Source organism: Uranotaenia lowii, chromosome 2, assembly GCF_029784155.1.
Source record: "Uranotaenia lowii strain MFRU-FL chromosome 2, ASM2978415v1, whole genome shotgun sequence".
Taxonomy (NCBI): Eukaryota; Metazoa; Arthropoda; class Insecta; order Diptera; family Culicidae; genus Uranotaenia; species Uranotaenia lowii.
Genome location: NC_073692.1, coordinates 435,534,415 through 435,650,971, shown reverse-complemented (window position 1 = coordinate 435,650,971; position 116,557 = coordinate 435,534,415). Strand labels below are relative to the sequence as shown.

Here is a 116,557-nt window from a genome sequence, read left to right as displayed (position 1 = left end):
CATAAGACTCTTATGAAAAATTAGTTTGGACGCAAAAAAGTGGTTCATAAGATGTATCTTATGAAATTTATAATAAGATTTCCTCTGAGTGTGCAATTAGTAAGACACAATGTAGTAGATGCGATTCGATTCGGTAATCCAGGTCTGACAAATATTTAAAAAAATTGAATAGGAGATATCCGTTCTTTTTTATACTTCTGTCTCTGAATTTGTACCATCCAGGCATAAAATTTGAATCTGAAATAGATAGTTTGGGGATTGAAATTCCTTTCAGAATAAAATCAGAACACACTTTAGTTGAGGGGTCTCGTTGTGAAAAAATGATTAAAAGAAAAGAAAACTTACTGATATGCTAACAAGTATTGAAAATATTCCAAACAGCTCATACATGTACAAGTTTTACAATAAACAAGTTCACGTTTAAAAATGCATATGTACATATATTTACTAATAAAAATTTGTAATTTAACGTATTTAGAGAAGGAAATAATTTACGATGTATTATGCACAAATTACGAAGAAATTGTTTTAAGTCGAACAGAATAATCCTCAGGCAAACTGGAATCGGATTGCTAAATTATGAATAGAAGCTTGAGTGTTGCCTTTAGTGGATTATGTAATCCAAATCTGAATCTGAGAAATGAGCCCGAGAGGTAAGGTCGAAAATTGATATATTTTGTGGTAGATACAAATCTATTTCAAGACAAGGTCTGAAATCATAAAACAATTAACTCTAGAAACCTTTTTTCTTATCACTTAGATGTTGAATGTGATTTTAGATATCAATGCGTAAGTAAATATTGAGATCAATCTGGTAGTCGAACTATAAGGAATTGGCATCCGTTTGGAGGTGCTAAAAGAGAGAATTAAGAAGTCTGGGTTATGAATCGGTTTTGCTTCGAAACTCTGAAACCAGAAAGAAAGAACTAGTTTCAAGGTCGTCGTTTGGGTTCATTCATCAGTTCTAGTGCAGTTATTAGTAAGAGGATTATCTTGTATGAATTTTGATTTCTTGTATGATCTTTTGATTCGTTCCAACAAGTAAAAACTCTGTCTTCTGTAAGAGGTTGTTCGACCGTATTGCTGAATATTTCCATAAATACCTATAAGAGTTGAAGATTTTGTATGCCTCTTGTTAATACACACAAAAAAAAGCATAGTAAAATTACTAGATCCGTGGTTTAAATGAACAACACGCAACCATGTTTTTGAGTCAATAATGTTTTGTTCTTGAAATTACTACGCGCATTGTAATTTTACTATGTGTTAATTTTTGCTGCGCATAGTAGTTTCGACTGCATTCGTAGTAAAACTGTCAATGATTGAATGAATTCTTTTTCTTCGTGCATTGTAAAAGTACAATTTTCCATTATAAAAATAACACATTAAAATAAGTATCGTAGCATGGTATACAATACAAAGTTACCATGATGCATGATATAAAGGCCTCAAAATAAAATTCATTTGTAACCAATACAAAATTTTGTTTCCCAAATTTTTATTTCTCAACTTATTTTATACGTCCACGGTCGGGAATCGAAGACTACACCTAGAGCCTGAAATGAAAAAAGGAAAACAAGAAAAACATTAATTTTAGGAAATAGGAAAACTGTTCAGGTTGCTTATTCAATAAGCAGTAGATTGACTTATCAAAAAACACAATTTCACTCACCTGAAAGACTGCATCCAACGGCCCGGCAGATGTAAGAAAATCCTTCGTCCCAGTGTTCCCCAACGTTGGCCAATTGACGAAATCTTTACTGGTTACACACACCACACCACACACCGGTTGGGGAACTCGAGAACAGCATTCGCCGACACTTGAACAAATTGAGAAAAAAAACAGTAAATCTATCTTGCACACATAGGTATGGAAAAATGGGAAAAATAACACAATCTCACTTACCTGAAAACATACATTTTCCGACCATGTTGTTCGACTCCGGGTGCGTATCGGTTTAAAGGCTCGTTGAGGCCATGCCCCGCTGTTGTCGATCAATCTGGACTTCACGCGCGAAAGACGATGACCATGCGCATAGTAATTGCAAGAACACGAATAGTGCAATATCTAAATATCATGCGCATGGTAATTTAGACACGAGGAAATTACTAAGAGCTGTAAAAGTTCACATAGTAAAAATACTATGTCGTAGTACTTTAGCCCAGATTTCTGGTAGAAAATACTAAATCGTGGTTGAAAATACTAGATCGTGGACATAGTAAAATTATCATGATCCTGTATTTGAAAAACCCATGCAATTTTTTTCCGTGTATATTTAGTGATAACTGCTTATTTCTCTTATAGTGATTCGCTGAGTTTCGGAAAAGTTACAGTGACTTCGAGAAAAAGTTTCTGAAGAGGCTGGAAAAAAAACGGAACAAGTTAACCGAATTATTGTTAATAAGACTTACTTGTGTGAATAGTTTTTGAATTTTTTGTCTTCCAAGATGAATTTTTTGCTTCGCGATTTGTTGGCTATTCAGGGCAGCATCAAGGGGAATGTTTTCGGCTCACGGAAATACACACTAAATCGAATCAACTCACATTTTCAATTTTTAAAAAGTTCAGTTACAATATTGTGCGTAAAAACATAAACTTAGTTGAAACACCCGTATTCATAAAATTCTATCCTTGTGCTAGACAGCAACACATTAATAAATGCATTAACATAAATAAATGCATAAATCACAGTATTAGTGCAAATTTTTTCGGGGTAACTTTCTCTTGATAAATAAGTGAAAAGATTACAAGCGTAAATTATGCAAAAAGAATCAGTTTAGAAATTTTGCGATTCCTTCTATTTATTTCATGGGTTTCCATAGTTTATAAATTCCCAGCAGAACAGAAGTATTTTCTAAAAAAGTTGAGTAACAAGGTTTCTATAAAGAAAAACCCAAAGATGGACGAAACAATAAATTCCACAAAATAGTATAAATAATAACTAGACAAAACAGTAAGTTCTAAATCTTTAGACCAATATTTAAGAAAAAAAAGAAATGTGTTATGGAAGATGTATAAAAACCAATATAATATTTCAATAAAACAATGACATAATTAACGTTTCTCGTATTTCGGTTTTAGAAAACATCAGCGCTTGTTGAAGATTAATTGTATTTCACTTTGTAATTAAAAAAAAAAAAATATTTTGAAATTTTGACAAATAGTAGTGAACAAAATAATAATTACAGAAAAGATAAGAATAGCTATTGGTCATAACGGTACAGAAAGGGGGTAATGTAGTAAGTAAGACTAAGAGGGAAGTGACAGAGTAATAGCTAGTTAACGCTTTATGAGAATTCGTTATCATGTGTTAATAATTCCATTCGTTTCGGAAATGAGTAATTTTCTGCTGTAATAAGCATTTCCGATTTACCCAAATTTTGAATACATAGTACGAGCGTGTAATACAAAATAAACAAGATCATTCAGTTGAGTAATAAAAAAATAAATGCCATTTTTTTTCATGAATTGTGTTTTTTTTTTAAATTAATTATTATTGAAGAAACCAATTAAACAAACAAGCATTTACCTTTTAAATCAGTGAATGGGAAAACGATATTATTTACTATTTTGCTAGGTGAATGAGAAAATGGTAAAATCTACCTTTTTGCTAGGTGAATTGAAAAAAGGTAAAATTTACCTTTTTGCTAGGTGAATGAAAAAAAGGTAAAATTTACCTCGAAAGAGGGGTGGAAAAAATTCACCTCGCAAAAAGGTAAATTTTACCTTTTTTTTTATTTTCCGTGTAGTATTTCAAATCCTTTATTTGCACTGGGAGGGGGGGGACATTAAAAAATAATGCGAAAAACGAATAAATTACACCGAAACTTGTATGCCACAAAATTGCAAATGATGTATAGTTAGTGGTATAACGTTCTAATGCGACGTACAAAAAAGTAAAACTATGCCAAATGGTCATTCGACGGAATGTACATTATGCCAAATAGCCATTTTGCCAAATTACCGTATGACAATGACCACTTAGTTCTTCGATGTTATGCTAACTGACCTTCATACCAATGGCGTTATGTTATGTGGCCATTTGCCAAACGCCTTAGCCATTGTCATACTCCTGAGTCGTTGTATTGTACAAAGCTAAACAATGAATAATTCAAACAACATCAATTTACCGAAATCGAATACGACACTTGAGTAGCTCAAACATATAGAATTTACAGAGTTCAGCAGTCGTACTTTGGATTTCATAATACCTTTTGGAGTTTTTGCGGTATTTCAGGTGTTAAAAGTGAATAAATTTTTAATTCCACTGATGATTTGATTAAAGTTCAAGGTGCGTCGAACTTCTGCTTTGCTACTGAATAATAGTAAAGGCTTTATACTTAACGCAACTTTAGAGTATTCCACACTAAGCGTGCAAAAGTTCACTCACTTATACCGTATTCGTTTTCACCACCCGAAAGTTTTGCACCATCCACGCTGAAAACGAGCATGAATCGAGTTTTGCACTCTCCTTTGTAGGTGTGCGTGAAATCGGCAGTGTCAACAAAAAACATCAAGCTGTCAAAAATCCATTACAGCTGGTATTTTGTTTTCGTTTTACTTCGAAAATTGAAATGAAATTTACTTTAGTTGATCATTGTCTTTTAAACAATATGAAAATTTTAGCATGAATTTATGTATTATGTTGAATTGTTAAGATTTCAGATTTATTTTGCTTAGTAGATTCGCCTCTGGCTCTGATGAACTGCAATACCGGCTGATTCTGGGCGGTCTATGTTTGCTGCTGCTAGACTGCAGTTACCCCAGCTTGAAGGTTCCGGTATTTTGAACGTTTATTTCTCGCAAATCCTTCGTTCGAGTACCTATTTCCATTTAAGATTACAAAAAAAAAAATCTTGGGTGCGGGTGTAGTATCGAACTACCGTTTTTGGAGGGCAACGGGTGGGAATCCGGGAATTGGCGCAACCGAGCATCGTCACTCTAAGGCACAGCTCGAAGCTTGCTGCTAGTAGAGTAGCTTCGATGCAGCTGAACGCTTCTTGCTGTGAAGACCAACTTATAGAACCCTCCCGAACAAAAATACTTTTCGGTTTGGGCGATTCCACCAGATCTTTGGGTTGACCTTTTTGCACTCTGATTTGCTGCTCTTTTTCGGCATCGCCTGGAACCGATTGCAGCAAGCCTTCTGGACACATTTCTTCTTGGGAGCGTTGTTTGCTTTGGAACGTGCCATCCAGGTGAAATTCTCTGCCTCTGTTGGAAACGACACTGGTATTGAATCCGGAACAAGTTTCCGTTCTTCGGGATAAAAAGAGAAAAACACATCTCGAACGCAATTTTTGCGGTATAGAAATAAACCAACCAGCTGATATTTGTTTACATCGGGAAGCACGTGTTTTCAAAATTCATGATAGTATTGGTGAGAGCGCAAGCAACACCAAATATTTTCAGAGTGTTCCACCGTCCACTTTATGGTGCACTACCAGTGCACTACTTATCGTGAAAACGAGCATGAAAACGATAAAAAGTGCACTACCGGTAGTGCACCGGTGCACCACCACTTGAAAACGAATTCTCTATTATTTTCTCGCAAAGAAAATGTGAGAATTGTCTGCCTCGCTCGCTCATTCGCTCGTCATTACAAAAGTTCATGCTGAAAAGCATAATATCAGAGGGAACTTTCTTCCTTGAAGCAGTGAAAATTGTGGAAACCGAGATTTCCAAAAGTAAATTTGCAATTTAATCGCGTTTTTCTTCCCGATGCTAATATACCGTGTGAAAATGAGTATTCGAATGTGTAGTGATTGAAAAAAAAAAGCTATAGAATTGGCAATGCGTTGGTGACGCTTTCGGAATTCAACTTGTTTGTGTCTAATTTTCGAGGCAGCCAAAGTACTGCGAAAATTACGTTTCAGTTTTTTTTTTCGGGTAGACGGTGGGTGTTTCAGATGGTTCCAATCCAGGAGCCAAATAAGCATAACAAATGCTAACCTTGTGAATGAAAATGCTTGAAAATTAAATCGAAGGCAGGAATTGGTATCAATCGATAATTCAATTCTCCCGGAAGTGTTTTTTGCCGCTGCAGCAGGAGTGGGAAGGTCGATGAGGTAAGTGTAGTTCAGTGACTGCCATTTCGTTTAGATGGGGGGGGGGAGGAGGGGGGTGGTTGGGAGGTGTCATCAGTCCGTATATACACGAAGTATTCACTACCTTTTTAGTATCAGCGACTTATGCTGCTGGGGGTGTCTATGCTACCTGATGTAATCGGAGCATGGTAAGATTATGCTCGCAATAGTGGATTATACTATGCTTTCTCCGTATAGCTACTAGTGAAAGTTGTTCAACGGTAGCTGTAATTATAATTTTTCCTAGCTTCATAATCGGTAACTATCATGCGGGGGACTGCTGTATTCACGCAGTCTGATCATAAATATTCAAAATAACAAGTAAATTCTGAGTAATGAGAATATTAACTTAAACTTGACAGCATAATGATAATTGAGTTTTTTTCCAAAATGGTTTTATAAAGGCATTTTGCATTACTTGTAAAGTTTTCGTGTCGGAGTATTTTTCCTAGCTTTGGCTTAGTAGGATGAAGACCGTAATCGTTGCGGCGACTCAACTGTTATTTCAAATTTTATTATAGGAAAGGAAAGGGGATTAACTGGGGTCACTTTCATCTAAGAACAGTTTCCGTGAGGGTGCGGTGGTCCAATAATTAGCCTATTTCCATGAAAACAAAAAAATAAATGAACAAATGTGTAACCACTGCTTTGTAAACTTTGTTACCGTTACAATCACACCAAAAAACGTTGCACATTCGAAAAAGCATGCAGCATATGTTGTAGCACAAAGCATGACTCAACTGGATGCCCTGGTATTAAATACTGCCAAACATGCCAATCGTCGGATCACTCACCCACAGAGAAAAGCTGTAGGAAATGGAAAGAAGAAGAAGCAGTTTTGAGGATGAGCGTAGAAAAAAATGTAACCATTGCAGAAGCCCGTCGCACAATTTGCACCAACTCTAACTCGACCAGCTACGCATCTATTACTCGATCTGGAATAGCACAAAAGAACTCAAATAACCCGCAGCAGAATCAAACCGAACAGCAACAAATGAAACGTGTTCACCAAACAGTAGAACCTGGACCGAAAGCACTAACTGTCGAAAGCCCTCCTCGCAAGCGATCGCCTTGCCCTCGCCAAGCACATGGTGTGCCTACCGAAAGCGATGATCCCCTCAACGAGATCTTCCTTTGCCGTGAAGCATTACGGCAAACCAAACTCTCCTCTTTCAACTCCCCCTCCTTATCCTAATCCTTTCCAACCCCCTCTTCCTAATAGTGTAAAGATGAAATTAAATAAGCCCCCCGGCACATAAATACTTTTGTAAAGTAATATGCCTAATAAAACTTGATTTAGAATTAAAAAAAAATGTGCAAGGTGAACTGGGGTAGACTTCGAATTTGTTGTTCATGTTGTTTATTCATTCTCACATAGAGCACCTGTATCCGAGGTCCAGACAGCCGATTAAGACCCAAATTCCGACCAAAGCAACCGCTGGCCTATGGTCCATTATACCAATTTCAACTCAACTTTTTTTTGAGAATATAAGAGCACATGTATCCGTGGTCTATTCTTGGATCTAATATATACAAGAATTGGACCAACGAAATCAGAACCAATCCAGTGAAAAAACAAGCAACCCCATACTCAGTTCCATTGACTGTAAAACGGTTTGGAACTGCGTCAAATTAGGTCCAAATCTTTTGGTTTTGGATCAATCTTGAGAACCTGATCTCATTTATACAAAAATTGGATCAAAGAGATCCAATCCAGTAAAAAAAGTGGCAACCGCTTTCGTGCTCCGTTAAAGGTCAAACGGTTTACCACTGATCATACTGACTGGACACTCGATTTCGTTTTCTGGATAATTTTTCCAACAGTACGCAATGTCGATTCCAGAGTGCGCATCGATCGATTTGAAGAAATGCTATTCCTGTTAGGAAATGCCACCCAACTTAAAAAAAAAACACGCAATTTCTACGATAAAATCGGGCTAAACAGGACCGTTTTTTCTACAGGGCATTTTTTGTCAAATTTTTCAGGTTTCCCACCTGCCGTCGGTATTGTGAACCTGCAAAATCTGACAACAAAAAATTAGGCAGAAAATGGTTGAATTTTTGTTCTAAGTGTCATGTCAGTGTGTTCAGTGGGTTTACTGCGTCAAATCTATATTCAAAGGATATTCTGGGAGTAGGTTTCTCTGTTGTGAACAACAGCAACATTGCATTTGCGAAAATAAAACTCCCGCATGCATCATCGGTGTACATGGCGGAACTCTTAGCGATAAGGAAAGCAGTGCAAATTATTGAGGAGCAACCTGTCGGGAAATTCCTAATAATTTCGGACAGCATGAGCAGCTTGAAAAGTCTTGCGTGCACTAGACCCTCTGCCAAAAACCCGCTGGCATGGTATGAAATTAAAAAAACGACAATAGCAATCGCATGCAAAGGATCAGAAGTTGTCTTCATGTGGGTGCCATCGCACAGAGGAATCCCTCTTAATGAATCAGCTGACCAGGAAGCCAAAAAAGCTTGCACCGAAGGGACTGCGGACGACTATACCTTAACTTCGAACGATAGTTCATTTCCGTGCCAATCACGTTCGAGACAACTGTGGCAATGCCGATGGGACTCTGGAACCAAAGGCCGCTTTTGTCATAGTATTCTAAAAGAAGTTTCTTTGCAACCATGGTTCCAAAACACAGAATTAACAAGGAGACAAATAGTCATATTATCGAAACTCATCAGCAATCACTCACGATTGCCAGCACACCTACATCGTAACCGTATCATCGCAAACGCGAGCTGCGATTGTGGCGCAAATAACGCAAATCCGGACCATTATCTATTCAGCTGCCCAAATTATGGAGATAGAAGATGGCCTGTTTGGAAAATTCTACTAGAAAAACGAATAGCTCCTGACCTTCAAATAATACTCAAAACCAAAGATTTCAAATTGTATAAAAGTATAGCGGATTTTTTCATAGATTGTAACATAGATATGTAAAAACATTCTCTTTCAAGTTATTAACACTTGGCCGGCTATGTATTAGAGGTTAAGCCAGTAGTAGAATAAATTTTAAAAAAAAAAAATTAGGCAGAAAATGGTTGAATTTTTGTTCTAAGTGTCATGTCAGTGTGTTCAGTGGGTTTACTGCGTCAAATCGGAGGTGTCTGCGGTCAAATTGGATCCAAATCTCATACCAGCTCGTAAAAAGTTGAGTGGAAACTGATATAATGGATCACCAGTGCGATTGCTTTGGTCGGAATTTGGGGCTAAACCGGTTGTTTGGACCACGGATACAGGTGATTTAAGGATTGCATTGTTCCAAAACTGATGATTTTTGACCCAATTTGACCCAAATGAAATCTAATCCAGTGTAAAATTTTGCAACCCCACTCGTGTCCAATCTCATCAGTTTAGGATCAATCGCTATACCGATTCCTAATAAAGTTCGGTTGAAACTGGTATAATGGACCACGGATGCGGTTGCATTGGTTGAATTTGTGTCTAAATCAGCTGTTTGGACCACTGATACTGATAGCGCCTGTATCAGTAGCTTTTTCATGGGTCTAATGTATATAAGAATTGGAACAACGAAATAATATCCACTCTAGTGAAGAAACTGGCAACTGGCAACCCCACTGGTATTCTTATTAACTGTCAAACTGTTAGAGCACCTGTATCCGTGGTCCAAATAGCCGGTTTAGACCCGAATTCCGACCCGAGCAACCGCACTGGTGATGCAGTTCTAAACCGTTTGACAGTTAATGGAACATGAGTCCAGTTGCCAGTTTTTTCATCGGATCGGATCTAATTTCTTTGGTTCAATTCTTGTATAAATAAGACCCAAGAATAGACCACGAATACAGATGCTCTTAAGGACCACGTCAAATTGGATTGGATCCAAATATTGTCAGCAATGGACCAATCCTTATACCAGTTCTAAAAAAGTTTTTTTGAAATTAGTATAATGGTTGCTTCGGGCCAGAAGTACAAAGTTGTCCTGAAGTTTGGTACAAAACTTATGCGACAAAATTTGCCGCAATACTCTGACAGCTAAAAAGCTCTTCGTGAAAATATACAAAAATGTTTGCCACCCTGAAAATCATGTGAAATCTGCGTAGCAATTCAAGTAATTTTCATATGAGTTGTGAGTGAATTCAACTTAAAAAAAAAATGAACACAAACACATATTGGATCTCAATGAAACTTGATGTTTCCTCAAAGGGAATTAACTTAACACTAAGTCGTAATCTTTCGAGGATATGATAGGTAGCATCTTACAAATGCTAACACCATCAACCATGTAATAAATTCGCGAAATCTATGTTTTTCTAAAAGCTATCGATTTTCGTCTATATTTTTTCTTTTTTTCATATTTCCCTTTTTATCTTCTTTGTCTTTAAATTAAAACTGTTAAGCTATGCAAAAGTTGTAAAAACAAAAAAAAAAGTTTGGCTCCTTAGATAATCCTAGATAATCCTCTTTCTTTCCCTATAAATAGATTTTATTAACAGTTTAGACGCCTCGACGATTACGACCCCCTCTTAATAACCCAAATGTCAGGAAAAATATCCCCGGCACATAGAAACATTATAAGTAAAATGCCTTAATAAAATCATTTGTAGAAAAAAAACGGTTTCCTTATCTATTAAAAACTAACAATTGTTTAATAGAAATTATACCTCAACTATCATTGTGCTGGCTTTTATAGTTTTGTAATAGCACATCACATTCCGAAGGAATTCTTCCTTTTCAGCGCACCATTCGGAAGTCCATCTTTGATCGAGACACACGCCACGAGTTTCTGGCCTTCAGTCAATTTAAATCATACCACCATTCATTCGTCTTCGCTTTGTCAGATTTTGCTTCCTTCCAGTTTTGAGCTACTGGCCGTTGTTGTTATTGTTGCAGATTTTTCTAACAAATAAACCTACCTTACCACTATATGGCGCTAAAAATAAGACTAGTTTGGCGTGGACTTGGAAATGAAGCGCACGATCCATTGAACATGTGCTTTGTGACCGACAGTGGCGTACTTAGAGGTTGGGTCAGTATATCTAACTTTAGCTTTAGTAGGTAGGAATGTGTAATATCTATTGAAAACGATGCAACCAGCGAGACCCTTTTGTGCGGCTCACGAAGCTTTTTTGATTATGTTCTGTCCAAGGCATAAATGTAATATCGTTTATTGGCATAATGTAATATGTATTGCAGATTTTTTTATTCAGCATACATTTTTCCTAGCTATTCAACTCCTGCCACTTTGAAAAGCAAAATTCATTAAAGTGAGTCGGAAGAGCAGCCAAAAATCGGAAGCTACACATGATCAAAGGAATTTGAAAGTCCGTTTTTTGTTTCAAGCAAAAATAAAGTATTATGGTAAAAAATATGCTCAGCAGATAATTTTTTTAAATTTTAGCAAATTCGTCAAAAAGGCTTATTCTGTTAGCATTAAAATGCTGGCAAAAAAAATTTAAACCAAAACCTTGTGAAATATTTTAATTTCTGAATATTGAGAAAATTACGAAAATTTAAAAATAAAGCCTGGGTGACTGGGTGAACGATTTTAGATTTTTTATTAACATGAATTAGCTGGCATCAAAGTTACCGACAATAATTATTAGATAAATTAGATAATTTAAATAAAAAAATAGATATCTGGAACTCTGTGATTCGCCCCAAAAGGTCTTTGACGTTTTTCTGTGATGCTTTTTTCAAAAATTTTATAGAAAATTTATAACAAACATCGATAAATTGAGTTATTTCATTTATAATTCGCATTCTACATTACCAAAATCATAATATAGCTTTAGAGATCTAATCCCAATCTAAATAAAATTTAAAATTTTAAAAATCTGGGAATAACAAATCTAAAATCAAGAATGTAGTTTTCAAGATAGTTGCTTAAAAATATGTAAAATTGAACATTTTTCTGTAAATTCGACAACCTTGCTGAACATCTCAAATTGTAGACAATGTTCATGCGAATCGCAATTCCTTCCAAATAAGTGAATGATCGTAAAAACGGTTACTTAAAGTCGGTATAAATCGGAGCTGGTAGAAAGTCAGCCATGTTTGCAATTTTGTTCTCTCGTGCGGGATTCAAGTGAGAAAACAACTTTGTTGTTCTCTCTGCGATAAACAGTGCAAAAATTGTCCAATGAGAGAAGCAGCAAATATTGTCGCTGGAAACGGTTTGCATGCATTGAGAGCAAAACTTGCGCTCTATCGTATAATTTCAGGATGTACGAATCAGGTATGGAATTTCGTCCAATTTGTATAATTCTTATCGCTTAAGCCAGAAGTTAAAAATATGCATGTAGTTAGGTAAATGATATTTATTCGAGTTTTATGCGATGATTCTATAATGTATATGAAACGGTTTTATGCCCAAACGCTCTACGACAACTAACCTGTTGACATTCACCTTCTATGTACACGAAAGTTTTGCTGCTAAGTCTCAAACTGACGCCATTTATACTGATTTGTCAGCAGCGTTTGATAAGGTGAACCACGATATCACCATTGGTAAGCTTGGGCGCTTAGGATTCTGCGGACCATTACTTGGCTGGTTCCGCAGTTACTTAACTGGACGTAAATTGACAGTTCACACTGGAGACACTCTCTCCAGCCAGTTCTCTGCTTCCTCTGGTGTGCCCCAAGGTAGTCACTTAGGACCGATTATCTTCTTAATCTATTTTAACGATGTGCTCACACTCCTTAACGGTCCGAAACTTTGTTATGCTGATGATCTTAAACTGTTCTACGCCATAAACGGTCAGGATGACATTGATTTTCTGCAAAACCAGTTTAATCTTTTCGCACAGTGCACAGTGGTCCAAAATACGAAAAACGTGATCGTTGCTTATAACTTTTTTAGGTCACATTTCAGCATATTGGTGTCTTCGGAGAAGTTTGTCAGTAAAATCAGCTCTATAATATAAAACTATTATTTTTAGGATTAATACCCCTACAAGTGAGATAAAATTTCTAACTTCTCTGTTATAGGTTTTAGCTCTTTGATGTCTTCGACAAACTTGTTTAAAATCAAATTTTCTACAACTTTGTCTCAGATGTCAAGTTTCTAAAATAATTATTATCCGAGATATCGGGCAAATAAGAAACTTAACCTCTAAAAATCAGTTTATTAATAATAACTTTTTTCAGTTAATCTTAAGTTTAATAATATGTTCCACAAAGTTTTTTGTCTTACTAAAATACACCACTTTGTTGAACATTTAAAGTTTGTAAAATGTGATACTGCAGAGCTATGTTAAAAAAACTACCGAAAATAGGGCTTTTTCACGCCTTATTTTACAAACACCGGGCAACATCGGGCAGCTCGCTTTAGATGCAAAATAAAGTCGAAGATTTCGTCTACAAGATGCAGGTACAACCGTCAGTATCCACTTGTATCCAAGCGAGATACATCTATTTTAATTTTCCATGTTTGCATTAAAAACAACGATTTCTATGAATCTACATATAGCGCATTCTACCACGTGTGTTTTCTTCTACACCGAAAATAATTTTCACTTTAAAGGTAAGTGACATCTGGAGTGAATTTGCGCCATACGTAAATTCATGTGAATTTTAAGTGACCGGTCAAGTGAAATCACTTAAGTGAGCGATCAAGTGAATTTCAAGTGAATGGCAAAGTCAATTTCAAATGTTTGCTCAGGTCATTAATATCTTTCAATTGTAGTGGTTTTTAGGTGAAATTTCGGAATATCAAACATTAATCAACTTTGTTTCTACAAAACAATTATTTATTAAAAAATACAACGTAAAAAACGTCACTTTTTCTTCTTCAAAAAGATTTTTCGGCTTCGAAAAATCATTGACTTCCTCACTTTGACGAGACATTCGGGTTGATCTTTTCTGAAATAATAATTAAAAAATAAAATAAATTTAACTAGTATTTATTGTTTTGCATGATACTTACTTTAATTGCACTTGAATATTTCCAAAATAAATCATCATCGGAAAACGTATCCGAAACCTGATTGCTTTAAAAAGGGTCTCTGTGACGTGTTAACTGGTTCACACGATGTTTCTGTCGGTCGACCTATGGAAAATATCATTGTTTAATAACATATAAATTACTTTAATTCTGCATCTACCAACTCAAACAAACCTCTGTTGTTTCTTTTCCAAACAACAATGAAACAATCAATACTGACATTGTTGACATTCGCTATGCAAAAAATCACTTGAATTTTAAGTGAGCGGCAAGTGAATATTGGCTTAAGTGACCGGTCAAGTGGATTTCAAGTGAGCATCGAAGACATTCAATGCCGGTCACTTAAAACTCAAGTGATGAGCTAGTGTTTATTGATTCGGTCACTTAAAACTTAAGTGAGAGGCAAGTGAAATGTACATGAGCCCCTTGAAATGAAGAAATTCACTGCGTTTTCACTTTTAAGTGAATCTTCTAGTGTTTTTTAAGTGTGAATTTGGGTTCAGTGTAGCTTTTCCCTGCGCGATGTCAGAAGCAAAGGTTTGGAAGAGCATTTGTATTATTAGCATCAGGTTATTGTGTGTTCAATTAAAAAAGATATCCTCTACAAGCTGGAGATGCTAATAATACAAATACGCTTCCAAATCTTTGCTTCTGACATCGCGCAGGGAAAAGCTAGAAGAAAACACACGTGGTAGAATGCGCTATATGTAGATTCATAGAAATCGTTGTTTTTAATGCAAACATGGAAAATTAAAATAGATGTATCTCGCTTGGATACAAGTGGATACTGACGGTTGTACCTGCATCTTGTAGACGAAATCTTCGACTTTATTTTGCATCTAAAGCGAGCTGCCCGATGTTGCCCGGTGTTTGTAAAATAAGGCGTGAAAAAGCCCTATTTTCGGTAGTTTTTTTAACATAGCTCTGCAGTATCACATTTTACAAACTTTAAATGTTCAACAAAGTGGTGTATTTTAGTAAGACAAACAACTTTGTGGAACATATTATTAAACTTAAAATTAACTGAAAAAAGTTATTATTAATAAACTGATTTTTAGAGGTTAACTTTCTTATTTGGCTGATATCTCTGATAATAATTATTTTAGAAACTTGGCATCTGAGACAAAGTTGTAGAAAATTTGATTTTAAACAAGTTTGTCGAAGACATCAAAGAGCTAAAACCTATAACAGAGAAGTTAGAAATTTTATCTCACTTGTAGGGGGATTAATCCTAAAAATAATAGTTTTATATTATAGAGCTGATTTTACTGACAAACTTCTCCGAAGACACCAATATGCTTAAATGTGACCTAAAAAAGTTATAAGCAACGATCACGTTTTTCGTATTTTGGACCACTGTGCAGTAGACTGGCCCATAACAAAAAAAATCTTTATAATTCACGCGGCACCCCCTAGGCTGGTGCATTTAGGTGAAAAAATGACTTTCTGAAAGTTTCAGGTCATTTGGAAGAAGCACGAGCTGGCGCAAAGGAATTGAAATTTGTATGGAGATTTTCGGCAAAATGTATGAAAAATCGACATACTTTCACTCTTCGTGTTCTAAAATATGTTTTCAGTATGCTAGAAAGCTCAGAATTTCAGGAATTGTAGTTCAAACAATGACAAACAAGTTTGTAGAAGATTGTGACGCAATACAAGTTGACTGTGATGAGTTATCCGCAATTGAATGTGTGATTTCATGGACATGCATTTCATGAATATATTGTGAACGGTGTATAGGTGGTTTTTTAGTACTAACTTGACGCATTGTCAAACAATGTGAATTACAGATAGAAAGTTTGTGTCTTCAGCAAAGTTGTAGCTTATTTTATAAAAAATATCTTTGCAAAAAGTTTAAAGAATTGTTTGATAAACTATAAACTGCTGCACTGTGCGACGATGTGATCAAGTTAGTGCGATTATTAGCCCATACACCGTTCACGATATATCAATGATATGCGAAAAAATCACACATTCATTTGCGGATAACTCATCACAGTCAACTCGTATCGCGTCACTATCTTCTAGAAACTTGTTTGTCATTGTTTGAACTACAATTCCTGAAATTCTGAGCTTTCTAGCATACTGAGAACATATTTAAGAACACAAAGAGTGAAAGTATGTCGCTTTTTCATACATTTTGCCGAAAATTTCCATACAAATTTCAATTACTTTGCGCCAGCTCGGGCTTCTTCCAAATGACCTGAAACTTTCAGAAAGTCATTTTTTCACCTAAATGCACCAATCTAGGGGGTGCCGTGTTGAAAAAAATGTTGTAAAAATCATCCCATACAAAGTTGGGCCAGTCTACTGTGCAGTGGTGCGACATCAACTGTCTGCCTTTGAATCGCAGTAAATGTGCAGTCATCAGTTTCTCACGAAGACGGCAGCCTTTTTTGCGCGGAGTACTTCTTAGGAGATGAGTCCATTGCACGGGTGGATCACATTAATGATTTGGGCGTAATACTCGACCGTAAGCTGCAATTCAAAACACATACGAACTACGTCGTCAATAAAGCTTCTAGAAGCCTCGGATTTTTATTTCGAGTGGCCAAGGAATTCAAGGACGTGTATTGCCTGAAGAGCCTGTATTGCAGCATAGTTCGATCCATCCTCGAATACGCCTCAGCTGTCTGGTGTCCTTTCTACCAGAACGGTAATGAGCGGCTCGAGGCTATCCAGAGGCGCTTTTTGCGTTATGCCCTCAGACACCTTAACTGGCCAGACCCGTTCCACATGCCAAGCTAGGAACACCGATGTCGTCTTATAGACGTGGATACTCTTCAAGCCCGAAGAAATGCAACACGAGCTTCTTTTGTCGCCGATCTACTGACATCGCGTATCGATTGTCCTACGCTACTGGAAGCTATTCCTCTTAGTGTGAGACCCCATGGACTGAGAAACCAGGACCTTCAACAGTATGTCCCCATTCGATTGAACGACTATGGAGCCAATAGTGCATTCATCGGTGTAATGAAAACGTTCAACCGCTTTTCCGAGCTCTTCGACTTCGACGATTCGCGGAATGTTTTCCGAAGAAATGTTTTAAGAATATCAAGAAATCGTTAATTAGATGTAAATTTTATGTAACTTTAACTTTAAGTCGTCATTTGGACCTATACTTGGTCCGTTGATTGAATAAACAAATGAAACGTTTAACAAAGTTTGTTAAGAAATATAACTACACAAAAATCTTTTTAAATAAGCTTTCCAAAAATGAACACTTTATTATCTTTGATAGATCACCATATTTTGCTTACAAATTTATACGAGTTTAAACTTTTTCAGACACTAACTTTGAATCAGATATGTTACATGACTGATTGAGAACAGTATTTTTTAAGACAACTATCCCTTGATACATCCCTACCTGTTTCCACAGTGAGTGAATGGTTTTCTCACTTTGAAATATCTGCAAGTCAGCCAGCTAGAAACGATAAAAACACTAGGTACTAAGAGTTAGGTAGGCATCAGTAATAGAACTCCGTTCCGTTTCGTTGCCAGTAAACCTAAGCCAGGCAAGTAAAAAATAGCAAAACAAAAACAACACACATATTCAACCGACATCGCCGCCGCTGATTGGTTTGACTGACGACGAATGGTTTGAGCGCAACGTGCGCCGTGCGCGTCGTGGTTTTTCAGTTTATCGGAATCAGTGACAACGTCTAGATCGGTTAAACTGAAAGCACCTTCTAGCTACTGTGTGCTGTGCAAGACAGATAGATAGATCTATAGATATCCTCGTCGTGAATACATGATCATTTGCGCAGAATCGTCACGCGTTCTATCGGCGTCGCGTGTTCTACAAAATTACTCTGGAAATAACTCCGAAGTTGAAAACTATTTCAACGGAATAGGACTGTGGACAGTAGCTGCAGTGGTATCATATTTGGAATTTCGAAATCTTCAAATAACAAAATAGTTTGGTTAGTTCACATGATTATCCATTTATGCATATTACGCAAAACATCGAGAAAAACAACTGTGCAGTGGAATGCACTACAGAGTGTCTGTTTATGATATTGCTCATCAAAATGATGCCACTGTCACCCAACACTCAAGTTTAGTTGATTGTCGAAGTTTCAGCTTAGTCAGATGGTATGATGTAATGGTAACAAAGATTGCCACACACTTTGACTGTGCAAAGCCCTACTCCAATGTTATCATCAACAGCTGTCACCCGAGTGCTGATTTAGGATTTACAGCTGCATTTCAGTGTGTTAACTATAGCACGTTTTTCGGGAAGCGGTTTTGTATGTGTGTCAGGCAGCTCTAGTCCATAAGAGGAATGTTTCTTTTACAACGCGAAACATGATTCTTGAAGTATGTAGGTTGGGGTGGCAATGGATGTATACAAGAAATTCATAATCAAATTTAAAAAAAACCGATCATATACATTTTCAAAACTGACCGGTGTGCAAAGTTTCAGCTAAATCAGACTTGTTTTAGGTGTGCCTCAAAGCGCTCAAAGTTTCAGTTTTTTTATGTTTTCTGTGCAGTAAAATTAGCACAGCATAACTAAAATAGATTTGAATCAACGAAAAATTACTATTAACTTTTTTTTTTTCTAAAGTTGTGCTTTGAATTTTGAGCATCTTTCGAAATGTTTTTCGAAAAAAGTCTTTTTTCGAAAATTCATTATTCTGAAGAATTATGTCCAATTTTAAATATAAATTTGGGTTCCAAAGCTGTCTCTGCATTTTTTTTTAAATTGAAAATTCCAAACCCCGTTAGGGACAGATTATTATTATTAGGAATTATTTTTATTTTCTGCTGTAGAGAAAAGCCATTTTAAGTTAAGTTGGGCCGGAACAAATATCAAATCTTTTGTAAAACCACCCAAAAATCCCGGAAGGGATATTTCAACTCGTATCCGTCCCTGAAATGTTTACCCGTTCCGTTACCCCTGGAGTGTCAATTTGCAACTTTTGACTAAAACCAATAGGTCTCTCTTGTTTCCCAACCGATTTTTACAAAATTTATAGTTTTGTTTAACCTCTAAGAAAAAAAATCCTAAAAAAACATGGTTCGGAAAAAGGCCCGTAGATCGGCTACAGGATGCTCAAAAAATGCGTTGCATATAAGGATATACATTTTTTTTTTAATTTTTTAAGATCATGACCACAAAAAATGTTAAAAAAGTGGCGTAAAAACCGTACTTTTCAATCAATGAATCGTCAAAATTGTTTAAGTCATACCAGACAAATTTCGAAAAAAAAAAGGATTGAAAAGTTGACGTAATTTGAAACATTTTCGCGTCTTTAGAGTTTCAAAAGAATACAAAATTTTCGACGAATTTTCAATGGTAGCTGTTCTTCCAACCTTCTGTCAATTTGCAATTTCTCAGATTTTCTAAAACCTCTATTCAACTTTGCACTGGGTTTTGAGTATACTGTCTACACTCCTTTCTATCAAAAAACACTGAACCTACCTAACTTTGTCTAATTTCGATACCGACGAAAACAGACAAAAATGCAAGCGTCCGCGTAAATTTTCTGGATTCACTTTTAGTTTTATGTTTACCATATTTGTGCAAAGTATTGTTTTGACACCACTAGAATTGGTATGATATTTCATTTGTGATTAATATAAATTCATTACGAAAATCTTGCGTCCAATCCAGTGCACAGTTGAATTTAAGTGCACGAAAATCTTAGAAATTGCCAATTGACAAAAAGTTTGAAAAAATAGCTACCTTTGGAAATTCGTCAATAATTCTGTGTTTCGTATTTTGGTAATCTAAATATGAAAAAATGTGCCAAATAACGTCAACTTTTTAATCTTTTTTTCAAAATTTATCTGGGTTGTCTTAAACTATTTTGACTGTACATTGATTGAAAAGTACGATTTTTACACCATTTCTTTTACCTTTTTTGTGGCCATAATCATAAAAAAAAATCAAAAAAATATAACCTTGTGTGCAACGTATAGCTTCTAACTCCAGCTTTCTTGGGCACTGAGTAAATTTTTTTAGCAGTCCGTAGCTGATCTACAGCTCTGTAACAGGATGTAAGTTGGAATTTTTTTTCAGAAAGTATCTATAACTAGTTTTTTTTGTTTATGGCATTCGCGACTTTATATCAACGTTGCAGTTGGCGGACAGTTATTGAAAAACTTATCCGGTACAACCGTGTTCGATGTTTACTCTTGGGCTCGAACTCGCGGACATCGGCTCAGGAGGCAACGAACTTGCCAACTGAGCTATATCACAAGCCCATAAGCTTGAATAATTTTGAAATTTTTTACAGCCTTCATTAAGAACGAGTTTTAATAAATGTTCCATTTAGGTTTCGATAGCAGGTGATCGGTTATCTTCATTGCCAGTATTGGCATCACTTTTATTATTAAAGCTATAGTTCTTTTAGCAATGGGACACTTTCTTCTGCTGGTAGCTCATTTACTCGTAATCGTATATTCAAAATTTTGACAGCATTTTGTTGCCTGTAAAAAGAACTAACCGATCTAATTTTTTTTTTTCAAATTTTTGAATTCCACTTTTTTTAGATGTTTACGATGTAAGAGAAAACGAAAAAAAATATTTTGCACAATTTCCTTCAAAATCCGTCATTATCAAATTGATAGCTGACAAAACCGTTGATTATTCAAAGAAATACTGTATGTGAGTGGTGGAAAAGTATGCAAACAATGTCAAAAATGTCCACAAAGCTCGAATGAAGCATTGTAGTGAAGCACATAATCAATAACTACGGTTAAGGGTCATTAGGGAAGTCAAGTCTCATACCAGAATTTTTAATTTCGAATAAGCAGAAAAGTAAGTGTAGATCGCTGAAATGTCCAGCATTTTTTTTCTCCGATAGGCTAGAAGTGTTATGAATCATGCAAACCATATCTCAAACAACAAATTTTTGCTAGTTCCAGAGCTCGTAAACTGTATAGCCAGTACCGAGGCTTTGAGACAGATGATTTTTAAAGGACGACAAAACTTGAAAAACTCTATATTAAACAAATTCTAGCGTTTGAATCCCATAACATGTCTGCTTGTGGTAAGGTCCCCAGCATATTAAAGTATGTATTTGCTGGTTGTTCTGTATAAAATATAATGATTTGCCAAGATTCTGCTCCTGTGGAAAAACAACAATTTTCAAATCGAAAACTTTGTTTTTTGCTGTTTTTAAAAGCACAAAAAGATTAATCTTGTGTGTACCCTTCGCAACCTACGATTTATACTAATCAATTATACTTTTTATTAATCTCATAATGGATTTACTTCGTTATTGATCATATTTACCAGCAGAAATTCCATTAAAAACGCTTTTAAGTGGCACAAAAATAATCAAGTTTTGTTACTTTCGAAACAGCTGTATCCATTAAATTGCCCTCAGTTTCTTTTCAAAGAGAAGTATTGGACCAAAAACTAGCAGATATATCACCTAGAACACCGTTTAGACAAGAAAAAAAGAAAAAACTGATCAAAATCATACCTAAATAAAGTGTGCGCCGGCCGATGGGAGATACCAAGAATAAAGTAGAAAATATTCTTCAATAAACGAAAAATATTTTTTTTTTCAAATTTTTTCATGAATTATCATAAGATTAACTCCATTTCCTTCATAGAAAGTACTTCGATCAAACGAATAGTTTTTGGGATACAAGCATTGGTAACTATCCCATTTCTAAAAGAACTAAGCTTTATTAGGATTTCATTTTCACGAAAGTTAATTGTGAATGCGCATCAGCGCAGTTTCACTTTCGTTCTTAGCGAGGGACTGTTCATAGACGACGCGAGGAATGTTTTTTTCACACAATTTGAACAAATCTGTTTTATCAAAAGCCCATTAGATTTTCGAAAACATATTTTTACTTTTTTTTTAAATCTATCTTTCTTTTTTTTCTTTTGTGGTTCACGCAATTGGTGACCGTCTCCACCGTGACTGTCTGCAAGTCTACTTCCTACCGGTGAAAACCGGTCGAGTAGTTCCCTATGTTTATAGCAGTTATACCGGCATTCGGAAATTGTGGTGGACCGACCGGTGGAAATAGAAATGATGAAATCCGACGGTGATGATGAGGTGAGGAAAACAACAGCTCATCCATTAGATAACGATTTGTTGGGAAGATTTAGTCTAATCGATCGTAATCTATCAGATGTTTAGAGGTTGATGTTCGGATGAAGGGTTATTTCGAGTCACCTCAGTAATGTTAGATGATAAGGTCAGTTCTGAAAGTGCATAGATCAGTATCATATGAACGATTTGGGACCTGACCAAACCAATCACTTTTTTACATGTCAATTGAATGACTTGGTCTCCAGAACATGGACATTGCCAAAGAACACAATAGATTGTTTTTTCCTTCATATAAATTTAGATCACACTTCCTCACAAAGAACGACGGTCGGCCACAATTCAAGGAACCACTTTTTGTCACCCATATTTTCGGTCACGGTCGAACGACGACGACGGTTAACTGAGTTGAAACGAATTCCGCACTGGATAGGATTAAACCAATTCGCAATTGAGCTGTGGAATAAATGTAGGTTAACAACGCAGCCAGTCAGACTCAAGTCACCGCACACGGACGATGCACATTCATTCGTGGCGATGCTGTCTGGCTTTTCCCCTTCTGTTACTTTTGTCCTCTTTTGAACTCTCGACAAACCATTAATTGAAGGAAGGCAATTACGAATATGAAATATGCATCGTTTTGAATCTTTGTGAGGAACCATCCCGGTCCATTAGGGCTGTTTTTGAGGTCAGGACCAATTAGGGGGGAGTTGTTAAGGATTTGTTCTTCCGTGTACTCAATATCAACCACACTTCAAAAAGCATACGCTATCTTTTTTTATACCGAACAGAGTTAAGGAAAAATATTCGATCACCTACAAGCTATGTATAGCCAAATTTGGCATATTTTTTTAATAACTCAATCAGGCTTTACCGATTGAATTGGCAATTTGTAAAAATCGATCATATGGCGACCGTGACAGCTCAATTTTGGAAATATGTTCCCACCGTCATCATCGAACGCAATACTAATCGGAATCGAGAGGCGGCAAACTCATCGGCTTCCGAATCGTGCCAAAAATTCTGCAAACATGCTAAAATGTATAAATCGATTCTAGCAAAATGCCAGTAGTGCACACATTTCGAGCAACAACTGGATATGGGCCAAAAAGCCGCTCGGCTGATGTTCGCGTATTCGTCGCGGCGCAACAACAGGAGGAAGCAAAGCAAAAAACTTCGCAACTACACCAGCCAGCAGTGGCGCGCGTAAACAAACTGCGCACCGGATTGGGTTTAATTTTATCTCGTCCGTGCGCACCACCAGTAGTAGATATAAAACGCAAATTCACTTCCTAGGTGCTGCACTCTCATCCTACCACATGGTCGCAAACCAATCGAAACACCCCCAATTTGAGCTTGTTTTGATGGACAGGACGCCGCCGCAGCACCCGGACTAACGGCGGACAACAACAACGCGTTGACACACTGACTGTTTTTCTGACGCTTATTGATTTTTGTTTTTCCGTTGCTGACTCGGGGAATTAGAAATTAAGCCAAAATAGAATGCTTCTCGTATTACAAACTGGGAAAAGTATACGATTTACAAGACCACATGGCACATTTCGTTCAAGATTAGTCAAAAATGTTCGAACAATAATAAATGAATCTTTAATTTGAATTTGAAAAAAAATATATGCAAAAGGGTGCTATCATACTCAAGTTACAAAGCATTTGCTTAGGTTTGCTTCCTCGCAATGGACATAACTGTTCTCATTGAAAACGCTCAAACCCGACTTACTGAGCGGTTTTGAAAGTTCAGCAGTGTGAAATGTTGAAATTCTAATATGAATATTGTTCTTTTTCTCGTTTTGAATCATGATTTTCGGGTTTTAAGCACAGTTATTCGATAATCCGTTCGAATTTGTGAAAATATCTTAATCGCTTAGAAAATTCTCATAAATTCTTATTCCCGTAAAAATTTCAAGGAATTGGTCGTTTGGTTTTTCGACATTCTCGCCATCCCGATCATGATCTGATGAGCTCTCTATGGCTCCTGATAAGAATAAGACGATGTCAAGCATTCGCAGGTGTAGAAAAGTGATAATTCTCAATGAAATTCAACGCGCCAGTATGTCATACCATACCAATACTTTGCTTTCCTATTGGAACGCAGAATTAAAATGCAACCTTAGAGCGACACAATTGTTTCTTAGAATCCCACTTTTTAACTATTGTTTAACAATCCAGAGTCCTTTTTGTTGTGTTTTTTATTCTCTTGCTATAACCAAAAGATGACTTCTATCCCACAATTCGTTTCTTTATTGTAAAACCGCATTTTGGTTTTTTTTTAAATTCCGGTTGTATAAATATATTTGCATCAGTAAGGTTTCAGTCCTAAGGAAAAGGGAAATGCTCTCTGTAAATTTATGAATTAAAGAGGTCTAAATTGTGATCCCTAGGGCTCACCAGATATACACTAAAATAAAGGACATCATTATAGAACCAAAACCGCAAGACAAAACACAAGTGGTATGGGTGGTATGCCAGTCTAAATAATCACAGCTTCTTCTCGAAGTTGATATACGTAGGTCAAGAATATCGTTGAGCTCAATATTGCTACTCTGTGGAACACTTGATTTTCTCTGATATCGTATGTCACAAGTTTGTCAGTAGATCGTATTCAAAGACGTCGCATATTGAAATAGACCATTGCTGGTTAAGTTCCTTAAATTATCCTACCGTAAGAACATTCTTTGACGCGAAGTGCTACAAACGAACAATGTACTCAAGTTTCTGACGAAGGAAAAAGGGATTGGTTCAAGAAATGACTCATGGTAGATTTTCCAATGGCGAAAACAACATGCAGTGACGAAAGGAAAAACCCCAACATTCGGATAGTTTTACAGCCACTTCTTTCGATAAAAACCTTTAACTTAAAGTTACTTTACTATTATGCTGTTAGAAAAAAGTCCAATTTTTTTATCTACCAATGTGCTGGTTACATCATTTTATTACATAGAGAGCGATAAAAGTTGCCAACCAGTTAACTCCCTGCAACGGTGTGTTATTTTTATCCCTGTTTTACACGGGCGTTGCACAGCTGACAGACATGTGTTAACCAATAATAACTGTGGTGGTGCTCATTCATAAAATAGTTTAGAAATAAATTTGTTATCTGAAATTATAGAATTTCAGCTGAGATGTTTTAGACGAGATGGTTTAAAAACAAAAAAAAAATCCAATCATTTTATCATTCTTTGCTAATTTTTTTTTAAACCAATGATAAATAGAAGTAAAAAATTTCTTAAATTACTTGGTTTTGAGCTCAGCTCACACGCGTCAGTGCTCTGAAGTTTTTCATTTCCAGTTCCAAAATATTTTCTATGTATTTTAAAATAACGAGCAGTAAATTGTAGAGCAAATGTCTAAAATACTCCATTATTCTTTTTAATTAACTTTTAAGATTCGTGAAGCTTATATACGTTAAGTTTTAGTGAGTAACTTTTATAGTTTTAGTTCAGGAAAAAAGGAGACCAAAAAATCTGGATGATGAAATAAGTAAAGGATTTTTTTAATAACGGCTTCCCCTTCTACTAACATTGAATATTCAAGTGGATACACTTACGCAGCAAATAGAATCTTCCCAAGTGAAAAGGCTTCAATAAAAATACCTGTGATTTAAAAAAAAAATGAAATTCAATTTCGCTCGCTGCTGGCTCAAAAGTTTGCTCACCCCTGCAGTAGAGGGTTAAAACTCTAATATATAATTTAGGGGTCATTTTTGAATTTCTCATACCCTGGGGTCTAAAAAGCTTCGTTTTAATTCAAAATTCATCCATTATTTTTTGCAGAATTTTAAGTAACGTTTACATGAATAAATTAGAACTTTTATCTTTGTATCGGAAAATTGGATATTTTGTATTGAAAAATCTTGGTCACTTTTGTTTCTTCTGTGGAACCCAGCCTGCTTATGGTTTTTGTGTCAATTTATAAGTTCTCTAAAGAAAATTTACCACCGAACAACTTTGTTGAAGACAGTAACGTCATATCTAATTACATCATGACATCACTTCTGGTGCATGATCAAAACTCATCCATGATCCCAAGGATCATGGATAAGTTTTTAACCAAAACGAAGCTTTTTAGACCCCAGGGTTTGAGAAATGAAAAAATTACCCCAAATCGACTCAGTCTACTGGACAATCTATCTTCTCTCTGGTTTTTATTTGAAAACAACAATCAAAAGACTACAAGGATTCATCAGTTATAATTAGTAATCAGTAATAAATAAACTGGAATGGTCGTTCTACCTATAGGTGTTCAAACAGTTGGGAACCGCACATCGTGATGAGAGAGACTCGTTTCATTCACAATCATCCCAAATGAATGGATGACAAGAAATGCGTCATCTTTCGGGTTCAATCGGATGATTTTCCTACTCTGCTGCTGTGCTCGCTCGCTTGCCGGGTTGTCGTCCGTTGCTTGGCTTGGAAAATCAAACTCACGTGCTTACTGCTGCACCGACTAAATTTAAATCACTCCCTCCTAGAGGACGGAGTAGAAAAAAGAATCTAGATGGGAGGGAATACCTTGCACATCACATAATGATTGAGAAATTTAGAACACTCTTGGATTCGTTTCTGCAATTGTCTGATTTTAAAGACATTAATTTTTAAGATAATGTTAACGAACGAAAAACGATTTTTACTAAATCTTTTAGAGTTCATTGAGGTTTGCAATTTTTTTTAATTTAAATATTTCTGGCACTTTAAGTGTTTCTGTTGCCTTATGTGTTTAAGGATAGTTATATGTAAAACTAACTCTATACCAAAACTAGTACAAATATTCATTTGTGTAATTTAATTGAATTTGAAAAAAAAAATCTATTAAACTGTTTGTAACCATAGAGGAGAATAATTTTAGTGTTGCCAAAATTTAAGTGTACTTAAAACGGATACACACTTAAAACGATCAGCCAAAGCAAGAGTTTTCTGAACCCGTAGTAATTAATAACTTAAGTAACCATTACTAAACCCTCTACTACATACGAGCCCATATATTTCCTCGACCTATTTTAACTCATTTCTTACACTATTTAAACAATTAAAACTATAGAAAAAGCTATTTTGTTTTATTGGCATAAATTGCTTAGTTAGAGGTCAATAAAGTTATTTCCATTGACAATTTTTTTCAACAGATTGACAATTTACTTAACATATTTATAGTCCATGCAGTAGTAGGTCAAACTGTAGCGTTCTAAGTTCACATTTGCCTAACTAAAAGGTACCCAAAAAAATAAAACTTTTTTCGCCCTAGATCTGGTTCCGACCTCTGTACGAAGTTTAAAAAGTTCAAAAGAAGCGGTTAAGCAACATTCCAGCGTTGGAAAGCGACTTTTTTTTTCAATGAACCATTTTTGAACTTTCAAGTTCTATACGGCACCAATTTGGAGGCTGATTTATCGTTCCTACGAACCGAGCGAAAATAAAAAGTACTAGTAATGGCTGCTATCTAAGTATCGCACAATCCCTGAGAAAAAAGGAAAACAAGTATCGCACAGTGGATCAAATCCCCAAAAAGCTGGAAAAAGTCAAATTTCCAAGTCAGTGACCACAAAGTTTATTCTTCAGGATTCGAATCTTCTATATTCAAGGATCGTTTTGATGTATTGATGTAGATATTTTTTAGGACTTTTTATACACATTCAATGGAACAAACAAGAACGACAACTTAAACACAAAAATTTTCTTTTTTAAATCTTATCTCCAAACAATTAAAAAAGGCATCTAAGGCTACACGGAAAAAATTGCATGGGTTTTTCTAATACAGAGTCATGATAATTTTACTATATCCATCATTTAGTATTTTCGACCATGATTTAGTATTTTTTACCAAAAATCTGGGCGATAATACTACGACATAGTATTTTTACTATGCTTACTTTGACAGCTCATAGTAATTTCCTCGTGGCTTAATTACCATGCGCATGATATTCGGATATTACACAATTCGTGTTCTTGAAATTACTATGCCCATGGTAATGTTGAAACACCGTCATTTGTGTTGTCGAAAATACTATGCTCATTATAATTCACAGAACTTTGTGCTTCGGTCGAGTGTTTTTTTTTCGGGTCAGCCGGTCGGGATTTCGGAACGTGAACAAAATTGTTGCGCGGGTACGTCGTAAGGTGGATATGCTGTTTCAACTAACCAGGTGACGCGGAACTTGGTGTGAGGATTGGAATCAGTCCATTTGTCGGATCGGGAAACGCATTCCCTCAGGTGAGTAAATTTTAAATTAATTTTTTTTTTTTGTTACTTCTGATTTACTGCTTATGGAATATGCTAACAGATTTTTTTTTCTATTTTCTGGAATCAAATGTTTTTTCCTATCTTTCTTCTAATCTTTAGCTGTTCCATTCGCTGCAACCCGAATTCTCCGGCCGTGGGGATCTCCCTCCCAACCAGCCGCTGAAGACTAACGGAAGGATAGCAATTTCCGGGCCCACTTTCTGGATCATTGGTCTCAAGATGACTGCCAACATCCATATCGATTCCAGTGTAAGTACAACAATTACCAAATTTAATCTGATCATTAAGTGATTTTTTATAATTTTTTTCAGCGCCTGACAATGAATCATCAAAGTTATTATGGGGCCTTTGTATCGTGCTGTGATAGTTGTTACGAAAAAATAAAAATGTAATTTGTTTGAAAATAAATTATTTCCAGATCTCGAAAAAATCGCAAAGAGTGTTATTCCTATCGCGCTGCAATATAGTTATACCATGGCGCATGGTAATTTTGTTGTCGAATCAAGCAACATGTACTTATTTACATCATAACACGTACTAGTTTTATTATGAAACATTTCAATTTTACCATGCATGATGTAAAAAATACTCATGATTTCATTGACAATTTTACTATGCACGTAGTCGAAATTACTATGCGCATCCAAAATCAACACAAAGTAAAATTACTATGCGCATGGTAATATCAAGAACAAAACATTATTGACTCAAAAATATGGTTGCGTGTTGTTCATTTAAACCACGGATTTAGTAATTTTACTATGTTTTTCTTTTGAGTGTATGATCATTTAAAATCCGGGATAGGTAGTAGAGTTCAAAGTAAGTTTAAGATATTTTGATTGAACTTAGAACTTCTCAATAATGTCTAGTAAAAGAAAGTTTCAAGCAGAAGTAAATAATAATAAAGATTGTGGACATTTGAATTTCCCCACGAGTCTCACAAGAAGGCTGCATAGCTTTAATTTTTTATCTCTTTCATGAGAATTGGAAGTATCGATAGAAACTTAAAGTTTTAGCTGTTTATACGGAGACAAAAGTCGACTAGTTGTTTCATTTATATCAGATAGTAGGGGAGATAAGGGCATAATGGGCACCTTGAGGACAACGCTTATTTAACCATAGAAAATAGCTATAATATGTGAATTACATCATTGTTTCGTGTTCGAACACTAAAACAAGTCAACTAGAAGTTTGCTGAAACTTGAAAAACTATTTAAAAACGTTAAATTTAAAAACGTTAAGAGCATTTTAAAACAAATGGGCAAAAGCTTAAACCAGTCACTGAAGGGGCATATTAAGAACAACCTACCCCCCCTCCCCCCCCCCTGGGGCAGTATAAGCACCATCAATCGGGGCATGATGAGCGTTTTCTCCCGGGGAATCTAGCCTGTTTATAGAATACGAACAAATCACACGCGCCCATACATTATGTTTCTGGTGTTTTGTTTGGCGGATGATGCTACTAGCCGTATAATGTAACAGCTAAAAAAATCGATCATGAATGGTAAATGGAAAAAAAATTACCTCGAACAGAAATCGAACTCTAGTCTTTCGATTACCTCTCCGACACCTTACCAATAGGCCACATCGCCAGATGTAAACCAGTCAAGCTGTAGCTCTATAATTCAGTTGACTACATCGAGTTGAATTCGCTGCTAGATTATACGGCAGAAAACGCTCATCGTGCCCCAATCAATTGTGCTCTGTTCGCCCCGAGCCAACAAATTTAAAATTAAAATTGATTAAAGTGAAAATCAAACTATTTTATGATGGTGAAAATTGAGAAACAATGTGTACATCATGTTACAGTGCGTACATTATAGATCAAAATGATTTAAAGATCATAAGAGCTTATTTCGTGGTGCTCAAAAATTATAATATTTTCGTCACTTGAGAACCTAGCTGTTTTTTTTTAAATATCATATCTTTGTGAAGATGTTAAAGAGATTCTTTTTTTGTGAAAAATTAATTCTATAGGAAGTACGAAACAAATCCTCATGAAAATTTATCTAAGAAATTACGTACTTTTGTAGAAAAGAGTAGTGCTTATTATGCCCCGGCCCTTTCACATTTAACTCTAAATATGATAGATAGATACTATTGTTTACATTTGTAACGTTTTGTATAATCTTCCTAGAAGTTCTGATGCAACGCAAAGTTAGTTGGCTGATGTAATAACGAATAAGATGAGCTTCTAAAACTCATGACCCATAGAAGCCAATTTCAAAACAAATCAAACCAAAATACTTTAACACCCTTTCATTACCGCATTCTAGGAACGGATTGTACACTTGTTTTTATTTTGTACATACCCACTTATTTTTCGTTTTATTTTGTTCTTCTTTACAGACCAACAACAGCAACACGTTATCTGGGCTTCGGCAAGAGCGCAGAGCACAATCGCAAACAAAAAGTGCGAATACCAACCAGCTGTAGGACTATCGAATGAGCAGCAGCGAACAACCACATCAACAACAACAGCAGAGAGAAAAAAAACTAGCTACCAACAATCATAACAAAGTAGATTGCTGGTGGCGGCCCCACACGAAGGGGAAGCGCGGTGGTGTGGATGACTAGCGTGGTCGCTAACAAGAACGCAACGTGCTCAGCAGCAGTCGTTCGGCAGTCGCGCGAGGATATTCAACAAACCGAAAGTGAATGTGAACGCGGTAAGATCGACCACGACGTCGACCACGAACATAGGACAGCAGCAGCCACAGCTCTTTCTGCGTCGTATATTCTATAGGATACAGTGCGCTCTCTGTGGAAGGGCAGAAGATATTATAGCGAAAGTGATTCCCTAGGCCCACATTGTTCGCCGATTTGGCCCAGTTATAGAAATAACTCGATCTTTTGATTGTGCGAAAAATCTAATGAGCTCTCTGTTGCTCAATTGGGTGTGTGGAAACCTCTGCTAGTTGAAACGTCATTGATAAAAGTGATAAGAGGGTGGGTGAAAATATCAAAATTTCCTGGTGGAAGCAGGCGGTTTCAAGTGTGAAACAAGTGCCATACAAAGTTGGTCAAAATTACCGGGAAATTATGATTAAAGTTACCAGAACTACCGGGGCCTATGCAGCCCTGGTGTCTGTGCTGTCCGGAACCATCGTCTGGTGAGTGCAGTTTTTCTTTGAATCATTCATGTCGATTTGATGAACCGAAGAAACGGTTCTTAAAGTTGCGAATTGCCTTCTGCCACTAATTGAAGACAGCTTAAAAAGTCGAACCATCCAAACAACTCACGCTGTTTGTTTTTCATTTCACGAACACCCCCTCCGTCGCCATAGGTTCAACTTCCGTCCACTGGGGCTGTTCTTCTTCTCCGGACTGGTGGTGTTTTGGTGTCGGCAGTACGCCAATCTCCGCCTCCAGATGACACCCCTGGTGGAGGAAAAGCTGCGGAACGCCTGTCGCCGGGCGCTCGAGCTCCGCACCAACAAGCCGGGTTTGTTTTGTGCGATTATATCGTGCTTCCTGATTCTGCTGGCCGTAATCGGTCACGTGGTTTCCGGAGCGTACATCGTCGTCGCCCTGCTGGTGCTGTCGATTGTGATTTCGACCAAGTACGACATCAAAATCGTAACCGATCGGGAACGCGGTAAGTGTTGTTGTTTATTTCTTTTCAGGGTAGGAGTTTTGTGTAGGCAGTTGCTTTTTTCCTAATAATTCGATTCTAAGCAGAAACAAGAACAAGGTTTACGCTCGGTGAGAAAAAAATCAAATTGCCCCCAACCAACACTGGCGCTGACTGGCAGCCAACCACAAAAACAACAACAACAGTTCAAGTTGTTGGCGATTTCAGCTTTTTCGGTCGGTCCGGTGTGCCCGTTCTTGAGCTGGCTTTAATTTCCATAATATTGTCGAGTTCTAAGCTTATATAGCAGCTAAGCTAGCGAGCGAACGAGTGACAGCGCGGCAAAACGCGAACCGGCCATGTGACCTTCACCCGCCGCACCGCGTCACGTCACGTCGTTCTACCTCCTCTTTATTTATGCGGAGAGCAACCGCGTCAAGTGGCAAATATTTTTCTTAACAAAGATATTTTTTAAGAGCTTCCATGGGATTCGGTATCGTTATCGATATTGCTGATCCAAATGAATCTGTTTAATGAAAAAAAAAAAATTAACTTTAAAAAAAATACCCTTAGATACCATGAAAACCGTGAAAAGTTTATGATCAAGGCTATAAAATTGTGTCGGCTACATCCCTAGTGAAAGGTCTAATATACAAACAAATTATAAAGAGCTAAAATGTTGTTATTTTACATGCCTTTGTTTCGAGGAGTGGTAATTAATTGCTGCGGTTTGACTGTTTTTACTCGTGCTCATGTAATAATTTGACATTGTGCCGAGTGTTCTTCCATTATTGGAAGTGACTCATATGGGGATTTAACAGTGTATTCATATTTGTAGACCAGTTACTCACTACACAGGTGCAATAGAAAGCTATCCTAAGTAACGCAACTCGCAACACAATTTATTATTTTTATTTTTTTTTTATTTACATAGTATTCCGTCTCGCGACATAACTTGACGAACATAATTCCAAAAATTTACTCGGTCCATGGCAACCGTTCTCCAATTTCTCGGGCACCCCACGTTCGCCAGATCACGCTCCACTTGGTCTAACCACCTCGCTCGTTGCGCCCCCGCTCGTCTTGTTCCTACCGGATTCGTAGCGAACACCTGTTTTGCAGGACAGTCGTCCGGCATTCGCGCAACATGTCCCGCCCAACGTTTCCGGCCAGCTTACCCCACCTTCTGGATACTGGGTTCGCCGTAGAGTCGCGCGAGCTCGTGGTTCATCCTCCGCCTCCACACTCCGTTCTCCTGTACGCCGCCAAAGATGGTTCTTAACACTCGTCGCTCGAATACTCCGAGTGTACGCAGGTCCTCCAAGAGCAATATCCATGTCTCGTGCCCGTAGAGAACAACCGGTCTAATGAGCGTCATATACAGGTTGTAACCTTTGTGCGGGGGCTAAGTCTTCTCGACCGCAGTTGCTTGTGGAGTCCTTAGTAGGCACGACTTCCGCTGATAATTCGCCTCCGGATCTCACGGCTGGTGTCATTGTCTGCGGTCACCAGTGAGCCGAGATAGACAAAGTTTTCGACTATCTCCAGCTCGTCGCCGTCGATCGTGACCTTGTTATTACTGGACAAGTGGGTTCGGTCGATCTTGGATCCGCAGGCCAGCATGTACTTCGTGTTGGACGTATTAATCATCAACCCAATCCTTCCTGCTTCGCGTTTCAGTTTGCGGTAGATCTCCTCCATCGCCGCAGATGATCTGCCGACTATATCAATGTCATCGGCAAAGCAGATAAGTTGACTGGATCTGTTGAAAATCGTGCCCCGCATTTCTTCACCGCTCGTCGAATAACACCTTCTAGCGTCACGTTGAACATCATGCACCTTGTCGAAGCCCCCTGCGCGGTAGCTGTTCCTATGTCCCAGATTCGGACTATCAACCGGTGTAGGCAATTGGCCAACTTGTCCGGGCCCATTTTGATGAGTTCAGCTGCGATGCCATCCTTCCCAGCCGACTTGTTTCTATTCAGCTGGCGAATGGCCTCCTTAACTTCACTCATCGTTGGGAGTGGCTCCTCTTCGTCGTTGGCTACGCCAGCGATGTACCTTCCCCCACCGTCTTGATCTCGAAGTGCTGCTTCCACCTTTTAATTACCTCACGATTGTCCGTCAGGATATCCCCGTCCTTATCCCGGCACATTTCGGCTTGCGGCACGAAGCCTTTGCGGGATGCGTTGAGTTTCTGATAGAACTTTCGTGTTTCTTGGGTACGATGCAGCTGCTCCAGCTCCTCCAGCTCCTCCTCCTCCAGGCGGCGCTTTTTCTCCTGGAAAAGTCGGACTCGCTGCCTCTTCCGCTGTCGGTGATTTACCACATTTCGACGGTGCCTCTTTGCACTACTGCCGCCCGCGCGGCATCCTCTTCGTCCATCACCCTCCTACACTCTTCGTCGAACCAGTCGTTCCGTCGAGTTCACTCTACATAACCGATGACGTTCTCCGCAGCACTGTTGATGGCTGTCTTGATGGTATCCCAACAGTCCTCGAGAGGGGCTTCATCAAGCTCGCCCTCTGCCAGCAGCGCTGCTTCGACCGATTGCGCGTAATCTGCCGCGACCTCAGGTTGCTTCAGTCGTGCTAAAAAGGTACTACGTACGGCTATTCGTTTGGAGGCGGTGAAATCAATAAGTCTGAGGCCGTTTTCATTGGTCAGCTGGTGCGCACTGAACCTTCAAATTGTCGGTTTGAATTCCTCCTCCTGGCCGACCTGAGCATAGAAATCCCCGATGACGATCTTGATATCAAGTTTTGGGCAACGGTCGTATTCACGCTCCAGCTGCGCGTAAAATTCGTCTTTGTCGTCACCGGTACTTCCGAGGTGAGGGCTGTGCACGTTGATGATGCTGATGTTGAAGAACCGGGCCTTGAATCTCAACCGGCACATTCGTGAGTTGATCGGCCACCACCCGATCACGCGCTTTTGCATCTTTTCCATCACTATAAAAGCTGTTCCAAGCTCGTGTGTATTGCCGCAGCTCTGGTAGATGGCACGACCATCTGGGTACGTTCGTACCGTGGAGCCCTTCCAGCATACCTCCTGCAGCGCTACGATGTCGAATTTGCGGCTCTTCAATTCGTTGGAGAGCACGTGGGTACTGCCCACAAAATTTAAAGATCGGCAGTTCCATGTTCCAAGTTTCCAATCGCTAGTCTCTTTTCGTCGCGTGGGTCTTTGCCGATTTCCATCCGAAATTTGTTGTTCGTTGTTCGTTGCTTATGTTTTTTGTAGTCACGGGCTCGCAAGGCCCGCAGCTAACCCCACTATCTCGCAGGAAGATCGTCGTGATGTTGCTGTTTTGGGTCCCGAACACCACCAGGACTGTTGCACTCCGCATGCCGCCCGTGACATGGAGAACAGACGCGTACGAAGCCCCCTAACTCAGTCTGCATGCGACCATAGCATCCACCGGGGTTGGGTACCCGATCTCCGCTAAGGTTGTTCGCACCCCAGCTAGCACCACGGGGAGGTAGAGAATCGGAGTTGCAGACAAGAGGTGATATGACCACTACCCGAAGGTTGGGTGTATGGGGTCTCGAGTTGCACATTGTCTACCGTTTACTAGCCAACCGTTGAGTCGGGGCGGTCGAACATATCGTCGCCTCATTAACACTGATGAATATTTACCACCGTTAAAAAAGTTAGCCCATTTTTGAAGCGTAATAACTTTTTTATCTTAACTCTTATCGAAATGCAGTCTTCGGATGAAATATTTTTCATAATTCAGGCTTTAAGAAACCCCGTTTTTGAAAGAATTTGGCCGACGGGAATCGTAGTTATTGATGAAAAACTGGTTTTTCATGTTTCTCCCGAACAAAATGTCTCAAAAGCCCATACAAACTTCAGGCTCGTCGAGCAACCACTTCCCGTGATCCGACGTGACCCAAATTTGGCGTGAGATCTTGTACTAGGCCTAGGATCAATTTTAGCCTGCAGCGTATAACTTTTTCAAAAGTCGGGTCATTTTAGCCACTCTAATAAACATATTAAGAAACAATCACGCGATGTGTCCACCTTCGTTTTTAACTGCTCTCTCTAAGTGGGATCTGAATCTGGAGCATACCTTCGCAATATAAGCTCTGACTATACTGACTCGACACTCGAATTCGTTTGTTGGATAATTTTTCCAGTAGTACGCAATGTCGATTCCAGAGTGCTTTTGATGCATTGCCATCCGAGTTGAAAAGTGCCACCCGACTTCCAAGCAAAAATAGTTAATTTTGACGATATAATCGGACTAAATAGGTGAATTGTTTTTCCTGCCGGGCATTTTTCATAAACTTTTGCAAGTTCGCAATACCGACGGTAGATTAGCCATGACATTTTTGGACGAGAAGCTGATCTGGAAAGGTTCTGGTGTGAACAACTTTTCAATTCAAGCTTGCATTGCTGTTTTTGATGTTGATACTGAATGAGAGACATGACATCAGAGACATGCATAAACCAACTAGTTAATTTATCTTCAACCAACCTCAATGATATTGCCAAATCAACCAGACTTCGGTTTATTTCTTCGGTCTATTAATAAACAGCTGAAGAATTCTACATCATAAATAATATTCTTATACAATATTTTCTACAAAAGTGGATTATTATCGTGATGATCAAGATTTTGCTTTTACAATGTTATTTGTGATCAGGAAATTATTACTAACTTCCTTTTGTTAGACTATGTTCGGATTGAACTAACAATTTAGCTTCATTATGTATTATTCTTAGCCAATCTTACAACCATGTACATCAAACAGACTCAGTCTCACTGCAAGGTATTCCTCGGGCGCTTTGGCGGATGATAGTGATAAGTTTTCGTACTGTCGAACGTAGCAAGTGGCTTGTTTTGTTTGTTGTCTATCGTCAAATAGCGACTAGTTAGCTCCGCTTATATACTTGTTACGGATGCTAAACTAGAAGCCGGCCGTCGTCGTCGTCGTCGTCGGCTGAACTCTTTGGTCCGCGCGTTAGCGTTCCTATCACATGTTTACAACACGCCATCAAACCGAATGTTAATAAATGAACCTGAACTTTGCTGACGTTTGCGCTCTCTGGCGTTCGGTGTTGTTGATTGTGATTCATATGTACATATGCCTGCATATATTGAACCAAATCCGAATTCCGCGCCAAACCAAAAAGGGGCTCGACCGCTTGACTGCTATAGAGTGCGTGGCCATGACAAAGACATCGGCGCTTGATTAACTCCGTTAGTGTATGTATTTATTTATTTGTCGGATCCAGCAGAAAACCGGTTTGTTTTTCAGCACAACTAATCACATGGTTCTAAGTGATTGGTCGGGCAAATTATTAGTTCTAGATTTCAAAGTTTTTTTAATCAGTAATGCTCCAAAGAGCTCTATAAATTGGTCTGTTAATACGTTTTCAGTTGACAGCGCAGGTTGAAGCGAACGTTGAGTTTTAACATATTTATTGGCATAAGAAACATTCCCTGTAACGCTTCAATTGATGCATACTTAATAGACAGTTTGATATAATATTCGCTACCCACAGTGTTCTAAGCTGCGGTCAGCAAAACAAGAAAATAAAAACGCCTCCACTCACTACTCATCGCGGTACGTGTTGTTTACAGAGCACTTGACTTAGCCACCTCATTTTGGACCACTAGGTACTGATATCATTGCACGTTGTTGTTTGCTCTCGGCGTCAGATACCATCACCAGATATTCATTGAGAGAAAGTAAAACAGGTCAACCTTGAAATTTACGACGCGACATTTGTGGTCCAGCGCTGATGCATTGTTAGAATAATGCAGCTCATCAACGAAATGGTCTTCAATGACTGCATTGTTTATACATTTTTAAGGCTGAAGAAACTGTAATTCATTCGCTAAGCGTACTTGACTAAAAATAATCACAACAGGCAACGGATGATCGTGTTTTTCCCTCTCTATACTTGAAGGACTTCGTAATCTTAACCGGGAGCTAATGGTTAATTCGTCATCGAAAGTGACGCAAACATAACTTGTTTGCAAAAAAAAACAAACGCATGTTAGGAGGACCACCATTATCGAAAGCAAATAATTTAATAAATAGCCATAAACAACAAAGAAATCTCATATGTATGTATACACGCAAAAAAATAGAAATTAGTTTCAAAGGGGAGTGCCGCAAAAATAAAGGATTTTTCCTTTGATTTTGGGACAAATAAAAATTCCTTTGATTCCTTAATTTTATGAACTTTTCGTTTATTCCAACGGTATTTGGGTTTCAATTCAAAAGCATTTGTTCTTCAATTCTACTTTTTGTTTCTAAAAGTTCTAGTACTACATATTAATTTTCGTCCTATTGGAAATAAAAAGAAATCAATTATGGTTTAAAACATTTTATTTATTTAGAAAGTTCATGTTCACATTATCGTTTTTCCCTACATTATCGTTTTTCCCTATATAAGGAGAACAAAATGTACATATGAAATTTTTACATAGCGCACATAATACAAATTTATGACAAATATGCTTCTCTTGTTATGAAGCTCACAAAAAACGATATTAGGCTAAATTATGCTAACAATAAAAAATTAAAATTGCATGGAAAGTACTTACTAAACGATGTTTGTTGGCGACAGTTCCTTTCGAACTCATGAAAGGTTTCGCCGCCAGATGTCTCCTTGGACCGGATCGGAAGGGATTAGTTGGATGAATGGTTGCCCTGAAAAAGTTTGTTAGGTTGGTTTATTTGAAATTAAATTGATTTTGAAAAACCTATCTAGGAGTTCACTATCGTTTGGCCTCTTAAAGCTGTCAAGACTTTCCTACGCCGGATCTTGTGATTCCGGTGCTGTCTGGCTGTTACGCGGTAAAGCTTCTCGCCGTCCCGTTCACCAAACACCAAAAGAAAATTCATCTAAATCAATGAATTTTCACATTGATTCTGAGTCAAAAAAAATTTCTTTGAATTCAAATTCAATACTTTGATTCAAAAATTTGGAACGTTGGTTTAATGGAAAAAAAAAATCGGTTCAATATAAAATTTACTTGAATCAAGGAAAATGGATTTTGTTTCAATGTACACGAGGTTTTTGATTCAAAGATGTATTTTTTTTATCTCCGACAACATTATTCAAACCGTGTGGAGCATATTTCTCAGATTTAAGCCTGTCAAGAACTAGCTTAAAAGTTCGTGTGGAAGTCGGAATAAGGGTCAAGAGGGGCTTCATTCATTTTTTTTGGTTGGTGATTTCTCTTATCAAGCCTTTCTAAAAACAAGTTGTTGTTGAAGGATCATTAGATTTATTCTTAACTTAATAAAAATACCTACTCATATTGAATAGCTTTATAGCATTATTGAAAATTTTATAAGAAACCTGTAAAAAGTTCAATATAAAGTTTCCTGAAGGTTTCATTAATGTTCGTTAGTTTATAAAGTTCTTGGCGCCTACATGTCGGGAATTTTGTCAGCTTCGCGTATGTATTTTTGACATCAAATCGACTGTACATTGTAAACAATCAACATGGAAGCCGAAAGAAGGGGAAAAAATTGTGCACAGTTATTTGGAAAATCCATTGCACGGAGAAAAATATATAGATTTATCAGTTATATTACGCGTCTACAGGACCATAAATATGATTGTTTGGTTCTGACCTGAAAAACAATCAAGCCAACAATTTGATTATACGTTGCCACAAATGGATAAATGCTTCTTGCAGCTTCGAGAATCCAACAGGAATTTTTAGACAATCATCCGTATGGCTGTATTTAATGTTGATCCCCATGAACGTCGGAAATTGTAGATTCAAATATAAATAAAAATTAATTTGAGCAGTTAAATGCATTGTTTTTCCTTTTTATTTTTAATAAGACATGTTTTTTTTTTGTTTCGATTATAGTCGTTTTACCATCTTTATGGCATTCTTTATTATGGCGACTTTATCAACGGTGCAGTTGGCGGATCGTTATTGAAAAACTTATCCGGTACAACTGTGTTCGTTGTTTGCTCTTGGGCTCGAACTCGCGGACATCGGCTCAGGAGACAACAGACTTGCCAACTGAGCTATATCGCAAGCATTTTATCATATATCACATTAGTGACATATTTTTTAATGCAATTGATGCTGCTGCTCCGCCGTTTCCGGAAGGATATTTTTTGAGACTTGCGCAGAAAACTCCACCCTGACCCTGAAACAAAATTTGAAAAAATCGTCAAAATTTAAATCGGTTTGTATTTTCAACCGAGAGAACATTATAAATATTCAAAAAATATCCAACTACTTAAGTGGTAAAATTGATTTGGAAACATTTTGGGGGATTTTGTTTTTTCCCCATTGCTTCGGCCTACCGGGATCAAAGTATGCGCGCTCCAACATATATGTCCCAGCGGATGAATCAGAAACTGAAGACAACTGTTAGTAGAACAAATCAACTTACACAACAAATTGAACTTACATTTTCGCATTCTGATGTGTGTCCACCAAAAAATAACTTCCATCATCTTCTGTTTTTGTGACATTCAAAAATTAACATTTGAAGTTTTTAAGTTGACCTGAATAAAATAGCCAAATCCGCCATATGATAGTTTATATTAGCGATGAGCAGATGAGAAATCCTCGATAGCCAAAACAACTTTACAGCAACGCTAGTTTATTCGTAGTCATCAATGTAGATTTAGCAATATTATGGGTTCAACCAAAAATCAGTGATATGGAAGAGCCAACCATACGAATTTTGATATCAACCTGTAGAGTTTTTTATCCGTGTGTGGTCTACATCTAGGCTAGCTAAACTGCTGAAATTGTCCAGAAATACCGTATGGCGCGTTTTCAAACGGTATAATAGGAAGCATTGACGAATACTCGGAAGCCTCAAGCCAATCGTCAGAGTGGAACTGTCGACCGGAAACTGCGTGGTAAGATTTTGAAGGCGACTGGTGTCTTCTGATGAACTTATGTCATGGCTGACTTCTGGCAAATCCCAGGTCAACAATTTTACTTGACAACGGCTCAGAGGATGTTTCAGCCAAATTTACGTACGTTTTGTTTTTGCCGATAAATTTTTACGAAAATTAACGATTTGGTAGGGCATTTGCAGCTGTGGCAAAAAAAAACGAAAGTTTTTTTTACATATTAGACAATGACGTCGGGACTATACCAAAAAAAAACTCCAAAACGAATTTTGCCGTTCATTCGATCCCACGACCATCCCGTAATGTTTTGGCCAGATTTAGCAAGCTGTCATTACAGCAAAGTCGTTTAAGAATGGTACGCAGAGAGAGGGGTCCAGTTTGTTCCGAAAAACCTTAACCCACCGAACTGTTCCACCCTATTGAGTAATACTGGGCAATCATGAAGAGGATGCTCAAGTCAAAGGAAAAGGTTGCCAAAGACATCAATCAGATGAAGACCTGGTGGAATAAGATAGCTAAAACGATGGACGAACAAGGTGTGCGCCGTCTAATGAGCCGTGTTTCACGAAAAAATCGAGAATTCCTTCGAAACCGTGACGAATAAATTTCTCCGTTTTTTTTTTTCATAAAAGTGTAAAGAAAACGCTGCATTTATAGGAAAAAAAGATCTTGAATCTATTAATAAATAACTGGAATACAAGTAATTGTTTTTGTTCCAATTCTTGCCCTTATTCTCGTTTTCGATCGAATGACATTCGATCGAAAGTTTCCCCTATTCGTATTCTTGTTTTCGTTCGAACGTATTAGAACAGTTCGATTTTTCGAACATCGTTCGTCTAGTTCGTTCGAACGAATTTTTGCATTCTCGTTTTCGATCGAAAGTATTTTTCCTTCCGCTCGGCAAACGCAAGTTTAATGCTGCGAACCGCGAACGTTTACATGCAGTAATCTTGTATAATTTCATAGTTGAAGCATATGTTGTGCATCATTAGGAGGAAAAAAATGAAACTTTAAACTCATCAAAGGAAAATTCCGATCCAGAACGAATTGAGCCAACTGTTATGGAAACTTTTGATAACGGATAAACCTGGGGTGGGGTTTAAAGGGTGCTTATAATTTTTGAATTCTCCGCGATCAATTTCCCTTATTCTTAACTTGAAAATAACACAATTTTATAGATTCAGATTTGCATATAAATTATTTATTAAGCATTATCATAAATTTTAATATCGTGATCGTGATCAGCGTCGAGTTCCGATATTTAAGTTTTCTGAGACGTAACAACTCTTCGCAGGACAGATAGCGGGAGCGCCTTTATTATTCCTGATTGGCATCACGGGAAACTTTTTGTGATCGGAGACCAACTAGGCCACAGAAACAGCCAGCCTTGGTTCAAACGGTGTTTGTTGCTGCTGCTGACGATGACATTTTGCCGGGCTAGTTTCGCTGCCGGGATCAGCTCCAGCCACTGTTGACGCACTAGTTTGGGTTTGATTACATTCCAGAAACCGCACCGCCTAATCACCGCACCGCCAAATCACCGCACATTCTACTAAAAATCACCATCCAGAACACCTAGAACACTGCTTTTTGAAACGCGAAATCGAATATTTACCGTCGCTGGCCAATAAAAAATGTAAACAAGAGAGTGAAAAAAATGTAAATTGGAATTTTACGCCAACAACTGTCATTTTTATACAGCAGGGCTGCCTAAAAATTTCGAAGTTCATCTGGTAACACCAACATCGAACGTATTGCATTCGAACGAAAACAAGAATAGCTTTTTCGAATTCGATCGAAAGTATCCGTTCGAACGAATGGCAGATACGCCGTAAACCAGAATAAGGGTGTCTATCTGAAGCGAGCTTTATATAGTGGTTGAATTTAATTCATATTTCGATCTGTTTTGATAAGCAACCTTTCGATAAAAACATCAGTTTGACCCATTTTCTATAAACTCGTCATCAGTCTATCTTCAAAACTTCGACTTACGATGTCTGGCGATATCTGTAGATTATCAAGGTCATTTTTATAGCCGTTTCCGTTTTTCGTTCCTGCGTCCTATCTAATCTGGGTGTGACACAATTGACTCCGCCCGATAAAACCGTATCAATATTTTCGGTAATGACTCTTATTACCGGTTATTACCCTTCGCGAATTTGATGTTCCGATGTGATGTTTTGTTTTCTCCATTGAATCGCAAATCAAACTTTGCAAATAATTATATTTATCGTTCCATCATTGATTACACGTGATGACATCACCAGTGCAGTGATTCACTCGATAATTTGTGTGGCTTTCGCTGCTTTGGCAAAAGTGCATAAGTGGACTCAGACTAAATAAGGCAAAACAAAATCTTCATGAGTGTATGAAAATTAAAGACCATCCTTTTTCTACAATGGTTATGTAAGACTTGTTTAAACAATTAAACAATATATGATGGATTTTTTTTTTAATTTATTTCTAATTTTGAAGGGGAAATTTTCAACCGAGCGTAAAATTTTAATTTTCCTCGTTAAGCAATTGTAGATAAATCTAATCCTTTTCTCTATTTTTAGCTTCCCAATTGTCGGCCCAGCTGGATCAGGAGGTTGCCGAGTTCCTACCGGAGATTGACGAAGCGAATGCCTCTCTGCTGAAGCAAGTGGGAGAGGACGCCGACATCAGTGCCGTGTACAAAACGGACAGCACCATCAGCGAGCGTACCAAAACCGGCAATGGCGAAGAGGACGACGACGACGATACCTATTCGGATCTGATGATTCCGCAGAGCAGTATTAAGGAACTTGACGAAGAGCAATCCAGTGAGTCCAGCAGCGACGAACTGTTGCTTGGAACCAACAATGGTACCATTAATACGACCGGCACTTCGGTTGGTGGTGCTGCGGACATTTCCACCGGGGAAATCCGGTTCAAGAGTAGTCATTTCAATGCAAACACTTCCTCCGATTCGGACGATAGCATTTCGCGGGGGTTAAGTTTTGACGATGTTCCCGACAGTCGGGGAGCTAGCAGCCGGAAGAAGCAGCCGCAGCAACAGCATCACCAGTATCAGCAGCTGGAGAAGTATTCGCAACCGGCAGCTTCAGATCAGCTGGTAGCGAACCTGGCCGGTAATCTACTGGCGGGTGGGGTGCTTAACTACTTATCCTCAGCGATGGCAGGCGCTGCTGCTATGAGCCAATCCCATCCGGCTCCCAGCCGGGGTGGAGCGAATAGCAATATCAGCAGCAGCAACAGCCGGAATCGTATGACGGTGTCGTCCGGTGCCGGAGCTGCCGCTGGTCGGCGACCGTACAGTATGGGCCAAGGAGATTCCACCGATGAAGATGGAGACAGCGACTTCGAAATGCTCAATCCAGACGAACTGAACCATCTCTAAGAATAAGTTGACATCGGATGAGGCATGACGAGGGGCGAATGCTGTATGACGTATGTATGTTTTTCTTTCTATTATTTTCCGTACCATCTTAATTCTGCACTGTTTGAAAGTTTTTTTTTAATTGCTGGACAATGTTCACAGACAAAATAGTTTAGATGGCGCATTTCTTAATCTTATAGAATTGTGCTTTTTTGACGGTAGTATTTTTCATGTATTTATTGAATGAAATGTTCCTACCATACGCATGACAGGCAAACCTTTTTTGTTACCCTTTCTCTCATAAGAAAAACTTTCTTAAAATGGGGGAAAAAAAATGCTAGTTTAATTTTAGGACAGCACTAAACACCATTAATGGTGGTGAACATCATGGGATAAAATTTAACCGTCTCTAAAATTATAACCCGCGTTTGTAAAGGTTGTCTTTAATCTGCCCATTTTTTTTCCTTTGAACTTTGAACTCGTATGCAGATATATTCGAAAATACGAATACCATAAACGTAACTCATTGTAAAAAGAAAATATCTTAAGTGTAGTGTTTTCCTCCAACAACGGGTTCAATCAGGAACCAACATTCTATTTGAAAATCTTATGGAAAAATTAACTGTATTATCAAAAAAAAAGGCATCACGGAGATCACGTAACGCAGTGTTGAGTGGTGATCTGTTGGCAAAGAATATCAAAAACTTTTTTCAATCATGTTGAAGGTACTTTGTTTCTGATTTTTTTTTCAGAAATTGGAAGAACGATTGATAAGCTGCATTTTCATAAAAGCTCTAAATCATATTTGCATAAATTTAGTAGAAAGCAATTTTAGCACGTGAAAACTTATGCAGTTGAAGCTTCTCCGATAGCACTTTTTTTTTAATAAAATAGAATGAAAAGGGAAGAAAGAAAGCCATATCATAACTGTCAGAGGAAATAATAGCTTTGGTTACTGTTCCCAGCTTATTTTCCGTTTCTGTTTACAGTAAATCCAGACAAGTTTTATTCTAAAAAAATCATCAGTTTCGTTGACGCTGACTGATGTTTTGAAACTATATTTTTTCTTTCAAAATATGTTCATAAATTAAATTTTATACATGTTTACATCAAACATGAATGAATTTGTTTTCTGAGAATGCAGTCTTAAATCGATAAATTCTTCCTCTTATTCCATGAGTAGCGAAACGTATTTTTTTCCTTTCGTTCATAAATTGTAACATTCTTTTTCCTTTTTTTAAATTTTTACATTTTAATTTTCCGAATTTGAAACCCTTCTCTAAACATTTCTAACAGCGAACAAAAATCGCACATGGCAGTAACAAAAAAAAAACAACTCTGCGTTACGATGTGTATAACTTTCATTATTTTACTTCCTACCACTATAGAACAGTGTGGTATCGAAGGAAAACAAATCAGCAAAAAAAAGATAATCAGAATCGGAACAACCACAAAACCTGATATAAAATGCTAGTCCAAAGAGTTTAGAACTTAAACCAAGATTGACCGAGAATAGTAACGAAGTAATAACAGCAAGCAAAAACGAAACCACTACCTAAAAGAAGAATTAAAAACAGATGATTAATTCATGGCGTTGATCATCCACCGAAGAAAAACTTGTATAAAACACATTTAGGAACGATAGCAAAAAAAAAAACACTTAATGATTCTTTGTTCGGCTTTGAAAATTGTAAAATTTTTCACATACATTACCGAGCATTCTGAACGTTGATGTATTTTGCGAACGCTTGAAAGCAAACACTCTCTTAAGATAAATGACCTACCACTAAATCCAGCAAGAGATTTGAACGCGACGATATCCAGTTTGAAATTCAATTGTCTCACACACATCGACTACATTCATTGGAAATCAATTTGGTAACTGGCGTCGTTAAAAAAAAAGTAAAAAAATACTTATTTATATTTGCAACAAACCGATAAAATCTTAGGCAATGTGTGCACCACTCATCTATTTGGGATCGCGATGCAAAGCAAAAAAATGAAAATAAATCGATAAAAAAAAGTTTTTGTATAAACAAAAGAAATGGAAACTTAAATATTTATTCATAAACTATGTGTGATATGTTTTTACTATACTCTGTATACCCGTAACGACTATTGTGACGTAAATGCAAATAAAGCAAAACAAAAAATAAAAGTAACAATAAACGATACTGAAACAGTAGAAATGATAAAATGTAGCGTTTGGGACCTTTTTTTTTTTTTGAACGATAGAAACGGAAAGAAAGCCTAAGTTTTTAGTTTGTAACTGCCTAGTAGGTGTAATATGGAGTAAGATACTTAAAAATCTCTGTAATTGTTTTTGTAAGAAACTTGCGGTATTTGTGAAGGTTGGTCTTGATTGGCCTTTTTTCTTTGAACTCTGAACTACTTCTGGCGAATTTTTTACATGTAGGTGATGACCTACAAAAAAGAAATCCGCCAGAAGTAGTTCAACTCGTCCATGTTTATACATGATAGTTAGAACTACAGCACTCCACGGCATACTCAGAGACTATGTTCGATATTTACTCTTGGGATCGAACTCACATCGGCTCAGGAGGCAAATTACTGTCCAACACGCCCCTAAGAAGCTTCCTCGAAAGACTCGTCATTTTATATCAACACAGCAGAGGAGTGGCCGCCAGCCAGCTATTTCATCGTCCTTAAAGGGTGGGAGTGAGTGTAGTTTTCTTAACCGTACATCTGTAATCGCCGGGGTTTGCTGACGCGTTTTCGCTCCAGACCACGAGGAGATGGTACTACCGCCTAGTTTGTTGAAAAATGAAAAGACAACGTTGTAGAGGTGGCTGCTCTTGAGATGTTTGGATAACTGGTAGTAAGTGGGTGGCGACGATGGACTCTAGATCGATAACAATTTCAATTAGAATCACGAGGGCATTGAATACTGTTTCAGGGGCTCCAGCAGGTTATAACGAAGAAGATAGGCATTCTTTTTTCGTATTCTCTTCTTAAGGTGCATTTACAGTTCTTTCGAACGTGAAAATGAAAAAACTTATATTCTTCAAAAACTCGACTATGCTGCATTTCATGGCTGCGAAACTAGGTGGAATAGATGCGGAATGGTTGAACGATTATTTTTGAACTGATTTCCTTGTTCAAAGCCCTTTAATATTAATTTTATTTCAATTCCCCCGATTTTCACTGCGGAATATTTTTTCCGCGTTCACTGACATTCCGCTCGAAGTGTAAACGCACTGAGCGAACGTGAAAACGGAAAACGAACAAGAGTGGTGAATATAAATTCCGCGTTCATTTTCACGTCCGAATGGCAATGTGCATTCTGAAAAAAATTTCACCGATGACGGAAAAATTTTTGCTTCATAAAAAATTAGTTTTTTAATTTGTAAGCACATTTGAAGGCAAATCAAAAGCTTAAAATACTACGAGTTTGAAATGAAACGCATACGATATTTTTTTTTAACTTTAAAACTCGCTTGGGCATCATTTAATTGCACCTGTTGGAAGAGTTTCTCAACAAATAAATGTACCTGTTGGAAGAGCTTCTCAACGAATAAATATAAATGAAGATCATCGAATGGCCAGATTACGGATATATGGAAATAATTATAAAAATTTATAAAATCATTCAAAAATAATGTGTTTTAAGGATAACTGAAAAGCAGAAAAATTAACAAACAAAAGAGTACTGATGCATTTTAATTTAAAAAAAACCTTTTCAATTGTTTCACTAATTAAAAGTAATTTTGAAATTTTTGTTTGTCAATTTTTAATCAAGAACAAAAAATGGCTATCTTGTAGAAGTTATATTTATAACGTCCTTTCAATAAGTTTTTCAAAAAAAACGAATCGATAAATACTTTTTGGGAGTACTTTAAATTCATAAAATTTAATTTAAATTCATTGTATTCAAAGATAAGACATTTGGAATTATTTGATTAAATCAGTCGTTTTCAAAGCTGAATATGTTTTGAAGAAGAACAATATGTTTTTTTGAGAAATTTGAATTTAAATTTGAGCAGTTTCGACAAGTATCGATCAAAACATTGGTTGAATGATCTGTCATTTTCCGATCGAAACCAATTTCTACCCGCAGTTGAACAAACCTCTTACTAATTTTGAAGATTTGACCGATTTGACATTTCACTGCGGAATATTTTTTCACTGTGGTGAGTTCACGTTCACGTTCGAGTTCGAGTTCACAAGAACTGTAAACCGGGCTTTACTCAGGACAGGCGGAGATGATTTGCATTATAGGCTAAGTGCAGCGTCAATCTTTCAAACCGCATGTTCTGGTGAGATTCTCTGCTTAGGAGTTCGTGGGTAAACATCAGAGTTTGAAATTTTTCCGCAAGTCTATAGGAAATGCTGAGTTGTTCACGTAACAGCTTACCGCCACAAATCAGACTCTTCTCCAATAACGGCATTCTATGAAGGTGGTTTTATATCGGCAAAAGATTCTATGCCGGGCCGGCACTAACAAGCTTTCTCATCGCTGGCATTGTCCTTCCAGCGCAACTGCATTGCATATGTCTGAGAGAAACCAAACAAAGCATCTCACATATTCCATCACAAGACAAAGCAGGATGGAAACAATCCCAGCAGTGTGAGTATATAAACCAGTGATTGTATTTTGTTGTTTTGTTGTTTCGCTTGAATGTAGTGGTCATGCACAGAAAAAAATAATGACTATTACGTGTCATTGAAAACGGTTGCCTGTAAAATAAAGCAACCTGTAATTTGAAAAACATGTAATATTAAATGAAAAATCGTTTGAAATTACAGTAAATGCTCTGTAACAAAAAGGAGCATGACATTTACTGTAGTTTTACAGGTCAAAGCTATTTATTATCAATTGAGCATGTTGTTTACATGCTATTTTCGAATTACAGGTCTGTAAAATTTTCAGTTGTCAATCAAAACAAAAGAAAAAAGTGTCAGTATTCAACCGTTCTTTCTGTTGAATTGATCGTGCTTAAGAGCCTGTGCGGAAATCCATCCGGTGAAAAAGGGTCGCTTTAAAAGTTGACCACCAAATCCACCCAAAAAAGTGTCCTGTCTGCTGAACGTAAACAATCCTTTTTATGACCGGGAACAGAAATCCGTCGTTGCGTTGAATGTTCAAACCATTAAATCCGGATTGCGGCTGTCCTCGAAGAAAACAGTTCCGGTAGTGTTAATGATTCGCTGCACACAGTCGGAGGAAGAGTGTGCTGATAACATCCGTAAGTAATGTAAATATATCGGTAACATATCTTATATCAGCTAAAAAATTATCTGTTACCTCTCGTGTTTACAGTTTGAGGCAAATCATAATAAATGTTCGAGCAACAGAAAACAACAGCCACTTCCGGAGCTTCGAATGTAACGGAGCATAGTCTGCAAGTCTGACAAAGAAGCCGTCAGCTACTCAAAGTTGATACAAACGCTCTTTCAAAAAGGTTTCAGTGACATTAAATATGAGTATTTAAATCTGTTTCATTATTGGGCGCACGTATTCCTTTAAATTAGATTTTTTTTTTTCTATACTTTATTTTTCAAATTTCAGATTCATCAACATGAAAATTGAATCATCACTCAAAGCCTTAAGAAGTTTGGAAGAATTCTCGGATATAGAATCGATTTGATGAAAAGCATTGACAAATCTTCACGAAGCCGTAATGCAGGTAAGATCTTGATTATCACTGTAATAATAGTAGTCCACCTCGCAACCGAATCACTACCTTTACTTTTTGGGCTGTTAGAGGTCTGTATTGTCATATATTGAACTTTTAGTTCTGTTAAACTAAATCTCAACAAAACTGCAGAACACTAAAGTGAAACTTTTTTTAAGCTTAATACTAAATAAAAATTCGTACCTTTTTCTTAAATATTTTGTACATAATGCTTTGATTGATTAACACCTGTTTTTTTTCAAAATGAATGTTTAAAAGTTGAATTAAATACGCCTTTGTTAAGACAATAACTATTATTGCCATCGTTTAGATAGTACATGCATTTCCTATTGAGAAAACAAATTTGATTTTGCTTTGTTAACCTATGCTTTGTCTAAGTTTAGGCATTTAATTAAGGTATTTGTTTACAAAATTTAAGATTTAATCTTTTTTAACCAATTTTTATGGAAAAAATACTATAAATATACTTACGCATCATCAAAAAGTAGGATTTATTTGGTTCCCAGGTTAATAGATGTGGACAAATTTGTCGAAGGTATCCTATAATCATAATGTACTGCAATCATTTATAGGCATCGGTGCATCTACCATGAAAGCGGACAGTTGACAGGCCTTTTCCAGCGGCTATAAAAATCTATGGAATCTGTGATTTATAAAATTCCATAGAAACATTAACGATTGCAGAATTTTTTTTCTATAGATTTCCATCGTGTGATCTAAAACGATGCAAATATTTAATGTTAAAAAATATGCACGACAGAATGTTCGCTTACCTTGAAATAATCAGAATAAATTGCTAAAGTTTATTTAATATTTACGTTTTCTCCTGTTTACTAGTTTTCAATTTATAACTTTCTGCCGTAAACCGCTGTAAAGAGTTTTAATTTTGTCCAGCTGTCACACACAAACGCCAAAGAATCAAAAAATGACGCTGCAGCGTAACAGTTCAAGCTTTCCGTAATATAACGAGAAGGCATATGCACAAAAATTTTGTTCCTATTTCATTAGATACCCTTTTAAATTTTAATAACATAATTTTTTCTTGCTATGTACACGATATATAACGAATTTGTAAAACTTTCTCACAATTATTGAAGCCAACTTCTTCTGATCATTTTTTGTTGTTTTATGCCCTTCGATTATGATTAGTTGATAAATCTCGTGTGAGCTTTTATTCCGGGAAATAAAGAAAAAAAAAGTGTGAGGTTTAATTACGTCGTTTGAAGTAAAATGTACGTGTACAAACAGTTTTATAACAAACAAACAAAAATAAAATCTGACATTCTGGACAGCATTTTCTGTATACGGGAAATACAAATTTTAGAATTGTTTTGTTAACAGTTTTCTGTGAAATCTTTAGATGTTCCATACGAATATTATTTCTAGCAAAAGAAGAAAAAAAAGGCAAATTGGCCGAATAGAACGGAATAATTTAAATGCTTGTACACTGCCCCTACTCGCATAACAGTCCCATATGAATTTTCGTCATTTTTCATCTAACCTGACAGATCGTCATTTTGAACATAGGGCTTCAATATAAAACAATAAAAAAAGAGATTTTGTTCTAGAAATTTCGAAAAAAATATCAACTTGTGGCTGTCCCATATGAAATATACCCGCATAACAGTCCCATATGTGGAATACCACGGATTTGGTAACTTTTCAATGCTTCTTTCGGCGAAATAGTCTTTGATTTATTGCTTTGAATCAATTAAAAAAGATTTAAACTCACTTGATGTCGAATTATGTACACTAGTTCTCGAAGGCAGGCCAGTAAGAAGGAAGGAATGTCTTCCTGAGCAAAAAACTAACAGATGCAATCAAAACCGTAAAAATATTCAACTTACAATGTAGAATTCACGGTATTTTTCCAAAAGTATGTTTCTTTTTCTGATAACTGCATTTAGAAGTTCAAAAATGATCAAATTTGAGTCTTAGAAAGTACCTGGGTTAGCAAAACATATTCTGTATGGGACTGTTATGCGAGTAGATTTGAAAAAGGTCTCAAATATGCTCGCATAACAGTCCCATAACGAATAAAATGGTGCTCCCGACGTTACCGATGGCCCGATTTCTAAAATTTCAGATCTTACGATTAATTATGACAACCTAGAACACATTCCATCAAACGATTTTCGTTTATGCTGAAAGTTGTGGTCATAATTAAAGAATATATTCCAAAACAGAAAAAGCTGATTTTCTCGCTTGCGTGTTTTTGCATATGGGACTGTTATGAAAGTAGGGGCAGTACATATCTAGCTGTTTTTTTTCTCTTGAAATTTAATAAAATTACAAAGTAGCTTTTAACTATACTAGCCTGATCTCTTTTCGTCAACTCTGATTTTATTATTAACCTACTGTTATATTTATTTGCAGGATATCGGGCCTGGAGGTATTTTCCATGTTTTATAATTGGAGCGAACATACATCATCAGCCGTGACCACCAGCAGAAGTCCCGGTTGTGGTAATTGTGAAAAAGCGATCAAGTGATAAAAGCCATGGTAGAAGTATTAATCCGTGGTAGAGGCCTGATGACTGAATTTGGATAAGTTTTAGCAACATCGAAAGGTTCAACCTTATAGAAGCCAAAAATGTGTCAGGTTAATGAATTAGGAAGCTCTCTACGTTTGCATGTTTACAAAACATCACATCCGGTTACAATAGTTGTGATGGCATCGGAAATCACGGCCGGTACCGGCTGCATTTATTGTTATTCTATCGGAATTTTACCATGATAAGGCATGTGAAAAATAAGTGTAACTTTAGGTTCATTACCTTTTAGTCTACTGGTTAAGAGTTTCAAAAATGTATTCACGAACAGAAAAAGAAATATAATTTTGGTTTAGAGAGGAATAATAACTATGACAATCTCGATTTACGAGATTTCTTTAGATCTTTATTGTTGAATAAAAATACATTCATGATACTCATACTGCTATATTTTTTTAGCTATCAAAACTCCTTGTTCCCTGCTTATCATATAAAGCAATAAATATTCTAAGGGGTTTCTTGGTTTTCTTCTTCTTCTTTTTTAAATTTCAACGTTTTTGAATGAATTAAATCCTGTAATTTCGACCCACCTGTGAAAAAAGTGAACACTGAAAAATCAATTTCATTCCTTTCTTTTTCCAGTTCCAGACCTGTAAAATTACAGTAAATGTCCTGCTCCTTTTTGTTACAGGATATTTGCCGTAATATTACAGCAATTAATTTTTGCTGTGTGCATCATGTTGCTTGGGAGCTCCAGTCTTTATGCCAGTAGTGCTTTCCCAATCATTTTTTTTTTGCTACAGTACACTTTTCAGCGCATTTTTGGCATAGAGTTAGCGCCGAGCGGAATTGAAATTTTTCAACTTCTTCTTTGGTGTAGACGGATATAAGTGGTTAACTTAAAGGCCCTTATTCGAGTGAGGTGACGATAGTCGAACCACACGGGTCACTCGATTCCAGAAGTCGCTATAGGTGAGAAACGTCACTTCGGATGATCTTTGGGAATAAACCTCTGTCACTTCACTTACATCGACTATCAGAATAAGGTGACTGAACTATCGTCACCTCACGCGCGGCGCAAAATAAGGGCCAAGTGTTCGCTTGAGTAGCTCGATGTTCGGTGTCCCTTTCGGCACAAAATCAACTCTTTTCGCCTCTACTACCTCCTTGGAAAAGTGGCAGGATGCCAAATTCTTCCCGAAGAGCATCGGACAACTGTGAGCCTTGAAGAAAGGAGGGAACCGCTTCTGGAGGCATTCTTTCAGAAACACTTGCCCATTCAAAGTGCCATTGGTGACGAACGGAGTTCTCTGTTGTTCTTGGCGGATTACGAAATCTTCAGCGACATGGGGTCCTCAGCAATCTGCTTGGAGCCTGCCTTTACATATACATACGTCTCACCATCCATCACGCAGCTGGCTCGTATTATTTTTCGATCGTATAGCTTCCGTGTACGACTTTTTACAGTCGAATTTTTCTTCAACTCACGGTTTGTCCTTCTGGACCTTTTCACCACATTTTGGGCCAAAGCGTTTGAAGGCAGTAACCACGCACTTGTGATCGTTTTTGTTAAGCTGGGTGCTTCTCCGTCCGAATATGGTCTTCCCATAGACAGTCAAACGTTCTATGGAACGCTTTATTGTACCGGACACCGTAGAATTCGAAATTCTACCTTTTTCCTGCTATTGCGATGCGACGGATGCTGAATTTGAAAAAAACTGTAAAAATACTTTTTGGCGAACGCATTGCTCTTTTGACAACATTTAGGAGACTTTTGCTCACCTGTTAACAAACATGACAACAATTTACATCATACTGTTTGAACGTCAAAGTTCATATTTATCATACGTTAAAGCAATATCGGTGTTGGTGATTTGTAATGAAACACCCTTGAAGTAATTTTAAACTATCCGATGAAGCTCAACTTATATTCCATACCTATTGTCTGCAACAGCTTGGCATGACATTGTGTGGCAAATGTTTTCCTCAAGTCCAAAAATAGGTTGTTAGCAAAGTCACGGTTATCCAAATCCTCCTCCAAAAGTTCAGTACTTGCGAAAGTTTTGGGGAGGGGGCTTATGAGGAGTTACAAGGGCTAATTCCCATGCTTCGGGACTCGGGATAGACTTTCACTATACACCTAATAGCATCGTCAGGGCCCCAAGGTTAGTTGGTGTGGAAATGACGAGTTAACGATATTAGGAGCCAGTTGAAGGCCTACATTACGGAAGCAGTGAACTGTCGACGGAATAAGTTTCACCATTCTTGGTATTTATCGATATGTTGGGGAAGCTGATCGCATTTTTACAATCTTGTAGAAGTTTTATTTTTCTTCAAATCAGGGAAAAATAAATTAAAACAAACTCATATAATACTTTACCAAAATTATTTTTATTGAGAAGTCGACAAGCATGCATTACATTATTAAGGATTCAATCTCATTGTAGTTTGTTTTCGATTGATAGATTCTTTTTTCTCAGTATGTGTATTGCACATGCATTCAATGTTACCGATCCATGTAGGTAGTTCAGTTCAGTTCAATTGAATTCAATAGATCAATCAATCAGTGAGTTTAACTCGTTTGTTTATGTTTTAATGAATTAAATTGAATATTGCGAGTTTATTCATCAAAATTGGTTATGTCCTATTTTATTACAGTGTATATGACCGGATATTTTGAAATATTGTAAACCAGTAGAAAAAAAAACAATGCACAAATTGACACAAGCTTCGATTTACTAATTCAATGTTACATTTTTTTTTTTAATAGCAACTCATTCTTCCTCCGAAAATTGCTCGATGTAATTTTTCCTTCTCCGCTATTAATTTTAATTTTTTTTTGTGTAATGCCCTCTTATCACAGCTTTATTGCCAGTGTTTTGTTTTGTTCTAGCCAAAAAGGGGGAAGCATTATGCGTACAAGTTCGCTAATTAAAACAATTTTGCTAGGTTTAAAAAAAAATAAAAACAAACAAACACGTGGTATGCTAACCACCATATGAGCAATGTTGGTGTTAAATTGTTTTTTTTTAAACTTCTATCGATACTTTCGCGGCAAGTAGTACGGTTTAGATTCCGAACGCGTAGTTAGTTTGTGTTGTACAAATTATCACAATAATCTTCATCTTTACTCTAAATAAGATTCTCTTAAAAATGCTGCAGCGGCACGAACTTGTGCCGCCAAAGGAACAAACAAAGTTATCTTACCTTTCTTACTACTCCTAATTAATATGATGTGTTTAATTAAATGCGTAATCAAATTTGCTCATTGGCTCAGATATTGGATTTGTTTCCAGCTGGCCAGCTGGAATTGTGTGTAGTTGCTTATGCTTATATTATATTGTTACTGAATAAACTGTTTGCTATTAGGATGAATAATGATACTGTTTCAATAGGTTAGTTGTAGTTTTGTCTACATTAAGTAGATTAACCCGATTCTGTGCCATTGGGACCGGTGTGCGTTTCGCTTTTCCATGATGTAACCGGGATATGTGGGGCCGGTAGGCAGTTCCGCAACGATTGGATCAGCTGGATTGTATCAAACAGCGCTGCAATAGGAAATAAGATCCAGTTATTTTTTAATTTATTTATCTCAAGAATCATCAAGAACTTTAATCAATTATTAAGAACTTTAATTCAATTTTTATCAAGACTCGCCAGACTTATGATTCAGTGTTGATTGTGGTAGTTATGATTTCTTTCCGAATTTAAGATGTGGTTAATACATGAGGATAAAAAAAAGGCTCGTAGCATCGCATGAACTTCTGCCATTAGAGCTACCTAAATGGTTCCTCTAACAGCGATAGCAAATTGAAAACGATAGGTAGGTATTTACTTACTTTTCTGCAGCGTTTCGGACTGCTTTCCATACGGTTTGCACATGCTCGGACGAATGCAAGTCTTCATGCGGGCAATATTCCGCATAAGCTCGCTAAACGCCCGTATGATTTTGTCCTGACTGATGGCCAGACCGTCGGGTCCTGCACCGGCGCCACCTCGCTCCAGGGACCAGGCACCATTGTGCAGTGCCAACAGGTCCTTGCTGGTGGACACATTCTCCAGCGGATCGACGGCGCCGCGCATATAATCGGACAGCTTGTGACCGGTGTCCATGTTGATGGTTTGCAGTGGCGGCTGGCTCAAGTAGGAAGGAGTTGTGGCTACTTGGGACGATACTGTTTGCGCGTTGTTCACGAGTGGTGGAGTTTGTTGTTGAGTTTGCTGCTGCTGAATTGGTTGCTGAACAACGTGGGCTTGTTGAGTGATTTGTTGTGAACGGGTCACCTCGAGCGATTGAGTTTGTTGTTGTTGCTGCTGCTGCTGTTGCTGCAATAAAGCTGCCGCAGCTGCAGCAACCGATGCTTGCTGACTCTGAGCACTACTTTGAGCAGATGACAATGCATTTGTGCTGGAAGTGGCGGATACAAGCTGCGATTGCATCCCAGTTACTTGTGCTTGAGCAACCTCATAGTGCTTTTTGTCCAACTGTTGCAAAACGCGCTGCTTTTCAATGTTCGAGAGATTGCCAAATTTTTCCAAAGATTGTTGAGCCATGGCTCGGTTTTGTTGCTGAATAATTGCGGCCGTGATTTGCTGCTGTTGGGTTGACGCTGTTTTGGAAATTTTCGCCTGATTGTTCAGCGCTTTGCCAGCTACAGCATCAACAGAACCAATGTCCAAGCCGGACTGACCGAGTTGCTGCAGATGTGCCAGATATTCCGGATTGAGATGGTTGCCGGGATTGAAAGTTTGGTCTATAAATGGCCCTACACCTATTTGTCCTTTGTAGTACCGACATGCTGGGCTCGGGCAGGATTGTACGACTTCAACGATGAACTCTTTCTCCATGCCAAGATTTTCTCTGCCAATTGTATAGGAATCCATGACCGCTCGCACTGTGGCCTCGACACTCAAATGTAATCCATGAGGGCCGGACATGTGTTTCAGCATGACTGCGTTGGCAAAATGCTCAAACGGAAGAATAATCTTACCGGAATCTCTCAACACAAGCCTACCCTGGGCATCAAGGGCTACCCTACTGGCCAGCATTTGCAGATAGGCTGCATTTGGGAGCACAGGAGTATCCTTCAACTCTGCAAAGCACTGCAATAGTTCAACCGAAGGATTCCAACCTTTGTTCTGAAGATACAGCTGCAACAACATGTACAGTTTTTCTGTAACGTATCCTGCTCCTGAATGATCTCCAGAGCTACCGTGTGCCGTCGATGAACTGCTCCCATTATTTCCGGCAACTGCAGCAGCAGCCGCGGCCGCTGCTTGTTGTGCCGAGTGGCTCTTCGCCAGAGCTATTTTCATCGCTTCCGATAAATCCATGTTCACATTTGTTGAAAATTATCCTTATATGTCAATCAGTCCGACGTAAGCGAAACCTCCTAAAATTGAAACGAAAATTTAAATTCACTAGTGAGTGAAAATTTCCATTGCAATGATCAAATATGGCGCTCGTAGTATGCTCCCGGATATTGATTGACGAGCATGAACCGCAACAAATTATAAATGAAATCCAGTTGAAAAGCACACAAATTTATTTTAAATCCAAAGTACGAACTATATATTCTAACCAGAATAACACTCGAAGTCGAATTACCTATTTCCAAACGGACAAAAACTACTTTTTCTTGAGGAATTTTCACCGCCCAACACCACCCTTCCAAGTTGGTGGAAAGTAAACACTGCCCCAGCGAAGCGCACACAGAGGATAAAAATTATATGCGATACTCGCTCGAAGATATACCTACATACATTTTGGCAGTGCATTTCGTGTTGCGGTGTTTGACGATATTTTTCTCGTGAGTTAATGAATTAGCTCACACATACCGATGGCGCCGAATTCGAACGCCGCATCGCTGCCGTGCTGCGGATCATACTCCTGGCTGCGGAGCGGAGCATAAAAATGTGTGGCATGTCCCGAAAAAATCTGCACCAACTTTTCTGGGTGCAAAGCATAAAAAATGAACTTAGGCATGAACATTGTTCATTAGAAGGATTAGGGGTGCTTCAAGGTGAGAGAAGGAATATTATTTTGAATAATTTCTGAATGTATAATGTTTTGATGCGTGGTTCCATTCCATCAAATAGATTAATATCGTGTACGATTCCATTAAACGAAAACTACGAAGGATAGGAAAAAAAAATCAAAATCAACAAATTTGAATAAAAATTAAAAAAAAATTAAATACAAAACACTGTTTGTACATATTATAATAGGTTTTCATGGAGAGAAAGAAGAAACAAAATCAATACGATAAAACAATTTGAAAATAAGAATAATATTATGATACTTTCAAAACCGAATATCATTTTCGCGGCTTGCATACAATATTTCAAAGTAATGAACAGGCCTATCATATCGGGTGTTTTTTTTTATTGAAGACGCGAAAGACAAGAAAGGAAACGGTGTTATAGAGTTCCATAAGGCATTTCCCCACTTGTCAGACGAACAGCTGATTCCTCATGTTTACATTTTCTCGGCATATCGTGGTACAGGGCTTATAGATAAGGGTGGTGTAAAATGTCAAAAAGCCCACTCAGCCATGCTATGACATTGTTTACAAAACAAGAAGGGATCAAAGTGCATCAAGCACGCAGGTATTACGGAGATTATTGAGTGACTGAATAATATCGGTTCAGTGACAGTGCGTATTTTAAATTTGTTTTGGTTTCGTGAATTTTTCAGTAAATTCAAACATCTTTCTCCCCTACAGCGGAATCCGAGGAAAGTCTGTTCCTTCTGGCTCAGAAGCTGAGCACACTCTAATCAACGATGATCACTTGCGGGTACGGCATCTGGACGAAGTGACCAAAGAGTTCGGCGATATCGGATGCTTTGCGCTGGAGTTGTCGTCGAGGATCTGCCAAAAGACTGAACGTGCGGCACTGGCCAACGATGCCAGCCGGAGGGTGGTGAAGTTAAACCCATTCATGTGGCAATCGTTGCCGAGCTATGCCAGCGTGGAGCGAAACCGGATCCGACGGAAGTGTTTCAGCTTTCGAGCACCGATATATTTGTCAGCCGATAGCCGATAGTCAGCCAACGGCCTTAAACTCATCGGTGGTTTGGTTCGGAAATGGATGTGGCGGAGGTGGGGGAGGAGGAGTAGGAGGTGGTTGCAGTTTCATTATTAACCCGGACGTCGAAATTTAGCTTCAACAGCAGCAGCATCAACAGTTATTCAGCAGTAGTCATTTATCTACTCCACTAGATAAGATTTCTCAATGTCTCATACAGAATATAATCAATACACCGAATGCTCCATAACAGCAACCTCAGCTCCAACAGAGTCAGAATATATCTAGTATAACAAATGTAGAACAAACTCCAGGCAGTGGTGCAGGGGCGGAATTGGGGACCCCTTTCCGGAAGCAACAGTTTAAGTATCTAGCCGCCATGAGTCCTACCACTCCTATATTCGATGTTTTACCTATAATGCATAGTCCAGTTTTAAGCAGTGACCAATCGAATTTGATAATGACACCTTCACCACAGCAGTTTTCGACTTTGGCCACCGGTTGTCATCAGCCGCAACAACCTCCCGGCTCGCAAATCCAACAACAGCTGAATACGATACAGCAACAGCAAATCATAGCCGGAAGTGAACAGCAGAAAATGGCTCTTCTGTGCAGTAACAAAAAGATGCGTGGCCACCACAATTTAGGTACAATGGGCAACATAATAAAGGGGGGGGGGGGGGGGGGAGGGTCTAACGGGTAAAAAAAACACCATTTTCACGATTTTTTTCTAGAGCTATCGTTCAAACAAATGTATTCAAATTTTTTGCATTATACAAAGCATTGTTAAAAGAATATTTAGTAATTTTTTCGTATATATAGAAAATATTGAAAAATGAACCGGTGACGGAGCACTTTCGAGGATGCCTTTTAGAAAACAGGATTTGCGGTGGACACTGTATCTCAACACAGAATCATCTGAAGTCAAAAAATCAGAGCAAAATATTTTTAATAGATGTTTTTCTGGACCCCAACGTTTTTATTTAACTTATAAAAATTTTATGAAATTTTTGTGGCTGTTTGAAGTAAAAACTACGATTTTTCACGAAAAAATCCGCCATTTTTTATTTGTAAAATCTCCCCTAAGTAAAAAAAAACAAAAAAAGAAAAACGTTGGGTTCTGGTATTTTATTTGTAGAAAATATGTTCCAAATTTGAAAAGAATCGGAAGCAGCGGAACCATTGTGGTTTCCCGAATGTAGATCCGGACCGTTTTTACCTTTTCCTGGTAGACCAGGTACGGGGAATTGAAGTGGCCACATGTGGCAATTATCGAGGATGGATAAAAGAAAACGTATCCATCCTGTTGGGTTTTAAAACGAAGATCGGACGGTTGAGGCAGTTTGGGTACCGCACCACTCGCTCCACTGATGAAGCTTTTCTCTGGGGTTAACACTTTGATGACGTTTGGGTAGAGGGCAGCTCATAGGATGGCCACTAGGAGCCGATTATTCTCTCCGTCCCGGTAAGCTCGAGTAGCTCATCTTTAACAAATTTCTCCCGACGACTACTAAAATCTAGTGGAACGAATCCAATGGACACCAGCAATTCCTAGAACTGTTGCTTAATTTCATCGATCGTGTGAAGCGTTTTGGTCGACAGGTAATTCTCTTCGGCATAACAGTTGGCCGCATATCGACTGCGCTTCGAAGTCTCCTTCCATTTCCTGTAAGCGTTAAGCATCGTCAAATGATCGCTATTCGCAATACCGAACAGCCGCTTTCTACTTTCTGCTTCGTCCCTTTTATTGAAGGGAGACACAAACGGACTCTTGTAGCTAAGACAAGCCGCTATCGTCAGCACATTATCCAAGCACTGAAAAATTGCTCCAAACAGCATGAGCTTTCCTATCCGCACATCTACCGGTAATGCTGCTAAATGATAACCCAAAGCAGTCAGTTGTTCCTCTAAATCGAATGCTCCTACATCCACCAGTCGTTTCTTGGCGGCATCAATGTTCTCATCACTAGGTGGTTCAATGGTAGATCTCAGAACCTCGTTCAGCGATTGACCTCTAAAAGTTTCGAGCGTTTTGATCCTCAACAGAAATGGTTCTAATGGTATTCGATGAATCTCCGGCACCGGTTGAATTTCAGCGATGTTGGTACTCAGCACAATTTTCCTTTTTCCCTTGGAAGCCTTTCGGAACACCTGGGCCTGTTCGTCGCTGCTCAGCGTCAAGTGCAGCGGTATCAGCAGGAAGCGATCCTCCCGTGGGCCAAACATGCGACTATCCAGCAGGGCTTCGTGAACGTTCTTTTTCTCTTCCAGCCCGGGGAGGAAGATGAGGATCGTTCCCTCCTGGGGCCACTGGTGATTGCCCTCGACGATCGTAGGATGTGCTCGAACAGCTTCGGGTTGATGCGGAGGGGGTCCAGCAGATAAAGTGTTTTGCAGGTGGCCTTGGAGTATTCTGTGGAATATGAGATAAAAAGGGGATGTTTGTTAACAATAATTCACCAATTTCAATGTCAGCACCACCTACAGACTCACTGATAGTACAATACAAGTATCAAGTGGGCAAGTTGTTGGAAAATACACAATCCATCACGACCTGGTTCAGCGGCATCGGGCGATAATTGGGAAATGGTTGGTAGCAATTCAACCAACTCCGAAGCGTCCGGCAAAGGTTCCAGTTTAACTTTCTGCTTCAGTAGGGAGGGCGTTAAGGAGGAGGAACTGCTGCTGTAGCCACTGCTGCTGGAGGCAGTGCGCGGAGATCGGGCTTCACGGCTTTTGCCCGAGGAGCTAGGAGATTATTTTTCCGTTTTGGCATTTACAGCCACTGTTTTATTTTAGATTAGATTAGATTTATCAACAAAAACAAAAAAGATTTACATCAAGTTGGTGGTGACGTCATATAAAACACCACTACCAAAGCACGACTTTTTCGTCATACTTTTCATTGATTTTCTTTGACACAAAACGTAAACAATGTAATAGGCTGTCAAAATTTTGGCTTCCGTGCCCACTTCTTCACCGCGCCTACTTTGTGTCAAAGTTGTTCAACCCTGATTTAAAAGCCCTGATCGTGGTAGGGTAAACATAACAACAACATTACGTATGTTCAATGACCAGATAGTAACGATATGAAATTGGCAATGCAATTGTAGTGGTTTTGCAAGCGCACCTTGGTGAGGAGCATATAAATTCTTTGTTTAATGATTTGTAAATTCATAACAAGTTAATAGTGTTTTCGTTTATTGGCAGTGGCAACCTAGTTACCCACGAGTTTTGCCCTAGGTGTTGTTATTGTGTTCGTTTATTAATTCAGAAGTCAACTAGTTTTGCCCGAGATTTGAACCTCAAGCAGGCGGTTGCACCCCGTGAAAGTTGTCAGTGTTGGGGGTAAACATAAGTGTGAGTATAGCAACCATATATTTGCATCGTCCCGGGTAACGAATCTGTTTGTTTATTCAGAAAAAGTTTTGCCCCGTGCTTGTGGAGAAAACGAAAACGGCATAAGACATGAAGGTTTTTTGATGCTTTTAATTAAAGAAGTTTTTAAAAGAAAGCATTGAACAGTGCTTATCATCAATGATCAAAATGGCGACCAGTTGGTGTTTACATTTTTCAAAACAAAAACAAAAAGCTACCCTACCACAATCTGTCTCAGGAAATACTCTATTCTCTGGCCAAAAAATCTAAAACGAAGAAGAAGAAGAAGAAGAAAGGAAACAAAACGAAAATATTTATACACGTGAAAAGTGAACAACTTTAGCAAGGGTAGCACATTTCCCACATTATTCAAGTTAAATAAAATGAACGAATCACCGGACGTTGATACGGTCCTGCCGAGCGTTATCGAGAAAGTACAACAGCCGGATGAGGCCACCAAACATGAGACTAACCAAAACGAGGATCCAGGCGAACCACCGATGTCCAAACGACAACGGAAAAAGCTACTCAAACTGCAACAGTGGGAAATTAAGAAAAAGGAAAAACGGCTCAAGGAAAAGGAAAAGATGCGGGAACGAAAGCTGAAGGCGATTGCAGCCGGGCTACCCACCCGGAACGGCCCTAGCCGGAAGGAGCTGAAGCGGAACAAAATCGATTACAGCAAATCGGACATCTCGGTAGTGGTGGATCTGAGCTTCGATGGCATGATGATCGACAAGGATGTGGCCAAATGCGTGAAGCAGTTGCTGCGGATCTACACCATGAATCGGCGGTCTGAGAAGCCGATTCCGCTTCACTTCACCGGAATCAAACCGGGTGGGGCGGTAGAAAAGCATCTCAAACGGAACGACGGTTATCAGCATTGGGACGTTCGGTTTAGCGGCGAATCGTTTTTGGATTTGTACAATCGAGACAAGTTGGTGTATCTGACGAGTGAATCGGACAATGTGCTCACCACGCTGGAGAAGGATCACGTGTACGTGATCGGGGGATTGGTGGACCACAATCAACACAAGGGCCACTGTCACACGTTGGCTAGCGAGATGGGCATACGGCATGCCCGTTTGCCTTTGAGTGAACATATTGTAATTAAAACTAGGACAATTCTCACCATCAATCAAGGTAAGATATCAACGAAATTTGGCAAATTTTCCTATTATTTATACTCTTTTCATTTTAGTATTCGAAATCTTGATGAAGATTCAATTGGGCAAACCATGGCAGGAAACACTCCTTGAAGTGCTCCCTATGAGAAAAGGGGCACTACCGAAAGGACCTAATGGTGACGACAAATCCATCCAAGCAATTGTAAATCCCTCGGAAGTTACAAAAGTAGATAGTGAGAAATCATTTCAAGAAATAGGCAAAAGTGACTCGGAGAAATCCCTTGAGCAGCAAAGTTAATTTTTATGTTTGCGACCAAATATATTAATTGAATCTATCACATCTTTCGTATCCTCCTAAATTAAATGGAAATGTACGGGACATTATTTCTTTTAGTTGAATTAATAAAAATCGATCAACAGATAAATTTTATAGGGCTATTAAAAAATATTAACAAGACTCACCTAAACAAACCTAAAACTTTCCTCGAAAGTGATTCCAATAAATGACCAGTGGAAGCGCCGAATCGCTCTTAAGCAGATTTGGATCGGTCAAGTGAAAATTTGCTCGACGGAGTCGTTCCAGGAAGCGCCCCGTCGCCGCACCGGGTAACAGTACTGGCCGAGCCTGTTTCGGTACAGATTCCCAAAGATTGCGCGCCTTTTCCAAATGTTGATGAGCCGAAGAGGCTAACTGAAATACGACCTCCTCCACACCTTTATCGTCTTTCCTATTCCGTATAATCCGCTCCTGACTAACACCGTGCTGTATCAGCACTTCCTGTGGTATTGGAACTACATTACGCCGCTCCTGATAGGGAATGGATCTAAGTAGATTGACGATGCCTTGAGCTTTACCCAGATGGGAAGCGGCGTGATCGGCATGAACATTCCTTACTCCGTGTGCTTCTAGCAGCAGATAGTACACACTCGATACCGAGTTTTCAACGTATTCCTCCAGCTGTTTGGAAGTTACAAACCGAAGATTACTGTTCCAACGAGCCGTTACCAACCTTTGAAAGTATCTTTTGGTGAGCCGATGTTTGTCGATAGCTTGCTTGATTTCCTGCACAACCGGCTGATCCGGAACGTGCTTCAGATCCTCGCGGTACAATTTGTCAACCGTTTCTTCCCAGAACTTGAGCCTCATTTGACCTATCTTATCATCGGAAACGGAACCCGTTATGCGCGCGATTTCTACATTGAAAGCTCGAATGGCAAGCGCACTTCTCCGGCCAGGATTTTTCAACAGAAGTGTGCACAGGAAATTTTCCTTATCAAATTGCCTAAAGTTGATAGATTTCATATTATTTTTAATTGATAAATAGTTTTGTTAAACTCACCGAACCAGCTTGGCGCAGTAATTTTGAGCGGCTGATTCCGTCGAAATAGAACCGGATGCCGAGCGCGATTGATATCGGGTGCAAAATTTAATACCTACCCTACACCACAGACGTGTGGCTAACATTTTTTTTTAAACTTTTTTACTGTTTAACAGGATTTACAAACGAAGTTATGTATTTGATACAAATTAATTTTATTTAAGTTTTTGCAGAGTCCTTTTCCAATGTTATGGACACAAGTTGCTCATTTTTTTATCTGCCCTTCAGAAACAATAAACGTGGAGTGCAGCGTGTGGTGCCACCTATTGTTGACTAGGAGAACCGTCCACTCAGAACAGCGGTGCCAAAATATAGGAAAGCGTGAGGTTTTAAACAGATATTGTAATATTCCGAAAATATTACATTTGAATTGGTATGAGGAATGCATTCTCCTCAGTTCTGTTTTATCCACAAAGTTTTTCCAAACTTTGAGGCTTAATTTCCAACCAATAGGTAGATACTCGTTGGTTGCTTACGTTTACATACCGTAGCAAATTTCCAAGTCAAACTGAAATTTGCTAACTGATCATATTCTTTGAATGCGTTTTCATGAATAATAAAGTTAACAAAATTATACATAGTTATTATACATAGGCTTTAACGGGTCATTCCTTGTAAAATCCGAAATTTCAAGCGGTTAGCATAAACTTCTTCATTCCATAATTTTCTTTAAGATTGTTTTTGTCAACCATGCGAAATCACCATACGGTGCCTGAAAAAGAGTGAAACACTGTTTGTCCCTGAAGAAAACCATCGATATGGTGGTGTTGAAAAATGGAAATAAAAATGATGAAACCACAAAATTGACAAAAGTTACAAAAGGTACATACATAAATGATTAAAGTGACATAAAATAAACAAATTTTTAAAAATGGGCAATTTTTCAAACTTATCAGGCAAAAATAGTATGCGATGCTTGATGAACCATAGTATGGATGATATAATGATTTCCGGTTGAATTTGGAAACCTATTTTACAAATAAAACTTTCGCAAAATTTACAATTTTCAACCTCTTTCATCAACTGGTAAGGTTCTCGGTTTCGATTGTTAACGTTAATTCGGCATCGGTGTTCCTAAATTTGAACACTTTTTAATTTTTTTGATAATCATGGCTCACGAAATTTACCCGAAAGTAACACAAAGCTGCTGAATGAGATTCCAATCGAAGTAGAGCAAAAATGTGTCTTAATGTGTACAACAGAAAGGTTGTGGAAAATTTTCTTTATGGGACAGGACGCCTTCGAACAGGAAACGCTTGCCATTTTTCGACTAGCAGTTTGAGGTGACCTTAGTAATGTTTATAAGAAAAGCCTGATTAAATTATAAATAATAATTTCAATTTTTCATGAAAGTCTAAGGAGAATTTTCTCACGGATTGTGTATAACTCCGAACGCTACCGTATCATCCCCCCTTACTCAGTGGAGTTTAGCTGTTTTCTTCGATGCCTTCACTATTAGGCAGTGATGCGAATGATGATAAATTAATATTTTAATAAAGATAAAATTTAAAATGTACGAATGAACTTTGCAACGAAATACTGACTACATCACCACATCACATACATCACAAGTTAGAAATGCAGTTTTTCCAGTTCCATTTTTATTTTTTTTTTATTAAACATAACTTGATGAATATAATTTCTTTTTTATCGCACATATTTGTTTGCCATCTGGAAGAATACATGTCATACGTACTTTTTGGATAAGTTTTGAAAGGGGATATTTTTTTTTACCCTACAACACTTTTTTGTCATATCATCATCCAATTCGTTATTCTGATTCTATATTTGCAAGCCGAAATGTGCCGGGATAAGGACGGGGGTATCCTGACGGACAATCGTGAGGTGATCAAAAGGTGGAAGCAGCACTTCGATGAACACCTGAACGGCGCACATGCAGGAGATCAAGACGGTGGGGGAAGGTACATCGCCGGCGTAGCCAACGACGAAGAGGAGCCACTCCCAACGATGAGTGAAGTTAAGGAAGCCATTCGCCAGCTGAATAGAAACAAGTCGGCTGGGAAGGATGGCATCGCAGCTGAACTCATCAAAATGGGCCCGGACAGGTTGGCCGATTGCCTACATCGGTTGATAATCCGGATCTGGGACATAGAACAGCTACCGGAGGAGTGGAAGGAGGGGGTAATATGCCCCATCTACAAGAAGGGCGACAAATTGGACTGTGAGAACTACCGAGCGATTTCTGTCCTCAATGCCGTCTACAAAGTGTTGTCCCGAATCCTACTCCGCCGCCTAACGCCACAAGCAAACAGATTCGTGGGAAGTCATCAGGCCGGCTTCATGGAGGGACGGTCTACGACGGACCAGATATTCACATTGCGGCAAATCCTCCAAAAATGCCGTGAACACCAAGTCCCTACGCATCATCTATTCATCGACTTCAAAGCCGCATACGACACGATCGACCGTAACGAGCTATGGAAAATCATGGACGAGAACGGCTTTTCCGGGAAGCTGATCAGACTGATCAAGGCGACGATGGAAGGAACGCAGTGCTGTGTGCGGATTTCGGGTGAATTGTCGAGTTCATTCGAATCGCGCAGGGGGCTTCGACAAGGTGATGGTCTATCCTGCATGATGTTCAACGTGGCGCTAGAAGGTGTTATTCGACGAGCGGTGGGCGAAATGCGGGGCACGATTTTCAACAGATCCAGTCAACTTATCTGCTTTGCCGATGACATTGATATAGTCGGCTGATCATCTGCGGCGGTGGAGGAGATCTACCGCAAACTGAAACGCGAAGCAGGAAGGATTGGGTTGATGATTAATACGTCCAAGACGAAGTACATGCTGGCCTGCGGATCCGAGACCGACCGAACCCGCTTGTCCAGTAATAACAAGGTCACGATCGACGGCAACGAGCTGGAGATAGTCGAAGACTTTGTCTATCTCGGCTCACTGGTGACCGCAGACAATGACAACAGCCGTGAGATCCGGAGGCGAATTATCAGCGGAAGTCGTGCCTACTATGGACTCCACAAGCAACTGCGGTCGAGAAGACTTAGCCCTCGCACGAAGTGTAACCTGTATATGACGCTCATTAGACCGGTTGTTCTCTACGGGCACGAGACATGAATATTGCTCGAGGAGGACCTGCGTACACTCGGAGTATTCGAGCGACGAGTGTTAAGAACCATCTTTGGCGGCGTACAGGAGAACGGAGTGTGGAGGCGAAGGATGAACCACGAGCTCGCGCGCCTCTACGGCGAACCCAGTATCCAGAAGGTGGTGAAGGCTGGCCGGATACGCTGGGCGGGACATGTTGCGAGAATGCCGGACGACTGTCCTGCAAAACAGGTGTTCGCTACGAATCGGGTAGGAACAAGACGAGCGGGGGCGCAACGAGCGAGGTGGTTAGACCAAGTGGAGCGTGATCTGGCGAACGTGGGGTGCCCGAGAAATTGGAGAACGGTTGCTATGAACCGAGTGAATTTTAGGAATTATGTTCGTCAAGTTATGTCGTGAGACGGAATACTATGTAAATAAAATAATATTTGCAACCAGCCTTTGTATGGGAATTCGTGTTTCTTATTTGGAGTTCAAATTCAAAAACTTGAACCATAATCCCCAAAGTCCGCGTGTCAGTAATTGTTAATTAATCTTATTTCGATAATAAGATGTCTCGTGAAATCGAACTGAAAGCACAGGTTAAATGAAAATTGTTTTATAAGATTATGTTCGAAGTCCAATAAAAATACGCCTCAATGTATACAACCAAAATTATGTCGTATATTTTCTTCAGGGAACGACAATGCATTTTATCTGTTGAGATTGTTTACCTATTAGATGTTTATATATACATACCTCGAATACGATTTGTTTTATTTACTCTAATTTTAAGAACCACAGCAGTTTTTATTAGAAATGGGTTTTCCAAGTCAAGTCTTAAAGAACCTGGAATTGTAAATGATCTATGATTGATTTTTTGAAAATTGAAATATAATTCAACCTTTCGTACCTTTGTTGAATTTATTTACTTGTTTGATTGAAAGTTTGTACCCTAATTTGTATAAATTGATATTTTGAAGCTTTGGAATGAAATTCTTGGGTTGGTGACACATACTTCTTAAATGCATTCTGACGATCGTACTTTGTTCCCAACAGGTATGAATTTCTATAATACTTGTTCCCCGACTATCATCCCGGCAACAAAGTGCACATCATCAGCAGCAGTGGCAGCATGCACCCAGGGGAGGGAAAAGCTCGCCCTGGTCGGCAACATCTTCCAGAGCTTTTCTGGGGACTGTCGATCCATATATCAAAGAGTCGCGCACGGCCCCACCAATACCACCCAATCAATGTACGACAGAGGGAGGAGAAAAGCTGTGATTCCTCGTCATAAATCCGATCGGTCGCCGTCCGAGAAGCTTTATAAAAGCCCACCTCCACCCCGTGGAATGGATTAGTTGAAAACTCAACCTCAGCATAGAAACAGACCCCCTTTGGTATCGAAACCGGCAAGAAAGTGCCCCTCCAGCACTGCTAGAGATTCAAAGAAAAGTGTTTATTAAAAAAGGATACAACTAAAAGATAGCGCCGTTTTGTCGCGTGGCATTTGAAGATATTTTCCACCGTGTGTTGAATTAGTTCTCCATCATCCTGGCGCAATACGAGAACCTTGGACCAATCATGCTGGACATGCTTGCGTGCTGCCGAGTGTTGCCGATCGTTCCTAGGTGAAAAGTGTGAACCAAGTGTTACTTCCGCCACGAGGACTCAAAGACTGGGTGTAGTGCTTCCGAGTGCCAAAGACAATTAACCATTATAGGCTTGGGGAAAAAAGACCTTCAAAGTTAAGTGCGCGAACAACAGCTTGGCCAATTAGCTGAAAAAAAAACAAAAACTTTAGAAAACAAACTTTCATAGTTAAACAACCTCAGTTTTCAAAATTTAGTTTTTTTCACCGGTGGATTCGTCGAAGAACAAACAGCTAGCGTTGGTGACTATGAAAGATTTGCAAGAACTAGCGGCTTACCAATTCAAACACCGAAGCGTGACCGGAAATAAACGAACCACATGGAACGTGCCGATATCTGAGTTCGCCAAGCTCACCCACAACCCGATCCGTGCCATCGTTGAAGGATTGAACATCGCGCCTAATCCGGCCAAGCCTTTCATTGCCCTTTCGATTGGTAAGTTTTGAAGTTTTACTTCTTTCCTTTTAAAGTTTATGTTAATAAACAGCCTAAATTTAACGCCTTTGTGTAGGCAACATAAGGATTCTTGATGGAAAATAACGAGATACATAAAAGATTAAAATCACATTTGGAACTAGAACCAATCCAGCCCAAGCCTCAGAAGAAATACAAATCATTAGTATTTCAATTATAAATATGTTGATATTTTATATCGTTCAAGGTTTTTTAACAAAGTTTCTCTTGATGGGTAGATGCTGAAAACCTTAAAAAATCTCTCATAGTTTGTTCTCCTACAGCTTGTTTTCTTTTAGGGATTTTAAAGGATCACTTTGTGAAAATATCTCTGAATCTGAAATCTGAATCTGAAATTTGAATCTGAAATCTGAATCTGAATTTTGAAATCTGAATTTTGAAATCTGAATCTGAAATCTGAATCTGAAATCTGAATCTGAAATCTGAATCTGAAATCTGAATCTGAAATCTGAATCTGAAATCTGAATCTGAAATCTGAATCTGAAATCTGAATCTGAAATCTGAATCTGAAATCTGAATCTGTAATCTGAATCTGAAATCTGAATCTGAAATCTGAATCTGAAATCTGAATCTGAAATCTGAATCTGAAATCTGAATCTGAAATCTGAATCTGAAATCTGAAATCTGAATCTGAAATCTGAATCTGAAATCTGAATCTGAAATCTGAATCTGAAATCTGAATCTGAAATCTGAATCTGAAATCTGAATCTGAAATCTGAATCTGAAATCTGAATCTGAAATCTGAATCTGAAATCTGAATCTGAAATCTGAATCTGAAATCTGAATCTGAAATCTGAATCTGAAATCTGAATCTGAAATCTGAATCTGAAATCTGAATCTGAAATCTGAATCTGAAATCTGAATCTGAAATCTGAATCTGAAATCTGAATCTGAAATCTGAATCTGAAATCTGAATCTGAAATCTGAATCTGAAATCTGAATCCGAAATCTGAATCTGAAATCTGAATCTGAAATCTGAATCTGAATCTGAAATCTGAAATCTGAATCTGAAATCTGAATCTGAAATCTGAATCTGAAATCTGAATCTGAAATCTGAATCTGAAATCTGAATCTGAAATCTGAATCTGAAATCTGAATCTGAAATCTGAATCTGAAATCTGAATCTGAAATCTGAATCTGAAATCTGAATCTGAAATCTGAATCTGAAATCTGAATCTGAAATCTGAATCTGAAATCTGAATCTGAAATCTGAATCTGAAATCTGAATCTGAAATCTGAATCTGAAATCTGAATCTGAAATCTGAATCTGAAATCTGAATCTGAAATATGAATCTAAAATCTTAATCTTAAATCTGAATCTTAAATCTAAAATCTGAATCTGAAGTCTGAATCTGAAATAAAACCAGTGTAAAATTTCTTTCCTTTTGCACATAGTTTTATGGCGTTAACATACTCAAAATCCAGTGCAAAATCAAATGAAGTTGCTAAACTCGTCTCAGAAAATGCAGATTGATAAAAAGCTCGAAAAACGACTAAACCTTCGCAAAGTCGTTTGAAATTCTATGCTTCGTGTTTTATAAATCATAAGACGCCAAAATGTCACAAATTAAACCAACTTTCCAATTCAATTTTCGAAAATTTCCTATTGTGACTGGGACAGTTTTGGCAGTTGATTAATTAAAAAGGACGGTTTTTACACCACTCGTTTACGTTTTTTGTTGCCATAATCATAAGAATTTTTTTTAAAATATTTCCATATGTGCAACATATAGCTTCTAATTTCAGCTTTCTCAGGTATTAAGTGAAGTTTTTTCGAGCACTTACTATCTGACTTACAGTCAAAAAAAAAAATCTTCGACTTTGAATAACTTTAAAGTAAATGATTGTAGCTAAATATTGTCTGAGAATCATATTCGAGTCACGTTACAAAATTGTCCAAAACTATAAAATTTGTAAAAATCGAATGAGAAACAAAAGAGTTTTAACGGAAAAGGTTTTGCATTTTGAATTTGAAAATAGTCTTGTAGAAACATTTGCGAAAAAACAATTATAATAGGAGTTAATAGTCATTAGTAAGTTTAGTGTCAAAACAATCATTTGCTGGGCTTTGTAAACGCCTAAATTTATACTTTGAATATGTTTAACGTAAAAATTCTCATTTTTTAATTTTAGAGATTTTTAAGAAAGCACATTATTATGAAGAATCTTTTTTTTTAAACCGTCTCAAGAAGGTTAGAATTGAGTTTTGTGTAAGAATTTTCAACCTTAACCAGATTATTTGCAGTAAAAAACTACAAACGCTCAAAGAAAATACTTCAAATTCAATTATTTGAACCTTGCGCATGGCGCATTTGAGACAAACAAGTCACTGGCATTTGCCAACATGCCCCCGAAAAAAAAAATGGCGACATAAAATCCCGAATTTCGCCAATCATCCCCGTGGATTTCAGAAAAACTCGTTTTCCTCATTCGGGATTCCGGTTCCATTTGCGCAGTGTGTCCGTCTCGCAAACATGACCAGTTCCAGTTCCCTGTCTGTCAGACACACCAACCAACATTCCACTCCGATCGTAGCCTCAAATGCACCCATCTTTTAGGCTCCAATCATCCACTTGCCCTTCGAAAACGCCCGAATGAAATATTCACGCATCTTGGAAGGCCTTCGATGTATTGACTGAAAAAAGGTTGCCTGCTCATGGTGACATTTTTTCGAAGCTTTTAATTTTGGAGGCTCGTCAGCTAGAGACGGCTTTTCAGTACTCGTCGAACCCCCGAATGTTGTCTCGGAGGGAAGGCCTCTGTGCTGTCGTGGAGGCCGGTCATCCCCGGCCTCCGCAATCGCCGTATTCGGTGGCCACGTTGATTTGAATTTTTGAATAGCAGACAGATCAACGACCAATTTTTATTATCTGTTTTCGATGCAGCAACGTCGAAACTACAGACAGACATATAGCCGCGGACAACCATACAAACACGTGTATATAGTGCTTTAAACATTGTACATAATGCGTATTTTTTGCTTGCTTATGCTTATGATACATACACAGCCAGATCTTGTCAGCATCCCGGTGAGTAGCAAAAATACATTTACTACTCATTTTGACACGGCCGGGCCCACTGTGCAGTATTGGACGCAAAGACAACTGGAACACAAGGGAGGAAGAAACGTGGACAACAGTACCATACGTTCCCGTGTTTATTTAATGTTTATTCGTTGGAAGCATAGACGCTAAGATATTTCTATGCTTCTTGATGTTGGACCTTGCCATGCTTCCTTCAATGGTTGGAAATGAGGTTTTTATACATAGAAATCCAAAAGTTATCAGTACTATTATTAAGGAAAAATTTCCCTAATAATTTTACAATCCTTTGAATTCTTTGTACCATCATCCCGGGTCATCGACCATGGTTATAGCGCCAATACTCGCTCTTGAAAAGAGTTTAAAGAGAAAAAATATGATTAATAGGGCACTGAAACCTTTAAAATATTTTCCTTGTTTAAAGATTTCAATGCCAAAAATTATAAATAAAATAATATGGATGAATATAAAAGTTCTTACCTGATGATATTTATTCATTGTTCATATAAAAATCAAAATATTTTTTTTCTTAACTTGGTATTTCTCTATGAAGGAAGGAGCAGTTGATGACTTTTGAATTTTCATATTCTATTTGGTCCTGCAAGGTCCAAGTTGTTGAAAACATTCAATGGGCATAAATGTATAATAGGACAAGAATGTACCATTCAATAACCCAGATTTAGCCAAAGGCTTTTTATGCATTACAAACAACAAATAGCGAATAACTCATACGGTCGCATCGCAGCAAAGCAAGCTATGATAACCACGGGGAAAAAATATTTAATTAACAGCGTTACACAGCGCATGTAAGAAAATGCGCTTCTATGTTCTTATCAAATTCAATATCAACTCATTTCAACGATTGAAAAATATATCAAATCACTTTTCACGAATCAACTCTCTGAAACTTTGTTGTTTGGGGACATAGAAAGACATTAAAAACAAGAATAAAAAGGAACGAACTCACCAATTTGAAAGGTTTAAACGGCATCAGCAAATAACTGGAACACATTTCCACCTTCGTTTCCTAGGCTCGAACGAAATCAAATAAAGACATTTTTCCACTTCATGATCCTTTTCTGTCCGCACTTAATTTTATTTTTAAGACACTTTGATTTCAACAAATTTCCGGTACACAATTTCAACACAGAGTCTATTCACAGTTGAACTCCCTCGCGCACCTCAAACATACTAATTTTATTATATTGCTTGAAATGAAGATTTATTATCTTTAACACGAAATTTTCGATGAAACTTTCACAACCGAAACAAAAAGCCACATTTTCTTCATCAGGTACTTCAATTAGACGAAAAACTTTTCGGATAAAACGGACTTCATTACAATAAGAAATTATTTTGAAAATTTTTAACTTTCCCCGAAAATTTCAGCGCAAAAAAATTCCGTACATAATGCGTATTTTTTGAAAACAAAAACTTGTTGGGTCAACTCCTACTGATTCCGAAAATATAACCTGTTCTTCACTCGAGGAGGTGGAATTCATATATTTTTCGATAATCTCTCATGAAAACAAATACGTTCAACTCACCGATATCGGTAATTTATGCCTCCACAGTTGCCACCGAGCGACACACCGTCAGAGTTTGAGTTGCTGGTGTACCTCTCATCCTTACTGTGGCACCGGACCAGACCAGCTTAGTCGGACTAAAACCAGCGGACTTGGGACTTGGGATATTTGGAAACTTTCTTCGGGGTTCTCTCTCGTTTGATATGAATAGATTGTCCAGCCAGCCAGACCGGTTCAGGTGAAGCGGTCCTCCATTAGCTGAAGCTAGAAGTTTCGGAATTATCTTCTAAACAAATTTTTCGATCCACTCCATTCGATGGTTTGGTTTCATTCGATTTTGGGTGTGGGACGTCTCGTCGCCGAACCAGGTTTAACGAAAAACTTGTTCCTCGATCGAGCACGATCCCCGATTTTCGGTGCATAAATTTGGTAATACAGAAAACCGGAAATTTCCTGCCTGCCACTCTGTTGAAGTTTTGTTGGTTTTAGAAAATATTTTTCGATCGAAATTCGTTTGAATTCAGCAAGACTTCCAAAGGAGAAACACCAAGCGAAATGGTCATTCATTTGTTGAAGTATAAAAATGGCACACCTGTCCCTAGGTTATTTGCATTCCGACTTGCACAGGGAGCTTGGTTGATATTTCATTTTCATAACCTGAAACGAGTGTTAGATTTGTTCTGTATTTCATTACAATCTTATTAATATCATTAGCCCAGTGGACTGTTTTTTGTTGTTCGTAATACATTTTCGATGTTCCTGATTTAGATGAAAAATAGCAAAATTTGACAACCAGAACTTTAAAATTAACCCATTGACTCCACCGCTGGGAAGAATTGGAAAGTAGGACGAATTGGGTAGATTCATAACTCAAATTTGAGATTTATATTCAGAATATAGATTCAGAATGCAGAATCAGAATTCAGTATTCAGAATCAGATTCAGAATTCAGATTCAGAATTCAGATTCAGAATTCAGATTCCGAATTCAGGATTCAGATTCAGAAATCAGATTCAGAATTCAGATTCAGAATTCAGATTAAGAATTCAGATTCAGAATTCAGATTCAGAATTCAGATTCAGAATTCAGATTCAGAATTCAGATTCAGAATTCAGATTCAGAATTCAGATTCAGAATTCAGATTCAGAATTCAGATTCAGAATTCAGATTCAGAATTCAGATTCAGAATTCAGAGTAAAAATTTATATATTTCTTTTCGAAATTCTAAAAAAAATTTACTTAAAACTCAAGCAGAAAACTGCTTGAATTAAAACAAGTTTTTGCTAGTTTAGACTGTGCGCACTCAAAACTGGCACAAAACACCAGAACCAGGGCTAGATGGAATCGTTTTTGCATTGGTTTGTTTTTCAACCTTGAAACAACTCCGAAACCGTTGTTGTTGTGAGTGAGTGAGTTCTGAAATTCCAAAAACAAGCCTCACATAGTCCTATCGCAATCACAACTATCTTCCGCATCGTGGAATTTTACAAAACCAAAAAAAAAAAATTAATATACAGCTCGCACAAATCTACCTGTATGCAAATTCCTTGCGGATGTGTAGGTATTGCAAAGTGTGTGTTGATGAGCCGAGTTCGGATCCCGTTTTCCTTCCGATATTGTTTACATAGGTAAGAGCGTCCCGCGCGCAAATATCATCATCAATAACGATATTCAACTTGTTCGGTTGTTGACTAACGATAACAACAGCGGCAACAAAATTCTTGCCGTATTACTAACTTTTGAAAGAGAGAATAACAAATCCGGTTGGGAACGGATGAGTTTTGTTTTTATTTAATTTTTATGTAAACAAGCTGGCCAAATCGTTTGTTTTTAAAGTTCCATTATTAGGATTAAGAAATGTGTTTACAAGAACCTATTTCCTAAAAGAGAAAAAAGAAAGTGCTAGACGCCCCCTTCAGCTGAAGCTTTCCGCAGGGTTGTTTCCTCTTTAGTGATCTAACCGTCGCCCTCGCCGAACAAAATAAAAACAACCGATCATTTGCATATCGACTTACGGATCTGCATGCAGAAAGCTCTCGAATCGTATTTTGCAGTGTTGTCAATCCACATTTACCAGTTTATATACCTACTCACCTACAAGCTGCTCCACGCGGGGGGGACAACAAAAAGTAAGCCGAACACTACCTCATTCCATCGAATTCGAACGCAACCGCACGCCGAAGAGAGTTGAATGCGCGGAGCTTTTGCTTGCTTATTTTTGGCGACGAACCTGTTTTGATTCCGCACGATTGTTGACGATCATCTGTCGAAGTCTGCTGCGATCAGGAGCAAGTGGGTATCCTTGCGCCATTGCCTGACATTATTGGTGTGTGTAGGTTTCTAGGTAGACGTCGGTCATTTGCCTCTCCTCAACAATTTGCTTGTTTACCTTTATACATAACAGCAACATCGGACGCGGCGAGGCATTTCGGGAAAAGCTCAGCTCGCTGAACCCGTCAGGGCTGGTCCTTTTTGCGATTGGTTCACGATTGGTCCGGAGAGGGTGGCTCGTCATCCAATCCACCAATCAGAAACGTTCAACCGATATACTTTGGCTCCTATGCCTACCCACTGTATAAAGCTCTCAAAACTCAAGCATTTGAATTGTTCGGTTTCGTTGTTTGTTGCTGGGTGAAGTCGTTTGATTAGTTAGAGGAGGACGCGTGTGACTGACATCAAATGACGTCGTTGCCATCACCTTCGTCGTCGTCGTTTTCCCCGGCACCGTATTTGAATAACAGACGTTCGAAAACATGCTAGAAAACCAGAAAAACATCCGATGTTGTTGGTGACGACGTCGTCTGATAGTCAGAAATGTGAAACAACAAGATTCTGTTTTCAAGCTAGGTATTTATATATAACTTTTCTTCGCAATATCGTCTACAAAGTATTATTCAAATGTAGAGCTTTTGCTAATGCGCCACTTTTTAATCATCTGACGGAATGTCGGTGATCAACACATTCTGTGGCGGTGATCTAATTTTCAGTGACTTTAATAAGATTTTTTACTTTACTTCATTATTTACATATATTTCCCAGGTTAGGAATCCAGTTTTTAAATTTTAAGTCGATCTTTGTCCCGTTTTTTAACAACTTTTGTTTTCTTCTCGGCAGGTGATCCAACAACCTTCGGAAATCTACAACCCCCGGAGGAAATCAAGAACGCCGTCCGGGAAGCGGTCGATAAGAATAGCAACGGGTACGGTCCTGCCGCTGGTTTCCTGGATGCTCGCCAAGCCGTCGCCGAATATGTTGCGCATCAAGGCGATGTCAGCGCCAACGATGTCATCCTGTGCAGTGGGTGCAGCAGTGCCCTGGATCTGTGCCTATCTGCTCTGGCCGGTCGTGGACAGAACATCCTGATTCCGAGACCCGGTTTCTCCATTTACCGTACGCTAACGCAAGGCTTCGGGGTCGAATGTCGGTACTACAACTTGCTTCCGGATAAAAACTGGGAGGTCGATTTGGACCAACTGGAATCGTTGATCGATTCCAATACGGCTGCTCTGGTGCTGACCAATCCGAGCAATCCCTGTGGCAGTGTGTTCAGCAAAAGCCACCTGAAGGCAATCATCGAGATTGCCGAAAGGCACTATTTACCCATCGTTGCTGATGAAATCTACGAACATTTCGTTTTCCCCGGCCAACCGTACTATTCCGTTAGTTCTCTTTCAACGTCGGTACCGGTGCTATCATGCGGTGGACTAACTAAGCGATTCCTGGTTCCTGGTTGGCGCCTTGGCTGGATTATAATTCATGATCGTCAAAACATCCTCAAGGATGTTCGCAAGGGTCTAGCAAATCTGTCGGCCAGGATCATGGGCTCCAATACGCTTGTCCAGAGCGCTCTACCAGAAATTTTGAGCAAAACTCCACAATCCTTTTATGAAGGGTTAGTCGAAACTCTTCAGGTAATTCACCATTCATCATCCCATACCAAAACAAAAATCATTCTAATAACTTAATACGTCCTTCTCACCCGCAGCGCCATGCCGAAGTCGCATACAAATCGATCAAACAGATCCGAGGTCTCCGTCCGGTGATGCCCAGTGGAGCGATGTACATGATGATCGGTATCGACATCATGCGCTTCCCGGGATTCGCCAGCGATCTGGACTTTGTCGAAGCTCTCGTTCGGGAGCAGAGCGTTTTCTGCCTGCCTGGACAGTGTTTCGAGTATTCCAACTACTTCCGCATTGTGCTGACCGTGCCGGAGGATATGATAGCCGAGGCATGCAAACGTCTGGAGGAGTTTGTCGAGAAACACTACCAGATGGACGAAAACATTATCGCGAAACCAAACAACGCAACAGCACGACGTTTGTGTTGATTGAAGTTTTGTTTTTCGAGACTTTTTTTCCTTTATGAATTTTTAGAAGGCAGCACCTTGCTGATAGAGTTTAGTGTTCATCGGTGTTTGGGATAAACTTAGTGATTTTTCAACATATTTGCCATATTTTAGCTCAGGCAGTTTTTTTTTATATACATCTTTTTATACTCAAATGTTCTTTATTTTATGTATTTTTGCTTAGCGAAATAAACCATTCATATTTGTTTTTGATAAAATTAATTATTTTCTTGTTATTCGAATTCCCGCAAGTTCGCGAATACCATTTAGTGCATATTCATAAACGCGTGATTATTTCCTAATCAATTTTCTAAACCTTCGTTTGAATTTCTCGAAGGCTATCGAAGCGTTAAAATCGCAGCCTTGGACTTATAACTCTGAATCTAATTAATTTATCTTTCTCTATAAAAAAATCCCAAAAATACGAAAATGGTTGGCTCTTAAAAGCTGGAATTTATGAAAATCGGTTCATAAGTTTTTCAACACTCAGTCAAAATAGCTGTTCGGCTGAAAAAGTAAGTTTATTGTTCACTGTTCAGTTCACTGTTTGTTTTTGTAGACCCGCCAGCGGCTTTAAATAAAATGCACTTCGAAAGCCACTACAATTTTAGTCAATATATTCCTAACAGGCTAGTTGTATTTTTCAATTAAAAATGTAGCCATATTTTGCATCCCAATATCTCGTACCGGTACCACGTGCTTTGAACAGTAGGACAAAAAACACCCGCCAAAATTTTCCCTTTCAAATTTTTAATGCTCAGCAAGCTTCGATTTGCTATCCAGTACACGTGAACTCTGGTTGGTCGTTTCTAATGCCCAGCCCACGGTGATGGTAAAAACAACGGAAATTGGTCGACAAAGTGGGTGCCATGACTTTTGATTCGTAGGAGAAAAAACGAAAGTTGTATGGGGGGTCCCTGTTCTTAAGTGGGAGGGGCTCAAAACTATTACTCAAACCTTACCATGGTCCAAACACATAACTGTAGGGTACTTTTGTCCATAATCCCCGTGCGGGGGATTTTGAAGATTTGCGAAGTTTTTAATGGATTCTTTTTACACAAATGTGTTCTTAAAATCAATACCTTGTAATTTTAATAAAAATGATTACCAGATATTCATTCAAATACGAATAACAATCTAATTAAATTTTGTGGTGGCTATCCATCACTTAAGTTGTAAAAAGTGATCAAATGAAACAAGCTTTTACCCCAAGATGATCGCTTAAAACTTCCTCATTATTGATTTTATTGGTTGTTCGAATTATATATTCGAATTATCTATTGATGGAAAACTGTGGTAAATTGTTGTTTCATCGTAAACTGAAGATTTATCAAATTTAAAATACCCGATTAAAATGCCCCCATGATTTTTTGGACAAATCGCCCTCCTCTCAAGGTGCTGTTCGGTAAGATGTAAACAAAACCACGTGGTTTATTCTAAATTTTGGAGTGCAGTTTTCCATGAATACAGACCGAATTTCGAAATGATATACCGATCATTTTCTTTGCTTAGTCCTAAATTATCATTAGGATGCATAATAATTACAACTTTCGATCGGGTTTGAGTAAAAAACGTGAACCGAAAATCGAACCGGTTCACTAAATTTGTCGCCAAAAGCAGCAGAATAATTTGGTTGAAACTGACACAGTTCAAAATAAAGTCAAAAATTTCAAAGATTTTCATTTTTTCACTGGGAAATGTAAACAAAACACTTGTTTTTATGTGTTGATAAACTTGGGAAAAAATATTTTTTTCAAATTTTCCTAATTAAATAACAGAATTAATTCATTTTCACTGTGAATATTGTGATGTTTTTGAGTCGTTTTGATCCAATGTTTTGGAGCATCATCTGCCTACACTGGGGCGTTTAACATCCAACGATTTCGAAGGTTGCTTTTAAAGGCGTTTGTAAAAAATCGAATTTTTTCATAGTTTTTACAATAAAAAGTTATATTACTGTCAGAATATGAGTAGAAGATAGAAATAAGAAGCACATGTTGCAATGTATTCGGGTGTTCAGGTTATGTATTCCGCATACTCGATCATTTCCCTTAGCAGGTGCATATTCCCCCGAAATACCCTACCAAATTTCAGGCTGATCGGTTAAGCGGTGTGAATTTGTATAAGGTGCATGCAAACAAACATATATAGTCCAACTCATCTTTATATATTAGATTAGAAGAAGAAGAAGAAAGAAAGATAGAAGATAAGGTATTGATAAAAATTATCACCATTTTTATGCAATGTAGAAGATTTAGCTCAACATTTTTCAATTCCTATTTTTTTCTCCAGTGAACTGAATTTACGCTTTTATAAGAAGGTAGGAAGAGTGTTAATATCGTAACTTTTTATGGAACATGAAGTCGTTATAAAATAATGGATGGGCGATGGGCGCGCTCGCAATCCCGGTATACGATATCTCGTGTTTTCAACAGAGAAAGCAACAGCCTTCACTCCAATTTCACTCCGATTAGCTCTCATTCTTATGGAAATCTGTGTAAGAGTAAAGAGCAAGCTTAATTCTTTTTAGCAGGCCCAAGCCCAATAAATATCAAAAGTAGACTTTGATCGTATTCAGGGAGGTCGAAGGGGTTCATGAACAGGCCTAATATGAAGAGTCACTCAATTTTGCAAGTTCTCTTGAGTTCCCCTCTGCCCTCTACACTGAATTGAAACATCACTTCAGTTTGAGGATCATTGAAACATAACATTTTCTTTCTCAAAATTTTAATTTTTAAATTTTGCATGGGATTTGCTTTTTATTTGCATGTTAAACGAACAGCTAATTGTTCATGGTTTACCTTTTTTTTGCCACATCCTGGTCCGCTGAATAACAAAAACATTATGCAGGTTCAGGGACCGCGCAGTATCTAAATGTTTTTTTTTTGAATTTACAACTATGATTATTAGGCCTTTTACTTTGACAAAGTTTAAATGTGCCGAGTGTATTCATAAATTTTACATAGTAGTACATAGTAGGGGAGGGGGCCGTAATAGTCGCGGCGACTCAACGGTTAGAAAAATTAACTAAGGAAGGGGAACAGGATAACAAAAGGGTCGTATTCGAAAACAGTTTCCATTGGGTAGTGGCCTTCTGTTGCTGATGTTACGATTGCAACGGGGTTTGGCGGAGATTTCCATTTTGCTGACCAGCTTTACTTCCGGTATAGTCGAATCCATTGGATGATAGGGGTATCTCTAACAAATAGATAAAAGAAACGTTAAATAAGGTAAACACTCAAAAGAAACGTGGACAGGAAGACTAAACGACCAGATCGGAGAGCTTAAGATATTTGTAAATTGGGAACAAAAGCATATAAATGTGATTGAAGCCAAATAGATCCCGAATTGCGAAGACCATGGTTTTAATATAACCGAACAATGATTTTCAATACAACAGTAAACTTCAGCGTAGTATCTAAATATCTATCAACCGCATTTTATTATGAAATCTCCATAAATTTTAAAATCACCGTGATGTATATAGTAAGTTCAAAATATTTCACAGTTTCCGAAAATGACAGAAACACGGGATAACAATAATTTTCTTGATATTATTATTGTTACAGTGTACTTCAGGGATGAGCAACTCGCGGCCCGCAGACTGCATTTGGCCCGCAAGAGCCTTTTGTGCGGCCCGCGAAGCTTCTTTCAAATTTGTATGCCTTAACTAATACCTATTTGCAGCAGTGTGTTTCTCTGATTTTCTCATCTTTTCATTGTTACTAAATTTAATCTTAAAATATTTTAGCTGTGAACTTTTTTTTTAAATATTTTTGTGATTATAGCAACACATTTCAAGCATCAAATTTATCGTTAGAATGTAAATATGTTATTTTTCCAGTGTACCACTCACTGTTAGCTTGTGAGTTCTGCGTGAGCGCCATTTTCAAATCGTCCGGCAGCAGCCGTTTTTCTTCGCTCGCGCATTTTCGTCCACAAACGAACAAACGAGTCGGAATAACGGACAGCTGGACATAATTTTAGTGGAAAAACGTACAAATTAAAGCTTCAAATCGTGATAAATTGTACATTTTCTCTTTCGCTGTCGTTGGTGTTATGCTGTTCAGTTTCTTTGGTTGTAAATCAGTGATTAAAGAGGCAGACAAACTCTAAATTTGTTTCCACAATGGACGGGATACGCTGGTCCAAAGTTTTGGTTCAGTGGGTAAGTTAACCTTATAAAGTAATAATCTTCTGTTTTCGCAGCTGCCTACCGCTTTTATCGATCTAATTGCAAATTCATTTTAAATTATGCCCAAGCGCGAAGAAATCGAACGCAAAAACTAATATTGGAACCAGTCCAAGGGACAAATTTCAGTCTCTCCAAGGATAACAATATTTTATTTTCACTTGGAGGCATCCAGGTCTAAACTGGCGTTTAAAAGCATGATTTTTCGCTTGTACTTCTCCACTGAAAAACAATGTTTAAATTCAACATAAGTTAAAAGTGTGGTTTTTGGAATACAGTACATAAATACTTTTGTAGGAAATTTTTCACGTTTGTACTACTGAAATCGACGGTGCAGGAAAATTAGCAATTTAATGCAAAAATCAATTAAAATAGTAATTGAAATAAAACTGGCTCCAAAAACTAGTTCAGGTTCGCTTTAATGTCTATTAGTTTCGCTTTATAAAAATTATCCTTAATCCAGAAAGGGTTCGAAGAACTTTCCATTTACCAATATCGAAGAATATTCATAGAAGTTCCAAAAAATATAAAAATTGCTGCTTTTTATCAACAATAAAAAAACTGCTTTAACCCAGATCAATAAAATTCCGAAGTTTACAAACTTGTGCAATATTAAAGTTTAATTCATCTAACGATTTTTAAAAACATTTAAGAATCATGCACAACTTTCTCAGACCAATTCATAAAACATTTTTTCAATTCATACTCCTCAATCATGAAATATTCATTACGGTTATGTGATTGTGATGAAAAAAGTATACACTTATTTATTAATTATTTAGTTTATTTAAATAAATGTATGACTGGCTTCATAGAACGTTCAGTATTGGAAAACATATATTCACAAGACCTGTGCAAGTGAATTCAGTAATTTTGCTACCTTTTTTGTGCCATTGGTGACAACTTTGGTGAAGTAATTCGTAGTGTCCGGCCATAGACAACACTTTTGGAAATGAGTGAAAATTAACATGAAATGATTTCTCTTACCGCATAAATACGTTGTAAATTAATTTTTCTCTAATATAGTTAAGTGATCATAATATTGATACTCTTCAAATCAGTAGAGGAACCAATATTTACAAAAATCTATTTTTTGAAGTTATTGCTTAAAAACCTTAAGTGTCCGGTAGTAGACGACTTCCCCCTAATGATTGAGTTTTGTTCCTATAAACATGCCTGATTCATAAAGTTTCTTAAAACTTTAAACTGTAACTTTTTCATCATTTCATATGATCTCAAAAATTACTTGATTTTGATATAGATTTTTATCTCTCCTGAAATGACCTCAAAAATTATATTTGTTATGTTTCAGGTTAAAGATTCCAACCTGATTGAGTGTGATTGTGAGAATATAGAACAATGCAGCGTGGATCAGTTCTATCCCAAATTTCAAGAACGGATGAAAAATACCTTGATCATAAACGAACCCAACATTATAAGGTTTCTCGAGATTCACTTTCCGCACTTCGAGATGTACCTCACGGAAACCAAACAAATCGCGGCTCCAGATCATTTCTACATATTTTCGCTGTTGTTGTATTTTTCCTGCGTACGGCATCCGGAAAAGTTTTTCCAACAGATCTGCAGTTCGTTCGACAAACACAAGCAACACGCAGTTACTGCTTTTCTAAAGAGTATGTTCGATGCCAACCACATGCGAAAAGAAGTAGATCGAGCCATGATCAAAAAAGCCATACAGGATGCCATGCCTCACACGATGTTACCTCCATCATCGTCATCGCCGAAAATTAGACCGGATCCAAAGTCTCCACCATCTAACCTATCCAGTGTACCTTCCCGGCTGCTATCTAGTGATGTATTGGACAGTCCCATTAGACCTAGTCGCTCGGAGTCGAGAATTTCCCCTCCGACGCCCAAAACTATCATCCTGGATGAACGAACTCGGCAGCTCAAGGAGCTTAAAGCGCAGCTTGAAGCAGAGCGTTACGAAAAAGGTTACCTGGAGGTGCAACTTAAACAGCTGCAGGATAAGAACGAAAAACTATGTAAGACCTTTGTTGCGTGTGTTCTACCTGTTTGACTAACTTCATTTTTTTCTTAATTTCTTTTCGGATTAGTGGAAGATAAAAGCAAACATCTCAAGGAATTGCGGGAGCTAAAGGTGGAGTTACAGAATTGTAATCGAGAGAATGAATCCCCTAACAAAAAGCGAGGAGTCGACCATAAACTGGTCCGTATCGAACGGCAACTTCTGGAGAAGGAAGAAATGCTGGATAAGCTGCGAATCGAGCTAGAAACGGTTAACGAGAACAATCGCAATGCTAATGAAATGGTAATTAAAAAATTATTTTTTTTTAATTTGGAAACAAAAAAGTTTAAAAAATTACATGCATGATTTATAATATGAATTAATTTCGTTCAATTTATCTTTCCAAACAGATTAGCTATCGTAACACCCAGATCGTCAAGCTAAAGGATCAAATTTTGGAACTCGAGGGATCGATATCCACACTGTCCGAATGCATTGAAGAAAAGGAAGAAATTATCAAACTGCTCCGGCTGGAGAAGGATGATTTACAAAATTTTATCATTCAGAATCGCCTGGAACAGGGCGCCGGTGTAGATGTGTTGAATGGATCGTTCGAATGTCTAGAACTCAGTTCGGCAGATGCCGGTAACAATGGCACCGGTAGCACCGGAGGTGGTAGTAGTAAGAACTTTAGCCCGGAAAATATGGCATGTGCCGTGGTGGATGTGCAGCTGAAGGAGAAGGAGGCGGAAAATTGCTTGCTCAAAAGATCACTGGAAGTGATTGAACACGAAAAGGTTCGCGTTTCTGGATTGGTGGGGCAGTTTTTCAGACTATATAATGAGGTGGTTGGGCGACTGCCAAATGGAACAACCGATCCTGGCGATGTAGGATTTGTAGAGAAAATGAACATCTTTAAAGTTTGTTACGAAACGCTGTTTGAAGAGTACGCTAGGTATCGAGAGGGAAAAGGTCTTTTGGAAGATCGCAACGATCAGCTAGAGGAGGAAGTTCGCCAACTTAGTTCGAAGGTGATTTCTCTTAAAGAAGTTCTTCGGGCGCTAGAAAGTAATACGGCAGACATTAACAGAGAGCTAGAGGCTGTAAAGAAGCATGCTAGTGATTATAAGAAACATAGTTTGGAGTTGGAAGAAACTGTCAACAAACAGAAACGTGACTACCTTAAGCTGATTTCGGAAAAAGATGACTTACAAAAGACACTCACAGATTTTGTGGAAGAAAATGGAAACATGCAAGGAACGATTCTTAAGCTACACACCGAGAGAGATGGTTTTATTGAATCGAATTCAAAACTGAATAAAGAGAAGGATGATATGCTAAAAAAACTGCGAGATCTCTCTGTGGAACGAGAGGCCCTGAGTAAACAGAATCTGGACTTGAACATAGAATTGAATAGCTTAAAGGGTGAATATGATTCCATTACTGGAAAGATTGATTACATGTTAGTTTCGTTGAACGAGGATCATGAAGGTAGCGATTTTTCGTCGTGGTTCGAAAAAATGGATGACTTACGAGTGCGACTTGTTACACTAAAAGAAGACAAAGATCGTTTAACCTCGTTGAACATGAAATTGACTTTCGAGAAAACTGCTTTGGAAAAGGAAATCAGCAACGGTGAATACTCTAGAACTTTATTGGAAGAAAAACACAATGAATCAAGAAAAACCGTAGAAAATCTTACTGATCAATTAGCACAGCTAAAGGCGAGCTCTCTAGAGAAACAAGAAAGTTATTCACTGCTTGAAAAAACTAAAACCGATTTAGAGCAAAATATCCAGAGCTTGTCAGCAGAACTCCTTGAAGTGCACAGTGAACTGACAGGAACAGTTGAACAACTGGAATTGTGCGAAAAGTCGTTGGAACATACTCGAACAGAATTACAACTGAAAAATAAAGAACTTGTCAGTGCGCAAGATTGTAATAACAAGCTAGAACTAGAAATTTCAAACCAACAAGCGACTATGCAAATTCTAGAACAAGTCCAACGAGATACTTTGGAAAAGAAAAGCCATCTTGAAGATGAAATTGAACAACTCCGAAAATCACTGCAGGAATCACACCAATCATTATCTGAAACTAAAGATCAACTATGTTCAATCCAGCAGGAACAATTGAAGTTGGCCGATCAAAACAATCGATTGTTGGAAGAAAACAAATCTATCGAAAAGAAACTCCTCACCGAAACTCAACACAAGAATAAACAATCTGGAACGATTGAATCGCTCGAAATGCAACTAAGTGACCTCCAACTATTGTTGGACAACCAAAAGCAGCACACTCTAGAACAAGAACATACATTGACTGCACAATTGAAAGAAGCACACTCGCAGCGTGATCTTTTACATAAAATGAACCAATCATTATTGTCAGGCTTCAATTTAATGCAAGAGCGAATCGTAAGTCTCGATAAAACGTATCAAACTAAGATCGAAAATTTGCAGACCAAAATTCCCAAGCTATCCGGTCTGTTGGCAAAATTATCGTCATATCAATTCCAACTGCGACTGGAAAAATCGACCCTAGAGGACAAATTAACAAAAATGGCAAATGAATATGCAACTCTTCAGTTAGAAAACGAAAAATTGAACAAGCAATTAGTAGAGCTCACATCTTCGAAGAAAACAGTCGAAGAAGAAAAACTAGCACTTGAAGAAGAGTTGACAGAGTTTGAAGAAAAGGCACGACTAGATGAGAACAAAATTCAGCAGCTTCGACGGGAGATTGACGATTTGTTGGTACAGAAAACGCGCAACATTGAAGAAGCGTTGGGCCGGCAAACTGAAATTGGCGATCAGTTGGCAGTTGCTTTGGAAGCTAGAAATGATTTGGAAATTCAAGTTAATCAAGCCAAGGAGGCTCTTCAATGCGTACAAGACGAAGTTAGAAAAAAAGATGCACAATTGCGGCAACTTTCGGTGGAACATGATGAGCTGGAGATCAAATGTGCCAAGCTGGAAATCGAACTCGGAGAACAAAAAAACGTTATAATTGCCGAACAGCAATCGAAGGAGCAGCTTGAAAAACGGATTGAAGTTCTTTCTTTTGAATTGACGTCAGCGGAAATGGAAGTTACTAAAGTGAAAGAAGAACTGTCGTCGAAAGAACAGGACTTCAGTACCGAAGTGAATACTGTTAGCCGTCTGAGCCACGAAAAAGAACTTCTTGAACAAAAAATCCAAGAATTAGCGACGGGTTTGGGAACAGTAAGGCAAGCCAAAAACGAATTGCAGGAGCTGTTGGAACAAGAAAAAGAAAAAGCTGAAGAATATAATTCCCAGGCAATCGAACTGAGAGAAAAACTTTTGAAAATAACAGACAAATCAAGAGATCTGGAGCAATCTAGAAATTTGTTGCTGGTTAAAAACGATGAGCTGTCGAAAGAATCTGAAACACTTCTGGAACAGTTGGCGGAACACACGGAAACTATAACTGTAATTGAGGAAGATCGTGATGCACTACGAGAGGAAAAGTGTTTGTTAGAGGCAAATCTAGAACGTGTTGATTCTGACAAAGAGTCCATGGGTTTACAGTGCGCTAAACTGTTAGCTCAGTTGTCGAAAGAACGTGAAGAAGCTTCTATAGAAAAGAAAAAATACGAGAGTGACATTGACAGAGTGGTTGAAGAAAGTAAGAAGCTCCAGTCCGATCTAGTTTCTGCTGAAAAAGAACATCGGTTGCTTGAACAACGAATTCAAGAGTTGGAACAATCGAGGAAGCATTTGGAAGATACAATTTCGAGCAAAGGTGTCATCGAAGGCAAACTTGCTGAACTTTCACGAGTAGTTGAGGAATTAAGGCAAGACAAATCTAATTTGGAAACGGAAATCGGAGCTACTAAAATGGAACGCGATAGTATTTTGAGCAACCTACAAGAGCTGAAAGCAAAGCATACCGAATTAGAGGACGTGAAAAAGATCTTAGAAGCTGAACAACAGTCTATCGAACTTTCAAAAACTGAATTAACAGCTAAACTCGAATCAGCACAGAAAGAAAGTCAAGAAACGACTGAACAAATTGTTCTTCTGAAAGATACAGTAAAAACAATTACCGACATACTTAAAATGAAAGATAACGAACTTACGACCATAAAGCAGCAAAACGAAACCTTGAAAACAGAACATCATTTTGTTGTTACCGGTATGGAAACTGAGTTCAACGAAAAGTTGAACAAAATGCAATTGGTTAAGGACACACTAGACAAACAAGTGCAAGATCTTTCGAATCAGGTAAAGCAATTGTCGGAAGAAGTAACTAAGAAAGAGAACGAGCTGCTGTCAGCAGTAGAAAAACTTCAACATAGCACTACATTGCTAAAATCTGCTGAAGCCCAAATCGCTGAATTGAATACACAACTTGGAGAGAAACTGTCTATTCAGCAGTCTCTAGAATCGCGAGTCAACAAACTAGGTGAATTGGTTCAAAGACAAGAAGAAACAATCAGAATCAATGAATCGCAAATAAGCCTACTTTCAGGGCAAATCACCGACGGTGAAAATCTTCGAGTTGAGCTGCAAAGAAAGCTAACTGGACTGGAGGAAAACTGTGCCACTTTGGAAAAACGAGTACAAGATTCAATGGAACAAGTTTCACAACTTTCTGAAACGAATTCCAACCAAAAAGCGGTTATCGTCGAAAAAGATACTGAAATTCATCAACTGACGGAAGGACTTCAGAAAATCAAAACCTTCCAAACCCAACTTGAAGAAAAGGTGACTGCTTTCGAGACGGTTGTTGCCGAAAAAGATGAAATCGAACAGCAGTTGATACAATTGCAAAATGAGATCGAAACATTGGGCGATGAAAAGCGTAAAATTTCCATCGAACTGGAAGCGCTTCTGGAGCAAAAGAACGATGTCGATCGAAGGTTGATCCAGCAGCTGCAAGATTACGACACGCTGAACGAAGAGTTTCTTAATGAAAGGGACGCTAACAAAGAAAATGAGCATAAACAAACGGAACTGAAGCAACAGATTCAATCACTGGTGGATGAAAATGATCGGCTCAAAGTGGCTCAGGATAGCTCTCGTGTTCAGTTGAGCACCAAAGAAAAACGTCTTGTTGAGCAAGAAAAGCAAATGGATAAGTTAAAGCGAGAGATGGATGGTCTTTTTGGGAAAAATCAACAGATGGATTCGTTGACCCATGAGTTGATGTCGATGAAGATCCAAGTGACGGAATTGGTCGCCAAGAAAGATGAGTTGAATGATGTCGTCGAGCACAAAGAAATTCAAGAGAAAGCTCTTCAGGATAGCATGAATCATTTGAAGGAGAACCTACGATCGAAGCAAGAGGAAGTCGATACCCTCAACACCGACTTACACAATGTTAAAGAATCTCTCCATAGCGTGAAGATCGAAAACAGTAAACTTAAATCTACCATCGAGCTGCAGCAAACAAAAATGCTCAACTTGGAGCTAAAAAACACCGAACAAGGCAAGAAAATCGAGAAACTGGAAGAATCGCTCAGCAAAACTGAACTCAGCCATCTGGAGGACAATTCGAAGGCGACCACACTGCTGAAACAGCTTGAAAAGTACAAAGATTGCGAAAGTAAGATGCGGGAACTTTCCGAGCTGCACGAGAAAGAGCGTGCGATGAATGAAAAGTTCGTGCAAGATATTGGTATCCTGCGGGCGAAACTGGTCAAACATCGCCAGACCAGTGAAGAGAAAGAACAAGAGTGGACCCACGAAAGGCACGCACTGGTCAAAAAGTTGGACGAGTGTAACAAGCAAGCTGATGAAAAAATCAGGGACATCCGGATCGAGTACGAGGGCAAGCTAGAAAAGATGAAAGAGAAAATGGTAAGTACCTCTTGTAACAATACTTCGTTTACATGTTTGGAACTGCATTGCATCATTTCAATGATAACAAGTTTGCATGAATTCACTAGAGACAATAGTAGAAATTGAACATCTGGGTTGTTTTACATTTTTATCATAATATCTAGTTCTAGTAGCTGTTGAGTACTGAACAGAATCTAATGTTTTCTATTCGCGTTTCCCTTCCAGATTGTTCAATCTGCTATTGTCTCTAGTACGACTGTCGATAGTACTAACGGACTATCAGCAACGGTCAAATGTCAAAACGAATCCGTTCAATCGGCTGACGGTAACGACTCGACTCTGCATCGAAGTGATGGTGGACCTAGTTTCAATGAATCGTCGAAAAGTTCCAAAGGTTGGAGGCGAACGCTGTTTAAAATCATCAAATATCCGCTGATAATCATTGTGGTTAACATATTGCTGATAAGCTTTTTGAAAAAATCAATGAACGATTCCGAAGTGGAATTTGTTTTGAAACCCGTAGTACCCCCGTTTCATTGATTAGCTGTAGAAAATTGGTCCAAATTGTATAAATTTGTTGTTTTAATTGTTTTAATTCTTATCTAATATATTGATATTTTAATATATTATGTACTTCTGACTGTTGTGCAGCGATAATACAAAAAAAAATAATAATAAAAACAGTAAGGTGAATTTTATGTTTTGAACCGAAATTTTCACAAAATTGCTTTTACTTTATTTTTCAAGCGGTTTCTTTACGTGAAGTTCATCTTTCAAATATATATGTTTAAATCTATCGTTGATTTGAGTTGCGCCAACTTCATTGTTGGCAAATTTAAGAAAGAAGCCGATACATTTTTTCATAAATTTGGCTCACACTTATTTTCCATATTGATATAATTGTGAGACATTAGAGTAAAAGGAGTTTGTAAAGTCTTCAATAAAAATGGTCATGTTTTGATAAAAAATATTTTCGTTCACTATTTAGTTGGCCATACGATTTAAAGAAAATTAGTTACTTACTTATTTTATTTTATCAGTGTAGATATATTGATGACACAATTTTATTAAGGACAATTAATTGTAACTCGAAACTTTAATACTTTTTATAGATTCGAGATTTTTTTTTCATATGATAGTAACCCTCAATTCAAGTGAATAACCTGTAACCGAATCTCAATTACCTAATGGACAGTGATAGTCAGTTATCTTACAGTTAGAAAGAAAACCTTCAACACTGTCGTTCGAAAATTTTACTCCAAGTGTGGCAATCATGCCTACCCGAGCTAAATGCCTAAGACTGCTAGACAACGCTGTGTAATTCAAACCGACTAGATTCACGTTTCCGAAAGTAAGAACATGATCGCGTGCTGGTCAACAGTCGGTATACAAATATTTACGCATGGAACATAAACAAAGCTGCTAGAATGCAAAATTGCATTCAGCCCATTAGGTAATGTATGAAATGGTTAATATAATCGGTGGCTGGTCTGTATTTTGAACACACAACCCTCACGGATCGCGCATTGAGAAGTTCGGGCATCGAAATTTGAACCTTACTACTAAAATGACCACGGCTAGCATAGGATCCCTTTTGCTGTTGGGATGTTGTTTAGCTTGGACCCTTCAGCTAACGTTGGTCAGTGCGCAGGTACCGTACGATCTGGCCAGTTCCAGTGAAAACGAATACCCATCGATCCAGGTTCAGCAGATCAAAAGCCACGACAGCAACTGTGACTGCGGATACATGCTGGTGGAGAAGGTCGTTCACGTGTGCAAACCCCAGAAAAGTATGGTCAAGGTGTTGAAGAAGAAGGCCACATGTTCGGTGCACGGCAAGCCCCAGGAGGTGGAGCAGAAATACTTCGACTATCAAATGCCGTCGCCGGCGCAATCGTTCCCCGGAATGGATGATTGATCGTGCGAAGCCCAAAGTGAGACATAAAAGACTGATTGTTGACTAATAAAAAAGTTGTTTTACAAAAAAGAAAATTTCCACTCTGTGGAACGGTTTTTAAATTTTTTTATTTGTTTTATTGTTTACATTTGGCTAATAAATAAAAAAGGCACCATTAACGAGAAGCTTAACTTTAACTTTCTTTCTACTTTATCTACAATTTTATTTATTTTTATGTCGATTGCTCCTCACAACTTTATATAATATCTGCAACTGACGCTGAGATGAAATTCAAGTCAAGGATCCGAATTTTCTACTTAGAGAGATCTGACTTACTACCAGCTTGTCTGTTTTGGGATCCTAAATCTTTCATGGTACAACAACCGTCATGCTACAAAGGCCCTTGTTCTACGCCGCGCGTGAGGTGACGATACCGTCACGGAACTCTTCACCTTATTTCGGTAATCGGTGTAAGTGAAGTGACGAGGTCCATTCCCAAAATTCAGGTGACTCAATTATCGCCACCTCACGCGCGGCGTAGAATAGGGGCCTAGACAAGGTAGAATTTTCTTTCTGAAAATACTGCCTTGTTATAATAACCTCCATCGATTTTGGATTTAAATGCGTAGGTTGTGTCTAGTAAGTGTAAAGTGTATCCAAAAATTTTATAATATAGTTTTGAGAATTTTTTTTTCAAACATGTAAACAAGTGAAAAGATAAATGCAATTTGTGTAGCGTAGTTAAATTCAAGGATTACAAATTACTCTTTTACCGAATTTTAGAGTTTGCTATACAACGACGAGAGAGAGAAAACGAAAGCAAGATGCGAAAAAGACATACAGGCCCTCAAAGCTGACCTTCAGCAAGAAAACAAAAGGGTAGGTCAAACAAACCGTTAATGTTTGTTAACTCACAATGAATGATTTTCTTCTTCCACCCAAACTTAATAGTTCACCAAACTAGAAGTCCATGCGGCCAAATTGCAGCAGCAATTGTGCACTCTGAACGAGAAAAATTTGGAGCTAATGAAGGAGAACGAATTTGTAAAATCCAAAATGCGTATAATGGAAGAGATACGCGAGGAGCGCAAATCCATGCTACCTCCTCCATCGCATGTGCGATTGTGTAAGTTTATTACTGGAAAAGAAAGTTTGTGTCAGATCAAGGAAATCCTAATTGTTTGATGATTTTTCAGGTTCCAACTTAAAGATGGAAGACGAGGAGGGTGAAATATTCAACAACACGTACCTCACGGATCTGAAGACGGGGCGCATGTCTCCACCGTTTGCCGGTAGGGATTCGGTTCGATATTCCGAACTCGCCCAGCGCAATTCCATGGTACCCCCGCATCTCCGCAGCAGCTATCTGCCGCAGTACACGGACAGCGAGTGGCCCGAAGAGGATCAGAAGGTAGGTCGGGAGGATTACCTATTTCTGTCCGCTAACACTTGTTTGAATCCGTTTTAACTACAACAGATATCGCTTGTTTTTTTTCGCGTAGACTCCTCGTGGCTTAAGGCACTATACACGTGGTGCCAGTAGCGTTAAGAAAAAGATCGTTTTCAAAGAGGAGGATGAGTTTGACGTCAGCACTGATTGAATAAAGGCAAACTGTGAGTGGATAAGTCAAAGTTCTTATCTAAATTTCATGTTGTGGATGTGGTGTATGTTTGTGAAGCATGATTGGGTTGGTTATGGATTGCAAGAACAGCTAACTTCATTGATTAAAAACGTCTGACGTCTTACTTCTAATCCACTTTGCAAACGAACGTTGTATAATTTTCAAAGCACTTACCCCACTTCTTCACCCCACATCTTCAACAGGATGCAGGTTCGCTCAATCTTGACGACAGCAGTACCAGCTTGATTTCTCGCAAAAAAGTAGGTGGAACGACATCCTACAAACGACCCGGTCCACCAACACCAAGCAAAAAAGCGGGCCGACTGTCATTCGGTGGTTCGATAGCGACCAATGATTTCCAGTATAATCCTATTCTGAAGGATAGTTCGATCAACAACAACAACACCAGTACAACAAGTGGAGGACAAGGAGCCATAGCTGCGCTCAGCTCTCGGCTCAGCTTCGGTGGGGGGCGTAAGAGCAACGCGGATACTCTACCGCCAGCTGGTAGTTCCGATACTGCGCCCGGCTCGAGTTTGGCCGAATTGAATGCCCGCCGCAAGACTCCGGGCAAGTTCAAACAGATGTTCAGCTCTACGAATCTTCTCAACACCCTGCAACGAGACGAGGTAGATGATAAAAAGTTTTTCCCTTTTTATATTTAAACCAACAAATTTGTGTGTTTGTGTGTGTTCTGTGTTTAGCGCGATTTAGTTGGATGGAATCTACAGGTTGTGCGCAGTGTCGATTCATATGTTGCCTGTTAGTTTTGATGTAGGTTGTTTGTGCACTTCCCATTTTTGAGTCCAAGGTAAACTAAAGCTCCGTAGAAAATACTCATGAAAAGTGTGACGTGAGCAGTGAGTCGGGGGAAATGAGAATTGTGAAGTGAGATGTAGGAAGTTAAAATTGAGAAGTGAGACGTGGACAGTAAGAAGTAAGGCGTTAGAAGCAAGATGTGAGACGTGAGCCATGAGACCTGAGACGTGAGACATGAGACATATCACTCTTCCCTTCTCACGTCTCAAGCCTCCCTTCTCGCTTATCTCGTTTGACTTCTGCTTTCTTGTATTTCTTTGCTAATTTCCCACGTGTAACTCTTCACGTCTCCCTTCTCACGTGGTGCTCACTTCTCACACTTCATATCTCACTTCTCACGTCTCACTGCTTTTAAACGGTTTTCGGGATTTAACAATTGTTGGTTAATTGAGTATGTGCAAGATACATATGTGTATGCGCAATGCCTACTCATGTTTGTCCAATGTACTGCAGGTTGTACCAAGTCTAACTCCAAAAAAAAATCAATTTATCCATTTTCATAATCAAACTCCAAAGTATAAAAGTACTCCGAAAAGCACTGGTCCAACCGCAAGCCGGTTACCACAATCTAAGGTTACGAAACCGAACAGCGAATCCACTACCGAATGCGATTCCGGAAAAACCGGTCCCATCGTCGGTGGGTCGAGAAAGTGGATCAAACGAGACTCGCTGGGCGCTCGAGTTACACCGAAACAGACCACAACAAAAGCCGGTAAACAATCGCGGAAGATGCCAACGCGGTTCGATCGTAATCGTCACCTAAGCAGTTTGGACAGCGACAGTTCCAACAACGATAGTCCTCGAAACGGTGTCGATCCTTACGATGGATTCTGCTACGAAGCAACGCCGGATCGGATACAAAAAATCGACATTAACTCAATGGACATATTTTGTCGAACCGATCGGCAAACTCCGAAGCTGATGGTGTTCGTTGGAGAGAATAAGGACGAGAACAATAATGCGGAACTTCAAGGTGGCCTATCCAATGTTTGTAACAAAAATAGCAAAAAAGAGCTGCCTGTTCGAGATTGGTCCAGTACAAGTGAGACAAGTGACTTCGTTCAACAGCTTTGCAATCATCGGCGAGAAAAACAACGGCGCAAGAGTAGAGACCAGAGAAGAGAATCTTTCAACCGACTACGTAACATTAACGGAGGTGCGTTCGCTTCCCGGTCTGCTGAGTACCGAAACGATCAAGTTACGAATGCTGTAGAAACCGGAGACACGCAGCAGCATTTCGAATCGCTCCTGCATCAGAAAATTCTCGATCGCCCTAGTGAAATTCTACCCTCGACGGCGCGCACGAAACATGATTCCGATTCGTTCGATAACATGGTAACAAGTTCGACCGGAATTCAAGGTATTATGGGGTTCCCTTTGCTGGAACGATTTTCGGAAATTTTCCGCATTGCTTTGCTACAACGGGAAAAATCGATCAGCCGGCAGCCATCGGCCGTTGTGAAGCCAGAATCATCCACGCCTGAACTAACTGCCGAACAGAAGCGAAACCAGCGCGCTTATCTGATGCTGGCGGGCTTTGCCGGGCTTAGTTTTTCGGCTCTGGTCTTCAGTATCTATCTGAATTATGTAGACTACCGTTTGTCCAACAATAACTGATGTTTGTTTTTTTTTTTAAATTTATTCCTGTATTTATTTTAGCAGAAATGACCGATTCCATCCACTAATGCGCTTTTAATCGTAATTGAAAATTACATCTGTAACATATTTAGTATCTATAGTATTAGCTCATGAATGTTGTACATTGTGATATTGCTGACACTCGAGAGTCGATGTTCCAATGCTGGAAATAAAAGAAAGAAAAACTTATCTTAAAATAGACTTCCAATTGTTTTTTTTTAAATTATTAATCACAATCGTTGTGTTATTTGTTTTTCGTTGTTCAAACTTTTAAAGTAGTGCGTAACCTTTTAGCTACGTAATTTAGATGCTTTTTGTAACTAACCCCGTTCCGCATTTATTTATTAAAAAAATATAAATTCTTGTTCAGAATATTGCATTAATCTAGTGACTAATTTATTGAGTGTTTCTTCATAACTTTTTTTTGTTCTCTTCCCTCTTTCTCGTATGTTATTTCAGAACTCTCCACCGCGGAGGCGCTTGAGCTTGTTCAATAAAAATAAGAGATAGGCAAGGTGTATGTGGAAAGACGTTTAGATTTAGCTTTCTATAAACTATATACGCGTTATGTAGTTAAGGCACAATTGCTGCCGAATGTAAACAGCAGCTATTTGTAAATTTAAGTATTTATTCTTATCCTACCACATGGGCATTTAGAAGGAAATATTCAATTTCCTAAGCAATAAGTATTACACCCGACCCGAACAAGGTTTTTTTCGTAACCGCATCTTGACTGTTTAAAATTTTAATAAAATGACAGAATACGAATAAATTTGGTTGGCAACGTGGGCATCACAAATATCACATCCTTGTATGTGCACTTTGGTTATCTTTCGGTGTTGGTTGATGTCGCCTATACATCATTTCTCTATCTCTGTAAAAACTTTATTTATGTTAGTTTAATTGTATTTTTGCATACCTACATTTAATAAATTTTACCAACCCAAACTACATTCACATTTTCTTTTATAAGTTGTTCATCCAGGCGGTGAATTCTATGTGCGAATTGCATTTCGGGGTAGGTACGTTGAGCGACCGTGTACCAACGGGTACACGGTCTGTCAATATTGTAGAAATTTTGTCCGCGGAACTTTAAATGTGCCGAGAAAGTGCGCTGCGTAGCGAAAAATCGTCTTACGTTTACCCTACCCAAAACTCCTACGCGTCAACCTCGAGGTCAGAGTACGACATCCCCACCATCAGATGGCAGCGTTTCACCAGAGCGACAAGGCGGGGCGAAAAAGCGTGGAAAAGAGGTGAGGCGAGGCGAAATATGGCACAGAATGGGAGAGGGCGAAAGAACAGGGCAGCTACAGGGTCAATGATCGGCCATTTCGTCACTGAAAGCCTAAGGCGACAGCACCATATAGCGCGCCGTGAAACAAAATCTGTGCCCAGTGGTGAAATCCGGAAGTGCCATAGATTTTCAAGGATTTCCAGGTAAACTTCGACCCACTCCCCGTGGCAACGTCCAGTCTAGGGCCCCTTAAGTTTACCCATGCTCACCCGTATTTTGACGTCCACCACGCTACAGCGTACTCGAGGGTGTGCTTGGGACCTACACGCGGACACCCCGGTTCATCACCGTAGACTTGGACTTACCAAAAAATTGTCCACATCCGGTAGTTCGCCTGAGTGTTGCGGCCTAAGCACGAGTCCGCCATTGCGAATGGGTCAACCAACTCAAACAGCTGAGTTGCTCGTAGCCCGTAAGACCGAGATCTACGCAGAGAGGAGTTCCAATGTCATCACCATCCCCGAGTCACAAAACGTGGGAGGTTTACTAGTGAGCAAAGTGTTTTCTTGGCTATAGCTTTATCGTTCGAGCTCAAGCCGACCCTGAGGCGTTGTTCAGGGAGTTTCCTCAATATTGTTCCGTTTACATAACCGGATGGTAACAACCTCGTCTGCTCAGTTTGCAAATCTGAGTCCATAAATCGCCCTAGTGTCCACCTGGAAACCACCTTTTATTTGGGTTGAATTGCATCGCCGCTGAAAACATCAGAGCGCAAGTTCGCGCATTACATCACAGCGAGCTTTCCCAATAAAACATCGGTACATTAATTGTTTTAAAATGTAGTTAGAGTTTCGTGAGAATGCCGATCGATCGGTCGGGAAAATAAGAATTGGTCAAGAAAATATGTCGGGGACCTTCGAAACGTATTCGCTTTACGTAGTTCCGGTTCAATAATGAATAGACAACTGCAATTTGCTTAAAACCTGGAGCAGTTCGATCGTTTGGCCTGCTATCGCGAAACGTGAAGTGTATTGAAGTGGTGGACAAAAGCTGTCGCAAACTGTTCACAAAAAGCGATTTACAAAAAAGGTAAAAGCATTGGACTCCGGTTGTTTCCAACTCACATCTTCTCAAGAAGCGATCCAGATCGGGATTCGACGTTCGCCCAACTCAGGTCCTTTTCTCCATGTCGCTCGAATACTCCGAAAGTGCGCAGGTCCTCCTCGAGCAATATCCACGTCTCGTGCCCGTAGAGGACAACCACACCGGTTGTCAAGTCATGAGCGTCATGTAGAGGTTATATTTCGTTACAGCGGGCTCGGTCGGTCTCGGATCCACAGGCTAGCTTATACTTCGTCTTGGACGTATTTATCATCAATCCAATTCTTCCAGTTTCGCGGTAGATCTCCTCCACCGCCGCACAGATGATCTGCCGACTATATCAGTGTCGTCGGCAAAGCAGATAAGTTGACTGGATCTGTTAAAAATCGCTTCCCGCATTTTGAACACCGCTTGTCGAATAACATCTTCTAGCGCCACGTTGAACATCATGCATGATAGACCATCGTCTTGTCGAATCCCACCAGCGGATTCGAATTAACTCGACAATTCACCCGAAAACCGCACACAGCACAGCGCTTCATCCATCGTCGCCTTGATCAGTCTGGTCAGTTTACCGGAAAAGACGTTGACGTCCACGATTTTCCATAGCTCGTCACGGTCGATCGTGTCGTATGTGGCGGGAGTTGCTGCCGTTTGCTACGCCGGCGATGTCAGGAGACCAAGACGGTGGAGAAAGGTCTTGGTCTCCTGCATGTGCGCTGTTCGGGTGTTCATCGAAGTGCTGCTTCCACCTTTTGATCACCTCACGATTGACCGTCAGAATGCCTCCGTCCTTATCCCGGCACATTTCGGCTTGCGGCACGAAGCCTTTTCTGGGTGCGTGGAGTTTCTGATGAACTTTCGTGTTTATTGGGAACGATGCAGCTGCTCCAGCTTTTTGAACTCCTCCTCCTGCAGGCAGCGCTGCATCTTCCGCTGTCGGTGATTTTTCACGTTTCGGGTGCTTTTTTGCATGCACTACTGCCGCCTGCACGGCGTTCTCTTCGTCCATCACCCTCGAACTACACCTCGTCGAATCAGTCGTTCTGTCAAGTTCGTTCCATTCTACGCTCGATGACATTCTCCTCAACCCTGTTGATGGCTGTCTTGTTGGTATCCTAAATCTTCGAGAGGGGCTTTGTCAAGCTCACCCTCTGTCAGCAGCGCTGCCTCGAGCGATTGCACGTAGTCTGCTGCGACCTCAGATTGCTTCAGTCGTGCGATATTTAACCGAGGTTGGCGTCGGTTTCGTATGTTGTTCACTACGGAGAGTTTTAGCGCATCTTCACCATAAACAAAAAGTGGTCTGACACGATGTTGGCGTCCTGACAGGATCTGACGTCAATGATGTCCGGAAAGTGCCGGCTGTCTATCAAAACGTGGTCGATCTGTGATTGCGTATGGTACGTTTATCTCCAGGTATAAGATAAGGCGACGAAATCTATTAGTCTTAAGCCGGTGCGTCTGTCTGTCTGGTGCGTCTGTTAGGTCTGGTGCGTGCTGAACCTTCCGATTGTCGGTGTGAATTCCTTCTCCTGGTCGAACTGGGCATTAAAATCCTCGATGATGATCTTGATATCATGTTTTGGGCAGCGGTCTTATGTACGTTCCAGCTGTACGTAGATTTAGTTTTTGTCGTCACCGGTACTTCAAAGATGAGTGCTGTGCACGTTGATGATGTTGATGTTGAAGAACCGGCCCTTGGTTCTCAACCGAGGCAAGTGTCAGTATCGAATGTTGTTTACTACGGAGAATTTTTGGCGCAACCTCACCATAACTAGATAGGCCGTGGGCGTGATTGAGTGCTCATTTATATCACTTTGATATAAATGGGTATACCTTGACGTATAGCAACATTAAATATAGAATAGTGAGAGTATCACAGTTCAGTGTTGCTATAGGCATCAACGGATCACTTCCGACCATAAGTGAAACGGAACCCCTAGATGTCGGTCCCACGGCTTTTAACTAAAGCTCAATCACATGGTCAATCCGGTCCGATCAGAAATGATTGTTTGACCTTTTATTGTCATTTTAATGTTCTTTTCTATTTTTCTTAATGTTCTTTTCTATTTTTCAGATCATTCGGAGGTGGAGTTTTTTTTTTTTTTTTCTCTCTTCAGATATATTCAAATAGTTGGAAAGTTAGAAAGGAGTAGGTTAACATATTCAAATACCATATTCCTCCCCAATGCTCCAGTGGATGTGTATTTGCGGTTTATGAATTACGATGGCTTATTCTTAAATCTAGCTTTTTTCAATCACTGGGGGCTAATTGGATGGAAATGATATTTTGTGGTTTAAGGTTTGTGAAACGGATCTGTCACCTGAGTTGTTTTGATAGTATTATAGTTTAAAGCAAACAGTCTTGGCAATTTTTAAATCTCATTCAAAAGTAGGCATTCAACTATGTGAGGCAGGTAGTGTAGGGCAATGCTCAAACGGTAAGATAGGCTATTATATCCATATTTTGGTGAATTCGCATGATTGTGACGATGTTGTGATAGGAATAAGGTAGCTTACTTCAACTATTAATTTGAGCTAGAATTTTTATTAGTTTGAAATAGGCTTGCTTCAAAAAGCAAACAGGCTCTCACATCCATATTTTGGTAAAATAGTATGGTTCTATGATATGACAGGAACAATGTAGCTTACTTCTACTATTAATTTGATCTCGGTTTATTATGAATTTAAGCTAGGCTTCTTCTTAGATATTGATAGATGATATGAACTAAAACTCTTTTTTTTTCTTTTTTTTTTCTCTTTTCTTTTTTTTCTGTTTTCTTTTCATGTATCGTGGCATGTACTACCGAGAAATCATTTGGTCCAATGATGACGTTGAACGAACCTTCAAGCCATCCCCTAACATCATGGGACCCAGACGTTGGCTTTCGCATGACATGGTTGCCAGCCCAAGGATCTAACCATAAATCAACTGCTGAAGATGGTGTCCTGTAACTTGGTGAGATCCTTCCTTTTTATTTTTAATATTTTCAATGCGCTTATAAACCGTAGTATGTAGATGCTTGGGGAGTATGTAGAGGCCAGTCTCGAACCCACCCTTGTCCTTCCTCCAACTGGTATCGGGAGGGGTTGGTTTATTATCTTGAACTGCATTTTATCCATATTCCATGGATATAATGAAGTGCTTGATGGTTTAACCAACGTCTCAAGATCGCTTACTATTCTACGCTGCCTTCTCTAAACTTTAAATTTTCTTCTCCAAACTATTCTAATTTTCATTTCCAGCGTCAGCTCCCCGAGCTATTTAAACGCCATAAAAAAAAAAAAAAAAAAAAAAAACCTCACCATAACTAGATAGGCCTCTAAATCATAGTAAGAGCAATGTAAATAGTTCTCTTGATCGTACTTCTGACCTCTAAAAACGATTGAAAATAATGAACCCTAAATATTCCACCTCCCTCTCCCAAATTAGAAAGAAAGCTAACAGTTGAGTCGCCGTGACTATTACGGCTCCTCCTTCTACCAATATTGATTATTAAAGTGATAAACACGGTAAGATGAAATTTTAAAAGTAAAATGCCTTAATAAAGGAACCTGTTTAAAAAAAATCCGTATTTCTACACTTTTTCGAATAATCCTCTCTAGATCAGTTGCTTAAACCGGTTAACAAAAAAAAAACGCGATATTTGATTATAAGTTGATTCAAGAACAAACACATTCTAACACCCTCCGCAAACCAATACCCAGAATAAGTGATTATCACCAGAAGCAATTTCTAAATGTCATCGTTTCCAACACGAACAATTCGTGATAATTTATTCATACTAATATTTCTTACATAGAATTCTTGTTTGTTTGTTTGTTTTAAACCTTCCTGCCTTCTCGCACTATTGTTTTCCACGACGAAACGAAAGATTAAAACTCATCACTTTAATAGTTACATATACGCATAATAATTTTGCCTGTCTAGTAATAGATTCTCTACTCTGATCGGTGCGGTGCGCAGCACGCGAAACGATAACGTAAAAGTCGCCTTTTCTCAGCTGGGATACATTTAAGATTTTTATTTCGCTAAACCATGCTGCTACTAACCGCGCTTAAATAAATACACATCGTTCTGATAATTTGCTTCCCCGCCCAATTGGGATAAAACGGAAACTACAATAACTGCACAATCATAAAAATATATGTATAATGCTCTGGAACGTTTTTTTTATGTTTTCTCAAATTATAATATTTAAAACAAACTAACTCATGGAAAAAAGGAAATCACGTTTCTGTTGCTATTATCAATGCTTTTTTCTTTCTTATCAAGCGTTCTTGTTTTTTTTTTTCAATTTATTTCTTTAACATTTGTTTTGTCTCGTTTTTGAGCGTCGGGTGCTTCCCGGTGAACTCATTTTCTCTACATGGAATTTATACGTTCTACGTTTTGTTTGTTTCGCGTTTTTTTTTTGTTTTCTCAAGGGTTGCTTTAAGTTCGTCACACAAGATTTTTGTTTTGCTATCCAAAGCTTGATCTAAAGTTGTGTTTTCTTCTTTTTTTCACTGTTTGCATGTTGCACATGATATATGGTCACCTACATCGAATAGATATATATTGTGGGTTTGACTATAATTTTATGTAACGGTTGTATATAGTGTGTGTGTGTCGTTCAATCTTTAGTTCTGTTGTTGCATCTGTTTTTTTTTATGATTTAGATAGTGATTCAGTAAGCCATTTTAAGCAGTTTGGTGGTGTGTCCAAGAAACCGTTATTAAAACACGGCGTATTTCAACGACCAATCAGCACCAACCGAACTCGAGTTGTGCAAATATCGAGCCCATCGAGGATTCCTAAATTCGTTTGTCTCAATTACCGGTAACGAACTTTTCCATAACAATAACTCGGTTCGTTTCGCATTTTATTTGAATACATTTTACTGCTATTGCCAAAATTATGTTTAACGGTTTTTCTTAAATGTGGGTTAAAGTACTGGAATTTATGGAAAATCTTGCTAGGCAGACAAAACAAAACTTTAACTGATCGGTTAAGGAGCTTTTTGTATACGAATAATATCCACATTCATATTTCGGTTTTATAGCTTAAATGATCCAATCATGATTTTTTTTTATCTTTAAATGTTAAGAATAAGTCTAGGATGAGTGTGTACAACAATTACGTTCACTTGGTTGATTCACTTTTTTCTTGCTAGTTGGACAGTGAACGCTTTAGGATTTCCCCCGTTTAGTTGGTTCACAAAAATAAGATTTTCAGAAACAAATTTAAACATGCTCTGAATCTAAGTCATTTCCTCATAACTGAGATAAGTTCAATTCTTGTAGGTTTAATTTGATAGGAGTTTGTGTGGATTTCAAACGCAAACGGATTCTACAAGAACGCAATTTCAGTGGTTTGTCTCTGCTTTCGCTAGAACAGTAACTAGTGTGAGTGGGGTTCCTGACGTCTTTCTTTCCGAATAATCTTTAAAACTGTACCCAATTGGCGTTCGTTTTGCTGGGTGTCGTTGCTTGTGGTGGTTTGGATCTAAAAAAAATGATATCGTGTGATCAAAAATTCTTGAAAAGTAAAACTAAAAACCATACCCGGCGGAAGTAAATTCGCCCCATTCGGTTTGCCCTCCGGTACCAGCCGCAGGTTGATGAGATGGTGATGCATTCGAGGGTGGTGGAGCGATCCGGGCACCTCCTGGAGGAGGAGGCAGCAGTCCCAAGCCACCTGCTTTTTTCGCTCCTCCCGGTCGGGATGCTGCCTCGGAGCCGTCCTTTTTCTAGAATAATAGGTATTACAAGGGTTAACCAATTCAAATTAAAGTAGAAAGGCAGTGTAACAATTATATTTAAACTTGGTTTATTTAATCACCTAAACCAATTCGGAACCAAAATCATGTTCAAACAAATTGCAAACAATCAAACATCAAGAATTTGTCGAGTTATTTTCTCCGTGTACCAAATATGAGATAAGCAATCCTAACGAAGACCCACCCTGTCATCGTCAAATCGCCAAGAAAATTTGACACTCAAGCTAGAAAACGTCAAACGTAAACCACCAACTAGACTTCCGTTCAAAGTGTGCTCAGTTGTGCAAGCTGTAAGAACAGCAAAAAAGTAAGCTGCTGCTAAATTTGTTTGCCCCTGTCGTTGGGAAACACGGCCACGGTTTTTGGAACGGCAAAACATCACCAGCAGCAACTTGGTGAGTAAGATTTGGAAAATCAAGCAAGGAGAAAAAACTAACCCTTTTCTTACGGCTCCGTCAGCGCACACGCTTTTCAGAAAAAGCAAAAGCACCAGCAGCAACTTTGTGCACACGCTAAAGAAAATCACCGTTGGGAAATACGGCCACGGTCTTCTAGAACGGCAACACAGCAGAAGCAGCAAATTTGGTGAGTTAATTTCGTGAAAAACGTGGAAAGAAGAGAAACTAATCTTATATTACGGCTCCGTCAGCGCACACGCTAAACCAAACGGAAAGCCACGCTAAACAAGAAACCGGACCAGACCATCAGACCATGAAAGAACCCCTCTGAAAAGGGTGAGTGGAAGAGCCAAATTATCCGGACATCTTCTAATGGAAAATTGACCTTAGGGTTCTTGTTACTTGATTCGGATCTTGATTCTTGCATTCTTGAATCTTGGTTCTTGTTTCGGGTCCCTCGGTCCTTGTTCTTGTTTCTTCTTTTCATCTAGCTTGAGCTCGTCACAGCACGGAAGTCGGATAACGATTCGGATTCACACATCCCGAATATTCGACAACTCGAAGGACGTCCGGTTCATCGCGTTTGCTAACGTGATTTTGGAGCTGAAAGACGGTGGGCACGATCGAATTGCTATTGTGTTGCTCATCCAGGAGGTTTTGCGACTACGGGGTGCGGTGCACCGATCAGCTGAAGTGACGCCAAATCGAGAGCAGCCGGGAAATCATCCGGGAATCGGTGTCAATCGCCGAATCACGGAATTTTGCAACCCGAATCGTCAAACATCATCAGTGGTGACATCTGGTGACAGGAATTGGAAGCGAACAAGACGAAGGAGTCTGCGACAGCGAAAAGCACACGCTCTTTTATTTTAACTCAAAATTAAGTACGACCGAGGTTCAAAACATAGTTCGATTCTATGAACTTAAAGTTAAGTACCCTTTTTCCTCCTTGCGATGGTTCAAAATGGAGTTCGAACTGCGAACTCAAAATTGATCCTTTTTTTTCCTTCGGCGAGGGAGCAAAGCTGAGTTCGACCTTATGAACTAAAAATTGAACTCTCTTTGTTGGACTGAAAACACTTAGCGAGTTCAGTTCGAACCGGAACAGCAATCAACGAACACGTCGCAAAATTTGGTCGTTCCGGAACAATTACCGGAAGACTATGAAGGAACTTCATAATGGAATGCATATTCACCGTGTCAGCGTAAAATTCTGTCCGTCATTGTCACCATACGGTTAGCGGCTTGGAATGTCCGAAACTTCCAGATGTTGTTTACTTCCCGTAGGAAGTAACATCCGGAAGTTTTCTTTGACCGGAAGTGTCAAAACTTTCTACCGCTCTGTAATTGCAATGCATTGTACCGGAACAACAACATCCGGGTACAACAAATTTTAATCATCCTTTAATTCCCTGAAAATAAGCTACCCTCGAAAAAAAGGATTAATTCGAGTTCGGCAGCCGAACTTAGTATTGAGTATGCCTATTAGAACTTAGTTTTGCTATTGCCCAGACAAACTCAAAGTTGAGGGAAGCCACTGAAGTGCTGTTTTGAACCAAAACTACTTAATTTTGAGTTTAAAAAAAAGAGCGTGCAGTCGTTTTTTTCCGTGAGCCACCGGGGTGTGTCAGCCAGCTACTGGAGGCGCATTTCTCGATGGCGAACGTGAACATTGGTCCAAAGATGACGGGAGCACTCGCCGAGGGATTGGAAGAATTAGCAAGGACGTACAATCCATCGAGAGAAGCAGTGCGGAAATTGAATGTAAGTCAAAAATCATAAATTTGCTTTCTCACAACTATATGATCTCTCGACCATGAGCCGATTAGGCCAAATAAAAAAATTGTTAACGCAATGTTTTAAATGAACATGATAAATTTTGCTTTTGTAATATTATTTGAAAACAATACTATTTGTCCTTGGCAACCTTTAAGAGCTAGCCGGCGCCCTGAGGAGAAAACGTTTTGATTCTTCTCCTGAGGCGAAAACCCTCAAATTTTACATTGGCACCCAACGTTAAAAAACCCACACAGCACAACAGAAAATTTTGGTTTTTTGATGGTTTTTCCTCCTTATCGTTAATTTTCGAAATCTTGTTAAGATTTCATTGTTTGGTTCGTCATTGGATTTATGTTTCGATTTTGCTGCTTTAAAGTAAGTAGCAGTTAGAGCTATCATCATAATAAGTACAATACAAAGTAAGTAAATTATATTTAAGATGGATTTTTCGTTGCTATCAGAAGAGGAGATCGCTTACGAATTAGCGTTGCGACACATTTTGAATGTGAATTCACTTACACATCGCAGCAAAGTGTTGCGTTTAAAAGCACTTCATCAAGAAGAACAAATTAAGGACTTTTTTCACAATAGTTCGATTCATGTCATGAGTCCAACACTAAATATTGAGAATTGCACAGTTGGCATTAAGGATTTGCAAAATTTTGCCGATTTAGCTTGCAAAACAAACAATAACCAGGATCTTAAAGTATCCAGAGCTAGATTGCTTCATTATGACCAAAGATTGAAAATCATAGATCCACCAAACTATCTTATTGATGTCCTCACTTCCCTCCAGTCAATCGTAAGCGAGTTGCTTAAAAAAGTGCGTGCGTATATAGAAAACGGTGCTAGTGCAAACTCTAGTTTAGTGGCAGTGGAAGAGGAAGGAGTCGGAGAAGAAAATAGTCTTGCTGAGATGTTCAATGCCTCAGCAAGTATTCAAAACACCACGATTCAGGCAGGTTCACCGCTCAACACAGGCCGAGGACGAGGGCGAGGAGTTTCGCCACATCAACAGACAGGAGCCGTTCCAAAGCAACGAGTGTTGAACAACGACTTCGAAACCAGCAACCCTCCACACCTTCTTCCCAATCCTCATGCGCAACCACAACGGGGTTTGAACAACAATGCATCTGCAATCAACCGTGATCAACAACTACAGCAATCAACTGAAGACAACAACGAAGGTAATCGACATAACTTCAGATCAACACAGGCAGGAAACAGCAGCACGGAAAGAGAGCGTTTCGACGATCTTAGGAACGAGCTCTTGAACAACCTGTTGCAGCTACAACTTCAGCCTCGCAGAAATGACGAGAATAGCAGGATGCAGAAGGCGATACACCACTGGCGTTTCTTCTTCAAGGGTCGCGAAGACGTTGAGAATCTCAACACGTTCCTGGATCGAGTTGAAAGTTTTGCGGTTTCGGACGATATTTCCGATGAGGTGTTGCTGTCAGGCGTGAAGCACTTACTCATGAACGACGCGCTGGAGTGGTATGCAGATAACCAACGTCAGCTGGTGTCGTGGGACGCGTTCAAGCGTATCATTCGACGTGACTATCTGGGTGAAGAGCATGGTCAGTTGCTGAGAGCTGAGGCGTTTTTCCGTTACCAAGGTGAAGCCGAATCGTTCGACCAATACTTCAAGGACATTTCTACGTTGTTCCGGTTTGCCGATCCACCGATGTCTAACGCAGAAAAGCTGTTCCTGGTAAAAAAGAATATGCGCATGGATTACTTATCAGCAGTCACAGCAGCAAATCCTACAACGCTCGAGCAGCTAGTTCGGACGTGCAAAACCCAAGACAACATGAAGCTTTTACTGGACAGACAACAGCGCATGTCCATCCCGCGCGAATCGTTATTAGCACCGAGGTTGGCTACTCCGAAGAGCCAGCAGAAACCGTCGTACAACCAGCGCTTCTCTAAGGTGAATCTGGTAGAGAAAAACAACGCGGGAGAATCTTCAGCAACAACTCGACTCCAAAAAGAAGCGGCAGAAGCAGACGACGATGAGTATTGGCACCTGAAAATGGAAGAGCTGACGGAGCAGATCAACGCCATCAAGACATTCGTGGATCGTAGACATCCCAGGGCCACAAACAGACAGAATCAACCGCCGATACACAACCAACAACAACAGTTACCGCATCCGCAGTACACGCAACAGCAGCAGCTGCAGGCTTCACAACATCAATGGCAGAGGTCTCGGTATCCGGTAGAACAGCATCAGTTTGAAGGAACGCAGCAGTATTCAGGGATCCAGAATCAACAGTTTCAGTATTCACAGCAACCGTGGCAAGGTAATCAGCAACGTTCCTCGAATTACAATCAACAGTATCAGCCCATCCAACCGAATCAACAGCACCAGACAACTCAACAACAATTTCAGCAATACAGACAACCCTGGCAAACACAAGAAGCATCGTCTCCAAAACAGCACTTACAGGACCAGCGGAGAACTCTGACAACTTGTTGGAATTGTGAAGAAGCAGGACACCGATTCGTCGATTGTGAGAAGGAGCAGACTTTCTATTTCTGTCATGGCTGCGGCAAAAAGGGATTCACCCTGCGCAACTGCACATCATGTCGTTCTAGCGCGGGAAACTTCAAAGCGGGGAGTCATCAGTAGAGGGAGATGATTCAACAAACCCAAGCAACACCCTCAGTGAAACCTTGATATTGACACAACTCAACTCGATCATCATTAATCCCGGACAAGACAACAGGCCGCATGCTGTTATCGGAGTTCTAGGCAAAGAACTGAAAGCTTTATTGGACAGCGGAGCCACTTGCTCACTACTAGGCGGCAGCAACGTGAAAATTGTAGACGAACTAGGATTACGAAAAGGAAACGCTAAAGGAGGGATACAAACAGCTGATGGGACGTGTCATAAAGTTGTCAGCTTTGTTCGTCTTCCCATAGCCTACAATAACCGAAACGAAACCCTTCCAGTATTGTTAGTCCCGTCGATTCCAGACTGTGTCATATTGGGCATGGACTTCTGGAACACCTTTGGTGTTAAGGCCGTGTGTTGTACACTGGAAACCATACCCACAGTAGCAGAAGTAGAAGATCCACCAGAAGAACACGTAACGAAGACACTATCGGATGAAGAACAGAGACGGTTAGATTTGGTTGTGCAGCGATTTCCTAAAGCAGAAGATGGCGAGTTAGGCAGAACACAGCTGTATGAGCATCGTATCGACGTCGGAGATGCACCGCCGAAGAAACAAAGACACTACCCGATGTCTAAATACGTGCTGGAGGAGGTGAACAAGGAGATCGATAGGATGCTGGCCATGGACGTAATCGAGGAAGCCATGTTTTCCCCTTGGAACAACCCACTCGTCGCTGTTAAGAAGAAAAACGGGAAATGTCGTGTCTGCCTGGACGCCCGCCACCTGAATAGCGTGATGGTTAATGAAGGCTACCCGATTCCCCAAATTTCGTCAATTATCAATAACTTAAGCGGTTGTACATACATCTCGACCATCGATTTGAAGGACGCATTTTGGCAGCTTCCATTGCATCCAGACTCTCGTCCACTAACCGCATTCACAGTACCCTCTCGCGGTCATTTCCAGTTTCGCGTTGTTCCTTTCGGTTTATGCACGGCTAGTCAAGCGCTAGCGAGAGTAATGACGCACATCTTCGCCGACATGGAGCCGCACGTGTTTCACTACCTCGACGATATCGTGGTTTGTTCAAAAGACTTCGAGGAGCATTTGAAGACATTGGAGGAGGTCGCTCGAAGACTGAGAATCGCGAACCTAACAATATCCAAGGAAAAGTCGATGTTTTGCCGGAAGGAGATCAAATACTTAGGATACGTCTTGAACGAGCAGGGTTGGAAAGTCGACGATGAAAAGGTAGCATGCATAGTAAAGTTCCCGGTTCCGACTCAGCGAAAGGAGTTGCAGCGTTTTTTGGGCCTCTGCAATTGGTACCGTCGCTTCATCCATAACTTTGCCAAGCTCGCAGCACCACTTACGGAACTCACCAGAACCAAGGTTAAATTTCGCTGGACCAAGGAAGCAGAAGAGGCATTTTTAAAGCTGAAGTCCATGTTAGTATCCGCTCCAATTCTTGCCATGCCGGACTATTCCAAGCCGTTCGCGATCGCATGTGATGCAAGCGATGTCGCCATTGGAGCTGTACTCACCCAGGAGATTGACGACGAGGAACACCCGATATGCTACTTCTCCCAAAAGTTGTCAGCATCGGAGAGGAAGTATTCGACTACAGAACGGGAATGTTTGGCGGTAATAAGGTCAATAGAGAAGTTTCGCTGTTACGTGGAAGGAGTTAAGTTCATCGTACATTGCGATCACGCTGCATTGAGCTATTTAAAATCTATGAAAAACCCGACAGCACTACTAAGTCGCTGGATTCTTCGTCTGAACGCCTTCGACTTTGAAATCCGATATCGAAAGGGCACAATCAACGTCGTTCCGGATGCCTTGTCGAGAGCAGTCGCCACAATTACACTCTCCAAGGACGAAACGAAGGACACTTGGTACATCAAGCTTATTCAGCATGTGGAAAAAGAGCCGGATAAGTATCCAGATTTTCGGACGATCGACGATGAACTGTATAAGAACTGTCGCTGTCGTGACGAAGCGGGATTGGTGACACACAGATGGAAGAAAGTTATTCCACTTGAAAGTCGGCAGGAGGTAATCAAAAGGTTCCACGATTCCACTACAGGAGCTCACCTGGGATTCTACAAGACCTTGAACAAAATCCAAGCCCACTTCTATTGGCCCAAAATGCAGGACGATGTCAGCCGTTTTGTTCGAAGTTGTGACACTTGTAAAGCTAGCAAGGCGCCGAACACGAAGATGATGCCACAAATGGGCAACGCCAAACCAGCTAAAGTTCCATGGGAGCTGATTTCGGTGGACTTCGTGGGCCCTCTGACACGCTCGAAGCAGGGAAACACCGTGATGTTCGTCGTAGTGGACTGGATAACAAAGTACGTGGTAGTGCAGCCCATGAAAGCAGCAGATTCAGTTCGGATGGTACGCTTCTTGGAAGAGCAGGTGTTCCTGAAGTTCTCCCGTCCCAGGATCATTCTTTCCGATAATGGCAAACAGTTCGAATCAGCCACTTTTAAATCGTTACTGGCACGCCACAAGATCATCAATATGCGAACTGCCTTTTACTGTCCTCAAGTGAACAACGCCGAACGCACCAACCGTGTATTGATCACATGCATCCGCTCGCTAATAGACGAAGATCATCGCTGCTGGGATGAAAATCTACCGGCGATCACAGCAGCAATCAACAGCGCGAAGCACGAAGTCACTGGAGTCAGCCCGCACTTCGCGAATTTCGGCCGTGATTTGATTCTACACACTGATCTCTACGCACAACAGCACTTGAACGCCGCGGATGATCCAAAGATCACACAGGATCTACGACTGTCAGGAATCAAGCGAATCCAAGAGTTCATCACGAAGAGGATCAAGAAAGGTCACGAAGACTCCAAGCAGCGATACAACTTAAGGAAGCGGACGGTAGATTTCAAAGTTGGTGATGTAGTATGGAGAAGAAAGTTCAACCTGTCATCGAAAGCAGATCACGTCAACCAAAAGCTGAATCCGAAGTTCGTGCCAGCAGTCATTCGAAATGTGCTAGGTGCGAATCTGTATGAGTTAGAAGATGTCTCGAGCGGGAAACGCGGACGCTATCACGCGAAAGACATCAAAGCAGATTAAGTTTCAAGCTATGTAAGCAACAACGCTGACCACAAGCTCACTTAGAGCACAAAACACGAAATGGAGAAGGCTGAAGGACCAACATCATATTTGAAACCTCGCCACCAACAACTCGGAGCAAATTTGCAGAATTCTTCAATTCAAACAACTCAACGGAACACAGCTGATGCTAATTCGTCGCTAGCACACCGACGAACACAACGAAGTAGGCGTTTATGAAGGAGACAACGGCCTTGCGTGGGACCAGCGTCGGCTGAATGGACTCTAAGAACTCTGCCAGGAAGTTCGTCAGAATTTGGAGAGGGCCGGCAACCTTGCGTGGGATTGTCGCCACTTATTGTCCAGAAGGCAATCCTGTCATCGTGAAGCAGCGTAGCAGCGCTGGGGATAGTAGCACTGGTGAGCTACCGTAGTCAGGCGCTACACACCATCGCAGAGAAACCATTCAGGTTCGGGATATTGGAATGTTCGGAAAGTCAAGTACAGCAGCTCCAAATACCACGTCGCTGCAATTGAAAGTATTGTCAGGACATCAGAAAAAGGATTCAGCACCACGAAATACAGTTATGCGAAGAAGTTGTGAGGAGTAGACATCATGACGGCCGCTACTACCATATCGACTCTCTCTCGCTAACTGTCGTAAGCCACACGCCCAAATAATCAAGCTATGTACACAAGGCAAAGCCTGTCAACAACGAGCACAGCTCCAAACACAACATCCAAGGTGTGACGAGCAACTACCATCTCTCAACCAACTCTCCACCTGAAAATGTTCAAGAATACCACAATCATGCTAACGCAGCAATCAACCAAGCTTGATAGAACGAAGCACAAGAATCAAGAACACACATCCGTTTTCAGAACGTGACAAACTGACAACTTAACCAACACCCAACCATCAACCTATACGAACTGAAGGAAACTTCGAAGGCAGAACCAGCCCCTTCAGGCTCGGGATATTGGAATACGGGAAATTCAAGTACAGTAGCTCCAAACACCAAGTCGCTGCAGTCGATACGATAATCAGGACTTCAAAACGGGCGAAAGAGTTAAGCACCTACGGAGTTTTGCGCAGAAGTTGTGAGGGGTAGACATTATGACGGTCGCTACTTCCATATCGACTCTCGCAAACTGCCGAAAGCACCACGCACTAAGAAATCAAGCTATGTAAACACGGCCATGCCGGTCAACAACGAGAAATCTCCGAAAAAAAAAAAAAAAAACATAAATGGTGTGATGAGCAACAAAATTCTCTGCAACTACCTCTCCACCAGAAAATGTTTATAAGTACCACAACCATCATTGATACAGCAAAGAACCAAGCTTGAGAACAGGAAAACAAGAGCAACAAAACCTAGCCGTTCTCAGATCGTGAAAAACTGACACATAGCTATGAAGGCTACAAACTGATGTCGAACTGAAAGAAATACTGAAGGAGAAGAAACCGTTCGCCGGACGAGACAAACCGTGCACACCGAAAGCGACAACCATCACTATCTATTTGTATTTGTACTACGTAAAGAATTTGAAGCTACTTTCTCTACTAATAACACTCAAAATTTAAAAATCCAAATACAAACATTCGTAGAAACTTCCGGGGGGCAGTAAGAAAATTCAAAAGGAACGCGAATTGGAGGCGCGGTAAAACCTCTACTCTGGGCTCTTATTGTTTTAGGAGATTAAATCCTCCTTTACCTGGAACTCTGCGAATCACCACGAACCTGTAAATAAAACCATCACGTTTTTCTGTAAATACTTGTACATAGTATCGTTTAGTTTCGTTATCATTGTTCGATCTGAATCCTTTTGCTTAGTAAAGATTTTTGATCGTTTCTGCGTGTTTGCTGCAGCAGAAATTCGTTGAGAGAAGCAAGTTTGAAATATTGGTCGGTGACTTTGTCACATCTTGGTGACGCAACTTTGATCACCATTTGCCAGAATTCGCTGGTGTTACTTTTGGTTAGAATAAGTATCTTCGTCTTGTACTATGTGCACTACTTCTGGTGTGCCTATAGGGCCACGCAACTAAGTTAGTTAATAAGTATTTTGAGTTTAGCTCAAGCCTTCTGATCAATAATAGCTCCGACCAATTTCAAAGAAAGTTGTAATTTTTTTCATGAGCCGCCTTACACCGTCTCATGAAAAAAATTTTCTGTTGTGGCAGTGCTGTGTAACAATTATATTTAAACTTGGTTTATTTAATCACCTAAACCAATTCGGAACCAAAATCATGTTCAAACAAATTGCAAACAATCAAACATCAAGAATTTGTCGAGTTATTTTCTCCGTGTACCAAATATGAGATAAGCAATCCTAACGAAGACCCACCCTGTCATCGTCAAATCGCCAAGAAAATTTGACACTCAAGCTAGAAAACGTCAAACGTAAACCACCAACTAGACTTCCGTTCAAAGTGTGCTCAGTTGTGCAAGCTGTAAGAACAGCAAAAAAGTAAGCTGCTGCTAAATTTGTTTGCCCCTGTCGTTGGGAAACACGGCCACGGTTTTTGGAACGGCAAAACATCACCAGCAGCAACTTGGTGAGTAAGATTTGGAAAATCAAGCAAGGAGAAAAAACTAACCCTTTTCTTACGGCTCCGTCAGCGCACACGCTTTTCAGAAAAAGCAAAAGCACCAGCAGCAACTTTGTGCACACGCTAAAGAAAATCACCGTTGGGAAATACGGCCACGGTCTTCTAGAACGGCAACACAGCAGAAGCAGCAAATTTGGTGAGTTAATTTCGTGAAAAACGTGGAAAGAAGAGAAACTAATCTTATATTACGGCTCCGTCAGCGCACACGCTAAACCAAACGGAAAGCCACGCTAAACAAGAAACCGGACCAGACCATCAGACCATAAAAGAACCCCTCTGAAAAGGGTGAGTGGAAGAGCCAAATTATCCGGACATCTTCTAATGGAAAATTGACCTTAGGGTTCTTGTTACTTGATTCGGATCTTGATTCTTGCATTCTTGAATCTTGGTTCTTGTTTCGGGTCCCTCGGTCCTTGTTCTTGTTTCTTCTTTTCATCTAGCTTGAGCTCGTCACAGCACGGAAGGCGGATAACGATTCGGATTCACACATCCCGAATATTCGACAACTCGAAGGACGTCCGGTTCATCGCGTTTGCTAACGTGATTTTGGAGCTGAAAGACGGTGGGCACGATCGAATTGCTATTGTGTTGCTCATCCAGGAGGTTTTGCGACTACGGGGTGCGGTGCACCGATCAGCTGAAGTGACGCCAAATCGAGAGCAGCCGGGAAATCATCCGGGAATCGGTGTCAATCGCCGAATCACGGAATTTTGCAACCCGAATCGTCAAACATCATCAGTGGTGACATCTG

At 39.2% G+C, this 116,557-nt stretch overlaps 8 protein-coding genes, 2 long non-coding RNA genes and 1 pseudogene across 15 annotated transcripts in view; 7 read left to right on the top strand and 4 right to left on the bottom strand.

Moving 5' to 3' along the window:
• Positions 1–5,615: 5,615 nt before the first annotated feature.
• Positions 5,616–46,274, top strand: LOC129747635 (uncharacterized). 2 transcript variants are annotated; one of them, XM_055741933.1, is made up of 4 exons: positions 5,616–6,069; positions 30,626–31,389; positions 31,564–31,874; positions 43,271–46,274. In XM_055741933.1, exons 2-4 carry the CDS (start codon positions 31,319–31,321, stop codon positions 44,092–44,094), a joined length of 1,206 nt encoding a protein of 401 aa, XP_055597908.1. In that variant the 5' UTR covers positions 5,616–6,069; positions 30,626–31,318; the 3' UTR covers positions 44,095–46,274. The 2 variants fall into 2 exon arrangements, with proteins under 2 accessions (XP_055597908.1, XP_055597910.1); XM_055741935.1 differs by lacking the exon at positions 5,616–6,069 and adding an exon at positions 17,660–17,926.
• Positions 46,275–48,096: 1,822 nt separating this feature from the next.
• On the top strand, positions 48,097–59,919 carry LOC129747637 (cell division cycle protein 27 homolog). Of its 3 annotated transcripts, none has more exons than XM_055741938.1 (2): positions 48,097–48,661; positions 58,947–59,919. In XM_055741938.1, the coding sequence occupies exons 1-2, from the start codon at positions 48,486–48,488 to the stop codon at positions 59,266–59,268; spliced, it is 498 nt and encodes a 165-aa protein (XP_055597913.1). In that variant the 5' UTR covers positions 48,097–48,485; the 3' UTR covers positions 59,269–59,919. The 3 variants fall into 3 exon arrangements, 2 of the variants coding, with proteins under 2 accessions (XP_055597913.1, XP_055597914.1); XR_008737548.1 differs by lacking the exon at positions 48,097–48,661 and adding an exon at positions 58,635–58,877; XM_055741939.1 differs by lacking the exon at positions 48,097–48,661 and adding an exon at positions 58,721–58,830.
• On the top strand, positions 49,019–52,588 carry LOC129747639 (uncharacterized). The gene is made up of 4 exons (XR_008737549.1): positions 49,019–49,280; positions 49,355–49,496; positions 49,604–49,721; positions 52,107–52,588. It is a non-coding gene; the product is annotated as an uncharacterized LOC129747639 (long non-coding RNA).
• On the bottom strand, positions 54,594–57,977 carry LOC129747633 (uncharacterized). Its single transcript, XM_055741931.1, has 3 exons — positions 57,830–57,977; positions 56,061–57,614; positions 54,594–55,769 (listed from the first exon to the last, which is right to left on the bottom strand). Exons 2-3 carry the CDS (start codon positions 57,553–57,555, stop codon positions 55,648–55,650), a joined length of 1,617 nt encoding a protein of 538 aa, XP_055597906.1. The 5' UTR covers positions 57,556–57,614; positions 57,830–57,977; the 3' UTR covers positions 54,594–55,647.
• A 63-nt stretch (positions 59,920–59,982) lies between the features above and the next one.
• On the bottom strand, positions 59,983–62,147 carry LOC129743548 (putative ATP-dependent RNA helicase DHX57; annotated as a pseudogene).
• A 238-nt stretch (positions 62,148–62,385) lies between these two features.
• LOC129747636 (tRNA methyltransferase 10 homolog A) lies at positions 62,386–64,181 on the top strand. Of its 2 annotated transcripts, XM_055741936.1 has the most exons (3): positions 62,386–62,610; positions 62,671–63,771; positions 63,830–64,181. In XM_055741936.1, the coding sequence occupies exons 2-3, from the start codon at positions 63,012–63,014 to the stop codon at positions 64,051–64,053; spliced, it is 984 nt and encodes a 327-aa protein (XP_055597911.1). In that variant the 5' UTR covers positions 62,386–62,610; positions 62,671–63,011; the 3' UTR covers positions 64,054–64,181. The 2 variants fall into 2 exon arrangements, with proteins under 2 accessions (XP_055597911.1, XP_055597912.1); XM_055741937.1 differs by lacking the exon at positions 62,386–62,610 and having other exon boundaries at positions 62,661–63,771.
• A 46-nt stretch (positions 64,182–64,227) lies between these two features.
• Positions 64,228–65,220, bottom strand: LOC129743547 (NADH dehydrogenase (ubiquinone) complex I, assembly factor 6 homolog). The gene is made up of 2 exons (XM_055735584.1): positions 65,096–65,220; positions 64,228–65,038 (listed from the first exon to the last, which is right to left on the bottom strand). The coding sequence occupies exons 1-2, from the start codon at positions 65,218–65,220 to the stop codon at positions 64,228–64,230; spliced, it is 936 nt and encodes a 311-aa protein (XP_055591559.1).
• A 4,328-nt stretch (positions 65,221–69,548) lies between these two features.
• On the top strand, positions 69,549–79,459 carry LOC129747634 (tyrosine aminotransferase). Its single transcript, XM_055741932.1, has 3 exons — positions 69,549–70,287; positions 78,008–78,804; positions 78,879–79,459. The coding sequence occupies exons 1-3, from the start codon at positions 70,101–70,103 to the stop codon at positions 79,221–79,223; spliced, it is 1,329 nt and encodes a 442-aa protein (XP_055597907.1). The 5' UTR covers positions 69,549–70,100; the 3' UTR covers positions 79,224–79,459.
• Positions 79,460–83,173: 3,714 nt separating this feature from the next.
• Positions 83,174–98,132, top strand: LOC129747632 (uncharacterized). 2 transcript variants are annotated; one of them, XM_055741930.1, is made up of 9 exons: positions 83,174–83,409; positions 84,746–85,439; positions 85,512–85,726; positions 85,834–91,248; positions 93,911–94,006; positions 94,079–94,253; positions 94,324–94,538; positions 94,953–95,378; positions 97,666–98,132. In XM_055741930.1, the coding sequence occupies exons 1-9, from the start codon at positions 83,371–83,373 to the stop codon at positions 97,714–97,716; spliced, it is 7,326 nt and encodes a 2,441-aa protein (XP_055597905.1). In that variant the 5' UTR covers positions 83,174–83,370; the 3' UTR covers positions 97,717–98,132. The 2 variants fall into 2 exon arrangements, with proteins under 2 accessions (XP_055597905.1, XP_055597903.1); XM_055741928.1 differs by lacking the exon at positions 97,666–98,132 and adding an exon at positions 96,085–97,641.
• Positions 98,133–103,293: 5,161 nt separating this feature from the next.
• LOC129744783 (NECAP-like protein CG9132) overlaps positions 103,294–116,557 on the bottom strand; it is a 17,404-nt gene continuing 4,140 nt past the window's right edge. Inside the window, exons 3-4 of the mRNA XM_055737485.1 lie at positions 105,095–105,279; positions 103,294–105,035 (exon numbers count right to left, since the gene is read on the bottom strand). Coding sequence (XP_055593460.1) covers positions 104,975–105,035; positions 105,095–105,279 — 246 coding nt within the window. The 3' untranslated portion in view covers positions 103,294–104,974. The remainder of the gene's footprint in view (positions 105,036–105,094; positions 105,280–116,557) is intronic.
• The window catches only part of LOC129744784 (uncharacterized), a 1,232-nt gene continuing 520 nt past the window's right edge, over positions 115,846–116,557 (top strand). Inside the window, exons 1-3 of the long non-coding RNA XR_008737000.1 lie at positions 115,846–115,942; positions 116,007–116,091; positions 116,146–116,557. The exon at positions 116,146–116,557 is cut by the window's right edge and continues 520 nt beyond it. This is a non-coding gene — a long non-coding RNA (uncharacterized LOC129744784). The remainder of the gene's footprint in view (positions 115,943–116,006; positions 116,092–116,145) is intronic.

Excerpts from the sequence above, each read along its gene's own strand:
- LOC129747634 (XM_055741932.1), top strand. The coding sequence starts at position 70,101 with ATGAAAGATTTGCAAGAACTAGCGGCTTACCAATTCAAACACCGAAGC. Across the intron at positions 70,288-78,007 it reads TTTCATTGCCCTTTCGATTG|GTGATCCAACAACCTTCGGA; the intron begins GTAAGTTTTGAA and ends TCTTCTCGGCAG. Across the intron at positions 78,805-78,878 it reads GGTTAGTCGAAACTCTTCAG|CGCCATGCCGAAGTCGCATA; the intron begins GTAATTCACCAT and ends TCTCACCCGCAG.
- LOC129747636 (XM_055741936.1), top strand. The coding sequence starts at position 63,012 with ATGAACGAATCACCGGACGTTGATACGGTCCTGCCGAGCGTTATCGAG. Across the intron at positions 63,772-63,829 it reads AATTCTCACCATCAATCAAG|TATTCGAAATCTTGATGAAG; the intron begins GTAAGATATCAA and ends TTTTCATTTTAG.
- LOC129747637 (XM_055741938.1), top strand. The coding sequence starts at position 48,486 with ATGAAGGTGGTTTTATATCGGCAAAAGATTCTATGCCGGGCCGGCACT. Across the intron at positions 48,662-58,946 it reads ATGGAAACAATCCCAGCAGT|CGGAATCCGAGGAAAGTCTG; the intron begins GTGAGTATATAA and ends TCTCCCCTACAG.
- LOC129747632 (XM_055741928.1), top strand. The coding sequence starts at position 83,371 with ATGGACGGGATACGCTGGTCCAAAGTTTTGGTTCAGTGG. Across the intron at positions 83,410-84,745 it reads CCAAAGTTTTGGTTCAGTGG|GTTAAAGATTCCAACCTGAT; the intron begins GTAAGTTAACCT and ends GTTATGTTTCAG. Across the intron at positions 94,007-94,078 it reads TTCAGCAAGAAAACAAAAGG|TTCACCAAACTAGAAGTCCA; the intron begins GTAGGTCAAACA and ends CAAACTTAATAG.
- LOC129747635 (XM_055741933.1), top strand. The coding sequence starts at position 31,319 with ATGATTAAAGTTACCAGAACTACCGGGGCCTATGCAGCCCTGGTGTCT. Across the intron at positions 31,390-31,563 it reads CTGTCCGGAACCATCGTCTG|GTTCAACTTCCGTCCACTGG; the intron begins GTGAGTGCAGTT and ends CCGTCGCCATAG. Across the intron at positions 31,875-43,270 it reads CGTAACCGATCGGGAACGCG|CTTCCCAATTGTCGGCCCAG; the intron begins GTAAGTGTTGTT and ends CTCTATTTTTAG.
- LOC129747633 (XM_055741931.1), bottom strand. The coding sequence starts at position 57,555 with ATGGATTTATCGGAAGCGATGAAAATAGCTCTGGCGAAGAGCCACTCG. Across the intron at positions 55,770-56,060 it reads GTCCGAAACGCTGCAGAAAA|CGCTGTTTGATACAATCCAG; the intron begins GTAAGTAAATAC and ends TTCCTATTGCAG.
- LOC129743547 (XM_055735584.1), bottom strand. The coding sequence starts at position 65,220 with ATGTTAGCCACACGTCTGTGGTGTAGGGTAGGTATTAAATTTTGCACC. Across the intron at positions 65,039-65,095 it reads TACTGCGCCAAGCTGGTTCG|GCAATTTGATAAGGAAAATT; the intron begins GTGAGTTTAACA and ends TATCAACTTTAG.